Source organism: Sceloporus occidentalis, unplaced genomic scaffold (assembly GCF_023333645.1).
Source record: "Sceloporus occidentalis isolate IW3139 unplaced genomic scaffold, rSceOcc1.0.p SCAF_5, whole genome shotgun sequence".
Classification (NCBI taxonomy): domain Eukaryota; kingdom Metazoa; phylum Chordata; class Lepidosauria; order Squamata; family Phrynosomatidae; genus Sceloporus; species Sceloporus occidentalis.
In genome coordinates, this window is record NW_028316985.1 from 14,370,770 (window position 1) to 14,510,856 (window position 140,087).

Consider the following 140,087-nt stretch of genomic DNA (forward strand, 5'->3'; position numbering starts at 1 on the left):
ATGGGTTTTTTTGGCAGCCCCTCCCAAACTTACTTGGGTGCATTTGAAATGCATGTGAACAACAAAGATTCAACCCACATTCTACCAGGATTATTTTTACCATCTGAATAACCCTTTAGATGGACAAACAGCCAGACTGGGAATAAGGCATCATTTGTTTCTTCCATCTTGGTCTGGATTAGAATTACTGGATTAGTGGTTAAAGTTCGACAAATAGTTAAACCAGTGTGTTGCATGGCCTCTTGGTGAAGGTTTTTGGGACTATAACTCTCACAGTCCTTACCATTGACTATGTTGGCTAGGGTGGATGGAACTTGTAAGACAGAAACATCTCAAGGCTCTAGAAGATTTTTAGAGCTGAATCTTTGCTTTGCTGAAAGACATTATGAGAAGGAGTAGTATAAAGACGTATGAACCCAGCTGCACCGTTTCCAGTCCATACTTCTCTTTTGCCTTGGGATTGACAATTGGGCAAGTAACAGTATTACTGAGATATTTATTGCTTACCTGTGTTTTATAGTTTGTTGCTGGGTGCCTTCAGGTTTTTCTGATCTATAGTGACCCCAAGGTCGCCTACTATTGGGGTTTTCCTTGGCCAAGAGAGTGTGACTTGCCTAAGGTCATCCAGGGGGTTTCCATTGCTGACTGGGGATTCAAACCCTGGTCTTCAGAGTTGTCATCCAACACTCAGACCTCTACACCATGCTAAGTCTCTGTGTTTTATAGTAAATGGAGTTTATTTTACAAGCTTTCCTTGTTTTTTTTCATTTTTTAAATACTCTTTTCTCTTGAGGTACCGTAGTTTGTGTGAAACTCAGGAGTGAAAAATTTATGCTGTCAAACCAAGACACATAAAACATATATCAAAATTATTAGCTGTTTAGTAAATATTCTAAATATATAGTTTGCAGAATTTTGCTGGCAGTTTTTAGGTACCAGCTTAAGCCATCTATAAGCATACGTTTTAATCATGTAATTTTTGGCAGCTTTAGTAAGACAGATTAATGGTGGTGAGTTTGTCGCCAATAAAGTTCAAAGGTGTTTCCCCTCATTGATTTGCTATGCAATAATGAAAGAGAAAACTCCCTACAGAGACATTTTTTCAAGACAGTGGTGATCTCTGGAATTGTTAACATATGAAAATGCCATACTAAAAAGTTTATGATAACTTTCCCTTTGGGAATGAAAACTGATGTAGTTCATGTTTCTACGTGTGCGTGCGCTGTGTGCCTTCAAGCCATTTCCAACTTATGGCAACTCTAAGGTGAACCTGTCACAGGGTTTTCTTAGCAAATTTCTTCAGAGGGTGTTTGTCATTGCCATCCTCTGAAGGCGTGAGAGTGTGACTTGTTCAACGTCACCCAGTGTGGTTTTGTGGACAAGAAGGGATTTGAATCCTGTTCTTCAGAGTCATAGACCAGTGCTCAAACAACTATACCACACTGGCTCTCAAATGTTTCTACACATAGTTCTAAAAATTAGCCTGACATTTCTCTACAGTGGTTTCACAAGTGATGTTAAATATATTCTTTGATAGCCCAATCCTAAACATAATAATAATAATAATATGTTTTATTTATAGACCGCTATTCCGCGATGATCATAGCGGTGTACAGTAAAATCGTAATACAATTCAAAATAATTCAAACATGTTTGAAGTAATCCCCTTGAATTACATAGGACTGGGAGGAAGTAGCTACATAAGTAAATTTGTACCAAGAGAGATCTTGTAGCACCTTTGATACTAACTGAAGGAATGAAATTGGCAGCATGAGCTTTCGTAGACTTCAGTCTAATTCTTCAGATGCATCTGAGGAAGTAGACTGAAGTTGACAAAAGCTCATGCTGCCAATTTCTTTCTTTCTTTCAGTTAGTCTCAAAGGTTCTACAAGATATCTCTACATACTGATTCTACAGACTAACACAACTATATCTTTGAATTCTACCACTAAGAGTAAATTTGGTTTTGAAAAGTTCCTTAATATTCAGGGGCATGCATATTGTTTTGAATTATTTTCCTGTTTCTTGGAAATTAACAAATGGCCAACAGAAGTGGGTTTTTTCATGTTCTTTTGATTGCTAAAAGATTGATACTTTGTTACTGGAAAGATGACTTTTCTCCACTTATGATCCAATGGACAGAAGATCTAACAATGCTTGCAAGATCTGAATGAATGATGTAGAGACAAAATTTAAAAATGGACTTGTATTTTGACATTTGGTCAGTTATTAAAGACACTCATGGCTAATGTGGTTACTTTTCCTTTTTTGTGTTTTTATTTTCCTGCTTGGGTTATATTGGAATATTATTGCATGCAACAGAGAACCCTTCTGAATGTAAATAAAAAAAAAACACTTTAAAAAGAATTATGTGGATACTGATGGCTGCAGCAGAATAAACTGAGGAGGCTCCTCACTGACTCAGATTGCCTCAGCTAACTTAGAAAAGGATACTGTTTTGCAGCAGAGTGGGTAGCACACCAACTAAATCCCATATGCTGTTCTGGATGTCCACTCTTGTATTGTTGTTTGTTGTTGTTAACTGCCCTCAAGTTGATCTCAACCCATGGCTGCCCCTCTGGATGAGATATATCCAAGATTCCCTGTCCTCCACTGCTTAGTTCCTGTAAATTAATACCAGTTACCTCTTTAACAGAGTCCATCCATCTAGCATGCAGCCTTCCTCTCTTTCTACTTCCCTTCACTCTTTCTAGCATTATTGTTTTTTCCAATAAGTTGTGACCAAAGTATGACAGCCTCAGTTTAGTCATCTTGGCTTCCATGGAGATTTCTGGCTTGATCAAGCCAGAAATCTCCATGAAAGCCAAGATGACTAAACTGAGGCTGTCATACTTTGGTCACAACTTATTGGATAAAACAATAATCTTGGATATGTTCTAGGACCCATTTGTTTAACACATTTTCATTCCCTTTGCTGGCAGGCAGATTGTTGTTTTGTTTAAATTATCACAACTCCACAGAAAAAGCTACAAAGCTCATGGGCTCCTTCCTCTCCCAAACAAAGAGACTGGCCGTCACTCTAAGGTTGCTCCCCCAAAGTGCTAACTCCCTGTGGTATCGCCATATCCAGCAGTGACCCCACAAGTGGTTGACCCACCACCACATGCTTGTTATTGTTAACTGCCCTCAAGTCAACCTCAACACTAGACAACTCTGTGGCTGAGACCCTCCAAGACCCCCTGCCTCCCACTGCTCTGCTTAGGTTTTGGAAACTCATGCCCATGACCTCCCTAACTGAATCTATCCATCTCGCATGTGATCTTCCTCTCTTTCTACTACACTCAACCTTTCTCAGCATTATTGTCTTTTCCTATGAGTCTTCTCATGATGTGGTAAAAGTACAACAGTCTCAATTTTATTATCTTGGGGTATTAATTTGAGGTTCTTTTGGTGCCTGTTTATCGAACCATTTCCTGTATTGCTATGTACTGTATATGTATTATCCTACTTGAGAGTATGCATTTTCCCTGGAAGAAGATTAACCATCCATTATGAAGCCAAGCCCTCCCTCAGTCCATCTGCCTTGGTCCAGGCCTTGGAGGTAGAGAGGAACAGCTGGACCTCTTACCCTTTCCCTCCACCACTCCCTTCTCCTTTTGTGTCATGTCTTTTTAGATTGTAAGCCCGAGGGCAGGGAACCATCTAACTAAAAAGATTGTATGTACAGTGCTGTGTAAATTTACAGCGCTTCATAAATAAAGGGATCCAATAGGACTGGAAAATTTTTCCCAGATGTTGTCCTCTTTGCAGTGCAGCATCATGGGAAATGTGGGACCTTAGAGGTTTGGGGGGGTGTACCAGGATGGAAGCAAAGTTGCATTCCACACCAGACGAATTCGGAGTGAAATCGAAGCAAACTTGAATGCGAATTCTGTGAATTCACTTTTTTCTGAATTCATCAAAATGAGGAGTCACTTTGGAATCACTACAGAAGTGCCACAGAAGGAGCGCCCATAGATAAGACTCGCATGTGATAACACATCACGTTATCACATGAATTTGCATCGTTGGACCCGCAGTCATATCGGATCTGAACTGCAAAAAGCTGCAAAAACCTCTGTGTGATAAACACCGGAGTATCTCAGCATATTGATCAATCCAGTTGAGAATGACTACATTTGCAAATATTCTTTACATCCCTACTGGAGAGTGGCCTTGTCTGGGGTATCAGTATTATACTTATGGCACTCATACCTCAGAGTGTTGCATCATTTGAAACAAACTCATTAGAATCAAATAACTGAAAGCAGCATTTGAAACAAACTCATTAGAATTAAATAGGACTGGAAATTTTCAGAAAAAATAAGGTGTTGAACTAGCAACAATGAAGTTGTTGCTGATTCAACACATTTCCCCCCAAAATTTTCCAGTCCTATTGGATTCTAATGATTTTGTTTCAAATGTTCCTTTCAATTCTTGTGCCTTGTTCTTTTTTGATGTTTGATTGACCTTTGGTAGTTTGGACTGCTTAATAATAAAGTTAAGGAACAATCATTATTGGACACAGCACTACTTTCCTGTAGAAATCAGGGAAAAAATGAATCTTGTCTCCTTCAAGACAGTTTTGGAATATGCATTTTTCAGTGATTCAGACTCTGCAATGATCATGTTTTACAGTGGAAAATAAAGTAGAGAGACACTTCTAATGGGCTGCTAGAGAAGGCTGATAAAATTGTGTGTGAGTGTATGTGATTTATGCATTCAGAGTATCTTTAAAAATAACCTGACATAATCTTTCTGTTTATAAGGTAATAACTACTTGGAACTAGATAAAATCGAAGTCAAAAAGCTGAGAGAAATCACTGATACATAGCAGTGATTATTACTGCAATTGAATGGATTTATGAGCATATCAAAACATATTTCTTTGTTCCCTTCCTTTGATCGAACTGCTTCTAATCATGATCTCTTTGCTGAGTGGCTGACTTTTCAAAGTGCTTTTGACTTACTGACTGTATACAACTGGATTGTGTCTTTGTTAATGGTTGTGCAAAGGTCATGACTGTAGAGATTAAGGTTGTGAAAGCTATTTCAGCCATGTTACCAGGAAACAGAGATCTTTTCCTAAGAGGACAACATCTGGGAAAATGCTGGGAAGGAAACATAATAGTCATAACTGGAATGAAAAAAGAAAGTGGCTGTTGGCTGAGAGGCAATGCTTACTTAAAGGAGGGGAATCCTACCCCTGGGAATATGAACAAAGGCAGAGACCTAATCTGCACCACAGAAATAATGCAGTTTGACATCACTTTAGCTGCCATCGCTCAATGCTATGAAATCCAAGGATTTGTAGTTTGTTGTGACACCAGAGCTCTTTGACAGGGAAAGCTAAACAGGTCGCAATATTACACATCCCAGAATTCCATAGCATTGAACCATGGCAGTTAAAGTGGTGTCAAACTGCATTAATTCTACAGTGCAGATTAGACCCAAAAAGCCATGGCCCAGATGTAGATTTTATGGTTTGCCTGCGAAGTGTTATGTGTTCACTGTCTGCCATCTGCAGCTGAAAGAGTCATTCCCATTCTTTTTATGCTTATAAAGTTCATGTCTTTGCTCACTGAAAACAATTTTGTTGAAGAAACAGTGGTGGAGGAGAATTTCTTCATTGAAAGCACTGCCATGGAGTAGGTCTTCTGATGATCTATAACCCATGTTTAGTCATTCTGATTTTTGCCTGCCCCACTCTATATCACTCTACTCAATGTCCCACTTGTTTCATTACCACCACCACTACTACATGAAAGGTAAAGGTAAAGGTTTCCCCTTTGACAAGTATCTCTAGTCATGTCCAAATGTAGGGGGTGGTGCTCATCTCCATTACTATGCCAAGGGAGCCAGCGTTGTCAGAGATGACTCTGTGGTCCTGTGGCCAACATGGCTGCATAGAACACTGCTACTTCCCATCAAAGTGGTATCTATTTATTTACTTGCACTTTTACATGTTTTTGAACTGCTGCATTGGCAGACTAGTGATGGAAGCTCACTTCATCGTGTGGGGCTTCGGTCTTGACCTGCTGACCTGCAAAGCTTGCAATCGTCAGCATCTTAGCCACTAAGCCACCACATAATTTGTTTGAAAATTACCTCCCTTGAAAATGGAGGAGAGAGTCTAGGTAGACTCCACTCAGTGGAAGGACTTGCAAAGCAGTGATTGCATTTACTTTGGCGGGGTACAGACCGCCCAAAAAGGGCAGTCTGTCCGCACCTTGTTTTGCTGCGTGAGGAAGCTGCAGTGGACAAACTGTGCGGCTTCCTCGCGCAGCAAAAAGAACCCGCAAAAAGCAGGTTCTTTTTGTAGTGCCATTGTCATGCTGCAGTGCGCCAATGGTGTCGCGACTTGCGGACGGTAAGCATCCATTGCGTCAAAATGGTGGTGCCGATATGTACAGGGCACTGCCATTTTGATGCCCTCGTCACGTGCAAGGGGCGTCTGGAAGCGCCGCCCCTCGCATGTGACAACGGTGCCCCACTGCGCCCGTCTGTATAGCACCTTTGATTGTCTGCATCATTTCCAGAGATCAATCAAGGCACTTTCCAAAGCAACAGGAAAGGCAACTTATGAGGGGATTCCCTGAGATCACCCTAGCTGGATCAGAAAGGAATACAGTCAGCCATTCATATCTACAGATTCTGGATTCATAAATTCAACCATCTGTGGCTTGAAAATATGAAAATATGTTTTAAACATTTCAAAAAGCAAACCTTGATTTTGTAATTTTATTTAAGGGGTGCCATTTTACTACAGTGTTGTATTTAGTGGGACTTGAGACCACTCATTTTCCTGTTTGGATGATGCAGGCAATTAGCCCTGGGCCAGGAATGAGTCTGGATCCAGCAGACCAGACATGGATTTGGCCTGATCCTAGGGCAAAAAGGCCTTAACCTGGGTCTAAATGACCTGCCTTTTGCTGTGGAATTTCATGGAAATTCCATGGCAAACCCTAGCAGAACTGACAGCCCTGTGTGCTCCTTACCTTACTCAGTCATTGCTGCTAGTGAGAAGTCTCCATAACCATATCTGATGGGGGCACCTGGCTGCAGTCAGGTGGCCAAACACACTGTTTCCTTGTCTGATGCAGGGACAGGAGGTTTCTCATTAGTGGCAACAGCTGATCAAGGCAAGGGGCATGCTGTGGTAGTGGTTCATAGCATGGGGATGGGTGGGTGTGTAAATTGATGGGTAGGGGACCAATCTGGGTTGGGAGCCAGGCTAGGAAAGCACAGGCTTGGCCCTCTATGAAAGTGGAATGGGGCACATGGTGATGGTGATGGAATTATGACAAATGACTGCCCCTTCCCATTTCTTGTCTGTTGCAGCACAAGGAACCCAGGCTGGCAAAACCAGAATAATTGATCCATCCTGCAAGGTCTGCAATACAGGCCAGACTGGTGTGATTATCCATGATCAAGTCCTGTCCTGAATGGCTGCTGTTTTTCTATTCACTGAGATGGTATCCAAAAGCAGTATTTTCATCTCATGTTTTCTATCTGAACTGTCTGGGGGACAGATTTGTTACTAAAATGTTTAATAGTAATTGAAAATTAGATGCATAGATATCATTGTGAGTGGAACAATAACTTGTACTTAATATGAAGAATGGCAGTACCGAGATTCCACCTATGTGTTCACAGTTTTATTATTTGTCTTGCTTGCTTGCAGTGTAAAGTTCTGATTTCACCTGCCTCTGAAGCGTGTACACCTCTGGCAAGAGAAAGTGGCAGATGCTTATATCAAGTTCTGGGTATGCCACTTGGAGGTGAATGAGTTGACAGATATATCTGTAGTGAAGCTGTCATTTGGGCTGAAAAAGAGGCTCGCTGCATGCATGATATGTGTTAAATCATCCCTGGCATTTCAACAGGCAAGATGAAGCTGAGGAACAGCTTCAGCCTTATAATGCAAACTTAAAAAAATAGTAAACTCACAAGCCTCAAGACATAGGTAAATCACTGTGAAGGTATATCTGTGAAGATACAGTGAGAAAAGAAACATACCATTTTGTTACAGACACAGATTAATGCTGGAAAATATTGAGACAACCTAGTGAAGGCAATACAGCTCCCTTGATGCAACAGCTCCATTGGCTGCCAGTTTGTTTCCAGGTGCAATTCAAAGTGCTGCTGGTGATCTATACAACCCTATATGGGTCCAGACATGGGTCTGGACTATTTGAAAGACTGTATCTCCCTTTATGGTGAGCTGGCATAGTATAGTGGTTTGAGCACTGGCTTATGAGTCTGGAGACCAGTCTCTGAATTCTCAGTCAGCCATGAAAATCCAGCGGGTGACCTTGGGAAAGTCATATTCTTTCATCCTCAGAAGAAGGAAAAGGTAACCCATCTGTGACCAAATCTTGCCAGGAAAACACTCTGATAGGTTAGTCTTGTTGTTGGTTGTTGCTGTGTGCCTTCAAGTCATATCTGACTTATAGCAACTCTAGAATCTATTCTAGAGTCATGATTCTTGGGGTGAAAGGGTCCTAATCTATCACTGCAATGGTGGGTATTTCCATAAACAACTAACTGCATGGAAGCCTACAGAGTGAGTAGTTGACCACCTCTGTCTTGATTTTGTTGGGTTTCTTCGAATCCCACCAGCATTTCTGCCTGTTTCCTATCAGATTATGAGATTTTGCTTTGGAAATTTTCAAAGCTTTTACATACCTCAAAATTTGTGCATGTAATGGCTCAGTTTCCCTAATTTATACTACTTTTCCCCATTGAATAAAGTGAGTTTCTGTGTAATTTTTTTTAAAAAACATTATACACACATTAATCATTCACATTTTAAAACTCTTTTGTGCACACTTTATTTCTCAGAAATGTCCTGCATGTCTTGCAAATGTGTGAATGCTGGAGACGAGGTGTACCTTTTCTTATAACAAGTCGGGAGAAGTGCAAAAATGGTTCTTTCATCATGAAAGCAATGAAATTTCCTTTCATCCCTATCACAGGCTTGCTCACGCCTTCTGGTAAGTATACATCTCTTTTATCACACATAAACACCTAAGAAGATATACTGAGGTACCATTCGTGATTTTTTTTTAATGGGAAAAGTCCTTTTGTGTCTCATGCAGCAATCTTTCTTGTTCCGCTTGGTGCCTGTTACAGACTGCCAAAATAAAGCTGCTTCGGGTCACTTTGGAGGTATGCTATTTAAATGATGCATGGGTCCTAAGAGTCCAGAGGTCGCGCCAAAGCCACACTCCATTCCTAAGCACTGGAGTGCAGCTTTGGTGCAGCTTCCGGATTCTTAGGGTGCATGCATCATTTAAACAGCATACCTCCAAAGAGACCCGAAGCAGCTTTATTTTGGCAGTCTGTAACAGGCCTAAGATACAGAAATACCAACAACTGAATCCGCAACTTTTACTCTTTCCATTATGAAACCCTGAAGTCTCATAATCCATGAATAATCTATTCTTCAAAACTCAAAGCAGCAAATGTGGAGGGCTGACTATATTATCATTTTTAAAGTACATTCTGGGAGGTGTTAGCTAAAACAACCACTGCAGAAAAAGTCCAGATGAAACCTTTCCCCACCTTGTAATCATCTTGGCTCATTGACAGGATTGGAGTGTGCATATGTATATCATTGAAATGAAAGCAATTTGTGCTAGGGCTATTTCATACAACAATTATACAATTATTTCACAACACAATCGCAGCACTATGGTTCCATTTTAATTGCCATGACTGCATTTTGTGGAATCTTGGAGGTTGTAATTTGGTGAGTTCTCTGGCTGAGAAATCTAATTACTCCTCCCTAAACTGCAAATCCTAGGAATCCATAGGAAGTTGCCATAGCAGCATTACACTATATTTGTATAATGCGAAGGGGGCCTTAGTAACTCTCCTTTCCCCCGCTCAACACTTCATCTTTTTCATCTTAACAGAAGGATAGAACAGATGCACCATGCATTTGGATTGATAATGCCAGAAGTTCTCTGTCTGGCAACCTTCCAAAGCTCTATCTTTGTTATTGTTAATTGCTGTCAACTTCAACATATGGCAACCCTATGAATGAGACCACCAAACTACCCTGTTATCAACAGCTGTACTCAGGTTTTGCAAACTTGGGACCATGACATCCTTGATTTAGTCTATCTACCTTCTCTTTTCCTACTGTCTTTTAGGCATCATTGTCTTTTCTAGAGAGTCATGTCTCTCATGATATACCCAAATTATGACCATCTCAATTGAGTCATATTGGCTTCTAAGGATAGTTCAATGTTGCTCTAAGACCCCTGTATTTGTCTTTTTGGCAGCCCACAGTATCTACAGAACTCTCCTTCAGCACCACATTTCAAATGAGTTGATTTTCTTCCTATCAGCTTTCTTCATTGTCCAGCTTTCACTGTCCAAACACACACAGAAAATGGTAATAGGAAGACATGGGCAATCCTGAGTTTGAGGATCTTTTCTAGGTCCTTCATAGCAGTCCTTCCACGTACTAGCCTGGTCTAATACAGTGCTTCAATTGTCCTCCCATCACTTCTTCCAGAGAATTTTGGGAACTGTAGTCTGGTACTGAGAATTCTGTTAGAGAAAGGATGGGCAGCCTGTGAACCTCTAGATTTTTTGAGGACCATATCTCCCATCAGTTCTAGAGAATATTGCCAATAATAAGTATAATGGAAATTATAGTTCAGCGACACATTCCTCGTCCCTGTGTTAAAGATCTTTTTACTTTTGCTTTCCTCGCATAATGACAGTTCCCAGAGTATCCCAAGAAGAAGAAATATGTGTTAAATTAGTTTAACTCTTCTGTGATATGTCTGAAATCTAAAAAAAAAAAAGAGAGAGAAAAGAATCTGCATCTGAGGTTTCCCAAAAAATATATTTTCAAAGTTTTTAACCCCATTCCAACCTCTCTCGTCCCTTGTTAACATTTGTACTCATCTCTGATACATCAAAGAAAGAAATATACTGTACTGCCAATTGTGAAGAGGAAAAATAATCATTCAGCAGCTCTAATATCTGGCCACATTTCCAAAGAGAAGGGTGCTCTTGCCAGTAGCTTCCAACAAAATTGGTTTTTAAAAAATCAGAGTTGGTAGGGGTAGGTTTTACTAATGCATGTATTTATTATGCAGGAGATGTTGTCAACGATATTTTCACAGCTTTAAGGGACTTGCATATTAGCTCAAGCTAGCTGCCAGCGACCTTCAAAACTAAGCCAAGGTGTTTCTATTTAGTCTTTAAGCTCGGGCCAATATGGATACCTTAGTTGCAAGACACCAAGTAAAAGCAGAAATTCCCTTTTTTGTGCTTTTTCATAATAATTTAAATTAAAAAATAAAAAACCCTTTAATTTATATCCCACTTTTTGTTACCATAATCAAAGCGGTGTAATTTTTATGTAGTGTCTGACTATCTGTCACATGTGTTGAAGACAGAACACAATCATCATCTCTGTACCACTTACAACAAGCCTAGAAGGCAGAGCCAGATCTACCATTAGGCAGAGTGCAGCAGCCATAAAAGGAATGAGATTATTTCTTCATAAGTTACTTAATGTAAGAAATGTAGAGAGATCTTGTAGCACCTTTGAGACTAACTGAAAGAAAGAAGTTGGCAGCATGGGCTTTCGTACACTAAAGTCCACTTCCTCAGATGCATTACATATGCTCAGACATACAACGTAACATAATTATACTATAGCTCAAGGCCTTTGTTATATGTAGTTCATAATTACAGCTAATCCTCCTTATCTACAGATTCTTAAGCCATGGATTCAACCATCCATGGCTCGAAAATATTTCCCCAAAATAAATAAAAATAAATCTAACCCCCTCCTCCCCAATCTTTTTTTGGGGGCAAAATTCATATTTAGCTGTTTCCTAAAGAAAGCCACATTTTTTGTGTAGGAAACAGCATTTTCTGCATTGAAAATAATATTTCAGTGCAGAAATACTCATTCCTGTGCAGGAAATGTTGCAATTGGGAACAATTGGTTGATTTGCATAGAAAAACATTTGAAAACAAATTAATGTTTCTATATTGAAATATTATTTTCTACACAAAAATGCTGTTTCTTGTGAAGAACATGGTTGTTGTTGTTTTGTGGAAAACAAAATTTTGCATGGAATAAGTCATGTATTGCAAATAACCTTTGAAAACTTGTAATTTTTGAGGACTTTCTCACAATGGGAAGAAAATTACTTGTTAGTCTCTTTGGGAAGAAACTTACTAAAGACTTACGTTCCCACTTACGAATCCATAACTGCAATACAGAATCCAAGCCATTCTCATTGTCATCATCACCACCACCACAACAACAACTGTTTGCCCATTATCTTCCTCTTTGTTTTATACTGTTTCACAAATAGATTTTTAGAGTTGATTGAAACCTACCCCCTACTAAAGTTTTGAGGCTTCCAAAATCTTTACCCCTGTTTCTTTCATTCTCCCTACTGTATCTGTCATATATGCATATAGTCGGGACTTGTTGCTTGACACTGTGAACATTTCTTTGTTCCAATAATAAACACTTTGTAATAATAATAATAATAATAATAATGTCGCCGAAGAACGCTACCATTTGTGCAAAATCTTATTAAGCGTTACATGCAACTAAATAAATGGCCCCTGTTCTACAAATATAATTTCACTGTCCTTCTGAAGTACTTGCTTCTGAGTCCTCTTCTCATTTCCTCTTGTATTTGCTCTGACACTGTAAAGTTTCATTAAGATGTTCTAAAGGGTTGAATGAGGACCCTTTACCTGAATTCCTGGGTGAGATTAGGAGTGTAAACTTGGTTATGGTTCTTACAATTCGAAAATTTCTTTGGGCATTATGCAAATTGGGTAAAGGCAGGCATTCACGCATTGTGTTCCACTCCATCATAAGTTATAAAGACACTTTTATTTTATTTTAAGGACAAGTGGAGAAAAGGAGAGATTCTCACCAAGGCACCTTTTCTCTGCATGCTGAAAACATTCTTGGTTCTACCTATGGCAAAAGCCTTATACAAATACGGAGACGGTGAACCTAGTGGGATGATAGGTTCTTTCCCAGCAAAGCCCATATATTTATCATGGCCATAAAAATGAGATTCCATTCATCATTGCCCTGTCCTCTTTCCTTCCACAATGCCTGTTCTGTAAGTGTACAGATATATCTTGCTGTTCTAGCATGCAACTCAAATTAACACAAGTTATTTCTCACTACTAAGACATTCGTTGTCAAAACTGTAAACTGATAATACTTAGCCATTTTCAGCTCTGCCAGACCTGCATAATGGATCTGCTGCTGCTAATTCCCAGCTTAACTCTTGGTGCTTTTACTATCCCAAACAGAATGATGCAGCAGGGTTAAATTGACCCAAATTGCCGCTGTCACCACCATCGACACTGATGCTGCTGCCCAGGGTACAAGGCAGACTGAGGGCTCATCTACAATTGTTAGAACACTATGGGCTGCACCTGGGGTATTCTGGCCTCAAATTCTCCCCTTACTTGCAGTTTTTCTCCAGTGATGATGAGCCACTGTTTTCCTACTCCGTCCTTGTTCATTGCCCAATGCTGTTGCGAAGGTCAGAACAAGGCACACAACTATGCTATCGATGCAGGACACCTCATTCTGAGCACAATGACTCACGCCCGCAGTGGTGGCACCGGGTGATGAACAGGGATCATGAGTGAAGAGGAAGCCACTTATTGCTGAAGTCCCCAAAAACCCACAGCAGAAAATGAGTTATTTAAATAAGGGTAAGGGGGAAGAGTCCCAAATTGAGTGCAAGCATTGTGAAGAGAGTTAGGATCCAGTTTGGGGTTTTGGCCCTGCATTAAATAAGCAGATTCCAGCAAGCCTAGGAGGGGAGAACTCTGGGTAAATCACAGATAGACAAGGCATGCCTTACTCTCTAATTGTCACTATTCAATGTGGTTTCTGTGTCAGTGGGACAAGGAATCTGTCTTGAGTTTCAGCCTGAAATAATAATAATAATAATAATAATAATAATAATAATAATAATTATACTTTATTTATATAGTGCTGTAGATTTGCACAGCACTGTACATACAAACAATAAAATTGATAAAAATGAAATCTGCCAATGGTGTACATTCTACAAAATACATATAAAACAATAGATAATAATACAAGATAGAATTAGATAAAAAGCAGGCCTCAGATTAAAAAGATCTAAGATCAAATATCAAATCAAATATCAGGTCTCAGATAACAATTGGATAAACAATCACACAATGCCTGGGAACGCTTTGAAACAGTTCCCAGAAATGGCGTCCCCTGGAACTCAATGGGAACGCGATGGGAATGCCTGGCAGCGATGGCGGTGTTCTGCTGTGCGGTAAAATAGCGTTCTGGGCCCCATCGCATTCCCGTCACGCTCCGTGCTCGCCCCCGTTAGAACGCACTGGGGAATGTTTTAACCCCGGTGCGATAATCTTCATAGTCTTCAAATCAGTTTTGAAACTGGTTAAAGAAGTGATGACCCGTGTTCGTGGGGGAAGGAGGTTCCAGGAGTGAGGGGCAGCAATTGAGAAGGGACGAATCCAGGATGGGGAGAGAAAATCTTAGGCTGGGACAGCAGACCTTGCCTACCAGAATGGAGGGTATGAGTGGGAATGTAGAGAGAAGTTCAGATAAATAAGGAGGGGCCAGCCCATGCAGGACTTTAAAAGTCAACAACAGGAACTTATACTGAATACGGAAGGAGAAGGTGAGCCAGTGAAGGGATGATAATAGAGGAGAAACATGGTCAAAGCGGTGAGAAGATGTAATAATGCATGCAGCTGAATGCTGGACAGAAATCAATGGATGGAGGGGAGAGAGAGGAAGCCCTGCCAGAAGGAGGAATTTGAGTACTGAACACTATCCTCCTAACAGGTTCAGGATTTGGGGTAGCTTTTTTAGAGTTCAAGGGGGAAAAGCTCCCAGAGAGGATTCTCTACTACCCTGGTAACATGTGATCTATAACCATGATGTCTATAAATGGCTGAGTTGGCAAGTGTCAGGAAAACATGTTTTCCCCAATATGAGGGTAACGTAAGATGGGCTTCTGGCTTTCTTTCCCTCAATAGTAGTATATAGGCTCTCAATGCATGCTAGAGAAGAACTGTGATTACTGAGAAAAAGGCTGAATCAGAGGATGGGTTTAGATCTTGGCTTGTTTCAAATCAGGGTTTAAATAAATCATAGTTCTTGCAGTCTGACTGTGTTTAATTTACAGTTTGGAAATGGAAGGTTTCAATAAGCCCCACAAAAGAGGGCAGGCAACTATGGCGTGTCATAATATATGGATAAGGCCATTGTTTTTTGTCAGCTGGTAGACATGGATATGAATCTTATTGGTCAGTCCCCACTGGAATAGTACAATTGAATTAATTATGAATGGTGAGTCAAGAAGTAGGAAAGTGCCATTGATTCAGTGGGTCTACTCTAATTGGGACTAATAATAGGCTTCAGGCCATGATTTACAGTTTTGATTCCTAATTATCTAATCCCACTATTTGTCCATTTAAAAAATTAATTACCTTTAAATTCTTATTTTTGTGCTCCAGATTTCCCAGACACCCAGAAACCTGTTTGATTGATCTACCAAAGTTCCACAGATCTCCTTCAATTGCTTTGAAATGGGATGTGCTGCTAAAAAAAGTTGCCTCTTTCTTCACTCTTAATCTCAGCAAACCAGCCTCAAGCTTGAAATAAATCACGAACAACATTTGGATCCCATCTCAGGATTACTCAACAGGGGTGAAGCTGGAGCGAGAAAAAAAAAAGATAGAATAAGCCCTTAATTGAGATAAAATGTGAAGAGATCACAGCCAAATCACAGGTGCGATTCAGATTTCTAAAACATGAGAGCATTTCTCTGTAGCTTTAGTTAAGCAGTTCAAACAGAACTAAGCTGAGACTGTGTGGTTCTCTTTTGAACTTGGAGATATTGTTGGCTGTTGGTTGATGGTAAAGAAAATGCTCTTTTCAGATGCAAAAGCTAATCACAAGTTTTTCATAGTTTTTCAAGTCAATCTAGATTGGGCATTAAATTTACCTTTGCATTTAAATGTACATAAAGAACTTGGCAGCATGAGCTTTTGTAGACTTTAGTCTACTTCCTCAGATGCACATGCTGCCAACTTCTTTATTTCAATTAGTCTCAAAGGTGCTACAAGATCTCCCTATGTACTTATTTTACAGACTAATATGGCTATATCTTTGAATTTAAATGTACAGTTTTGTAAAAAATGCAAGCCACAATTGGTGTCTGTGTGCACATATGCCAGCAGAGCTCTTCAGATGGGATTGGTAAACCCCTTTTGTAGAGCTCGGAAAACTTCCTTTTTGAGGCTGTTGTTGTGTGCATTCAAGTCGTTTCTGACTTATAGAGACTCCAAAATGACCCTATCATGGAGTTTTCTTGGCAAGTTTCTTCAGAGGAGGTTGTGTCCTCCGATTAATGCAGAGATACTGCCTCTTGAGACTGCTCTCTCCATGTAACATACTCAAATGTAAGTCTCTCTGTTCTTATATGTATAAATTGGAGGCCTCAGATTCCATATGATATTGGAGGTTAAGCAGGGTCAGCTTGAGTTAATACTTAGATGGGAGACTGCCAAGAAATATCAAGGGCTGTAGGCTATATTTCAGATCCACCTCTGTCTATTCCTTACTTAAGAAAACCCTATGAAATTTATGGGATTGCCATTAGTTGACCGGTGACTTGAAGGCACATACACAAACATTCTTACAAGTGCCCCACCAGATGAAAAAGGAGTTGAATGCTTTATAATGATGTTAAATACAGTGTCTAGAGTGATGGCTTGCTCTGAGTGCCTGCTGTTCTTTTTGCATACAGGGAGGAAAAATAGAATTAATAGGAATTAACTGATGATGGTAATCAGAGTGTTATATTTTTGTCGGAAGCAAACATGAAATAAAAATATTTTCCACTCCTTCCAAAATTATATTCTCCAGTGCTTTCTTGTTCTCCTAAAGAGGGCTTGAAATCAGCATGAGAAAAAATCTTCACCAAAAGCAGCATTAAAAAGTGAAGGCACTAACTAGATTGTGCTGTGCATACGGATGAACGCCTCTAGCAAGGTTAGGAACTGCTCCACAGTTTTTTGACATATTGATTCATTGCTAGAGTTTCTTTTGAAGGCCTTAAAAAATCTCAAGAGTTTCCCTTTCATTCACACCCCAACTTCATATACACATTTCTCACTGGGACCAGCTTCCCCAGAGCTTATAAAGTTTGTGGGGGATTCGGTAAATTGGCGAATACCACAACCAAAAGCTCTGAATCATTGCACAGGTCTCTCTCCTACCTCTTCAGTATTTTGCCAGAAGGGAAGGTTCTAATTAGATGTTAACCACTCAAAACTTGATCTCTCTCCTGTTACTGCTGTCTTTGCATCATGTGGGACTGGCATTCATGTCTTGCAGGGTCCATTCTGACATATCTTGAAGTATATGGTGACATCCTCCTGTACAGACCTGTGTTTTGAAAGGGCATGGAACTACAAAGTTAATTTCTACCCTAGCTAGGGATGTAAAAAATATTTCCAAATGTATTCATCTTAGAAAAGAAGTAGTGCTTAAATATGATCAACTCCAAGGGGGGGGGATGGGTAATGGTTAACTGTAATGAAAATGGTCAGCCCCCCCTAAGAAAATGGCCAACTAGAGGAGAGATGTTGTACAAATGTTTATATGCAGCAATAGTGTGCCACAAAAACTTCTCATAAATACATTGAATGGCGTTGCTCTTTCTTGCATAAAAGCATTAAATAAACAATGGTTTACATCCTCTAGTTCTAATAAAGGTAGAGTGGCCCACAAATTTGATGACCAGATATCAAATATACAGGCGGGAGAAAATTCTGGCTTCTCATCTGGACAGATGCATCTTCCTCAGGGAAAAGCAGTACAGCCTTCAGGTATAAATATCAAAGACTGGTTCCACTGCAGTTATGGTAAATGTGAAGAAACCCTACTATGCTACTGAGAGTCGTGCTGGAAGACTTTATCTCCTGTGAGTAGGGGAAACAATATTGAAAGGAATGATCTTCTGCTTGTTCTTTTATCAATGATGAGACTGACAGTGAAGAGACTGGTTTAGAGAACAATTTCAGAACTGGAGTCATTTTCACACTTCTAGCCTCTCTTTCCTTTCTCCATCCAGTGAACATTATTATTGTTGGACTTTTCATTTCAGGATAAAAATACAGAAGGGGTTGAGTTGGGTTCTCTCCCTCAGCACAGGAAGGTAGGCTTTGGAAGGTTGTGAAATACCATTTCCCTTGCTTGTACTTGAGTTAAGCATTCTTGCTTCTTCCTCCAAAGGTGGAAACACTGAACAGCTAAAGTCTGTCATCCATCAATCTGTGAAATTTCCATCTTCTCTGAGTGGAAGCTCCGAGGCAAAAGAATTAAGGAAAAGACGACCATAGAAAGCCCATGTCCTTATTAACCAGACCTCATCTGTTTGAACTCACTGTGTGTTCTTATGTCATCCTTCCAGTTGGAGGAGTCAATTGCGGTGCAAAGAAGGCTGAGATTAAAGACCGTGTCCAAATAGTGTTGGGGCAGGATGGGGAGCTCAGGATGAAGTGAAACAACTCAAGCAAATACAAAAGCACACCCAGCTTCAGTTTATACATTATTTTTGTGGTTGAACTTGCTCGTTTGTGTGTCTGATTCTGATAAAACATTCGCAGGACAGAGTATATAGGAAGGGTTGCAAGTTCCTACTTCAGGACTAACTCAGAGCATTTAGCTGCCTGAGCCAAAGGGACTTCTCTCTCCTACTGGCATGAAGAGGCTCCCTTACTGTTGTAAGTCTCCCTGTAATCTCCTAGTCAGAGCTGTGTCATCAAGGGATGAATCCATGCGTTTAACTGGGGAGAGGGGATAGGAACATTGCCCCTACAAATGAGAATTTTGCCTCCCCTAATAAAATTTTCTTTCAGCCCCTAAATTTCTAGTACTGAAGAGAGTGACAAACTGAAAAATGGGAATTCCATCTCAGACCTCAGAACAGTGGCCATTGAACAAAAGAACTGCAAAGGTAGATTGGAAAAAGAAAAAGCAGAACGAATTCATCCACAAACTACAGCACCTCATCAATGAACTGAACAAAGACAATGGTTTCCTGACACACTAAACACACTTCAACACTATCTGACCCCATCCTCATGGGGGTGCCCTACATACATCTATTTTCCTCACCACAGGCCAGTCCCATTGCAAAACTAGATCTGCCAGTCCATTTCCATGCACAAAGACCAGTTTCCTATGTCTTTGTGCACTAACAACCATAGTTAAAACTGGACCTGCAACTTCATTTCCACACACAAAGGATTTGTAATTTGAATTGACATTCTTACATACCATTGATATATACATGTCTGTGCCTGGCTTCCACTCCACCAAATGCATTTGAGGAAGCAGACGGAGGTCTATGAAAACTCATAATTTCTTTCAGTTAGTCTCAAAGTGCTACAAGATCTCTCTACATACTGATTGTACAAACTAACACAGCTATATCTTTGAATTCTACCAAACTGAACAATGTTCACCACCTCACGTTTGCTTTCTTTTGATAACTTTGCCTTCCCCTTTCCTTTGGATGCCAAAACTGTATTTCTGAAATGCACAACTACATGCTTTAAATCTTAACATCATGGATTGTGAGACACATGAAAATTTACATCTATTCATCCATTCCCCCCCCCCCCCCAGTGTGACTATCTTTGAGAGGTTTACCCAGCCTCAGCAAGTAGTAAAATAAGCAAACATATTGAGACCAGTTTTATAAAAATGCCAGCTTCAGAGTGGAATTTTGAGTTCATAGAATCATAGAAAGTGCCCAAGGATTTTACAGCAATTAAAGCAAAAGAGCTTTATAAATTGTTTAGGAACAAATAGGAGCTCAACAAGCTTCCATCTTATTTGTTTGCCTATATAGGAGGCAGACAGAGGAAGCATTTTTTCCCATGGATCATATGAGATTGCAGTTTGATTGTGCTGCTCTGTGTGAACTAGTTGCAAATGCATAGGCTCCCTACTAATTATGCCTTAACCAAACTTCTAATATAATCTCAGACGTCACTTCATCATGCTAATAAGCGACAAGCTACGCTCTTTTGACCTAGAGCTGAAAGCTCCTGGTGATTTCCTTTCTGCTTTGCACATCCTGATGTCTTCAGATTAGATATTTTTAATAACATGACATTGTTGTTCATGATTTTGGTCTTTACATAAGAAAATGAAAGCATGGAGTTGTAATGCAGGATCAGAAACCAAGGACTTTTGAGCTTATAGAAAGCTTTAGAAAACAACCTTAGCATTTTATCTAACTGGAAACCTGAGAAATGCATATATCTATATATTTCTCCCAAGTGTAATATGTGTGTGTGTACATATATGAAGATGTGACTGCACACATATATTGTTCAGGAAGACAATATTAAAAATACCATAGTTTTAAATAAGCTGACATAGGGTCTTGGACAGCAATCATAAATAGCTTTCGTTTTCTTTTCCCCTGTGCTGGGCTACAATTCTGCAAGTTCTTTTTCTTCCTTTTTAATCTCTTAGCGTCTCTTGAGCCTATAACTATTTTGCCAACATAAAAAGAGGACAGACCTTGCAATGAGATACTAAGAAACATTTCCTTTTTCTTTCTCCCTCCTTTTGGTAGCTGCACACATCCCCTTCCTCCTGGGATACACAGTCACACGTGAGTGTGTGTTTAAAAAGGATTTCAGTATTCAGTTCTGCTCTTTAAGATCCCTCCTCCCTCCAAAGTATGACCTTCAGGGATTTCAGAGTTTACCAGTTATAGAAATACACTCACTATTTTAAATATGTTGCCTGTAAGGAGCAGAGTAACTCCTTTTATCAAGCTTGCAAGACCCCTTTCTATTTATGACTATCAGAAAATTCAGGAATACTTGCAATCATTCATATGTTTGAAAATGGTCTGTCTGAATAATCAATGTATATTTGCAGCTTTGAGCATGATGCACCTCCTGTGATGCTTTGGTTGTAGTATGGCAATATTTGCAGTTGGCTACGTATAGCCCAAATTCAGTTTCTGTTTCTGACATCTCCAGTGTGATGAGTTCTGCATGGGAAACAGTTATTACTACAGCATCAAAGTCAATGGTTGTCCTGGCCAATCTGTGGTGGCATCAGTCATGGAAAAGGAGTCTACTGAATCTATGTCACCCATACCACCAACAGAGGAGCAAGACTTGGAACAACATTGGATAGTAGCCATGTGGGCTGGAGGCTGCTGAGAGTTTTAGTGGTAAAGGGTAACTTTTAAAGTACTAAAGCTGATCCACAGCTCTGAATCTTTAGGGCCCAAGAGCCCTGAACAAGGTGACATAGGCATGTCTACTCTGGAGTCTGACTCTCACCAAGAACTTAGTCCCACAACACTGGATAATTCCCTCTCCCATGAACCTGCTTACCATCTCAGAAGCATGTGCTTTTGTTAGTTGTCATGTGTCTTCAAGTTGGCCCAGATTTATGATGACCCTATTCTAGGGCTTCCTTGGCAAAATTTATTCAGAGGTGATTGGCCATTGCCTTCCTCTTAGGCTAAGAGAATGTGACTTTCTCAAGGTCACCCAGTGGGTTTTCATGGCTGAAGATTCAAACTCTCATGTACCAAAAAAGAAAGCAATGGAAATGCTCTCTTCTAAGGTTGTTGGCTTATAAGGATCCCTTATTATGTGCAGCATTTTCTTAATGTTCAGCGGAACATGAGCAGATTGCAACTTTAGATCTTTTTTACTCCTGATAGGGAGGCTGGGGACTGAGAGGGCATGCAGGTGCTGGGATATTTATGATGGGGCTGGCATATGTTTCCATCTTTCTGCCTACTTTGAGCCCTCGTGAGTTTTAATAAATGCCCAAACTGGGCTTCTGTTAAGCAAAAAAGAGACTGTTGAGGATGCTTGTAGCTGGAAATCCTGTACTGAGCAGGGGGTTGGACAATGGCCCATGGGGCCTCTTCCAACTCCATGATTCTATTATTCTAAGTTGCTTTCCCAGTGATTTGTCATTCTTCTGTGAGCCAGGGATAAAAACTGTATGGTTCCAGCAAAGTCCTACTGTGGCTCCCCAGCCCTGCCACTAAGCCACTCCAATGCTGAAAAAAAATGCTCACTTCTCTAAAAGAAGAACTGCATCTACAGAAGCTCATAAGGACCAGAAGTCTCGTTTTCCTCTCCATTTGGGCGAAAGGAATACAGTACCTCTTTTGGACTCCCAACAGCTTTTTCTTCCAAAACTGGAAGTGAGTGCCTGGCTACTTTTGTTTTTGAAAACAAATGGATGGGGACAGGGGACAGAGGATGGAAAATGAAATGAGTGCATCCCCTGGACTCTACAGTGCTCACTGTTCCTACTGTAAGCCTTGTATGTGTATAACTGTGTTATTCTGTAGAATCTGGACAAGGGTTCACAACCTGCTTTGCCCTTTGTATGTGCCTAAAGCCAACAGCTTAGCCACAAGGATTTGACTACTTGACTATTTGACTACTCAGTTCCTTCTATCATTCCAAGATCTTCTCTGGATCTCCTGCCTACCTGGCCATAGATGTGCTTTCCAATGGCAGTGTATTGGCAATAGTGGTGGGTGGCTCTGATGTCAGTAGGGTCTATGAATCTGCTTTAGGTTTTAGTCTGAATATAAAAGGAATTATCCAAAGTGCAGATCCTATTTTGGAAGGAGGTTCAGCAACTTTGATGGTCCAGCTTTAGAGTCACCAGCTGCCACTGGATGTTGACACTCACAGATGTCTTCAGATTTTGACTCTAAAGACATCACTTTGAGATCAGCTAACTTGACTCTCTAAAGTGATAGAATTAAAAAACATAGCCATGTTAATCTGGAAAATCAGTATGCAAAGTGATCTTGAAGAAGTTGGTAGCACAAGCTTTCGTAGACTTCAGCATCTGAGGAAGTAGAATCGAGTCTATGAAAGCTCATACTACCAGCTTCTTTCTTTCAGTTAGTCTCAAAATTGCTACAAGATCCCTTTGCATACTGGATTCTCCAAAGTGTATTTAAAGCCAAAGTTATCAGAATCAAGCCACAGGAAGCTTTTGAGCACAAGATAAGACCCTGAAAACAGGAATAAGCCAGGAAATCAGAGACAGTAAAAGCATTTGATGCAGTGGCTTAGTGGTTAAGACAGCAATTTGAAGATCAGAAGATTGGCAGTTCGAGGCCCGAGTGCTGCATGATGGGGTGTACTCCTGTCACTGGTCCCAGCTTCTGCAAACCTAGCAGTTCAAAAGCATGCAAATGCAAGTAGATAAATAGGTACCATTTCAGTGGGAAGATAACAGCATTCAGTGCAGACATGCTGGCCACATGACCACCAGATTTGTCTTTGGACAATGCTGGCTCTTCAGCTTAGTAATGGAGATGAGCACTGCCCCTTACAGTCAGTTATGACTAGACATTCATGTCAAGGGCCTACCTTTACCTTGCCAGATTGTTCAAATCACCAGGAACAGATGATATACCAACAGAACTACTACAACCCACAGAGACAGAGTCAAGCTTAGTTTTACCTAAAATCCCAATTGGCAAAGATATCACGCAAGGCTGTATACCTTATTTATTCAATTACATGCAGAAAACATTGTATACTAAGTGGGCTTAGATTCAGAAGCAGGAGGAGTGAAGATAGGAGAAAGGAACATTAGCAATTTAAGATATGCAGATGACACAATGCTACTAGTAGACACAAAGACTTTGAGCAATTTCTGAAGAAGTTCAAGGAGGAAAGTGCCAAGGTTGGATTAATGCTGAACATACCCCCCCCCCCCCAAAACATAAGGACCACAGAGAGCCTACAAGAATTCACCTTATACAATGAGAAAACTGAAATAGAGTCCCCATACCTTGGTTCAAATATTGTTCAGAACAGGACCTGAAGTCAAGAAATCAGAAGAAGACTAGGATTGGGAAGGGCTGCTATGAAAGAACTGGACAAGAAAATAAAATGTAAAGATGTAACTCTGAACACTAAAGTGAGGATTATCCAAGCCACTGTATTCCCCATTACCATGGATGGATGCAAGAGGTGAACAGTGAAAAAAAAAAAGCCAATAAGAATATCAACTCATTTTTGATGTGGTGTTAGAAAAGAGTACTAGAATACCACAGACAGCCAAGAAGAAAAACAAATGGCTTCTAGAATAGATAGAGTTTGAACTCTACCTGGATGTCAAGATGACTAAATTGAGGCTGCGGTACTTTGGCCACATCAAATGAATCATTAGAAAAGACAATGATGCTAGGAAAAGTGAAGGCAGCAGAATGAGAGGAAGATTGCATGCTAACTGGATATACTCAACCAGAACACAGGCCTGAGCCTGCAGGAGCAGAAAGCCTGAGCTCTTTGGAGGTTGAGGACAAGGGGTCTTGGAAGTGTCTCATCCACAGGGTCTCCATGAGTCTAGGTCAACAAAAATGGTTGCCAGGCAGATTTGCCATATTAACAGGAAGCCTTTGCTAGCCCTTTCTGTGGAAGAGAGCCAGTAGCCAGTTTGGGCGGTGAGAGATTTGGAAATCCTTCACTGCTTTGGATGATGCTCCAATTCTTTCTACCTAGAATCTGGTGGCTTTGCACAGAGCTGTCAGTTCTAGCTCCAGGAACTCCCTACAGCAGGGCATTGAGTTCTTTATGAGCTATTAGCATTCATACAGCTCCCTGCATGTGTTACATCAACAGCTGCAAGGCAATAGCACTAAACATGCACATTTACTCAGCCTCTTGTACATTCTACAGCTGTATAGGTATAAAATATCTGTGTGTGTGTGTGTGTGTGTCTATGTCAGGACTTTGCAGATGGTTAAGTCTAATGCTGCGCTCCATATGCCAGCACTATTTTCAAATAAAATGCACACATATGCACAGTGGTGTGGGAGCACTGTGTCACAACCTGCCCCTGAACCACAAGGGCATAGACAAGGAAGAGCTCTTGACACCATGCTCCCACACTGCCCTATACATGTGTCCACTTCTTCTGTGAACAGTGCTAGCATAAGCAGTGGGATGCTAATGAGAATTAGCTCAGAATATGCCCCCCCCCGAGAAAAAAGTTTGCACCTTATTTTCGAGGTGTTTCTTCTTACCCTATGAAATGATAATAATTTAGTAATTATTAACACAAAGGAGCTACAAAACCCATTGAGAGATTTCCCTTCACAGTTTTTTCAGCCTCTCCTGTTTAAAACTATTACATGTTCCAAGTGCTTTCAAATATCCCAAATAGGTCTGAAAATACGATTTAGCACAAGGCATATGGAAAAGCTCATGGGCTCTTCCAGACTGGAACAAAGAAGCAAGAGCTTTCCTAACAGAGCTCCTCACTTGGTGAAAATTGCCAGTTTGTAGTCCTTCTTGTGTCCACTTGCAGCCTGTTATATATTTAGCTTTTGTTGTTGTTGTTCCTGTAAAAGGTGATGACAGGGAGAGGGGGAAATGAAAGAAGCTGTATGACATTGTAGGCAACTTGACCAATTCACATTCAGATCTCTTTAGTGCCTTTGTTCACTTTTTGGTACTGAATGTTGTGAAACATGGAATGGGGGCATGCCTTCATTTTAAAGGAATAGTTTTCACACACACACACACACACACACACACACACACACACACACACACACACGAGGAATGTCCATGCTCCCCACCCCATACCAAGTGCAAAGAGGAAGAATATCCGAACAATCCCATTAGAATCTTATGTATTGAACCATACAGATCTCTTGGGACATTTTTGTTGCAATATCTCTTGGTATTTTTTTTAAATACCTCTGGCTGGGAATACAATGTTGCTGCTGGTGCCAGGGATGGCTATGGAATAGGCCACAGAACTACAGCATCAAATATAGCAGCCACCAACTTCATCTGGAGGAGCTCCATGTTGGCTTTATTGATTTAATTACTATCTTCTGCCTTAACAACTCTGTGGTGATAAGACAATCCAAAATGAAATGAGAGAGAGAGTGTGCTGGAATAGGAAACTCCCAGGTAGTCAACCAGCTATTGAGGAAAAACAGAGCGCAAATATGAATAGTGCTATGCCAAATGATGAATCTGAACTCAAGTCAAAAGGACATTCAACTGACATGCTCAGATCTGAAAGGAAAGTCCAAAGCTGCACAACATATATAACAAGAACATTATACTTTCCTATGCAGAGGAGTTGACTCGTTCTATCCAGAGGTAAACCAGAGGTTGATTTAAAATGGTCCCCTCCCATGTGGCAAAATTGTTCCCCATTTTTCCTTGGGGAACTGGAGGACTATTTTTGGCAAAATTAGAATTAAATAAATGAAGGGCAAGGGGCAGCAGTAGGAGGGCAGCCTTCAAAGATCTCTTGACAGACCCAAACAGCCTTCAGCCACTGGCAGGTGTCCATTCTATGGTCTAAAAATATTCATACAGAGAGTTTTCTTTGATTTACACCTCTAGGACACCAGAAATTCTTCACTTCAGCTTGATTTAAGGTTTCGTATTGACCTTGCTGCTCTTCAACTTTCAGCATTCTCCCCAACACTTCCTTTCTTTCCAAAATTCGCTGGAAATCAGAATTAATTGGCTTGTTCTAATTGGTAGAAGGAGAAATGTAGCAATGGAACATTTGTCCTAATTACCAGAGGCTCACAGGAATACAATTATCTGGTAGAGATTCATTTTGGTTCCACTAATTACTTTAAAAACAGGCATCATGAGAAACAAAACTATGTGTAACAAATCTGACTAAGTCTACATGATCTGAAGTTCATCTTACATATCACTACCAGCTTGTTTTCATACTAGCTATTTTCATTGGAAGTACTGTGGTTTGTTCATTCTGTTTTTGTTTGGAATCCACATGATGTCACTGTAGTATTCCAGCTAGTAATTCTTGTTTTGTTCTTCCAAACCTGATTTGAGATCATGCCTATTAACACAATTGCACCCCAAAGCTGCCCTGTATGAGCAGGAAAAGCACCAGTGAAGCTCTTCAGTGAATACTGTGCCTTTAATTAAACATTTTCTGTTTTCAGGTCCAGACCATTTTACATGTTCTTACTAAGCATAGATTCATTCCAAATCAAACCTTTGACTGTTTCTGCAGTGTCCTCCATGTTTATGATGTTTTAATTCAGGAGCGGAGAAAGTGCATTCAGAACCCAACCTTTTTTTGTTTGCTGCCCAGTGGCCCCCTAACCGTCAAAACCTGGCACAAACCCAAACAAATATTGGGTATGTTTTTTTCTTCTTTGCTTTTCTTCTTCTGGGTACTATGTTATGTTGATATTTAATTTGTTAATATTGTTTTGATTTAAACCTGTGTTGAGGGACTGGGAAAGGGATTATTTATGAACTTCATTGATTTGTAATGCTTTTATATTTTTATTTGATTGCTATTGTATTTATATTGTTTATTGATTTTGTTTTGTTGAAGTATTGTTCAGGGGATTGGGAAGGGATTATTTGTATCTTATTGTATCTTCTGTCTTGTATTTTTTTTACTGCTGTTAGCCACCCAGATTCCCCATGATTGTGCGGGATACAAATAAATCTATATTATTATTATTATTATTATTATTATTATTATTATTAAACACAGTTGGGCCTCCATATCCACTGACTTTTTTATCCACTGATTCAACCATCCACAGCTTCAAAATATTTTTTAAAAAATATAAATTCCAAAAAGCAAACTTTGATTTTGCCATTTTATATAAGAGACACCATTTTAGTATGCCATTGTATTTAATAGGACTTGAACATCCATGGATTATGGTATCTACAGGGTTCCTGGAACCAAACCCAGTGGATATGAAGGGCCCACTGTATTGTTTTACAAAATAAATACAAGGAGAGGGGGTCTGAAAGTTCTTCTCAAAGGTTCAAATTTCTGAGCCTTTTTGGAGATTATTTCAAGTAATTTTTCCATCACATACAAGAAACAACAAGCAGCATGAAACCCCAGAAGCTGAAATGGGAAGGGACTTCTTGTCATTTTGGAATCCAGAAATTGGCAAATTGTGACTATTTGCAGGATGCTACAGCCAGCGTGGAGGAAGAGGGGTAAAATATGGATCCTATCACTGCTCCAGTTTCCCACTCCCCTTTAAATTACTGATTTGGAAGATTATTGCATTAGCTTTGCTGCTGGGATAGAACCAGGATATAATTTCTTAAGGTGGATCTTATCACATTCACCCACCACAGGGCAGTATGCAGCCCGTATGCAACCTGGGCTTCTATGGGCTTGTCCCACATCTTTTCAGGAACAGGAAAATCCTGGCAGCGATGGTAATGCGATAATCTCCTTAGTCACACTTCTTCCAATCTATAGTGGTATTGCACCATACACCCCAACTATCCTAATTATGCAGGGATAGTTCTGAATAATAATCTGTTGTCCCACTTTTTCAGAAATGTCCCAGTTTTTCTTTTCTCCTTCTTCTTTCCACCTCCAGTCTCAGTTTACTTTAGTTGCTGTGAGCCAAGTTCCAAGTGCAAAAGGATGAGAGGAAAGGATGGAGTGGAATATCACCCTTCCCAGTAGTCTCAAGCAAAAGTGAACTGCTGCAGCCTCTTGTGACTTGTGTCTTTTTACTTACTAATAACCGCTGCCATCCTGATTCTGCTCAGATGTTGCTTGGCCACATGTGTCCCAGTTTTCACCCATGAAATGTTGGAGGGTAGGTTTTATTGTGACAGAAACTTCAGTATTTAAGCACTCCAAAGATAAGTTGCCTAATTAAAAGTAATTCATTACTATTCTTCCCACACCATGAAATGGGAAGAAATAAGATAAACAAAACTTCCAGGGAGGAAACTTTAAATGAATATCATTGGGGGACTATCTGAGAATAAACATTATAGAAGTCTTTTGGCCATGGAGAAGAATGCTGGAGAATGTAAAGGTACACAGAGTGCTTTGTCAATCCTCCATTTTAATTTGGCATTCACTTAATTACAGAAGAGCAATACTCTAGCACTGTTAAAGGGGTCCAATATGGAAGAAATCCAGATCTATCTTTTGGGTATAGCAATGGAAACCAATTTTATAATTATGTGGTGTTTGCATTTCTGCACGGGATTATCCTTTTGACATCTCTCTCAAACTGGCAAGAGATTAATGTTCATCTTACCTGAGAAATCAACACATTTGTAAACCGTGTAATGCATTTCAGAGACAAAAAATGTGCATGAAATCATGCATAGAGCTCAAAATTGTTCCTTACTAAAAATGCATTTGAAAAATGCATACAAAGATGTGTACACTTTGAAAAGATTATGAGGTGTGACTGCAATCCTATGCATACTTACCTGATAGTAAGGGCAACTAATTGCTGTGCTGCTTACATTACCCCCACCATTTCACAGATGGCAACTGGGACACATATGGCAAAAGTTATCAATGATGAAGAAATTGTACCAGTTTGCTTTTGCATGAGCCTGCTGGAAAGGTCAAGGTTCTGCCTCTTCTCCCTTGTTGAGTTGAGCATAAACTACTTTTGCCCTTTGAACTCAATTTATAGCATCTGAAGTAGGGTGAGGACAAAGGGGGAAAGTGAAGGAGAACAGAGAAACTGGGACAATATTAAAACCTGCTAAACAAGTGAGACAACAGAGGATTGACTGGAACCGTCCCTGCTGATTTGAGACATTTGAAGGGTATTTTCTTATTAGTAACTGCATATCCTAGACCTATAAAACATATTAAACTTTAATGCAAAGCAGAGTTGCTACTTAAAATGATAATGTGAAAGGGGAACTTTGACAAAGAAAAAGAAAGAGGTATCTAACATGTCATGGGGCCTGTATAGACAGGCCAAAATAAAGCTGATTCGGGTCTCTTTGGAGGTATGCTGTTTAAATGATGCATGCGTCCTAAGAGGCTGGAAACGGTGCCAGTCATGCTCCAGTCCTAAGGACTGGAACACAGTTTTGGTGCAGCTTCTGATCTCTTAAGATGCATGTGTCATTTAAACAGCATACCTCCAAAGAGACCTGAAGCAGCTTTATTTTGACCTGTCTATACTGGCCCCTAAATTATTTTTATAGTCCTGACTTTGGGCTCTTTCACACTACACGATTACACTGCTGCATTATACCATAACTCCCATGGCTACATCCTGTGAAATCCTGGGGTTTGTAGTTTAGTGAGGCACTAGAGCTCTCTGGCTGAAAATGCTAAATTTCCCTTCATAAACTATAAATCCCAGGATTCCTCAGGAGGTTGCCTTGGCTGTTAAAATGGAATCATTATGCAATAACCGTGTGGCATGAAAGCCCACCCTGTAGACAGATCTGTCATAAACAGTAGTAAAACTGAAGCCCTCATTTATCTCTTCATTCGCTTGTCCTGGGCTGTAGCCTGCAACAGCAGAAGGAAGGAACAAACTAGCTAAATGAGCTCTTCTAGAGGCATTACTTGCTGTGACATTTTATTGTAGGTCCCACTGATCTAATCAATTTCTTATTTTATTTTATTTCTAGCCTGCCCTTCTTCTGGTGCAAAACCCAAGGTGATACACAACATCTTAAAAACACAGTACAATTAAAAAAAAACACCTCTTGATATAAAAGTAAAAATACAGTTAAACCAACTAATATAAAAACACAGGTTTAAACAGCATTAAAAGGCATTTGAAATATGTTGAAATAAAAAAAATTACACTCCTTCCCTGTTAACAGTCTTATCGGCTTTCACCAAATGCCTCCTTAAATAAGGGATGGAAATCATGTATCCCTAGAGATGTTTTGGAACGGCAACTGCTAGCATTATTCAACATTGGCTGTGCTGGGTTAGGTTGACAGAAGTTGTAGTTCAACAATGTCTGAAGATGTGCTGGAGTTGTAACAATGGTGGTTTCTGCACAGGCCAGAAAACTCTGGAAGAAGCCCAGAATATTCTGCCCTGAAGCTGCCCCGTAGTCTCCCCATTACCTGGGCACTCCGGCAGCTGTTTACAATGCATCCTGCTACAATGCATCCCACTGCCTCCTTCCAGCCATTGCTGCCATGAGTCTCACCCTCTGAGTCTAAAAATGAGGCTCTCAGGGTTGATCACGTGGTTGGGCATGTTGTTCTGACCACAGAGGGAGAGGCTTGTGCCAGTGGTAGCGGGTGGCACAGTGGAATGCATTGTAAACAGTGACCTGGTTTTGCTCCAGAGGACTCAAGAGTTTCTTGGAAGAACTGGAGTAAAAGGTGAGTTTTTAAGATCCGTGAGGTGGATTCAATGCTGCATTGGCTGTATGTCATCCAGACTATTTGCACCAGAATCAGGGATGAAACCCTGTGTTGCCCAGGCAAATCGCCGTGAAATCAGGTGAAGGAGGTGTTATTTGGCATGTGTAGTTATGGCCCTTGTCTTATGGTATAAAACTGCTTCTCATCATTCCCCTGAATGTCATCCAGCACATGGTTTAGGAGTCAATGATCAACTAGATTATGATCTTGCATTAGACATATGGGATTATGGTGGGGAACTACGTGTGAAATAAACAGTTTGTCCTTTCGGGGGTGTAGGAGTTGCAGAGAATGTACAGTGTTGGCAAACACATCAAAATGATATTTATGAGAAAGTGAAGGAAGAACTGTGAAGATGGATATGATTGGGTTGCAAAGAACTCAAGTGGCGAGGCTCTGCCAGGAATATATTAGGGGATGAAGTTAATTATTCAAGAGAGAACAACAGACACCATTTGTATGCAAATATTACAGAAGACAAAGCACCGGCACCAAATTCATGCAGCACCTCAAGCTATCGTGTGCATTTTGAGGCCATTCAGAAGAACTAATGAACAACAAGTAGTTGACTTTTTAGTATGAATGTACTTTAGGCATTAAATCATTAACAATGCAAGAGTGAACAATATATAATGAAAATTAGCTGCGCCTTTCATATCCACTCTCTAATGAGAAAATAATTAAGCATAAGATGTAAATTTAAGGTCTCTTAAAAAATTCAGTTCATGATTTTTGTTGACAATGAAATGTGGGGGGAGTTTTAATGGTGTTTTCTTTATTACATGTTTCTTTACTGCATCATATTTTGACTAAGTGCTTTAAATATTTAAGGCCTTGTTTTTACTGTCTCTTGCCCTGAATTAATTGTTTCCTAATAATGTACAGTATAGTTTCGTTTTCATTTTAGTGAGGGCTATATGGTTGTTCCTGGTGAAAGTCATTAGTGTGAGACACTGTTTGGCTAAAGATGTCATAGAAAGAAGAATGTGGGGGGATACAGCGCTTCTAGCGGAGCCTGTGCACCATCTTGCCTGTGCCCTGCCTACACGGGGTGCATAATGATGACGCCCAGGCATCTACGCACCCAAATGGCGCTTTCCGGACACGGTGACATTAGGGCACGCAACATTATGGTGCTCCTAAAAAGAAGCCACTCTAGGTGGCTTCTTTTTAGGGAACGTGTCAGTGCCACGCAGTGCGGTTGGTGCGGCACTGATGAGGGGAAAGATGGGCGGCATGGAGCAGCCCATCTTTCCCCTCATCGGTGCCGCACCAACCGCACTGCGTGGCACTGACATGTTCCCTAAAAAGAAGCCACCTAGAGTGGCTTCTTTTTAGGAGCACCATAATGTTGCGTGCCCTAATGTCACCGTGTCCGGAAAGCGCCATTTGGGTGCGTAGATGCCTGGGCGTCATCATTATGCACCCCGTGTAGGCAGGGCACAGGCAAGACGGTGCACAGGCTCCGCTAGAAGAGCTGGGTGCGTATGGACGCCCAGCCCTCCAGAGCCCTAAAATTGGCCCCAAGAGGGTGCTTTTGGCCTTCTGTATCAGGTCATAGTTTCCGGGGTGGGGTGTGTGTCTGTGCAATTATATTATGTGGTATAGTGGTTTGAGCATTGGACTATGACTCTGGAAACCGGGGTTTCAATCCCTGCTTGAGCATGGAAAACCACTGGGTGACCTTGGGCAAATCAGATTCTATCAGCCTCAGAGGATGGCTAAGGCAAACCACTCTGGACAAGTCTTACTAAAAGAAAACCCCTGTGATAAATTTGCCTTAGGGTCACCTGCTTTTCCCCATGGACTGAGGTGGCGTATGATAACAATTAACGAGTTCAAAACCTCAGTTAAAACACATCAGTTGAAAACACACATCAGTTTAAGGACAATTAAGACATACATATTAAACAATCCATATAATACTCATCATTTAAAATTCATCTGGATAAGCCTGCCAGTCTTTAATACTGTTTTAAATTCGGACAGTGAATTTCACTGTCAAATCTCTTCCGGCAGGTTGTTCCACAGTTTAGGGGTGCCTGATGAAAAAGTCCTGTGGCTAAAAGTTGCCAAGTAGTCCTAGCTACTTTGAGTAAATGTTTGCCAGAGGACCTGAGTTATTCTTTGAGTCATGAAATGACTTGAAGACACAACAAAAAGAACAATATTTCAGTAGTTATCATGTCACAATGTGGGAAGTATTAATAATGAAAATGATACTGAACTTGGAAAGAAAGCAAATGTTGTTCCACTTTAATAGCCATGGTTCTGTGTTTTGTAGTTTGATGAGTCTCTGGAATTCTCTGGCTGAGAACTCTAAATGCCTTTTCCTCCCTAAATTGCCAATCCCAGGATTCCATATGATAGAGCCAAGGTTAAAGTGGAATCATAGCACTATAATTGTGCAGCGTGAATGTGAATTTGCAGAAGTCAGAGACATAGCTCAGGGTCTGAAACCCCAAGGCCAGAACACTGCCATATTTCTCATTTTCTTCTCTTCTTCCTTCTGTGGCACTGAATGGAGGATGTGGTCGGGGGGGGGGGGGGTTGGTAGCCCTGATAGGCTTGTAGCCCAGGGCTTTGTCCTCCACTAGTCTAGCTAGGTGCCTGGGAGAAATGCATAAATCTTAATAATGCACAATTATCCAAAAAGGGGCATCCTGTGTCTATATGTGTGCTAAAAGTCATCCACTGACTGGTGAAGACTTTTGGGACCTTTAAACACAGTTAAAGCACTAGGATTCCACTTTAACTGCCAAGGCAACATCCTATAGAGTCCTAGGATTTGTAGTTTGGTGAGTTCTTTGGTTGCAAATCCCAAGATTCCATAGGATGTTGTCCTGGCAGTTAAAGTCTAATCATAATCCTGTAACTGTGATAGGCTGCAGGAGAATGTTGTTTTAGCTGGACCCCCCCAAAAACAACAAACAAACAAACAAACAAAACAAGACAGGTGGGAAGGGGAATGCCTTGCTACAGTCCTTAATGATTTATCCTGGAGGAAGGGAGCCATATCTGCCCGACACTCTAAAAATGCTTGATCCTTTAACAATGTATCCTAGAGGAAAGCATGGTTGGCCGGATGCCACCTTAAACAGAAGAACTCTTGTTAGCAAATGAGAATTGCTAGATGAAAATGATGGCATTGTAATGTGTGGGTTTTCTTGGAATTACATCCCTTATGTTTAGCTGCATGTGTGTATTATGTAAAGGATTGCAGTCTTAATTAGTGAACTGATATGTCCCTATGGAGTATAGGATCCCAGGCAATGATCTGGTAACATACTTTACAAGAATGAGTACCTCAAAAAGTGATGGAGAGGATTACTTATTTTGCTTGGCGAGCAACATCACAGTATTTGTTGAAGAGAGGGAGATTATGTTGTCTTTTAGGAAACTATCCCATTTCTACCATATGTTCACATTTCAAAATCTGTAATTTTCAAGAGGAATGGATGTGCCTGCTGTGATTCCTAGGCAGCACTTTTAAGAACATAAATGAAAGTCACACACACATGAAAATAAATTTTGAATGTAAATGATTATTCTCCCCATCCATCCATGCCATTTCTTTAACAAGATAGGAAATATATGCAACATATGTCCCTCCATTTATCCAAATGCCTCGTAAAGTAGTGGAGGTGGAGAAAACATTCAAAATGTTTTAGATCAAAGGGAATGCTACTTATAAACTTGACACAAAATGACAGAGAAAGCACATAGCTGATTAAAAAAAAGCAGAGTACCTAACTTATTGAGGAAAAATTCCTGATAATTCATTAAAATCAAATTATCCCCATCTGAAAGCCTTTAAAACAAAGTGAGTGTTGACAAAAGATAAGGAAAGAAGGCCTTCACAAAGCTTCCTTTCACACCGGAGTATCACATTTTGGTTAATGAAAAATTTTAAGTACTTTCTGTGGTCTTGTATAATGATGAGGATAATGATTTCATTAGAAGCAACCTTGTTCAACCAATGTATTTCAAATTGTAAAACAAAAAAGGCATGCTTGGAATATCTTCACAATGATGTAGCAAAACTTTTGGATTGAATGATCTCAGCCACACAAGAATATAAAGGGACTGTTGTATTGAGTCAAGATCCAATTAAACATTATTTGCTGAAATGTAAGCAATCAGCACATGGTTCTTTGGAAACTGCTCAGTGATAAACCAGTGGACCTTTTGTCTACCCTTATTATAGTGTGTTGAATTTCAAGGGCTGTATTCACCTAGTTGTTCAAATTGTTTGTTTTCTGATATGCTGTACATTCTTGTTACTCTCATTTCAGACTCCCCATTTTGGTAACTTCAGGGTTCACATTCATGTTAATCCAATCTCTTCTGTGGGAACCATCTGTCTTAAGATCATGAACCTGTCATGTTCTCATTTCTGGTGGAAATACTTTGTGTGCAGGGAGATACCGTGTTTTACACATGAGGAGTTAATAAGATAGATGGAGAAGCTCTTGTGGACACAAAATATAAACATGCTGGAGCTACTGGACTGCAGTATTCAACCATTCAACTACTAATGTGTTTAGGTATACATGTTTTTACTGCTTATAAATCCAATGACTTGCATTTTATACAGTACACTTAAGTCACCTAAATGGTTATGCATCTGGGACTATATCTGCACAGTCTCCTTACAGTCTGCTGAAGCTCTTTTAAGCACTATATAGAGAAACCCTATTCTTATCTCCATACAGTGATTGTAGTGACTTTTAGAGGCATTTAAACATTTTTCTAAGGTATTTAAAGATCAAGTTATTTAAAGCAACCATTAAAAGAGAAGATGTGGAAACTGAATTCATATGTTTTAAAGCTGAGGGCTGACTTCTGAGTTCACTTGCACAGAACTCAGTTGCACTTTGTATATCTGATGACAAATTATTAGTAAGAATTTTATTTGTGTGCATTTGCATATATGCATCCTCCAGGTTTCTAGCATTTCTCTGATCTATAGGATGTCATCTAGGATGGGCAAGAACGGTGTTTTAAGATGATATGGGCTCATTCCTATGAAGCTCTTAGGGCTTTGGCTAGTTCACCAATTTGAAAATACAGAATGATAGGGCTCATTTATACTACTGAGTACAACCATTCAACTACTAATGTGCAAGGATAAGGAGAACTTCTATAATAATGAATGCAGTGAAATAGAAGCTGACAACAACAACAAAAAAAAGGAAGAACAAGAGACCTCTTCCACAAATTCCAAGAAATTAAAGGGAAATTTAAACCAAAGGTGGAAATGCTCTATGACCAGTAGAAAAATACAATACATAGCCAAGATAAAATAAAAATACAATGTAAGCAATATACAGTAATGATGGAAATATTTTTTGTGGGTTTTTTTGGGCTTTGTTGGGTGCGGTGTTGGTTATAACCTATAAAGCCCTACATGGCTTGGGCCCAGGCTACCTTGAGGACCGTCTCTCCCCATACATTCCGCCCTGCACCCTCAGAACATCTGGGCAGCAACTACTGAGGGTCCCAGGGGCTAGATTAGTCTCCACAACAAGGAGATCATATTCCATCGTCGCCCCGACCCTCTGGAATACGCTGCCCATTGAGCTCCACTCGGCCACCTCCCTGGCCCAGTTCAGGAGGGAGTTGAAAACCTTCCTGTTCCGATCAGCATTCCCCAACACAAGTTCCAGCTAGTCTCCCCTCCCCCCCCCCCCGACAGCAAGGGTAGCTGGCTGATGGGGTTTTTAATATTGATTTTAATAGTTTATTGCATTTGTATTGTTGTCTTTTTGCTTGATGTATGTATTGTATTGTTTTGATTTGCTGTTCACCGCCCTGATCATGGGAAGGGTGGTATACAAATAAAAATTTTATTTATTTATTATCATTATTTGTGGCCATGTTCTAGAAGAGTTTATTCCTGACATTTCGCCAGCATCTGTGGTTGGCAAGTTAGCTTTGTACATGCCATTGTATTCACCATCACTATGTATGAGTGTGAGAGCGAGAACTGGGCAGTGAAGAAAGTGAATAGAAAGAAAATAATTTCAGTTGAGATGTGGTGCTGGAGAAGGACCCCATAGACAACTAAAAAGACAAATAAATTGTTCCTAGAACAAATTAGGCCACAACTCTCCCTAGAAGCTAGGATGACTAGGTTGAGGCTATCATATGTTAACCACATCATGAGATAGCATGATTTACTAGAAAAGACAATAATGCTTGGTAGGTAGACAGCTGTAAGAAAAGAGGAAGACAGCATTACTAGGGGGAAAGTTCAATCAAAGAGGCCACAGGCCTAAGTTTGCAGGATCTGAGCAGAGCAGCTGAGGTCAGGATGTCTTGGGGACATCTCATTTGTAGGGCCACCATGGGTCAAGATAGACTTGAAGGCAGATAGCAACAACAACAACAACAACAACAACAACAATTGTTGTTATTTTACTGCCATAGCAGTATGGTTCCACATGATGGAATCCTGGGTTCTGTAGTTTGATGAGACACTGGAGTGCTCTGGCTGAGAATTCTAAATGCCCTTCCTTCCCTAACCTGCCAATCTAGGATGCCATAGGACAACCATGGTAGTTAGAGTGGAACAATAGCACTATAACTAACTGTGTAGTGTGAATGAGCCCACAGTTAAATAGAGCTAGGGTCTCATTGCCATTTACAAAAAAAGCAGTTTGCGATCCAAATCAATGGATCACTTTGACAGTGGAGCATGTTTCCCACTACATTTCCCCCTATTGCATTTTCCCCCTGTAAAATAACCCACTTGTGGTTCACATTCATGAATGAATTGGCTCAAAATGGACCCACTCCAGCCGGCCAAAGGACAAATTTAAATCGATTCCGATCCTCACCCGGTTCACACTTGCGCAGAATCGATTTATCCAAAAAGACGTGGAAAACATCAGTGTCAAAAAGAAGCAGGTTAATGGGTCTAGTGCATGGCCAGCCTCTCCAAATTGATTCAGTGAATCGATTCAAGTGGGTACCAGGGCCATTTGAACTGGTTCAAACCAATTTGTGATCCGGTTTAAAAGGTAGTGGGAATCAGGCCTATGTAGACATTTGCATGTGAAAAACATTCCTTTAAAAAGGGGATTGCTGGATAATGATAGCATAGTTTAAATGGTTACACTGTTATTGTTTAGCATTTTACACTCAGTAACATGGACTGAATGCTACTTTGTCTCCACTGATTACCTATTTATTTCCTGGTCTGTCTATATAAACTGGTCTGTTGCTTCTTGCCTTTAAAGAACTTGTGGTCGGACAGCATTTCTGCTTTCTCCTGTGTATCCCTTTCCTTGTGCCTTTTCTCCTTCAACTTTGAGACTCTGTTTTTGACTTCTTTGTCAGCTGAATAATGGCAGGTATCTATTCTAAAAAGAGTACTTGTGCCTTTTCTGGGAAGGCTTGCCTAGTTTCAACTCTATATACTTTTACACACTAATATAAAATCTGACTTTCAGAGGTGGGATTTTTTTGGGGCAGCTGCTGAAGATTATGTAGGCTCTTCTATTTTCTCATCTACTCATTACATGGAAGTTGTTTCCCTCCTTCCTGATGGGTATGGCCACAGTTTTTATGGTAAGATTGCTTATTTTAATGCTTTGTACTGCTGGGTTTTGTGCAACTGTTATCTGTAATTATAATTTTTTATTGTGTGATTTTTGTTTTGTAAGCTACTTCTACTTTTTTTTTTTACTTCTACTTTCTTTTAAAGCAGCGATGGTTATGTTTTTCGTTTACAAAATACATTTTTACAAGGCATAATCAAGTAACCTCAGCAGCTTCCTTAAAATAACCATTTCTTTTTAAAATATTAATCTCAACTAACTATATGTGGGCTTTTCAATCTTCCGGAGAAACTAGCCTCCTCTCACAGGATTCTGAACATTGTCTTTTCTTTTCTCAAATGTGATCATTTTGGCATCTGAATTGTTCCTTTTGATCTTAGCAATGTGGGGCAATTCAAACATCCATCAGTGCAAACTTGATGGCAGTTCCTGCTGAAGTGATCCCAGAGGGCATATACTAGAGATCAGTGCTATCACTTGATGAAAGATTTTAACAAATATGAATGAATACACTCAAGTATGAAAAGTAAAGCTATCATGGCCAGCTCATTCTCTCTAAAGAAATGAAAATGCAAAGGATGATGAAAAAAATCCCCTAAAGTGTAGAAAATTGTGATTCAGTGTTTTAGAGATGGTCCATAATCATTTATACTTATTATCATTGGCAGCTTAAAAGGCTGAGGCAGGTAGGAGAACCTGAAGCTATGTGATCTTGTAGTCTTAAAGAACAACCTGAATTTCAGATAAGACTACTACAAAGTGTAAGCTGATATACTTAGTTCACATCTTGAAAAGACAAATAAATTTTTTTGGACAACAGTCCCTCAAATACCATTGGCCAATGCAGGCTGAGGGAGTCTGGGAGTTGTAGTCCAAAACATTAGTGCCCAAGCTGTGATTGGATTGGATTGGATCAGCTTTTGCAGATTCAGGGGAATATGCTAGCTTTCAAACAGCATACATGCTTTGATCAATCATGTGGAAAGTATCTTGTTTACCTCTCTTGAACTGTTAGTAGTGGATGCATGAATGAAAGCCAAGGCTCCAGAGGCTATCTCTGACCTCTTAACAAGAAAACTTTGTTACAGCTTCAGCAAAATTACTGAAGACCTTCCAGCTCTTTCACTTATCTTTTATGTGCAGATATTTCCTTGGCTTTCTAATTTGTGTTTCAGAAGGCAGTGGAGATTTGTTTTACTCACAGGACCTGGATAAGAATGTTAAAAAGAGATGCTAAAACGAATGTTGTTTTTAAGTGAGATTCAAAAATTATTTATCGTAGCATAGAGAAGTTTATATAGTTGATAATAACCCAGTAAGAAAGTGTGTGTGTGTGTGTGTGTGTGTGAGTGAGTGAGAGAGAGAGAGAGAGAGAGAGAGAGAGAGAGATCATCTTCACTGAGAAGGGCAGGGAATATTTTCTCTGAAAGAGTTTGTCACATGAGATCTTATACTGGGTCATACAAACATTTCAGGACATCGCCAAAAGAATGGCCTTCACAAGTAGCTGCTTGACTAATCTATTGATTTTTCTTTTAATTTAATTTAATTTATTTAAAAAAAGAAGAACCCCCAAAAGCAGTACGGGAGGTGTGTGTGACATCTCTGGGGAGGGATGGTACACACCCCTCTGCCATTTGTCCATCTCCTCAGAAAGAATCCATTCTGATCTGGCGTTCCCACTTATTGGAACGCTTTAGAATCGATTCTTCTGAAAAGAACCTCTTTCAAACTACTATTAAGAAAACCCAGGTTTTTTGCATTTGCCCCGCTTCATCCTATCTGGAATCGATCCAATGAGGAGCGGAATTGGTTTCAAATGCGAATGGGGGTCATATACCCCGAGTCACGGTACACTTCAAATTGTGGGAACGACCCCAAGAAATTCCTTCTAGTGTTCAGTTGTTACCCTCCTGTAACAGAGGAAAAAAGGACTGGTATTCTCTTGTCCATTTTGTACACCAGCCAAAGATATGTGGACTGTTGGTGTGTTGAGGCCAATACACTCAACACTGCCTAGCTTCAATGATCAGACAGGAACTGGTGCCTTCAGGGTGTTTGGGTTTTAAATGTGTGTGTGTGTGTTGTGTGTCTCCAAGTTGTTTCCAACTTATGGAGACCCTATGGCAAACCTCTCATAGGGTTTTTCTTGGCATGATTTGTTCAGAGGAGGTTTGCCATTGCCATCTCCTGAGGCTGAGAACATGTGACTTGCTCAAGGTCACCAGTGGGTTTCATGGCTGAGCAAGGTTTCAAATCCTGGTCTCTAGAGTCATAGTTCAATGCTCAAACCAATATGCTACGTTGGATCTTCCTGGGTTTTAAAACCAAAGGGACAGAGGATTGATTTAGCACATTGCAGCCACAAGAACTGCTTGCTTTTCATTAGATGCAAAAACAGTTTTATTCAGGCAGTCTTTTAATACATAATCATGGGATAACTTTTATACGGAGTATTTATTATATGGGTTAAGTATTGTAGTTTTTAATATATGTAATTTTATATTGTTTTTATTTGATATTTTTATTTTTTTTATTGTAATGTGTTTAAAATGTTTTTTTTGTGAGCCACCTTGAGTCCCTTTCTGGGAGAAAGGCGGCACAAAAATGAAACAAACAAACAAACAAATAAATAAATAAATAACTTTTAAAATAGGGAAGGCAGACTTTAGGAACTACAGTATTAGCAGGGGGAAAGTAGGCTTTTAATTGGGGGGGGGGTTTAAAACCTACCCCCAAATTATAAGGCTACCCCCCTTATAATAGTCTCCACAGTCCTCACTCTCTATTTTAAAAGTTCTTATGGCTACAATGTGCTAAACTGAAATTGCTTGTTGTCTGATATGGTCAATATCATCACCTGGAAAAATTTTAATGGGACTAGGAAAACTGATGCAATTAGGAATTACAACACAGAGCAAACAGTCTTTTCTCTCACCTGTACATAATGAATATATAGACATGTCATACTGCGATTCATGGCTGATGGATATAAATACAAATCAGTCAAAAATCAGAATTGCTCAGACAGAAGCTAAAGGACACCAATCAATAATTATTTCCCCCCTTTCCAAAATAACAAGTTTGTTTTAGACTACGGCAGAGAATTATTCTTGGACTCTGACTTATTCTTGGTTGCATGACAAAAATAATTATATACACAGAACTGGACTGCAAGGAGTCTATTGCCTGACCTTCTCACCTAGCTCTTCAGTCTAACCCTATGCAATGGCATATTGTAGAAGAGAAGGCAATGCTCGCAAAAATGGAAATCAATACAGGGAGGAACAGTCATGACTTATATGTTACTTTATTAATACATATTTTAATTATGGCTCAAGTGCTTTTGCTAAAAGGAACAAATGTAGTCAGCAGACATGCAGATCCACTCAGCATTTGCAATCTACTGCTTTCAGTGTGTTTTACTGCAGGGTAAGTGGAATTGTAGCCTCAGAGACTTTCATGTTGGCTGGGAAAAATTTTTTAAAAAGAGAGGAGGGGTTTTCCCCCTGGTACTTCGACTCCATTATTTGGGTTAGGCTAAATGTGATCATGCAAACAGTGGGATCAGATTTTGCATTTTCGATGTTAATCTGCTTCCATCAATTTTATTTTGTACATTTACTTAGCAGCTGTGAAAATATGTGCTCTTTTGGGCACACGGCACAATGCACCATAGAACTCTAGTGTATAAAAATTTCATTATGTTTCTTATTACGTGCAATCCTACTGAACCGATATTTAAAGGAAGGTCTTGTACAGTCACCTTCTGCTTTGATGTCTGTGCTTTCCTTTTAGCAATATCTCCTCAAGGAAATGTACTATTATTGATGGAAAGCCCATGGCTGATGAAGGGAAAAATGAGCAATATGTTAACACAAGTACCAAAACTCACGCAAGAATTTATGGAGTAGGTTTTCTCCCCTTTTCACAAAAAAAGGGAACAAGAACAGGACACATAATATCATGACAATTTATAGCTCCCAATCACAATAGACTTGTTGGTGTCATATTTTTTCCTTCTCAAGTCAGCTGCCAAGCAACATACTGTGGGAAACCAATATGAAGGTGTCTGCAGAGATTTTATTTATTATATGGCAGTTTATAAGGACTCTGGATGTTGTTTTCTTTGATTTGTAACCTCTGGTATCTTCCAATTGCTTCTTCCATCTTTTTTCTTCACATAACAAAAATCTGACAAGGAAGGTAAAACAGAATTGGGACAGAATTTGTTGTTGTTAACTGCCTTAATATTGATCTCGACTCATCGTGACCCTGTGGATGAGACACCTCTAAGACTCCCTGTCCTCCATTGCTCTCCTTAAAGATTATTCAGACAGTGAAAATAATCCAGGATGAATCCGGGTTGAACCTTGGTTGTTCACATGCATTCAAATGCACTCGTTTCAGGGTTGTCGGTTTTTTTTTTTTGGGGGGGGGGGTTGCGCACATACGTGTGTGCATGTGTGCCAAAACCCTCCACTTAACCTGAGATAATCGGTACCAGGTTTAAAAAAGATTTGCATTGTCGGCAGTGTGAATAACGATCCAAATAGACCTGGGATTTAACCCTCCATGCCTGGCTGTGTCTTTCCCTTCCAGTGAAGGGAGAGGAGGACTCTTCCTTTCTCATTTCCCCCCTGTCCCAACCATCTCTTGGTGGCCAGCGGCTCCAGGAAACAGTGGGAGACATTGCTGCTGCTGCCTTGAGAGATCCAGCTGGGGACAGTTTCTCCCAGGAGTCGCCAGCATCCTGGGGGGCGGGGGGAGGCACAGGGCTGGCGAGCATATATGAACAACAGAACATGGAGAGATGTGAACAGATGCGGTTCCCATGAAAAAATTAATAACAAACCTGGAATGTGTGAGTTGGCTTATTCACATCATCCCATTTTTGAAAAAAATGACATCTGAAAGGTCCCTTGTTGTTAGCTGCCCTCGAGTCAACTCTGATTCATGATGACCCTGTGAATGGGACATCTCCAATAATCCCTTTCCTTCATTGCCTTACTAAAATCCTGCAAGCCCTTGCCCATAACCCCCCTGATCGAGTCTATCCACCTGGTCTGTGGTTTTCTTTTCTTTCTTCTACCCTCTACCTTTCCTAGCATTATTGTTTTTCCTAGTGATCTATACCTTCTCATTATGTGGCCAAAGTATGATAGTCTCAACTTGATCATCTTAGCTTCCAAGGAGAGTTCTGGTCTGATTTGTTGAAGAACCCATTTGAACGACCCCTTAGTCCCTGTAAATTCATACCTGTGACATCCTTAATAGAACCCATCCACCAAGCATGTAGTCTTGCTCCATTTCGACTTCCCTCCACCTTTACTAGCATTATCCCCCCCCCCCCCCCCCCGCAATGATTCTCATGATGTGTTTGAAGCACGACAACCCTGGTTTAGTCATCTTTGCCTCCAGGGAGAGTTCTGGCTTGATCTGTTCTGGAACCAATTTGTTTGTCTTTTTGGATGTCCATGATATCCTTAGCACTCTTCTCCAGCACCATGTCTCAAATGTTTTAATCTGTTGTAGCTCTGTATAGTCTTGGTCTGTTCATGTTGGTTTCTTGTTTGTATGGAGGGTGGGTTTGCACTTTGTTGAGATATTATTGTAACCATTGTTTTGTGGAATTTTAATGTTGGAAACCACTGTGATCTGTATTGGAATAGCGGTATACAAATAAATTGTATTATTATTATTATTATTATTATTAAATAAATTTATTTTCTTCCTATCCACTTCCTTAACTGTCCAGCTCTCACATATAAAGGTTTGCATGATGCTAACTTTTGTGCTCAGTTATATATCTTTGCATTTTAGGATTTTTTCTAGTTCTTTCATAGCCACCCTCCCCATTCTTAATATTCTTCTGATTTCCTGGCTGCAGTCTCCATTCCTATCAATGTTTGATCCCAGGTATGAGAACCCAGTTACTATTTCTCTTTCTTCATTTTCTAGGGACTTTCCCACATGGAGACCTATGTGCATTCATCCCGAAAATGGTTAAAGTGTTGGCATCCCAGAAAAGCAAGCAAAAGGAGAGTTGTGCTCTCTGCCAAAAAGAGCAATAAATGGGTCATAGAGAAAATCAAGGCTGAACTCTTCCTAGAAACCAAAAACAAAAAACTAAGCAATGGGTTTTTTTTGCCACATCATGAGACAACAGGGTTCATTAGCAAAGGCAATAATGCTTGGTAAAGCTGAAGGCAGTAGGAAAAGAGGAAGACCACATTATAAGTAGTCTGCTTCAATCCAGAAAGCCGCAACCCTGAGTTTACAGGAACTGAGCAGGAACCCATTTGTTGATCCCATTTGTTTGTCTTTTTGGCTGTCCATGGGATCTTAATAATAATAATAATAATAATAAAAATGTTATTTTTATCCCGCTTTTTGCCAAGCAATCAAAGCGGCGTACAACAGACTAAAATATATCCATATATACACAGTACCCCCCCCCCCTTAAAACAAGATTAAACAGTATAAAATGAAAGGATATAGGGTAAAAAAAATTGATAACACTAATTGATAAAAGAGAATGATGGTTTTTCTCAGACAAACTTGGTTAAATACATTTTTGTAATAAAATTTGGGAAATGGGCGCTTAATGGTAAACACATTTGAATAGAAAATCAACAACAAACAATATGCATAGTTTTGAACACAAATTTAATATAAAGGAATACAAGCACGGTATAAAAACATGTTAGAGTACACAGGAGGATATTAAAAAGGTTGGCAAAAATACAAAATAACCCAGCAATATAGGGAAGAAGTCAAGTATGAATGATAAATGGAAGAATGGGTAAGAAGAATGAGAAAGTATGGAAAGTAGATTTGAAGGGCCAAGTATGTAGAAGGTGTGAGTAAGCTGAATGAAAGTAGAAAGAGAAGAAGGTGATAGAAAGAATGAAGGAGTAGAATGGAAGGGGAAGAGAATGTAAGTGAGAGAATGAGGGAGAAGTAAAGATTGAGAGAAGAGAGGAAATGATGAAGAGAGGGACAAGGAGAGAGGAGAAAGAAGAGAAAGGTAAAGGAAAGAGGTTAAATAAAACAGTAAGAATGAGAGAATTTAAGAATGAAGTACATATAGAAGGAGTAAAGAATCTTCAGCACTCTTCTCCAGAACCACTTCTCAAATGAATTGATTTTCTTCCAGCTGCTTTCTTAACTGTCCAGCTGTTGCATCCATACTTGGTGATGGGGAATACAATGGCTTGTACGATTCTAACTTTAGTGCTCAATTGCATAACTTTACTCTTTAGGATCTCTCTGCCCTCCCCATTGTTAGTCTTCTGATTTCTTCACTACTGTCCCTGTTCTGATCAATCTTTGATCCAAGGTATCAAAGATACTCTTTTACTATTTCTATTTCTTCAAAAGCGACAGAATACCTTTTGATTTGTAGCTCCACTGTTAGGTTTGGGGGCACAAAGGTTAGAGGTCCAAGTTAAGCTGTGGGTGCTTCTATATGTTCTTAGCAGGCTTTGCTGGGGAACTAGGGTCCAAAACACACTGCAGAAATGATCCTGTTTGAGACCACTTTTAAATGCCTAGTCTCAGTGCTAGGGAATACTGGGAATTGTAGTTGTGTGAGACATTTAGCATTCTCCGTCAGAGAGCTCTGATGCCACAACCAACTACAATTTCTAGGATTCCCTAGCACTGAGCCAGGGCAGTCAAAGCAGTTTCGAATGGGTTTATTCATGCAGTGTTTTGGACCTCAATGGAAGAAGTTGAGATGTTACAAGAGAACCATGAGGAGAGCTATATTAGTCCCTTTAGAAACAAGCCAGACTTCCAGTTCTACACAGTGCGACCTGTGCCAGAGCTAAGACGTTATCAGACAAGGGAAATTGGAAGTATAATCCAATGGCAATCCGGACACAATCATGGGGTTTAATGTTATTGCATGATAGACTACCGCACACAATTTCTGGCAATGGGAAGTCAGTCCGAATGCAATCATGGGGTTTCATGTTATTGTGTGATAGACTACCACACGCAATTTCGGACAATGGCAAACTATTTTCGGGCAATGGGAAGTCAGTTTGAACACAATTTGAATTCACGTAAATTTGCTGAACTAGCGAATTCACATGAATGCGTTCTGGCCCCACTTTCTTTTCATTCGAAATTAAGAGAAATCCCTCCCGTGTGATAAACTCCCCAGATTCCGGGAACAAAAGGAAAACACATCTATTTATTTATTTTATTTAATATGCCATCTTTCTTCCAGGATGGAACCCAAGGCGGCTTCCATAACAAAGTTTATAAAAAGTTTTAATAGCAATTTTAAACCACCTCATTAAAATCACCTGTTGTTAAAATCAGATATTAAAAAATAGCCCCCCCACACCAGATTAAAAATAAAAAGACCACCTATAGTGCTTAGAATATATTTAACACTGACTTTTTAAAAGAAAAACTACCATCTTTTGCCAGCTTCTTAGACTGCCTCCAAGAGGGTGCAATGGGATGAACTGGACTTTGGTAGAATCTTAAAAGTACATTTGTGACATCTTCGTGCCAACCGCTTACCCTCCACGGTGTCATTCTTGATGTTCTGTTGTAAGATGTTTTTCAATAAAAATAACTCTGTTAAACAAACAAACAAACCCAGGCCCGCAAGCAAAATGGGGAAGCGGTGAAGTTGCATCTGCACTGTGGAAACAATGCAGTTTGACGCCACTTCAGCTGCCATGGCTACATCCTATGAATCCTGGGATTTGTCGTTTTGCGAGGCACCAGCTCATTTTGGCAGAGAAGGTTAAAGACTTTGCAAAACTGCAATTCCCAGAATTGCAGGAGGATTGCTTAGGAGGAGCTACACTTAATGTGTTGTCAAACTGCATTATTTTGAGGTGTAGATATACCCAGAGGGGTGGGCTGGGGGGGGGGGAATTGATTAAATGTGTATCCACACTGAAGAAAGAAAGCAATTTGACACCACTTTGACTGCCATGAACCTATCCTACAGAATTCTGGGATTTGTAGTTTCCTTAGGCACCAGATAAGGAAAAGTTTGCATGGTGTAGTGGTTTGAGTGTTGGACTAAGACTCTGGAGTTCAGGGTCTGATTCTTCAGTTGAGCATAAAAACCGAATGGGTAACCTTGGGCAAGTCACACTCTCTCAGCCTCTGAGGATGGCAGTGGCAACCCCCCCTCTGAAAAAGGTTGCCAAGAAAACCATATGAATGGTTTGCCTTAGGGTTACCATATATAGAAACAATGACTTAGAGGCACACAAAAGTCACCAGAGCTCTGTAACAGACCAGATTGTCCCCAAACTACAAATCCCAGGATTCTGTAGGCTAGAGCCATGATGGCAGTTCAAGTGGTGTCAAACTGCCTGAATTGTGCGCAGGGTGACCAGACATCCTCCTTTTCCAGGATATGTCCTACATTTCAACCATCTGTCCAGGGAGAATGTCAAAACGTCCTCCATTTTGAGCATGACTGAGGCTGTTACTACCACACTGCAGAAACACAGCAGTTTGACAGCGCTTTAACATCCATGGCCCAATGCTTTGGAATCCTGGGATTTGTAGTTTGGTAATATCACAAAACTGCAACTTCCAGAATCCCACAGCCTTGAGTCATGGCAGTTAAAGTGGTGTCAAACAGCTTTATGTCTGCAGTGTGGTCACACTCCGAGAAGCATGAATTTATGTTTATATGAGTGGGTTTTTTAGCTTTTATTTGGTGATGTCCTACATTTTTCTTGAACGTCTGACATTTTGAGGGGCCTTCTCCTCCTTGTTGACTAGGACATCGGGTTAACAGTGTTGCTAAGATAGGGTCACAATAAGCTGAAAACAGATTGAAGGCACACAATAATGGCAACAACAACAACCACCTCACTTTTTGTATGCTTTTATTTGTATTGTTCTTTTAAACCAGTGGTTTGTTCCTAAACTTTGGCCCTCCAGGTATTTGGACTTCATTTCCCAGAAGCTCCAGCCAGGCCCAGGTTGGCCCACTGTCAGGAATTCTGACTGGGAGCTGAACTCCTAAAATCTGGAGGACCAAAGTTTGGGAATCAGTGTCAGAAGCTGTGCATCCCAATTTTATTTACTATAAACAAACAAATGAAAAGGGCGCCATCTGTTTAGCCCCTTGGTCTCAAAGATGCCACAAGAGCTCTATTTATTTGAATTCTATTATTGTTATTAACTGAAAAAAAGAAGTTGGCAGCATGAGCTTCCTAGACTTTAGTCTACTTCCTCAGATTCATTTGGATGCATTCCTCTGATGCTGCATTCCTTCCTCAGGTCCAAATGCAGCTGAGGAAGTAGACTTTTAGTCTAGGAAAGCTCATGCTGCCAATTTTCTTTCCTTCAAGTTTAGTGTCAAAGGTGCCACTGGAGTTTTTGGTGGGTTTTTCGGGATATGTGCCACAAGAAGAGCTCTCTGCATAAATACATTTGTTGTTATGTCTGGCTGCCCCTGAGTCGCGAGGCTGAGAGCCCTTCAACGGCTCATCGTGACGTCACAGAGCGCGCGCGCACGCGGGAGAGAGAGAGAGAGAGAGAGGGGGGGGCGTCCGCGCATGCGCCTTGGCGCCTCCCTCCCCGTCGCGCGCGCGGCTTTCCCTCCTCCTTTGAAGTCTTTGCAAAGAGGAGCATCAGCAGCAGCAGCAGCAGCAGCAGCATCGTGTGTTTTTAGGGAGGGTCTGGAACCCTTCCCCCCCCCCCCCTCTCTCTCTCTCTCCGCGGCTGGCCCGGGAGGAGAAGCATGCAGCTGAGGGGGACGCCGCAAGGCAGGGACAGCGCCAAGGGCCATGGAAGTCAAATATCCTTCCTCCGTTGTTTGGTCCTCGAGGCCCTTTTCACACCAAGCCAGACACAGATGCGCCTTGGCTGCGTTCCTCCCAGTCCTTTCCCACTTACCTCGAGCCTCTCTTAGGGTTTTAGAGGCAAGATTTGTTGGGAGGGAGGCCTGACATTGCCTTCCCCTGAGGCTGAGAGAGTGTGACTTGCCCAAAGCCACACAGGGTAACCAGGTGTCCTCTTTTTCCAGGACATAATACAAAAATGTGTGTATGATGTGTGCCTTCTAGTCATTTTTTTACTTATAGCGATGCTAAGGCGACCCTATCATCATCATCATCATCATCATCATCATCATCATCATCATCATAGTTTTTATTTATATCCTGCCTCTCCAGTTGGATCGAGGCGGCTTCCAATGATAATAAAATACAATGCAATAAAACCCATTATCCCTCCCTCCAACACACACTGAAAATTCCCAGTTAATAACCATAATTATAATTATTTTAGAGGGCCAGCGTGGTTTTCTTGGCAAGATTTGTTCAGAGGGAGGTTTGCCATTGCCTTACTCTGAGGCTGGGAGAGTGTGACTCAGGGCCAGTGGGTTTCATGGCCAAGCTGGGAATCAAACCCTGGTGGTGAGTGGTAGTCCAAAGCCCAAACCACTACAGCACCCACTGACCCTCTAAAAGTTGGAGGACCATAGAATCATATAGTTGGAAGAGGCCCCAAGGGCCATCCAGTCCAGCTCCATTATGCCATGCAGGATCTCTCAATCAAAGCATCTCATCCAGCCTCTGTTGAAAGACCTCTAAGGAAGTAGACTCCACTACACTCCAAGGGACTTTGTTCCACTGTCGAACAGCCCTTACTGTCAGGACATTCCTCATAATGTTGAGGTGAAATCTCTTTTCCTGCAGTTTGCATCCATTGTTCCATGTTCTAGCCTCTGAAGCAGCAGAAAAAAAGCTTGTTCCCTCCTCAATATGACATCCCTTCAAATATTTAAGTAGGGCTATCATATCACCTCTTAACCTTCTCTTCTCCAGGCTAAACATCCCCAGCTCCTTAAGTCGTTCCTCATAGGGCATGGTTTCCAGACCCTTCACCATTTTAGTTGCCCTCCTTTGAACACGCTCCAGTTTCTCCACGTCCTTTTTGAATTGTGGTGCTCAGAACTGGACACAGTATTCCAGGTGGGGCCTGACCAAAGCAGAACAGAGTGGCACTATTACTTCTCTTGCTCTAGAGAGTGGATTAACTGGGACTGCCCTTGCTCAACTGGGGCAGTTGGAGAGTATGTTGTTGTTGATTAATTTCAAATTTGATTTAAATGTGCAAACTGCTTAAACACTTTCAAAGCTATAACCATTTTAGACTGTAGAATCAGAACGCAGAGAGATCTTTTTCACCTTTGAGACTGACTGAAAGAAAGAAATTGGCAGCATGAGCTTTCATAGACTTCAGCCTACTTCCTCAGATTCATGCTGTGGAGTACTGTCTTTCCAGTGTTCATTTACAGTTAGGCCCATAGAGCTCCAGGGACTGGTAAACCAGGGTGGCCAGACCTGGTTTTTCAGGACATGTCCTACATTCCAACCTTCTCTCCAGGAGGAATTTCAAAATGCCCTCCATTTGGAGCATGACTAAGAATCGTTAATTTATACGAGTGTTTTTAGCTTTTCTTTGGTCATGCCCTACAGTCTTCTTGAATGTCCTACATTTCACAGTGTCTTGTCCTCCTTTGCAGTTGTGACATCTGATCACCCTGAGGGCCATCTAGTAGGTTTACATGGCTGAGCCTGGATTTGAACCCTAGGCTCCAGAGTCGTAGTCCAACAGTCAAACTGCTACCCCAAGCTGGCTCTCAGTGCAGAGATAGTAACCATTTTAGATACTGTTTTTAATGGCCCCTTCGCAGGTGAACAAAAAGAGGGTTGTGTGTGTGTGTGTGTTTGAGGGCAAACACATGGGAAAATGGGGCAAGGGTAAAAAGAAAAGCATTTCGATTCCTTCAAAGAGCATCTGGAACTTGTTTTTAAAAAAGAAACCATTCTCGGAGCAGATAGAAAGGATGCCTTCCCCAGAATGGGACCACCATCGGCATCATTATTATTTTCAGTATTTATACACTTCTTTGAGAGCAAGGGTGTTGTAGTGGTTTGAGTGTTGGACTGTGGACTACGACTCAAGACCAGGGTCCAAAACACACTGCAGAAATAATCCAGTTTGAGACCACTTTAGCAGCCCTGGATCAATGCTAGAGAATTCTGGGAACTGTAGTTTTGTGAGACATTTAATCAGAGAGCTCTGGTGCCATGATAAACTACAACCCCCAGGATTCTCTAGCCCTCAGCCAGGACAGTTAAAGCAGTCTCTAACTGGACAGTTTCTGCAATCTGTTTTGAACCCATGATTTGAATCCCAGCTCAGCCATAGAAACTCAGAGGATGACCATAGCAAATCCCCTTTGAAGAAAATTGCCAAGAAAAACCCATGATAGGGTCTCCTTAGAGTTGTCGTAAGTTGGAAACGACTTGAAGGCACACAACAACAGCAAACTTCAGACACAAAGGCTCTCGAAGCAGTTTACAAATGGCTAATTTGACAGTTCCCAGCCCAAACAAGATGGTAGAATTCAAAGACATAGTCATGCTAGTCTGGAAAATCAGTATGCAAAGGGATCTTGGTTTTAAACTCTATGTAAACCGCTTTGATCTTTTTGGAAAAGCGGTATATAAATAATAATAATAATAATAATAATAATAATAATAATTATCTTATGCAGCACCTTCGAGACTGAGACAATGTTCTTTCATTTAGGCTCAAGGATATTACAAGATCCCTTTGCAATCTAAAACAAGACATCCAAAGGGATCTTGCAGCACCTTTGAGACAAACTGAAAGGCTAGACTTAACTCAAAGACGTTCAAAGATGCTGCAAGATCCCTTTGTGTTTTTATTTTCCAGACTAACAGTTATGTCTTTGATACATAAGGAGAAGGTAATGGCAGTCTCTTAGCGTATTGGCAATGTAAATAACCCTTCCCCACTCCCCACTTTCTATCCTTTATGAAATTGTTTTCCTTTCATTCCAATAATATTTTGTAAAGTGTCGTTACTAAAGATTTAGCGTCATTTCTAAATAGTTTATATTTGAATTGTGGGCATTATTTCAGGTATGGTGCTTTTTTTTGGAAGTGCCTGACCAGTGTATATTTATTGGGGGGAAATGGTTAGGCGTTGATATACAGTACCCTCAGTGTATTAACACCATTCTCTTGCTGCTCCAGTTGTGAAACTGGCCAAATAGGTCCCTATAACAGGATCATTGCAGTCTAAAGTCTGGAAAGAGGAAGTTATTACAGTATTCTCCATCATTAGTCAAGTCTTTCTGGAAAGAAATGCCCCAAAGGGCTCTTCTCACTTTTGAGTGCTATTCCTTAAAAAAACCCAAAACTATAATGTGTATTTTTTTTCAAAAATAAGACCATCTTTTAAGGCTCTCAAGATAGCAACCTGGAGGCACTTCCTATTGATCTTTGTGCATGTCAGTTTCCAATGGAAAACTTATTATGTTTATGGACTTTTTTTCTTACTTTTGCTTCTCCCATTCCTATCCTGTCTGTAAAACCAACATTAAAACAAGATATAAAATACTGATTTAGATAGTATAGCAATATTCTTAGCTGTCTTTCTATAGCCATCTATATTCTAAACGTCTTGGGTGTGAATGTGAGAGGGGGAAAGAGAGTGAGACAGAAAGAATATGATAAATATATTATCAAGTGCAGTTTGGCAAGGGAAAGAAATGACGAAGGTTATTTATGTAGATGATTTCCTTAACTAGTTTTGCATTCACGTGGTTTTTAAATGTCATCCATAACAAGTTTCAAAGAGGGAAGATTAATTTTGAAAATACCTTGGAATTGCTTGGTAAATTTAACATCCCTTTTGATTACATTCATGTGAAACACATTTTTAAGGTGAGAAATTTGTATAATAGAATAGGCTTATAAGTACTCTTAATCTGCAAGTTGTTATTTTTGAAGAATGGTTTAAAATTGAATTTATCATATGGAGAAAGCTGATTTATCACCTCTTCATTGACTTGAAATGTTATCTGAGGCTACTTGCCTAGCCTCTGTCCAGCAGTGGGTCAGTTATTGAGTTCATTACACTGTAATGGTTTCAGTGTTGGACCAGGACTCCAGGGACCAAGGTTTGAATCCCAGTTCAGTGGGTGACCTTGGGCAAATCATCCTCTCAGACTGAGAGGAAGGAAGGACATAGGGGCAAAACAGACGGCCCCGAAGCTGACGCTGCTCTTTTCAGCACTGGATTGGGGCTACACCAGCTGCATGTCATGCGCACAATCTGGTGCTTTGCCAGGCGTGAAACACTCGGCAAAATGCCTCTCCTATTTAGAGTGGCAGAAGGCTGCCCTTGCAGCCGTGGTGACATCTTCCAAGTTTCTTTGGCTCAGTTTGTCTAAATGCTGCGCCAAAGAAATGGCGTGATGCTTCCTGCCGGGCGGTCGGTTGGGCAGCATGACACCGGCATCGGGGTGGAGTCGAGGCAGGCGGATCTAACAGTCTGGATCCAATCCTATGGCTTGATTGTGTTATGAACCAAATTGATTATTGTGCACTGATTAAATATTGTATAGCACAACCCAGTTTTTAAATTGACAGCATGCATTCACAAGCATATAATATTTATTTCAGCTAATGGCTAATGATAATTTATAATAGTATGTGTATATTAATTGGTGGTGTCCAAGAATAGTAAAAGGCACAATGGCGGGTTACAGACCGCCATAAGGGACGTCCTTAGGACGTCCCATTTTGAAAAAGGGGCGTCTCTTCCAGACGCCCCTTACCCTGTTACAGACAGAGTCCGTAAAAAATGGCGGCAGCCATTCCACATGGCTGCCGCCATTTTGAAGTAACGGATGCTCTGTGTCCGCACGTCGCGCCCCGGAAGTGATGCCGCGAGTGCGCGCTTTGGCACTCGCGGCGTCTCTTCCGGGTTGCCGGAAGGATCGCAATTTTCACGCTCCTTCTTTGCAGCGCAGAGGAGTCGTGCGGTTTGGCTGCTGCGACTCCTCCGCGCTGCAACCGGCAGCGACCCGAGACCACCCCTTTTCGGCGGTCTGTAACAGGCCAATATAACAATATCTGAATGCACTTTGAACGTTTACATTCATAAAATCGCTAGAAAAGAAAACACCACAGCCTTGGAAGTGAAAGTAACTAGCCTACTTCACACATACTTATGTCAGTAATTTGTGGCATGAAAGAAAATTTAATAAAGTTTCTGTGTTTGGATGCCTCACAAAATAATTTACAAGTCTGTTTTACCACAGCCCAGAGCATAATAACATATACTATCTTGTATTTCTTACATCTGAGCGAAGCATTTTGATGGCAAGATTTGCAGAATATTCTGTGCCTTCTGTGTGACTTATGGTGACCCAATGAATTTCACAGGGTTTTCTTAGGCAAGGAATACTTAGAGGTGGTTGTGTCAGTTTTTTACTCTCAAATACTACTTACAATACCTGGTATTCATTGGTGTCCTCCTATCCAAGTTCTAACCAGGGCGGACCCTGCTTATCTTGCATGACCTTTTTCTCTCATGACAGCTTTTTGGAAGCAGCTGGCTGTCCACTGCTGGAAATACGATGTTGGACTATGAACCTTTGGTGCCATCTGGCAGTTCTTATGTATTATTCAAATTTTATTTCCATTTTTAAATAAAGTTCAAAAAGTGTTATAGAATTAATGAAAAGCTTCTAACATTTTTGTTTCTCTGTAAGTCAACTGTCATATGTTGTATACATTTTTATACATTGATTTATACTTTTTTCCCCCTTCTCAAGTAGGCAAGTAATTCACTGAAGGCTGGAACTATTAATTTAGAGGATTTTAGAGGACTTTATCGGGCTATAGCACACAGAAGTGAAATTCATGAACTCTTCAAAACTCATTCTCCAAACCACAAAATTCTCCTACTATCAAACCTAGTTGCATTTCTTAGAAATGAACAATTTCAGCCTGAAGCTGATGAAACTACTGCTTCTCGATTAATTGCAAAATTTGAGCCCATTGAAGAAGGTATGCTAGACCTTTGATTTTCTGATTTCTTAACTTTTCTTACAGAATGTTAATAGTATTAAGTATTTATTGGTAGCTGTTTTTGTTGTTGAATATGTGCAGTCTCATAATGTACATATGTGTTTTGAAATAACCGTTAATAAATTAGTGGAACTTTTTAAAGTAAATGTGTGTGGAGATGTGACTTCAGATGACATATGATCTCTCTTCAGATAAAATTGAAATTATAAGTCATATTCCTTAATCTTTTCCAGATAATGCAGTTCTATAATATTTTAATACATATGAGTAGATTCACATAGGTTTCATTTCATTTGTACAGAAAATAAATTATGTTGCATGTACAAGGTATTAAGACCTATGGTAATAAAGTACTCCTTCATCCAAGTCTTCTTTAGTATGAGAATGTACTGTTTTTGGCAGAAGGCAATATTTTAATGGGACCTCTTCAAGAAACGTACTGGGTTTTCTGAAGAGAGTGGGCAACATGTGATCTTCCAGATATTGTTGAGGCTTCAGGTCTTATCCATTCCTTATTCTTGGCTATACTAGCTAGGTTTGATGGGAAGTGCAGTTGAACAACATCTGAAGGGCCACATGTTGTTTACCCCATTTTATGAACAGATGGGTAAACCCAAAGGCCACATATAAGGATGTGGGTGGCACATAAACAGTTGTAGTGGCAGTTTATTTACATTTTAACTACAGTACAAAGCACACCCTTTTATCATTTATGATAGTCGTGTTTAAATATTTGAAGGGATGTCATGTTGAGGAGGGAGCAAGCTTATTTTCTGCTGCTCCAGAGAACAGAACCCAGAACAATGGATGCAAGCTACAGGAAAAGAGATTTCACTTCAACATTAGGAGGAACTTCCTGACAGTAAGGGCTGTTCAACAGTGGAACACACTCCCTCGGAGGGTGATAGAGTCTCCTTCCTTGGAGGTCTTTAAACAGAGGCTGGATGGCCATCTGTCGAGGATGCTTTGATTTGGATTTCCTGCATGGCAGGGGGTTGGACTGGATGGCCCTTGCAGTCTCTTCCAACTCTACGATTCTATGATTCTATCTATGATCATTTTCTCTTCAAAATTCCCACCACCATTTTGTCTTTTGCAGAACCCTAATGTTATGCCTCCTCAGTCTGAACATATCATTCCAGTAGCGTCTCTCATTCCTTTAAGCAATCACTATTCTATACTACATTTCAAATGCTAGATTTTCTTATCAGCTTTCTTCACATCCATACATAGAAATTGGAAATACAATGACATCAACAATCCTAACTTTAGTATTCAGTGATATATCTTGACACATCAAGTCATAGCTGCTCTACCAAGTCCTTTTCTTGACTGAGCCAAGATATGGAAAATTTAGAACTATATTAATATCTTTATTGTCTTCTTTAAAGTTGTGTAAATTATCTGTGGTCAGTGAACAAGTTTGTTGTTCAGTGAACAAGTTAAACAGTTAGGATGATAAAATGCAGCCTTTCTTGAACCCATTGCCAATTGGAAACCATTCTGTTTCTCCATATGCCATCCTAACAGTAGCCTCTTGTCCTGAATATAGGTTACACATCAAGACAATCATATTTTGTGGCACATCCATTTCTTTAAGAGCAATCCATAGCTTTTTTGGTGATCTGTACATTCAAAGGCTTTGCTGTAGTGTAGTCTATAAAGCACAGGCTGATTGTCTTTTGGAATTTGGGTCTGGATTATATTATCCAACATACGTTTCCATTACCCAACATATGTTTGGTGTGTTCCATTATCCAACTTACATTTCCAATGTGATCCCTAGTGCCCCTTCCTTTCCTGAAACCAACTTGGACATTTTGCAATTCTTGCTCCATATATGTTAAAATGTCTTTGCTACAGAATATCACTTTGCTTGCATGGAAAACTAATTTACTGCAATCCCCAATGTCCCTTTTCTTGGGGATTGGCATGTATACTGAGTGTTTCCAATCTGTGGGCCATGTTTTGTTTTCCATATTTGTTGACAGATTTTGGTTAGGTCTAAAGTAGATTCTGTTTCTATAGCTTGAAACCATCAGCATGGCCTCTGCAGAACTGATGCGGTGGGGCCTGATGTAATAAAACAATGACAAATACATGATCAAAACAAAAGCTGGCAACATTTTGAACCCTTTTGAGATTGTGTGTGTGTATGCCTTCAAGTTGCCTGTTCACTTATGGCCACCCTATGAATTTCATGAGGTTTTCTTAGGCAAGAAGTACTCAGGTGGTTTTGTCAGTTCCTTTCTCTGAAATAATAACCTACAGTACCTGGTATTCATTGGCTGTTTCCTATCCAAGTCCTAACCAGATCTGACCCTGCTTAGCTTCTAAGATTAGACAGGATCTGGTGCCGTTAGGATATTTATACTCTTTGGAAGATCTTACTCTGTACACATATTATCTGAGAATTGCTTATACAGAAAAAGATGGATATTATGTCAGAGCAACCTCTTTATTTAAACCTCTGAATTTCTGTACCTTGTAACATATATCTTTTTGTACCTTATAATGTGTGAAGCTTAAGGAAAAGATGTGAAGTCGAAGGCTTTCATGGCTGGCATCCACAGTTTTTTGTGGGGGTTTTTTTGGGGCTATGTGGCCATGTTCTAGAAGATTTTCTCCCTGACGTTTCGCCAGCATTTGTGGCTGGCATCTTCAGAGGCTGAAGATGCCAGCCACAGATGCTGACGATACGCCAGGAAGAAAATCTTCTAGAACATGGCTACATAGCCTGAAAAACACACAAAAAATTAAGGAAAAGAGTTCAAAATAAGAATTGATAATTGCCAACCCCTCCTTTTATATTTCATTTTGGGATATCTGATATAGAAAATAACAAAATAGTCACATTAGTTGACAGTAATTTTAGTGTGTTTTATCATGGAAGCCTTTGGAATCAATAACAATAATTGCACATTTAATAGCATTAAAAACCTAAAATAATCAAATTCATATTTCAGATATCCCAAACTGAAATATAAAAGGAATGACAAACACCACTTTCTGTTATACAAAATGGTGGCTGCAGCAATGTTATGCAGCTCACTATTGTCTCAGAGGAACCAGAAATTGCCCTCTGAGCCCTGGAGCATGCTCATCCCTCATCAACACCATAAGCGTTGCCTTTGTGCTGTAGTTGTAGTCAGTAAATTGTGAAAATTTGAAGATGGTTGTCAGTGAATTAGATCAGTTTTGTTAAATCTGAAAATATGTAGATTACACTTGATACTGATTACTTATCAAGACAGAATCACTGAAATTGTTAATGAAAACATTAATGCTACAGATGTAGCATCATATCTTCTCCCCTTCCTCTGTGTACAGTCTCATCCTTGGTTCCTCCCTCATAGTTGTTTAGTGGCTGGGGGTAGGTGGGGGGCAGCCACACATCTTCTAGCTGTTTCTGCTGCTGTATGCACAAAAATGATGTCATACAGATCTCTGGAGGGCCAGGATGATTCCTTTTCATGTATCTAGCCTAGAGGAACACACCTGGATGCTTGCTGTATGCTGTCCGCACTCCTTTAGCCACTAAATGGCTGGGTGTGTGTGCCTGAGAGGCAGGAATGTAGGTTGCTTGGGGAGGGTATTTGTGCAGCGAGAGATCCTGGATAGTTGGGTCTGCAACTGCCATCATAGACATAAAGCAAGTGCAAAACCTGCATATGTCTAATAGGATTCTGGACAAATTTTAAGAAATACTATATTTCTTGTTCCAGTTACACTTAATGTAACATTAGTTACATTATGTGACTAATGTTTGAGTACCCTTTGTAGTTTGTGTTATTTATTTATTTATTTTGAAGGTTAATATTCTGTTTTTCTATTCCAAAAACCTGCAAGATGGTAAATTTATAAGAACAATATATAATAACAGGAAAGGAGAAAATACAGGCTGTACAGACCTGTAAGGCCAGCCTGGGGGTGGAGTCGGGGCATCCACACAACACACACACTGACTCCGCCCCCAGGACAGCGTGATGCTGTGTGCCACATGTCATGGTGCTGCTCTGGCACTGCATCTAGATCAGTGGTTCCCAACCTGTGGGTCGGGACCCCTTTGGGGGTCGAATGACCTTTTCATGGGGGTCGCCTAAGACCATTAGAAAACACCTATTTAATTACAGTTATGAAGTAGCAATGAAAATAATTTCATGGTTTTGGGTCACCACAACATGAGGAACTGTATTAAAGGGTCGCGGCATTAGGAAGGTTGGGAACCACTGATCTAGATGATGCAGCACTAAAGGAGTGCTGAAAAGCCACAAGGTGCAGAAAAGAGCTGCTTTTTGCAGCTATTTTTTGCACTATGGAAAGGCGAGATCGGAGCTACAGTGTGTGGTTGCCGAGGCCCCAACCTGGTGCTAAAAGGGGCAGGGTCTGTACAGCCCCATAATCTCCAACAATATTAAAAGAAACATAAAATTGCACGTAGAATAATACCACCTCCAAAAGTTTAGTGTCAAGTTCAGATAAAAGCATAGGAAAACAACAGACTTTTAGGCACCTAGTGCATGCAAATAAAAATAATAGGTCAGGTCCTCATGAAAGGAATTTCAAAAGCTGTTGGCCAAAAAAGACGAACAGCAAAACAAAACAAAAAATAGTGGATTAGTAAGAGATAAGGAAGGATGTCACAAGCATGTTTCTTTTTCTAAAGCGAGAGAAGGCTAACAGACTTAGACCATATCTGCATCAGAAAGACAGCAAGGAGAAATAACAGTTCAGGTAATATAAGAAAAGGAGACATTGTGCAATCCTGTAAATGGTTGCTCAGAAATTTCAGATTGAGTGTACTCTTTGGGCCCGTACATACAGGCCAAAAATAAAGCTGCTTTGGGTCACTTTGGAGGTATGCTGTTTAAATGATGCATGCATCCTAAGAGGCCAGAATGGCCTCTTAAGATGTGTGTGTCATTTAAACAGCATACCTCCAAAGTGACCCAAAGCAGCTTTATTTTGGCCTGTATGTATGGGCCCATAGTATTGCAGTCTTATTCTTTCCACATACAGAAAGATTTTGGAAATACGTGATTAAACTCATAGAAATAATGAACAAAACTCTTTATGTTCATAAAGCCTGGAGTGATTCAGGAGAAGTTAATTAGGGTGATTAAGGCATCTGTCTTAAAAAATGGATTGCCTGGTAGCTTGAGCTGTGACAATGAGGTTAACAAAGGGAATAGAATACTAACTTAATACTGTCATTCATTCTTTTCCTAGTTATGGATCACAGCATAGTTGGCCAGGTGAATCATTTATTTGCCATTCTGTTCAGTTACTTTTTTATTCCAAAAATGATTATGTTCTCTTTACAGTGGATTTTGTAGTATTTATTCAGTTGTGAAAATTGCATTTTAAGAAGTCCAGTTTGGAAATAGTTCAAAAGTAATAAAGAGATTTTTAAATTGCAGAAGGTACATGTTGCAAGAACAGAACCAAGGAAGAGACAGTGGGGAGGGAGGAGCTGATCACACCAAATTAGGAGGAATAGTTAATACTCCAGAGGACAGGACCAACATTCAAAATGATCTGAATAGACTAGAAAGCTGGGCCAAAGCTAACAAAATGAAATTCAACACAGAGAAATGTAAGGTACTGCACTTAGGGCAGAAAAATGAAATGCACAGATATAGGATGGGAGACACATGGCTGAAGAAAAGTACATGTGAAAGAGATCTAGGAGTCCAAGTAGACCATAAGTTGAACATGAGTCAACAGTGTGATGCGGCAGCTAAAAAGGCCAATGCAATTCTAGGCTGCATCAATAAAAGTATAGTGTCTAGATCAAGAGAAGTAATAGTGCCACTGTATTCTGCTCTGGTCAGGCCCCACCTGGAATATTGTGTCCAGTTCTGGTCACCACAATTCAAAAAGGACATTGAGAAACGAGCGTGTCCAAAGGAGGGCGACTAAAATGGTGAAAGGTCTGGAAACCTTGCCCTATGAGGAACGACTCAGGGAGCTGGGGATGTTTAGCCTGGAGAAGAGAAGGTTAAGAGGTGATATGATAGCCCTGTTTAAATATTTGAAAGGATGTCACATTGAGGAGGGAGCAAGTTTGTTTTCTGCTGCTCCAGAGAACAGGACCCGGAACAATGGATGCAAGCTACAGGAAAAGAGATTCCACCTCAACATTAGGAAGAACTTCCTGACAGGGCTGTTCGAGAGTGGAACAAACTCCCCCGAGTGTAGTGGAGTCTCCTTCCTTGGAGGTCTTTAAGCAGAGGCTAAATGGCCATCTGTTGGGGATGCTTTGATTTGGATTTCCTGCATGGCAGGGGGTTGGACTGGATGGCCCTTGTGGTCTCTTCCAACTATGATTCTATGATTCTATGATCACCAATACATTTTTAGATATTACATGGCAGTAGTGTAAGAGAGAGATGAATTACCATATATTCAACTGTGTAGATTACCACACTACACTCTTATAGTACTGCTATTCCACTTTTACTGCTGCATTCCGGGGTTTGTAGTTCAGTGTGGCCTAAGACCTCTCTGGCTGAGAATTATAAATGCCCCTCCCTCAACTGCGTGTAGTGTAGTGTGGTAATCTCCTATAAGTCGATGACATGTATAAATCCAGGGCAGGTTTTTTGGGTGAAATTATGCATATTGGTATGTCCCTTGGATAAGCGCTTTAACTTTTCATGCTTTTGTGTTTCATTTGACAGTAATAAAGTGCAAATAAATTTATACTTTACTACCTGCTAAAACCAATTTCCTACCTTCCTTTCCCCTGTTTCTTTTTCTGTAGTTTTAATTTAGTACTATAGTGCTAGAATGCCTGGAAATGTATAAAACTGTGTTATGCTAGTTTTATGTCAAAATCTCAAGTTTGTGTCTGATAAACCAATTCCTCTTTCCTCTGTATTTTTTCTCTACTGTGAATGTAACACTACAGTACTTGAATTGTTCTTGTTGTTACTATGTGCCTTCAAGTCATCTCCTGATATATTTTTTTAAAAAGGCTCTCTCTTGTGTTTCTCTTGCTGAGGCAGAATCATTCAGCACTATTGTGTTTGAGACCTCAATTCATGATTGTGATATTACATCACTGTATTACAGTATTCAACTAGTATCATGTTCAAGTAGGTGATTAGGAGGCCAAGCCATCCCCTTGAATTTGCTGTGGATTTGAAAATAACACAATCAGCCCCATTAGTGCTTTTAAACAACATCAAACTCCTGGTAAAACAATATTGCTGAGCAGGGTGTTTCCCTGTACATTTAGAACAGGCATTTGGGTTCATTTTCTGCTTGCAGCACTAGAATAAGGGGGCATATGTTGTCTCAGAGCTTAACACCTCAGTCCTATGCTCTCCTGCCACTTTGCAGTAAAGCAGAGAATTGGTTATTTAATTAGCTACAGCCTGTCTGTCCCAGGGGCTCAAATGCAGAACAGTGTTTCTCCTTGCAAAATACAGTTTCCCTCTTTCTCAAAGGGCTTGCAGTCTAAGAGTGTGAGGCTTAGAAGTAATTGTGATCAAAGGAGAGAACAGAGGTAAAGATAAAATGTGTTTTGTGTAGAAATAAGACAGCTAAGCAGTTCACAACTCTGTGAACACAACACTCCTCCCTTTGCATCTCTTTTAATGCTTCTTTCTCCTCCTACTCCTTAGTATTCCCAGAGCTTTATTACACTAGGCTAGTCTACTGGAGAATGGGGGGTCCTAAAACGCTATTCAAATAAATTTACTGAGAGCGTTTGGGATTGCCCACCCAATTACATCCAATAGTACACATCACTAATCCTATTCTTAATTTGGCACACATGCACACTCACAGATCCCTTCCAGAGAAATATAAAAATAAATAAAAATATAAAAGAAGAAAATCTTCCCTTTAAAACGGCAATTTTTCCCTTGTGGGGTGCGGTGGGGAGATCAGACCAAAGTAATCATTTCAAGGAGGTAAAGATTGATTTGTCTGATCTACTCTGATGTTTGTTGTCATCTTTTATCAGTTTGTAGTATCTGAGAAGTCTGCTCTATCCTGATCTTAATGAATTTATGGAATAAATGCTTTTTAAAAGCTGTAAGACTACTTTCTACTTACATTTCCAGGTGTATGTGTGCGTCAGAGAGAGTGTATGTGAATTATATATATATATATATATAAAATCATAACTAGAGGTGAACTGAAGTTTCCCTGCTCACAGCATGCTTAACGACCAACTCAACTTGCCATGACAACACTATTGAACTTCTGTATGAAGAAGCACAGCAGAACAATACCTGGAAATGAGATTTTGTTAATTGATATTTTTGTTAATAAAAAGAAGTGCTTTCAAAGCAGTTTTCCATGGAAGAATACCATAATAGCCATCAAGTTGTGCATTAATCCTCAACTGAAAGCTCTTTTACTTTATATAAAGGTACTTGTAATTCCGAATTAAATGCCTAGTGAGATAAGCTCCCTAGGGAAAGAGGTGCGGCTCCCCAAAGTCCTGTCTCTTAGACTGAAGGATTGCGGGTCCTTTCCATTTGTCAGCTAATTCTGTGCCCTGTCTGGAGTCACATTTATCGACTTTTTATCATTACAGTTCCCAATTTATGATAGTGGTTAAACGAACCTCAATACTCCACTTGAATATCCTTGTGTCTTGGAAATCCAGGAAATTTACATGGGAATGAACAGACTCTTTTGCTACTCTTTCAGGCTACTTATAAATATTTATGGACACACACACACACACACACACACACACACACACACACACACATTCCCTTTAGGGAGAATCACAAACAGCCTTGTCTGGGCACTTCAGCTTCATTATGTAAGACATCTTACATTAAGTCATATAACCATTACATCATATTCATCAAGACAATCATAGAGATGTTATCTCTCTATTCAGCTCTTTAACAGACTTGGCAATAAGTTAACCCAGTTGGCCGTCTATATCCATGGATTTTTTCAAGCAGCCATGGATTAAAAATCATCCAAAAAATATAAATCCCAAAAGGCAAATCTTGATTTTGCCATTTTAAATGAGGGATACCATTTTACTATGCCTGTATATTTAATGGGACTTGAGCATCTACAGAATTTGGTATCCACGGTGTGTGTGTGTGTGTGGGTCCTGGAACCAAACCCCAGAAAATATCAAGGCCCCACTGTACATGTAAGAACATCCCCTTTCTAAATCAGTTAACACATGACGTTATCCTTATATCTTCATAATCAGGCTCCCCCTAATCACATAGTGTTTTGCTGAGTCATATAGACAATCCCCGAAGCTTTTGCACAATCACAATTTGTCCTTTATCGTATTCTTATACTTAAACAATTATACATGACAATCTCACCGGTTTGAGGAATTTATACAATTCTAACAACTCTATGTGACACAGGCATTCAAGGGTTAAACCTTAAATAATTCTTAAGCAGGTTATAACTGCATTAATTACATGTAAGCATCAGTCTCCTAACCTTCCCAGAATCAGCATTCTAGGGCGCATGTCAGAACTTATCAGGAACTTTTCACAGAAAGGCAACACATGGCCTTCTCACAGTGGACACATGCTGAATAATGGCCTAATTTTGTGGGTCTACCTTAGCTCTCTCATTGTTTTCTTTCACCCACTCAGTGCCTCAGCTTTCCAATCAGAGGTTTACATTTTATCTTTTTGATCTGTACACTCAAGTCTAGTACACACCTCACTTTTAGAATGCACCCATTACCTGTTGTAAGGTAATGTGCACTAACTTGCATAGTCACCTGAGGTTATTCTGTATATATTCTAAGGGAATATCTGGTGGTCTTCCCAGACTTGAAATCTAAACCAAGATTTTTCTTCCTTTTATTACAAGATAGAAAATGGCAGATACTGTCATGAATCTTAGGCATTTTATTGTACCATCTATAGATTTTACCATTTTATATGCCCTTATTTAATGATATATACTGTATATATTTGACTATATGTCAACCTCATGTATAAGTCGAGGTCAGGTTTTGGGGCCAAAATTATGGATTTTGCCATGACCCATGGATAGGTTGAGGGTAAAACTTGGAGGTGTCTTTAGTGTATGTGTGTGTTTGGCAAGAGAGGCTCTCATGGAGGCTGTTTTCTTCAGCGTTCAGCTTTCATTTCAGCAAGGCAAGGTGCCTGGGTGGGAGATGGGCTCTTAAACAAACAGCAATATCAGTCAATCACCCAGGACTCTTTCTGCTTGGCTTAAGAGACAAAGAAACTTTCTCTCCATGGAGAAATCTGAAAGAGCTGCTATCACATTACCATAGTGACCCATAAATAAGTCAACCTGGGTATTTGGGGTCAATTTTTGGGCATAAATTTTTAGACTTATAGACCATACTTTAAACCTTTAATGGTATATGCACAAGCTGAGGAGTTGCTAACTTAATTTTGTCTGGCCTGTAACCAACCAGCTACACATGCAACTTCACATGCTAAATGCAATAAAGAGAAAATCTTGTTACAGCTCACCACATTTCTTAAAATCACTCAAATGTCTTTACATGATCCCCGATTCACTGAGACAGAAAAAATAGAAAGGTAATAAAATGGATAAAGGAAGAATGAGAAGCCTCTGGAAAGCCAACAAACACGACTTGAAGACAAAGCCCCCACCCCTGAAGTTCTTCCCAGCAACTAGTTTTCACAAGTTTTTTATTTAGAGGTTGTATATATCTACTATGACGTCTTGATAGCATTGTCTGCTGTGAATGTGTTTAATTCTCTTGTTCTTTCAACACAGAAAGAATTTGTTGACTACAGAGAGCATATTACAGTCGGCCCTCCTTATCCACAGATTTTTTAAATCCACGGATTCAAGCATCTGCAGCTTGAAAATATTTTTTAAAAAGTATAAATTCCAAATAGCAAACTTTGATTTTGCTATTTTTTATAAGGTTCACCCTTTTGCTATGCCATTGTATTTAATGGCACTTGAGCATCCACAGATTTTGTTATCCATGGGGGCCTACTGCATTACAGTGTTTGTTTATATATTAAATGAATGCAAATATGGATGATATATGTGCTCTGTAGACAGCTCCATATAGCAATCCCATGCCTGCATTCTATACTGGTTTGAATTGCCAAATACTCCTCAGAGACATGCCTGTATATAACATGCTATATGGAGTCAGCATGGTGTAGTGGTTTGAACCTTGGAGTATGTGATGTTAGGCAAGTTACGCTCTCTCAACCTCAAATGGAGACAAAGGGAAACTCCCGCTGAACAAAACTTGCCAAGAAAACCCCATGATAGATTCACCTTAGGGTTGCCATAAGTTGGGATCAACTTGAAGACACACAACAATAATAGAAGTCTAGATTGAATAATCATGGCTGGAAAAGGGATGTGACTGTCACAATAGCCAAAGGTTGTAAAAAGTACTATTCCATTTATTGGGTTTAGAAGAACATGGAATGATATTGCGAGTAATGCTTAGAATAAATAATTCTTTTAAATTTTCCTCAGCCAAGCCTTCACATAAATTCTACTCTGCATGAATATATTTACACTGGAATCCTGTTGATGCACTATGTTAGCAGTTGACACTTTTTATGAAGTTGTGCAATAGTGGCAAGCTCCAAGCAACCTATTTCTTCAGTTCCTTAACTTTTTTGTTGTTGCTCTCAAGCTGTTTTCTGCTATTGCCACAGCTGACATAGTTAAGCAGGTGGAATGCACTAACAGGATTCTGACCTGCTTAGAATATTTTTAAATGTTGCTAAACTGTGTATGTAATCATGTTGAAAATTTCATTTTCCCCTATAATGTTCTGGCTTTCAGCAAGGAGAAGGGATGAGATGACATTTGAAGGCTTTCTAAGATACATGACTTCTGAGGACTGTATGATATTTAAAACTGAGCATCGAACTGTTTACCAGGATATGTCCCGTCCATTATGTGAATATTTTATTTCATCCTCGCACAACACCTACCTCATATCTGATCAGCTAATAGGGCCAAGTCATCTGTGGGGCTATGCAAGGTATTTGCCTTGACTTTAAAAGAATAGTTTATTAAGTAGAATTAGTAATTAATTGTTTATCTGTATCCCATTTAAACAGACATATTTTGAAATGTAAGACCATATGACATTCTCATAAACAAATATAGAAGACAGTATAATTCAACCTGACAAATATATACGTATATACGCATGTATAAGTCAACCTCATGTACAAGTTGAGGGTATGCTTTGGAGCCAAAATTATTGATTTTGATTTGACCCAAGAATAAGTTGAGTGTAAAAGTAAGGCGCGTGTAACAAAGGATGTTACAGAGGAAAATGATGCCAAAGAAGGTGCAGAGTTCTAGCAGGCATAACAGTTTGTACTCATCTTAAAGGCTTGATGGATGAGGAGGGAGCTATGGTAAATGTTGGCTATGTGATGTATTGATGAGATTGGGTGTGGGCAGGGCTAAAAAGACACATGCCAAAAAAGATGTAAAGGCAAGACCTAAGGTACAGTATTATCTCTTATCGAAAAGGAACTATCGTCTTCTCTGAGTACAGTGATGAAAGGCAAGAGTTTAGTCCATCCAGGGAGAACCTAAAAGAAGTACCAATAGCAATAGCAAGTACATTTCTATACCACTTATCAGTGCACTTAAGCACTCCCTACGTGGTTTACAGTGTTTAAGCTAATTGCCCCCAACAACCTGGGTACTCATTTTAGGGACCTCGGAAGGATGCATGCCTAAGTCAAGCCTGAGCCCTTTTGCTGGTATTGAACTTGCAACCTTATGGTTTGTAAGTGGCTGCAGTACAGACATTTAACCATTGCGCCACCAACTCCTATTCTCGTGCTTCTTTGAGGAGGTGCGACCACTACCATTTTCCTGGCCAGGTATTTAAAACAAGCAGAAATGGTGCCACGGTGAAGAAACTAAGCTCTTGCCTTTCACCACTTTACTTAGAGAAGTTCATTCAGAGAAGGGCTGGTTCCTTTTTTTGATAAAAGTTCAGTTACACTAGTGTCAGCCCTTTGTATCCACGGGTTTTTTATCCACAGATTCAACCACCATGGCTTGAAAATATTCAAAAAAATATAAATTGCCAAAAGAAAACTTTGATTTTGCCATTTTCTGTGAGGGGCACTATTTTTCTATGCCATTATAAATAATGTGACAGGCATCCACAGATTTTGGTATCCCAAGGGTGGGGGGTAGTGTGGGTCCTGGAACCAAACCCCAGCAAATACCAAGGGCCCGCTGTACTTACATTGACCTGTGGATAAGTCAATCCAGTTTTTGGGAGTTACATTTTTTGACTAAAATTTCTATAGACTTATACCTGAGTATGCACAATGCATTAGAACCTGGGTTTAGAAGGGAAGGAAAGGTGCAGAAATAATAATTAATAACTTGGTTTCTTATAAATTCAGCAACTGATGTACACATAGTGCTCTAATATTGGATGGAGGAAGTATGTTTTGATTTGTTTATAATGCTTAGACATGTCGATGTAAACCTATTTCCTCATATCTTTGTCTTGCTATAGGTTGATCACATTTGTAAGATTTGTTAGCATTACTTATAAGCCAAACAGAACAAGTAAGATTTGAAATACTGAACTGCATGCTAAGAAAATACTTTTATAGGAAACTAGAAGACTTAGAAATAGCCCAGGTTTCTGAACTTGTATGGCATTTTCAGGGTTAGCTGCCATGTCTAAAAGGACCAAAATACCGGATTTCAGAAGAAAAAGTGTAGGGAGTTCCATACAGCAGCAGCATTTTCATTTTCAAGGTGTCCAAAGATATGCCTATCATTTTTTAAAAAGAGACAGTAATTATAGAAATTATATGCAGCACAGAGAAATTAAGAATTAAGAAACCTGGAAATTTTCAGAAGCTTATGTGTAGCATAAGTGTTCAGATGTGCATGTGAGTGCATGTAGTCGAGTGTTCAGATGGGTATGTCTGTGTGTGTGCAGAGTTCATTTCCATTTACTAATCTCAGTAAGTTTTCTGGCAGTTGTATGAAAATGGTATACGTATGAGAGGTGGCACTAGGCAAGAAATAGGTAACATTTCAGAAAAATATGTGCAGGGGCTGTTTGTACTTTCATATTTGAGCAACATCTAAAATGCTAAAAAAAGAAAGTTTTGGGGGTCTTAAGATTCTTTGCAGCTGATTTCTCCCCACCCATATTTTTTAAAGTGCTCTGATGAAAGGATGTCGCTGCTTGGAAATTGACTGCTGGGATGGACCAGGCAATGAACCTGTTGTTTATCATGGACACACATTAACAAGCAAAATTAGCTTTATGACTGTCATCCAGGTGATCAATAAGTATGCTTTTTTGGTAGGTATATATATAGATATATATATATGACAAACATGGGGGTGATCAGACATGAAAAACTGAAATATTTATAGTTTTTCTGGAAGAACACAGCCACATAGCCTGAAAACCCCACATAAAACTATGGATTCCAGCTGTGAAAGCTTTTGTCTTCACAGTGCAATATTTAATTCAAGATCATTTTTCAGGTGCCTTCAGAAGTTAGCCTGAATTGACTGAGGATAAGATCTTTCCTGTGGTGCTGCCTCAGTTTTGCAGATTTCTCCAGGGCACTCGTTTAGAATGCCTATATACAGATTAAACCAGCTGCATTGATCAGAAAGATGAGTAAGGACCTCACCCAACTCTGGCCCTATGGCGGCGTGATGCCGCACCACAGAGCGTGTGGTGTCACGGTGCTTTTCTGGCACTGCGTTTAGATGATGCAGCACCAAAGAAGTGCCATAAAGCCATAATGTGGTGGCTACTGCACCCTGGAAAGGCCAGATCAACAAAACAGGAGTCAAAGATTTTTCCCTGTTGGTTCTGTTCCCTGTCAGTTTAATTATCTAGCACTGACCTTACTGTCTCTCACCTATGTACAGAAACTGATCCTACTTGTTATTATTGTTAATGTTTTGGGAGTCAGTGGCTTGCTCCTCCTGCCATCCCAGAATGATAACTCACAGTAAGTTCCAACTTCATTCTTGGGATGGCAGAGAGGAGCAACTGCCTTTTCATTCAGGTGGAACAATCCATATTTTATGTCACTACTGCTTCCAGCACAGTTTGACCAAAAGCCACCTGTGCTGATTTGTAGCTTTCCAGTTTCTAATGCTCAGTAAGTGTGATCATTTCCCTCCAACTTGCTGTATTAGATATATCTTCTTAAGATATTGAAACTGCATATGCTGTGCTTGTTGTCATTAATCAAGTGGAATGTGGTCATTTATCCTGGGGCCTTGGTTTCTTAGCATAAACACAAGCTTTTATTCGGCTCGCAATTACTATTTTTGAAGCTTTCTGATCTAATGTCTGTGTATGGAAAATATAAAGGTTCAGTATGCCTAATCGGCAACATCCTTTTCAAGTACACCTTCACAGCTGTCCTCACATCTAATGTATGCCACCTGTGTTCTAATGGGTAGCTTGGATGTGAACAAAAAGAAGGCAAATATATTATTTCACTCATCCCTCTCTTTGAGATACATTTTGGTAAAAAAAGATGGATCTAAAATTAAGATAAAGCTGTCCTGTTGAAACTTGCATAAACTGACACCCTCCTGGCTGACATGATCACTGTAAGGAAAAGTACTTTAAAGGAGAGCAACTTTAAAGAAGCATCTCTTATTGGCTCAGAAGGAGGCTTTGTGCACATATTCAACACCAAGTTGAATGATTTCTCATGTTGGAAATCTACGGACTATCAGATAGCTTTTTTAAATGTACCTCTTAAAAATATTTTAATATGTGGGTGCACTGACAATGGATCACCATAAAAGTACAGGATTACTGACAGTGCAGAAACTTGTAGTTTCAACATGTTAGGTTTCAGACCTTTATAAAAGCCATCCTTCAGAAATTGCAGAACATGCCTTACCTGCACTTCCTCTATTTGTACTGAATGACATCTTCACCAACTGCTAAATACCTTCCGTATCATAGGCCTGAGACAGACGAGCGGAAAGCGGTGTGCTGGCGCCAATTCTAGAGTTCGGCAGTGCACATCATCCACACACTTTCAAACCCTAGTCTCATCCCCACAGGGGCCATCATGATGATGCAGGCGTGGCAGTGTGTCCATACGTCTGGGCCCTGCGCTTACGTCATCGATGTGCCATAGTGTGCTAATGGCACACTGATGGTGGTGCCTACACATGCCAAAAAGAACCTGCTTTTAGCGGGGTTTTTTTGGTGCCGAGGGAGCCTGTGCGGTTTGGCTGCTGCAGGATCCCTTGGGAGCAAAATCAGGCAGCTCCAGCCCGCCCTTTTGAGGCGGGCTGTTGAGCTCCATATTCCCTATTTTATGCTACCTTTCTCCTAGAAACATTGGCCCGATTCAGACGGGCCTTTGCAGTGCCCCCAACACATGCTGGGGTTGGCCAAGGGCGCACCACCCATACTGGCCTCACCCCTAGCACGGGATGAAGGCATCAAAATAGCGGCACCCTATACACATGGGTGCCGCCATTTTGACGTGACAGATGCTTAGCGGCCGCACGTCACACCCCCATAAGGATGTTACGAATGCGCTATTGATGCACTGCGGAATCCTTATGGCGCCGCAAAAAGAACCCACTTTTTGCTGCGCGAGGGAGCCGCGCGGTTTGTCCACTATGGCTCCCTCGCGCAGCAAAACAAGGCACCTAAGATAGGGCCTGAACAGACAGGCTAAAATAAAGCTGCTTTGGGGGACTTTGGAGGTATGCTGTTTAAATGATTCATGCATCCTAAGAGGCTGGAAGCTGTGCCAAACCACACTCCAGTTCTAAGGACTGGTGCACAGCTTTGGCGCAGCTTCTGACCTCTTAAGATGCGTGTGTCATTTAAACAGCATACTTCCAAAGTGACTTGAAGCAGCTTTATTTTGGTCTGTCTGTACAGGCCCATAGTTTCTACTTGCCTTCTAGTATATCCCTGAAGTATCCATGCACTCAGATGCAACTAGTCCAGCTTGGGATGAAGCACAAGTCCTTGATTGAGTAGATCAAAATATTGTGACAGTTTCTACAGTGGCCTCAGAGATATCATCATCATAACAATAACAACTGATTTATTTGTATCCCGCCCAATCACAAGGAATCCGGGCGGATAACAAAAATAAAAAATACATTAAAAATACAATAAAATTCAAAATATTCCCTTCCCAGCCCCCCATCCCAGTGCTAAGACAAACAATATCAATAAACAATATAAAAACATTAAAATGGAGTTAGTTTAAAATTGGGGGGAAATTTGGCAGACAGAGAGAAGGACAGTTAGCAGTCGCATTCATATATTGTTCAGGGAGGGGAAGCTAAGGTGGGAAGGGCTACCGGAAGAGATCCTTAAGGGCCTTCTTGAAGGCTGTAAGAGTAGAAATGCGGCGGATCTTCTCCGGCAGATCATTCTATAACTTTGGAGCAGTGATGGAGAAGGCCCTCTGGGTAACTGAATTTAGCCTGGATTTTTGAGGCTGAAATAAATTCTTTCTAGAGGACCTTAATGTGCAGGATAGACAGTAAGGAAGAAGACATTCCCTGGACCCAGGCCATGTAGGGTTTTAAAGGTAATCACCAACACCTTGTATCTTGCCTGGAAACTAATTGGTAGCCAGTGAAGGGAGTTCAAAACTGGTGTTATATGATCATTGCAAGAAGTACCCATGATCAATCTGGCTGCTCATATTTGGTACCAGCTGAAGTTTCCGAACTTGGCACAAGGGTAGTCCCATGTAGAGCGTATTACTAGAAGTCCAATCAAGAGGTTACCAGCGTATGTACTACTGTTTCAAGGTCTCTCAGTTCCAGGAAGGGGCACAGGTGGCATATCAGCCAAAGCTGATAACAAGTGCTCCTGACTGTCACATCCACTTGAGCAGTCAGCTGAAGGAACGAATCAAGGAGTACCCCCAAGCTGCGGACAGAGTCCTTCAGGGGAAGTGTGACCCCTTCCAGAACTGGCTGACATAGCTCCATTCCCGGGTTTGGGGTTCCTATAGCAAGTACCTCCGTCTTACCTGGATTCAGCTTGAGACGGTTTTCCCTCATCCAGTCCATTACGGCCCCAAGACAGGCATTCAGAGGAAAGATGACATCCTTAGTCACTGCATCAGTCTGAGACATAGAGAAATATATTTGGGTGTCATCACCGTACTGATAACACCCTGCCCCATGTCTCAGTGGCTTCATGTAAATGTTAAACAGCATGGGAGACACGATAGTGCCCTGAGGGAAGCCAGATTTTAGCTCTCTTTTAGAAGAGCAACTGTCTCCCAGCATCACCATCTGAAATCTGCCTGAAAGGTAGGAACGGAACTACTGTAAAACAGTGCCTCCAATACCCAACTCTCTCAGACGTTCCAGAAGGATACTATGGTCTATGGTATCGAAGGCTGCTGAGAGGTCCAAGAGCACCAGCAGGGTCACACTTCCCCTGTCAGTGCCCAGACAGAGATCAACTAAAGTGACCATGGCAGTCTCAACTCCATATCCTGTCCTGAATCCGGTTTGAAATGGACCCAGAAAATCAGTTTCTTCCAAGACTGCTTGTAGTTGATTGGCGACCACCTTCTCGATCACCTTGCTCAAGAATGGCAACAACGAGACTGGCCTATAGTTATTTCTGTCGATATCTACATCAACAGAGGGAACCACACACAGCTGTGCCAGTGAGGCTCTATTAGTACAACCAAAGTCTTCTGCTGAATCTTGAGAACATCTGCGCAGTTGGTGGAAAGATATAGAGAAAGCCCTTCGGCCAAGGTGCTGTCAAAGGGTCATAGGCTTCTGCACCTCTGCTTCCATCAAGGGAATATAACCGTTTTAGTCTGGTATTACTTCCACATGCAAATAAATATATCTGTAATGTTCCCAATGATCTGTTAAATTGCTGAAACTCTAGAGATTAAATGCATGGTCCATTCTCTCAGATGAATTTTGTGCCTGGTGAGATAATCTGCCTGAACAGTCAGTGTTCCTTTCAGATAGACAATCGAATTAGATTTTAGGTTTCTCTCAGCCCAGCTGAACAATTTATTTGATTGCTATTAGGGGAAGTGAATGCAGACCTCCCTGATTGCATATGCATGCCTTCACACTCATGTTATTTGTACTCCTGAACATGTCCCTTGATGGAAGTTGAAGAGGTCAACAGTGCTAACTACACAGCCTTCAATTTTAGATAGTTGTTGTCATGCCTCCTATGCAGTGCAGACCATGCACCCTGAGCTGCATGCTTGGTGCCACGTGGCCCCCAGCTACTGAGGCTTGCATCAGTTGTTACTTGCACTTTTTAGCAATAGCAGTAGCATTTACATTTCTATACCTCTTCACAGTGAACTCATCACTCTCTAAGCAGTTTACAGTCTGTAAGTTATTTGCCCCCAACTGACCTATGAAAGGATGGAAGGCTGAGTCACGCTGGGGCCCTCCGGGATCGAACTCACAACGTTGTGGCTGCAGTACCAGCATTTTTAACTACTGTGCCATAAGGCCTCCCTGGTAGCTCCTCCTTTTTGTCTTATTGCCAAAGAAATGTTTTTGTCTAAATTGGAGCCCCTTTAGCCACCATTTTAACACTCTTGTCAGAGAAGCAGGCAGTGCCATCTTGTAATGAGTCCTGTTTCCTATTGCCATCTGGTGAAGTAACAGATGTCTGCAAAGCTAAGTAAATATACAGACTACTTGGAGAGTGTTTGCAAGTTGCAGCAACAAATCAATCATTGCAAGTTTTTGCTCCACTAAGTGTGGTGGAAATTTGTACACCATCTTTCCTCTTACTTGGAGCTGAAGCCACCAAAACTGAATAATTTGCACTCTTGTTTTCTTCCTGGATATGGCTCATGAAAATTCCTGAGATCTGGTAAACCTAGTGTCATATGTTTGGTGCTTGTCACTACTGGGCAGCAGTCTTCTGTACTAGCTGCAGCCCCTTGTAGTTTGGAGAGTATTGCTATTTTAAGTTTTGCCTTATAGCAGAAAATAAGGGATTCAGAAGCATCATAAGAGGCCATGGTGTTATTTTGTGCCTTTATTGCCAATAATTTTGTGTACCTCTTGAAATATTCCTTGTTCTAATTTTATATGTTTCTTATTTGTGAAATGCAGAATCATAATTGCCTTGAATTGTAATTTTAGGTCTCCGATTATCCTCTGATACTGTCTTTGGATGACCACTGCAGCCCTAAACAGCAAGAAGTAATTGCAGATTATCTAACAAGTATCCTGGGTGACAAGTTGGTTACATCTACAGTTCATGATGAGATGCCAACTGAGTTGCCCTCTCCTGAGGTAACAGCAATAACTTTCTTTCTTGTAAAACATAATTGGGAAGAAATTGTTGTGGGTGGTATGGGATTTACCATTCTCATCCTCACATTGCATGTGGTATACATTTTTGTCAGTTTAGAGTTATAATCTGCCCTTTGTATCCACAGATTCTTTATCCATGGATACAACCATCAATGGCTTAAAAACATTCTTAAAAATATAAATTCTCAAAAGGAAACCTTGATTTTGCTATCTTATATAAGGGATGCCATTTTACTATGCCACTGTATTTAATGGGACATGAGCATCCACAGATGTTTGTTTGTTTTTTTTACATGAAAAATTATGTGCCAGAAGCTAGTGCTAGATGTACAGATAATCCTAATTAATATTAATAACATCAATGTACATCTCTGACAAAACTGTTGCATCCCTGACAAAATTTTGTTTTGAATGAGATATGAAATAAGAAACATAAAGAGAAAAGCCAGATTTTATTCCTATAATGAAGAAGTAAAAAGACAAAACAAGGGGCAGATACTTTATTCTACAATGGTTGGAATTCCCTCCTTCCCAAATCCTCATACATAGTAAATCAATTTACAGTTACTGTCTTGAATAATATAGTGAATTTGAAGTTACACATATCTCTTTTCACCTGAACTCAAGAAACTTGAGCAGTACATGCAAGATGGCATTATTTCCCAGGAGCTCAGTTTTATATCTAATAATTCTCTCTTCATCCATTTGTTCTCCTTTTGCAATTAAAAACAGTATGCTGAGCATCTGTATGATTAAATTCTCTTCATAAAAATTCTTACATTGTACTCCTGTGTAGATTTTAATGGTACACAGTAGCTGAAAGAAACTGCTCTTTTAACCCATATAAGTAGAAGTGCGAAACTTGCATGTTTAAGTTCTGTGCTGAATGCTGATCCTGTTGGCATAAAGAACAGTTGGCTTCAGTGGGTACTTAGATTTTTTTGCTTGGCAGCTCTTCTCATGCTACATTCCACGAAGTGTAGGCTTGCACACTAGCAGAAAATTCCAACTACATCACCAAAGTAGGTATCCCAGGATTCTGAAGGATGGAGCCATGAGTGTTGTATCAAACTGTTGCAGTTGAGCAGTGTGGGTATATCCTGGGTCTTTCTAAGGTCATCTTTGAAGAAGCCATTCAGAATGTCCTGTTTATTCTGAAGCCTAGAATGTGGCTGATAGAGAAAGATTAATAAAGTTGGAAATAGGGCCATCAAGGGCCATCGAGTTCAAGCCCCTGCCATGCAGAAAGACACAATCAAAGCACTCCCGACAGACGCCATCCAGCCTCTGTAAACTTCCAAAGAAGGAGACTCTACCACACTCTGAGGTAGTAATCTGGGTGATGGTCTCATTTCCCAAGGCAATCTGTCTCATACCAATGTAGTTTTCTTTCAAATATTAATTTAGGATTGTTTTTGTTGACCTAGGCCTTTTGAATCTTTTCTGTTTTAATCCCTGTTACATGTTAGTGCTTTTAATTAGCTTACTTGCAAATTAGCTTACTTGCTGTTCACCGCTATGATCTCTGGAATAGCGGTATATAAATAAATTATTATTATTATTATTATTAATTCTTGCTTTATTTCTTCACTGTTTTTAGCTCCCCATTTTTATTGGATTCTTTTGAGTCAACTTTGTATTGTATTGTATTGTATTGTTATGATTTTGGGTTTAGTGTGTTTAGATCTTTGTACTATATTGTATTGCAATTCTAATTCAAGAAGGTTAGACAATTGTTTAGTAAGTGTTGAATGAATTAAATAATGATAAATAATAAATATCTCTGCATCGGATGTGGCCTCTCCTTCTTTTATGCAGCAGGCATTTGCACAACAGGTAAATGGACCCATATATATATGGGAAGATACTGTATATATTCATGTATAAGTCTAGAAATTTTAGTCAAAAATTGACCCCCAAAAACCTGAGTCGACTTATCCACGGGTCATTGTAAATACTGTACTTTATCTCTTATAAAAAGGGAACCATCTCTTTGTGAAAGGCAAAAGTGTAATCTGTCCTGAAAGCACTGACACCCCCCTGTTCTCTCATTCATCCAGTCTTTAGTGTGAGCACAAACAGTTATGCCTGCTGGAATTTTGTTAAGTTCTTTGGCATCATTTTCTTTTGCTTCATCCTATAGATCCTTTGTCACATTCCTCTAAATTTTACTCTCGACTTATACATGGGTCATATCAAAATCCATCCTTTTAGCCCCCAAAACCTGTCCTCGACTTATACATGAAGTCGACTTATAGTTGAGTATATACGGTACTTAAGACGGATCTCTTCCGGCGGGCTTATCCATCTGACTTCTTATAGGAGATCTTTAAGATAAAATGCTTCACTTTTGGTTATGATGTATGTTTTCTAAATGTTTTAGGTGTTCTAGATGTTTTAGCTATTTTATTGACTTAATAATAATGTCAGTGCTTTATTGATGTAAGGTACTGCACTTAGGGCAGAAAAATAAAATGCACAGATATAGGATGGGGGACACCTGGCTGAATGAAACTACGTGTGAAAGGGATCTAGGAGTCCAAGCAGACCACAAGTTGAATATGAGTGAACAGTGCGATGTGGCAGCTGAAAAGGCCAGTGCCATTTTAGGCTGCATCAATAAAAATATAGTGTCTAGATCAAAACAAGTAATAGTGCCACTGTATTCTGGTTTGGTCAGGCACCACCTGGAATATTAGTTTAATAATTAGTTTTAAAAGGATGTTGAGAAACTGGAGCGTGTCCAAAGGAGGGCGACTAATATGGTGAAGGGGCTGGAAACCATGCCCTATGAGGAACGATTTAGGGAGCTGGGGATGTTTAGCCTGGAGAAAAGAAGATTAAGAGGTGATATGATAGCCCCGTTTAAATATTTGAAGGGATGTCATATTGAGGAGGAAGCAAGCTTGTTTTCTGTTGCTCCAGAGAACAGGACACGGAACAATGGATGCAAGCTACAGGAAGAGAGATTCCACCTCAACATTAGGAACATTAGATTTATTTATTTATTTATTTATTTATTTATTTATTTATTTATTTATGGTATTTATACCCCACCCTTCAGCCCTAAAGACTGAATTATTATTAATGCAAAAGATGTTTATGTAACTAAGGAATATACTTCACTAATATAGCAAGCTACTAGCTGAACATCATTATCAGTCTTTCTATGCAGGATGAACAAGTAATGTTCTAAAGCTTATTAAATGAAGGGAATGCTGTGGATATTGTATATCTTGATTTCAGTAAGGCTTTTGACAGGGTTCCCCATGACATTCTTGCAAACAAGCTAGTGAAATGTGGGCTAGACAATGTAACTGTTACATGTAATTTGTAATTAGTTGACTGGCCGAACCCAAAGGGTGTTCAAAAATGGCTCCTTTTCATCCTGGAAAGAAGTGACCAGTGGGGTCTCACAGCGTTCTGTCCTGGGCCAATGCTATTCAAAATCTTTATCAGTGACTTGGATGACAGAATTTGAGGTATACTTAAATACACCAAATTAGGAGGAGCAGCTAATACCCCTGAGGACAGTATCAAAATTCAAAATGACCTTAATAGATTAGAAAGCTGGGCAAAGCTAACAAAATGAATTTTAACAGGGAGAAATGTAAGGTACTTCACTTAGGGTGGAAAAATGAAATGCACAGATATAGGATGGGTGACACCTAGCTGAATGAGATTGTGTGTGAAAGAGATCTGGGAGTCCAAGTAGACCACAAATTGAACATGAGTCAACAGTGCGATGTGGCAGCTGAAAGGCCAATGCAATTTTAGGTTACATCAATAGAAGTATAGTGTCTAGATCAAGGGAAGTAATAGTGCCACTCTGTTCTGCTCTAGTCAGGCCCCACCTGGAATACTGTGTCCAGTTCTGGGCACCACAGTTTAAAAATGATGTTGAGAAACTGGAGTGTGTCCAAAGGAGGATGACTAAAATGGTGAAGGGTCTGGAAACCATGCCCTATGAGGAATGACTTAGGGAGCTGGGGATGTTTAGCCTGGAGAAGAGAAGGTTAAAGGGTGATATGATAGCCTCCGTTTAAATACTTGAAGGGATATCATATTGAGGAAGGAGCTAACTTGTTTTCTGCTGCTCCAGAGATTAGGACCCAGAGCAATGGATGCAAGCTACAGGAAAAGAGATTCCACCTAGAATCATAGAATCATAGAATCGTAGAGTTGGAAGAGACCACAAGGGCCATCCAGTCCAACCCCCTGCCATGCAGGAAATCACAATCAAAGCATCCCCGACAGATGGCCATCCAATTTCTGTTTGAAGACCTCTAAGGAAGGACCTCAACATTAGGAGGAACTTCCTGACAGTAAGGTCTGTTCGACAGTGGGACAAACTCCCTCGGAGTGTAGTGGAATCTCCTTCCTTAGAGGTCTTTAAACAGAGGCTGGATGGCCATCTGTCGGGGATGCTTTGATTTAGATGCATGGCAGGGGGTTGGACTGGATGGCCCTTGCGGTCTCTTCCAACTCGATGATTCTAAAGAATTTTGCTCTGGCAGATAGAGTAACTATGAGGTAGAATACACATACTGGAGACTCTCCACATGCCGTTTACTATTTTGTTTTGCTAATCTTGAAATAATCTTTCATCTTATTGTTTCTATGATTAATGATACTTAATACTATCAAATTTCTTTTCTAAGGCACTGAAATTCAAAATAGTGATAAAAAATAAAAAACTTGGAACACTTGAAGAAACACTTGCAAGAAAAGGCATAGATAGCCATGGTCAGGCAGGAGAATTTGAAGAGGAAGAATCAAGTGATGAGGAACAAGATCTTTCACACCCTAAGCAACCCTTGCTTAAGAAGAGACAAGCGCATTGGAAAGGTTCAGGCCCAGCGTATAAAAAGCAACGAGTAAGTATGATGATGTAAAATTAAAATGCTGAGCTGGAAACAAATGTGTATTGTTTTGCTTATCTTTGAAGAATTATAGATAGAGGTAGAGACCCCAAGGACCATCCAGTCCAACCCCTGTGATGCAGGAATACACAATAAAAGCAGTCCTGACAAATGGCCATCCATCCTCTGTTTAAAAACCTTCAAAGAAAGAGACTCTACCACAATCTGCAGCAGCATATTCCACTGGTGAACAGCTCTTATCGTCAAGAAGGTCTTCCTAATGTTTAGGTGGAATCTGTTTTCCTGTAGTTTGAATCCATTGCTCTGTGTCCTAGTCTCTAGATCCTCAGAAAACAAGTTTGCTCCATTATCAATATGACTTCCCCGCAAATGTTTAAACATGGCTATCATGTCACCTCCATGATAGTAATCTCCATAATTCTGGTAAGGAGATTGAAAGAAGCTGAGAGGCAGTGGGCTACAGAGTCAAACTATGTAGTTGAAATTTGAACTAGGATTGTCTAGTTCATACTTTGGCTCTATTCACATGGTGAAAATAAACCAGGATGAATTTGAGTCGAACCCTTGTCCACATGCACCCCAAATGCACCCAATTGAATTTTTTGGGGGGAGGAAGTACCAAAAAACCTACTTAACCTGGAATATTCAATAACAGGTCTTTTCCTGAGTTTTTAAAAAAGATTTGTATCATCGACAGTGTGAATAACAATATGAACAAACCCAGATTAAACTGAGTATACCTTGAAAATATTTCAAATACATTTGCATCATCAACTCTTTGGCAGGGCAAGGCTCATCCTGGCCAGCTTTATGAGGAGATCCTCTTCCTCTTTCCCTACACACCTGTTGCAATGAGCTAGCTTCCTGGAGCTTTCCGGGAGGAAAGCATTGTGTTCCCTCTCCATCAGACTTTGGAGGACAAGTACAGACCTGGCAATTTGGGATCTGCCACCCCACCTCAACCACTGGCTCCTGCTCCGAACTTGGAGAGATGCAGATCAATGCCATTCTATAACGTTAATAACAAACCCGGAATGCATGAGTGAGGTTCTTCACATCCTTCATGTGTCATCTAAACACCACGCCCCAGATCAGGCTGAGGGCAGCTTTTGGCCTGTCTGTTTCAGGCCATAGTGTCAGAGTAGGACTGTGGATACCAGGTTTAAATGTCCATTAATTCATGAAGTCCATTTGACTAGTATCTGTCTGTAAGTCTAATTAGGGGTGTTTTAAGAAATAGTGATAGGAGGGAATCATGTGTACTGCCTTGAACTCTTTAGAGGAAAAGTGGTATATAGATGAAAGTACAGGTTAGGTATCCTTTATCTGAAATGCGTTGGAACAGAAGTGTTACGTATTTTGGATTTTTTCAGATTTTGGAATACTTGTATTTGTATTGTACATAATGAGACCGGAGAAAGACAGGATCTTTGAAGTGGTGGGAATCCAACTGTATGATTCCACGGCTCCCACCATTTTACAGATCCTTGTCTCTCCAGTTTTGCAAATATAGTACAGGTACATAGCTAAAAAGTTTTGGATTTTGGAGTATTTCAGATTTTGGAATTCTGGATAAGGGATACTCAACATGTACAGTATTTATATTAATTTTCTACTTCAACTGCTCTGAATATAAATTATCTCACAATTGGGTATAAATACTGGTGAAATCTTGAAAATGTAATTCAGAGTACCTTCAGTTGTCTTTCATATTATTTCTAGATGAAAAAAATAAACATTGCTGTGGCACTGTCAGACCTTGTGATTTATGCTAAAACTCGAAAGTTTATAAGCTTTGAAGAATCCCGAGAAAAGCAGCTTTTTTATGAAAATAATTCAATTGGAGAGGCAAAAGCCCGAAAGCTGGCAAAACTAAAAGGTAATTCGTAGAATTCAGTCTGATAAAGTCTGATATTGCTGTCTTCTCTTGCTTAAGCCATCAGAACTGTCAATAAACTTTATGAGGCAGCTTGTCATACAGGCTGGCAGGTGATGAATGTTTCAAGTGTTGATTCATCACTCACTATGAGTTCTGTGGCTAAACGTTTGTGTTAATTAGTTGCTGGTGAGTACCTTTTACACATACTGAACAGTATAGGAAAGGTGAAAAGTAAATAAAGGGAAGTTTGTCTTAAAATAAAAACCTGAAATAAATAACTAAGGGCAGAAATATACCAGCGGAAGGGGCGGCTTGAAGCCACCCCTTCTAAAGGCCGATTGGAGCCATGGCAACTGCACGCTGCAGACCCAATCCGCTTTAAAGCCACCCGAAAAAGGAGCAGCAAAAAACCCACTCCCTTTTCAGTTGGCAAAAAGCTGGCTTTGCGCCCATGACACGGCCAGAAGCTGGCTTCATGACACTCGTATTTCATTCAGAGTTTTCAAAATGAGTTCAAGAGGGAACCCTATAAAGTATAGTTTAATCAGGTTTATCTTTGATCACAAGTCATGGTAGACCGGAGTAGAGAGAATGGAGTGTGAATTGTGGTCTGCTTTTATATAACCTTCTTCCACTGTTTTGGAGGGATGACATAAATACAATCCGCCCTTCATATCCCTGGATTTATTATCCATGGATTCAACCATCCATGGCTTGAAAATACTTTAAAAAAATATAGATTCCAAATAGCAAACCTTGATTTTGCTATTTTATATCAGATACACCATTTTACTAAACCATTGTATTTAATGGGACCTGAACATCTACGGATTTTGGTATCCATGTGGGGTCCTACAACCAAACATCATTGGATACCAGGGGTCAACTATGTTTTCTTGAATTTGTTACCAACAGGCATAAGAATATTTAATGCAGTGGCAAACCTCTGAATAAATCTTACCAAGAAAACTCTAAGATAGGGTCATTTGAAGAAATGTTAACAATCACCACCACCACTCCTTTCTCCTTCTGTGTCGTGTCTTTTTAGATTGTAAGCCTGAGGGCAGGGAACCGTCCAATTCAAAAGATTGTATGTACAGCGCTGTGTAAATTTACAGCGCTTTATAAATAAAGGATAATAATAATAATAATAATAATAATAATCAGTAACACAATTTGAAAATGTCTCTTTGTAGCTAATGAATTTGTTCAACATACAGTCCGATTTATTACAAGAATATACCCTAAAGGAACACGAGCAAACTCCTCCAATTATAATCCTCAGGAATTCTGGAATGTTGGATGTCAGCTAGGTAAGTGATTTGTTAGTTGTTGTTTAGGATATTACTATTCAGCCTTTTAAATTTTGTTAAATCTATTTTCAGTTGTTTAAACAATTTGCTGAAAAAAGTCTTTTCAATTCTTGGTTCTTGCCCAACTGTAATCAGAATACAAAGAGAGTGACCAAACTTCAGTTATAAGAAATTCCAATTGCAGTATTAGATCAACAGGATAATAAGGAGGTATTTAAAAATAGACTCTGTTTTTTCTGGTCAGTGTCAGGTAGAAGACTAGTTGCCCACTATATAATAAATGCCCCTTGGATATTATTGAAATCCTTGGTAACATGGAAGTAGGGAGTCTCTTGAGGAATTGGTTCAGTATCAGTATGCAAAGGGATCTTGTAGCACCTTTGAGACTATCTGAAAGCAAAAAGCTGGTAGCATGAACTTTCATAGACGTGAGCGTACTTCTTCAGATGCATGTACTGTACGTACTTGTGTATAAGTTGAAAAGTTTTGTCCAAAAAGTTAATCCCAAAAACATGGATCAACTTATTTATATATGGGTCAATACAATAATAGGCTCTTCCCCAGCCTGGCTGTCTCACAAAGGGACAGCCGGGCTGGGGACAAGGATGGAGGACAAGCCTCATCCCCAACCTGGCTGCCCCACGGATGACAGCCAAGGTGGGGTTGAGGATGGAGGGCAAACCCTGCACCCCAAGCCTCATCCCCACCATGGCTGCCCCATAGAGGACAGCCAGGATAGGGAGGAGGTTGGAGGAACGTCCTGAAAGTAAAATGCTGCCATTTTCCCCCCTTTGCCTTCACTTTAACTTCACGTTATTTCACATTTGCAGGAATGATGTGTGATAAAGTTCCTGCATTTGCGGATTTTTTCTAATTTAAATCTACTTTAAATCCTGTTCTCAGCGGGATTTTGCTAGTGTGATTGGGTCTTATGTGACACATAAAGCGGACCCTTTTGCTTTGGCTGCAAATAGATTAGAAGAGATAGATGGACAGACAGACAGACAGACAGACAGAATTGCCACGAATGTTCCTGGAGACTCAAAAGTAGTAATTTGATTTGCTTGCCAACTTAGAAGTTCACTTATAGTTTTGCATTGTTGATACCCTTTATACTACCTTAGTAACAATTCTTGTTGGGTGACATTTGTATGTTTTTATATGTTTTAAAGTTATTTGTCATGGCCTTTGGCCAGCACAATTAACTTACTGATGATGATGCAAAAAAAAAATGAACTCATAAAGCAGTCCTAAATAAATGTGGGGAGAGTGGTGACAAATGTTGTTGCTATTATTAATTGCCCTAAGTTGATCTCCACTTACGACAACCCTAAGAATGAGAGACCTCTAAGTCACCATACCATCAACAGCCCTGTTTACGTCTTGCAGACTCAGGAATATGGTCTTCCCCTATTCCTACTGCCTTCTACCTTACCAAGCTGCCTTCTGCCTTATCAAAAAAAGACCTTTGTATTTGCCTTCTACTTTATTTTTTTTTAAAAAAAGACTTTGTCTTTTCTAGTGAGTCACGTTTTCTCATGACATGGCCAAAGTACGACAGTCTCACTTTAGTCATTTTGGCTTCTAGGAATCAATTTGTTGATTTACAGGTATTTGTCTTTTTACAAGTCCACTATATTGGTAGAATTTTTCTCCAGCGCAACATTTGAAATGAGTGGATTTTCTTGCTATTAGCTTTTTTTCTATAACTCTTTTCCTGAGTATTCTTTGGGTGTTGCCATGCATAAGGGATTAAGCATAAAGTCAGCTATATCTCTAACATTAGTGGGATGGGATGTAGATTGTGTTGTGCTGCAACACCCCCTCCTACAGGAGAGTAATGAACCCCATATTTGGGATACCATAAGGAAAAATAGCATTCTTTATTGTACCATATGAACCCAGTGATTGTTGCTTGCACTGATGTCCTTCAGTTAACAAGTCACAAGCTGGTCTCAGGCATATCCTGTATCCCCCCTCTGTATCCCATATATACCCAGAAGCATTTTTCTGTCTGTAAAGTTGAAGGCTTTCATGCCCGGCATCCATAGTTTTTTGTGGGTTTTGAAATGGAAGAAACTTTCCTGGAACATGGCCACATAGCCTGAAGAACCCACAAAAAACTATTTTTCTGTCTATTCTAGCTACATATTTGGAATTTTTCTTTTTCTCAGTATTTTTGTGCAATTTTTTTTGGCAAAAAAAGGTCCCAAAGTGTGATAAATTAAAAATAAAAATTACAATCTTTTGTAATCTTGCTCAGCACAGAAAAATGTGAAATTTCATATGACAAGAAAATAGGCAGTTTTACTTCCCTAATCAACACTGACATTAATCATGTTTTTTTTAAAAAAAACAACAACAACCTGAAGCACACTACATACCGTTTTCAGATTTTTGTTAAAGCAAATCTCTGATTACCCTTACCTGTAGTTCATGTTGTCCATCTTGGCAAAATACTTTGCTGCAGTTAGAAAATTTTCCCCCAGATATAGTTGGGAGCACACATTCTTAAAGTTGCCTTGGAACTTCACCATTAGTGGAATTAACATAGGTGGGATACAGACTGCCCCTTTGGGGCAGCCTGCACCCGCCCCTTTCCCCGATGGATCGGGGCTTGAGCTGCCACAGTGGCAGCCCCAGAGGCCCCGATCCCCTGCTTTTCCAGGCTTCGGAGAAGTGGCAAAACGCCGCTTCCCCGCGGCTTGGAAAGCGGTGTCCTTGGGGCTTTATGCCCCAAGGACACCCTGACAGCGGCGGGGAAAGGGAGAAAGGGCGCCACAAGCGCCTTACAATGGCGCCATGACGTGATGCCCATGCCATTTCAACGCAGCACGTCCATCACATCAAAATGGCAGCGTCCATGTAGACAGGGCGCTGCCAATTTGATGTACAGAGTATGTCCTAGGGTTGCGGGGCGTCCATAAAGGATGCCCCGAGGCAACCCTAGTATGTATCCAGGCCGGCACTTTGCACCAGTCTCGATACTGCCACAGTGACTGTACTGGACTCATATCTAATGACTTTTGTAACAAGTAGGAGAGTAATTTGATGGGAAAGTTTTTTCTTTAGGTAAGGAGTGTGTGCACAATTTGTACCTACTTGAGTCTGGAAGGCTTTGTGTTTTACAGAGTCCTGTATGTATGATCATCGATCATGCTGAGAAGCACTCAGAGGCTATGTCTGTACAGTTTAAATAACACGTCCTTACTCTCTCCTCATGGTGTTCAGTTCAGATAACCCAGGATCCAATCCCTGATTCTGGAACAAACTGTTCCGACCAGTTCGACTGCAACTCACACTATACTACTCTTAAACCAGATTTTAAAAACTCAGCTTTTGTTCCAGATTTTCCCAGAAAATCCAGAGCCCTCTGGAGTGATATAGAGCAGCTGGTCACATGCACATCTCACTGTGCCACCTGGTGCCTCTGCTGCTGGTACAAGTCACCTCTGAGGTTGAGGCACCCAGGAATGGGATCTTCACTGGGCACCTTGTTCTGACCTTAGAGGAGGTGGCTTGTACCAGAATTGGTGGCTACGGGTGGCACAGCAGGATGCATATGTCAACAGCTGCCCCACATTGCTGTACAGTGCCCAGGTAATTTGGAGAATTCAGGGCAACTCAGGGGCCAGAATAATCTGGGCTGTCCCCAGAGTATTCTGGCTCGTGTAAATGTGACAAAAGAAAAATAGTTACAGGTAAAGTATCTTACTTGCTTTGTAACATGACTGGAAATAAGTATTTTCTGATGTGAAGTCGAAGGCTTTCATGGCTGGCATCCATAGTTTTTTTCGTGGGTTTTTAGGGCCATGTGGCCATGTTCTAGAAGAGTTTATTCCCAACCAGCATCTGTGGCTGGCATTTTCAGAGAATGCTAACCTGGGAGAGATTGGGTATACGTATATATATACTGTGTGACCCTGGGTGAGGAGGAGTGATTCCCATGTTAATCTGTGTATTGTTTTGTTGGTGATAGCCTCCTCAGAGGATTTGTGTCTGCTAATTGGTGATCATAGTTTGCTGGGAAAGCCTCTGACCCTGAGTGGTTTCTCATTTGCATTTGGCAAGTCCTGGTTTTGGTGTCTTTCAGGACCGGTAGCCAAACTTTATTTACTTTGAGGGTTTCTTCTTTCCTGTTGAAGTTGTCCAAGTGTTTGTGGATTTCAATGGCTTCCATGTACATTCTGACCTTATAGTTGTTGGCATGGTCCAGAATTTCAGTGTTTTCAAACAGCATTTAGTGCCTAGGATGGTTTGTAATGTGTTCTGCTACTGCTGATTTTTTCTGGCTGACCCAGTCAGCAGTGTCTCTCATGTTCCTTGATTCATGTTTGAACACTGCATTTGGTGGTCCCTATGTAGATGGAAATAGTGCATGGGAAAAGAGTTATCCAATATTCCCACAGTGCAGTATTCCAATGTGATCTCTTGAGCCGCTTTGCTCTGATTGTTTAAAGAACACACAGACCTTGGGAGAACCCAATCACAGATCTCCCACTCATGTCCTACTTTGTCCTGACACTAAAGACATACTGCCTCAAAGGATAGCTTGAAATAGGCATCGTGAAATTCCCTTTGATTCGCTTTGCAGCAGAACATTTAAGAGCAACATGCAGCCAAACCATTACAACAGTTTTCAAGCCCCCCTCCCCCATTTTATTTCCTTTTATGCAAAGTGGGCCATGAATCAGTTTTACTGTTTTTCATGACCAAGTCATGCTTCAAAGTTTTCTTAACTGTGAATTTACTCTCAGTGAAAAGAAATCACAAAATTTGAAGATTCCCAAGAGATTTGAGCCTGGGAAAACAAAAGTTTATGTCCCCTTGCCAAGACTAAATTTCAAAACCATGCATGTAAATGGATTAAACTGGTGTTTTATTGTTTACATGTTGTTGCTCCTGCTGTTTTCCCAGGCAGAGGAGGAATTAAAGAATGGAGAACTAAAGATATTCACACTATTGCTTGCAGTTTGGTGGGGTTTTCCTCCCTGAAAATGAGGCTTTAGAACAATAATATTATTTTTGTATAATTATCAGTATTAAGTACATTGAAGTAAAAGTAATATATGAAATTAGCTCTATTATTGTTGGTTGTATTCAGACCTAAGCTACTGAGAGCACACCTATTGCAATCAATGGGATTTATCTTAGACACCTGTCAGTGAGTTCAGTAGTTTTACCCTAAGTAGAATTCTGCTCTAAATATTACTCAGTCTGGCTACAACTCACCATTTTGCAACATATACAGTGGGCCCTTAGTATCTGTGGGGGATGTGTTCTGGACTCCACCATGGATATCTGCTGATGCTTAAGTCCTGTTGTCCCCAGTGGTGGCATGTCCATGTGGCTGCACTACCATTAGGGACAGTCCCTATTGTTCCCAGTGGTGGTGCATGCACACACCTGCACCGCCATTAGGGACAACGGGACTTCAGGTAAGCCACCATTGTCCCCAAACAGCGGGAACTTACCTGAAGTCTCCTGCCTCCTGGGCGACTTCAGGGCAGGCAGAGGTGAGAGCGCCCCATGAGGGAAGGTGTGGGGCCAGCCCAGTAAGATTTCTGGGAGAGAGGGGTCACCTCAATACCCCTCTCCCTTGGGAATCTTGCTGGGCTGACCCCACACCTTCCCTCAGGATGATCTCACCTTTGAAGCACTGGGTGGCGAGCCAAGAAAGAGGAGGTGTTGGTGCCCTTATTGGCAAGGCTGAGCCTGGACTCTGGTACCATCCATACCAGTCCCAGTGCTGCCGCCCCTTTCTGCCCCCATCCCACCTCCTGGGCTGGCAGCAGGCAGAGGGCACTGTGGGAATAGGGTGCCCCTTGCCAGCCCCCATGGACAACGGGACTGCCGGGACTGTCCCTAATGGTGGCGTAGCTATGTGTATGTACCGCCATTGGGGACAACTGGGGGCTTGCTGTTTACGGATGCTAGAATCTGCAGATGGCATGTCTGCAGATAAGGAGGGCCCACTCTATGTGCAGACTTTGAACTATGTTTTCTACTTGACTGTAAACAAAGCAGTCATAATAGGAGGTTCCTCTCCAATATGAAGGTTGAAGGTATTTTTATTTTCAAATGGGATCTTAGTTTATTCTTAACTACATATCTGTTTAAATATTTAAAGCCTAGATACTGAGCTTATAAAACTACTTCACCTCTGAGAATTGAGGTCATTTTCAATATAATTAATGAAAAAGAAGCTCTTAAAATCTTTTCCAGGTAATTGTAGGCCCACAATATGATAGAGTTCGTGTTTAATTGGATGCCAAATTTTTCCCGGTACCCTGGCCTGCTGCACCACAACCATGTTTACAGGCAGTTATATAGTAAAACTACAGAAGAGAATTTGCTGCAGTAAGAAGAGGAAATGCTTTTTTAATCTTTAGCTAACTGCCAAGAAATCCAGAATATTTGATCAGTATTTTCTAGTGGGTTAAAGGATAAAGTTACTAGATCTATGGGTACTGATTTTTATAGGACAAAGTGATCTTCAAATTCACTTTAGGTAAGTAATAAGGAACCAAAATGATGTCAAGTATAAAACCATCCCCTGAGCTTTCATGACAGTTTTAAGGATTTTACTATCATATTTCTGTAATTAATGTTTTAAAGGCCTATACGTATTAGCAACAGAGAATAATGAAGCTGACTAAAGTCACTATGCTGTCAAAAACACAATGCATCATATATTATATTAAAAACACTTCCCTAGTCTCTTTCAGTCAGATGTGTGCATAACAAACTGATGTGCCCATTTTATAAAGACTCCAGCCTAGGTTTCTTATATGTTTGTTCAACAGAATTCATCTCACCCCTCGTTCACGAGCCCCATTATTTCCTATGGGGCTTGAGCATAGGCAGTTTTTCCCTTATGCGGGGGGATCTGGAATGGATCGCCCGTGTAAAGAGAGGGCCCACTGTTCTTTGATTTTGTATTCCTGCATGGCATAGGATTACACTAGATGGCCCTTGTGGTCTCTTCCAACTCTATGATTCTGAGCCTGGGAATCATCTTAGTCTTGCTCAAACAAGGATTTAATTTCAGCGACGGCAGCTGATCATGTACTTGATGAAGTTCTTCGTTTTGCAGCACAGTTAATTATACTGAAAAACCTTTTATTTGTATCTGATCACACTTTCTTTGTATCTCTCTATTTAAAAAGCTAAACAAAGACAGATAATTATAGTTAGCTCATCTGTGAGTCCAGACACATCAGTTGGTCATCAGTCAGCAGGGACAGTCAGTTCAGCATTCAGAAGTTAAACAATGAAATCAAGGGAAGGTATTTGGTTTTCCCCATAACATACTAATGATTTAAACTTCATACAGTTTTTTTCCACATATAAAATATGAGGTTGGTTACATATTCAGTCAGCAAACCTCCCATTTTTCTTCCCTGAAGAGAGAATATAACCTCTTTTGAATTACTGTTGAGCATAACAGGCCTACGTTTCTCTCTGGCAAAATACCTAATATGCTAGCGTCTTCTTTTTTAAAAATTGCTTTATTTTATACATGTTATGTTTGTGCTTTACTGGGCTGACTGGTGGATTTTGAGTGCAAGAAGCACCAGAGTCCTAGATGTGAAAAGATTTTACTTCACAGGAATGGTTACAGGGCTGTCTTTTCTCATGAATTATAATATCCTCTTCCAGGCAGCTTGCTGTTTTATTTCCAGAACTGTAGCAGCAAACAACAGAAAGCGTTTCCACTGTGAGCTTTTGAGAACAGGAAATTCTGATCAAGATAAAAATGAGTACTTTATGATTAAATTTGAAGGAGAACTTGAATAACAATTTGGAAATATTTAATGAACAGAATGGTGCATTTCTACACAACTTATATAAAACCTCATGTATGTTTTCAATCACATTTTTAATATAATGGTTATACCACTTAACCTTTTAACAGCAAGAGTAATTTTCTCTTTAAGAATTTTAGAATAACTAAGGGATAGATGGCTTTTGTCAGTCCTTTGTATTTAATTCAGAACTTTAGTCCATTAGGAATTCCACATAATACTTTAGAAACCAAAGCAATCCAAAATAATTATGAAGAGATATGTTCATATTGTGTGCATTATGGCCTAGTGGCACTTGTACAATATTAGCCAGATTGGGAAGGGCAGCTATGGAAGAACTGAGCAAGACCATAGAGTGAAAAGATGTAACTAAACACTAAAGTCAGGACAGTCCAATGCATTGTACAGTATTCCCCATTACCATGTACAGATGTGAAGATCTGGATAGTGAAAAAAGCTGTTAGAAAGAAAATAAACTCATTTAAGATATGGTGCTGAAGAAGAGTGCTAAGTGGACAGCCAAGAAGACAGACAAATGAGGAAGAAACTATTCTGGATCATGGCCACATAGCCCAAAAAAACCCACAAAAAACCCACAGACAAATGAGTTCTAGAATGGATCAGACCCGAACTTTCACTAGAAGCCAGGATGACTAAACTGTGGTACTTTGGCCACATTATGAGGAAAAATGAATCATTAGAAAAGGAAATGATGCTAGGAAAGGTGGAGTGTGAGTCAGTATAGTAATGTGATAGCAGCTTTTTCAACTCTGTGGTTGGGAGAGAGTTTCTTTTTCTTTTGAGACAAGCAGAAAGAGTTCTCAGTGGAGTTTATCACATGGGATGAATTTCTCTTAATTTCGAATGAAAAGAAAGTGGGGCCAGAACGCATTCACGTGAATTCGCTAGTTCAGCGAATATACGTGAATTCGAATTGCCCGAAAATAGCTTGCCATTGCCCAAAATTGCATGTGGTAGTCTATCACGCAATAACATGAAACCCCATGATTGCGTTCCGACTGACTTCCCATTGCCCAAAAGTGCGTGTGGTAGTCTATCACGCAATAACATTAATCCCATGATTGCATTCGGATTGCCATTGGATTATACTTCCAATTTTCCTTGTCTGATAAACTCGAGTGACTGATCACTTTTAAACAGAGTCCCTCTTCTGCTTGTGCTGTCTGCTGCTATCTGGGGAGTCAAGGGTGAAGCCAAAATTGAAAGGCAGAAGCAAAAAGCCTCAATTAGCATTCCTCTTGCTATGTGCACATATACACACACTGAAGCAGCCATCATGTTTTAATCTCAACTTAGCCATGGGTCATGGCAAAATCTATAATTTTGGCCCCAAAACCTGCCCTCGACTTATACATGAGATCAACATAATTGAGTATATATGGTAAGACCTTTTATAAGTATTGTAGCTGAAAAAGTGGGATGAAAGACAATGAACTGTCCTTGTGATCTGATTTTGTCATGATTACCAATGGGTATGGTGGTTACCTCCCCAGAGGGAGAATAGACTGATAACAACTTGATTTTATGAAACCAGCTTGTGTATCTGTGAAAAAACAAATCAGTTCTGTTTTCAGTTTCAAACTTATTTTGGGGGAAATGACTTCCAGAAGCAGAAAAAAATCCTGACAAAGTGAAAGTAAAAAACTGTACTTTACTGTTTATCATTCCTACTCTGTAAACAGAAACTGGGGAGTACAGTAGTCAGTGGCGTCATTCAGGTTGATGTCACTTGGTGCAGGGGGGGCACACAGCCTTGCCCTCCCCACCTGACCTTGCTGAACTGCCCCCATAGGCCTTCAGAGTCCTGTATGGCAGCTGCTGCATGGGACTCTGAAGGCACACCTGTCCCAGATCAGCTGCAACTGAGGGGGCAGGGATGTGGCCTCTAGAGAACCTGTTTAGGGTACAGCGTGGCTGCTGGGCAAGTAGGGAAACATCCTTCTTTCCTTGCCTTGTCGTTGTGTCAGTTCCTCTGGGTGTACCACCCCACCAGGTGACACCCCCCAGAGTGTCATCTGATGCAACCAAGAACCATGCACCCCCGCCCCCAGGTGACAGCACTGACAGTACTTTGTAGCTATAATGGCCATTAAGAAATTTGTATCCTTGTTTCCATCTTTGATGATGATGATGATGATGATGATGATGATGATGATGATACCACCGTATTCTTAGATATCCAGTGTTTTTACATAAGGTCAGAGACGACAAGGGGAATTGAAGAAATCGGAAGGTCTTTTGCTTTCTGCTGTGTACAGATTATACTGTGTAGTACTTTTGTTTAGGGCTGTACAACTTCTTGGACCAAATCCCAAATTACTAAGTGATTGGGATGGCTAAAGTTGATTTATGTGAATTAGAACACATTGGCTGAGTTCCATTCCAGAGCAGAACAGACACACAAATCGCTTTAGACAGATCCAGAGATAAGTGGGGAAACCCCCCAAATTAGTAGGAAAAGAACAGACTATTTCCAACATGACCATTTAAGGAAGACACTAAGATGCATGTGATTCAGAGTGGGAAACATGGGAGCTAGGCTTTGTTCACTACAGCTCTATTGTGCAATATGAGGTTAGAATCTTGCAGCACTTCTCATTAAGTCTTCCAGTGGCAACCCAAATCACCATATGCATTGAGGGGGACATGAGGGATTTCCATCAGTTAAACTGCTAAAGCGTGGTTTCTTTTCCCTTGCTTTTTCATGCTGCACCACTGAATTTCACCAGTTGCTTTTTTATTCTTCCAGAAAAGCACCTGATGAAAGAAGCCACACTTCAAGCACTATCATTATCATATATCCTAGTTAGTCTTGAACTGATGGATGCTCGGCAGGGATAGTACCAGAACAAAAGCACCATGAGATGAACTGTCATGGTGATCAGTCAACACCAGCTTTTAAGAATTTTTTAAAAATACTTAAATTTAAATATGGCTAGCACAAAAAGTACTAAATTACCAGCTTGACACTGTCTCTCCTTAGTATCTACCATATCTCCACATTTTATGGAGATATGTGAAACATTAGAAAATCCATTCTGCTTTACCATGGCAAATTACTGGGGAAGAACTAGTAATGCAGCTTCCCAAATCTAAATTTAGATTTTGGAGTCTGGTTGGGAATGGATTGGCGTTGAATAAATAAAAATTGAATCAGATTCAGATCTGATTCACTGTATTAGGCTCTGAATCAAATCAGGGGATCCAGCCACATCCCTGCTTTGTTGCACTGTCGCCTTAAATTAAAGGGGTTTTATAGGTTTGCAAAAAAGTGCAGAAACTTACTAAAACCAATATATCAGAAGCAATCTTAGCTCTATCAAACTTTTAACTCTGAAGAAAGCGGAAAAAAGTCCTGTTGCCTGTTTAAGTCATATCCCTTGTGATATCATACTGATTTTGCTTCACTGCACAATTAGTTGGTTTGTCCATAATTGGCCACATTAAAAATTGGAAATCCTTCTTTACAAAATGTCTTCCAAGCCACTTGTGTACAGCCATTATCAAAACCTGAAGCTTCAGTTGTGTATCTATAAAAGCATTTTGTAGGTTGGGTAATATATGTTGTAAATTCTTATTTTCTGTTCTTTTATAATCAGTGGCATTAAATTTCCAAACATCTGGATTGCAAATGGATCTCCAAACTGGGAAATTTTTGGATAATGGTGGTTCTGGATATATCCTAAAACCAGAATATCTCAGAAATAGAGACACACAATTTTCGCCATATACTTTTACTGCAAACCATCAAGGAGTTCATCTTACAATAAGGGTCAGTTCATTTTGTTGATAATGATTTTTTTTGTCTAATTTGTGAAAACATTTGCATTTTACAAATATTTATTATAAATGCTTTCTTAGACGCTGTTACACAGGAGCAGTAAAGTGGAACAGCACCAGTGGAATAGTGCTTTTATTTGCAACTGCTGTATGAGGTCATTGCTGCTCCATGATTATAGAAAAAGAGACAGTTGTAAAAGCATTTCTTTTAACTTACAGAAATAAGCTGGTAATGATATCCATTAATGCTTCTGTCATGCTATGAATGCCTGTGTGGAAGTTCAGTTGACCTCCTCTCTCTTTGCATTTTGCTGGCAAGCAAAAAGGTTTTTATTTAAGCAGGCTTTTTAATATATAATCAGGACAGGGTGGTTTTTATATGGGTGAGTGTTTTTAGTTCTGTTTTTGTATTAATTTTACATTATTTTAATGAGATAATTTTAATTTTTAAAATTATTTTATTGTAATGTTTTAATAGTGTTTTATCTTATGAGCTGCTTTGAGTCCCTTTTTTGTAAATATAGAATGAAATAAATAAATAAATAAATAAATAAATAAATAAATAAATATGCTATTTTGGTTGAGGTAGTCAGTGGGCATCCTTTTGGTGTGAAAATATGTAGTGTTCAGTCACTTCAACATTGCAGCACTGTTTGATTGGGTCTGATGCAAAGCCTCTGACATACACACAGATTCCCCCCCCCCCCCTCGCTCACTTGGTTCCAAAGCAAAGCCTCTACCTCACTGTCTCTCTTCCTCACACACAGAGAGATTCTGCCCTCCTCACTTGCTTACTCAATTGATGCAAAGTCTGCCTCACAAAAACACACACACACACACACAGAGATCTCCCTCTGGGATGTGGGGGGAGACCAGGGACCTTTTAAAAAATTACACCTCCTAAGCACAATATGTTTGCCAACCAATGAAAAGTGAAGATGTGGTGAGCAGTCACTGGGACCGGGGGGGGGGGGGGACACATTAGCACCAACAAACACAATGGTTCTGGAAGTGTGAAAGGTAAGAGCAAATCTGGTTTGTTTCTGTTTTTGCAGAAAATGCAAAAATAGCAGGCCAGGAGCTTCATGCGATAAGGCTCTTAGTGTGTATATCGCCAGTGCTTGCAAAGCACTTCAAATAATGTGTGCTTGATAGCCTACTGTTGTCATTTGTAACAGTAGGGTCTCTATATTATTCTTTATGTACGATTGCCATCTTTACCAGGTTGATTTGTATAGTTGTGTAATAACTTTCAATAACTTTGAGTTGTAAATGTGATGCAATTCACCTTTATAAGTACAACTGAGAAATACAGAAGACAGTTTCATATTTTTATTGTTAATCACACTGACTTCGATTTATGTTGACCTTATGAAGGAGGGACCTCCAAGACACCCTGTCACCAGCAGTCCTGCTCAGGTCTTTCAGACTCAGGGCCATAGCTTCCTTGATTGAATCCATCCATCTGGAATTCCTCTTTTCCTTCTTTTTTCTGCATTACCAAGCAATATTGTCTTTCTGGTGAATCATGTTTTCTCAGGATATGGCCAAAGTATGACAGCTTTAATGTAGTCATTTTGGCTTGTAGGGAGAGTTCAGGCTTTTGAAATCAATTGGATATCTTTTTACCAGTCCATGGTATCTACAGAACTCAACTCCAGCACTCTACTTCAGAAATGAGTTTTCTTCCTCTCAGCTTTCTTTGGACTTTATCATATGTGGCTAAAAAGTTAAGATAAAATGATCTTTGGCCGATACTTATCACACCGCCATGTCCTGCTTCCTTGCATTCCATTCATTCATGAGTGTAGTGACTGCTTGATAATGATCCCATACTAGGGGTCCACAGTATCCCATAGCTGGAGAAGTCAAAAGGAAGAGTATCAGTAACTTCTTTTCTATCGCTCTTGCTTTGTTTGCCTTTGATTTAATAGAGTCCTTATACCAGTGGTTCCCAACCTGTGGGTCAGGACCCCTTTGGGGGTCGAATGACCCTTTCATGGGGGTCTCCTAAGACCACTGGAAAACACCTATTTAATTACAGTTATGAAGTAGCAATGAAAATAATTTCATGGGTTTGGGTCACCACAACATGAGGAACTGTATTAAGGGGTCACGGCATTAAGAAGGTTGGGAACCACTGCCTTATACCATAGGATGGTATTATTGTCCTGCACTCAGAGATGTGCACTGAAGAACCTCAGTGGTTATAGTATTGGATTTGGATATGCAGACTCTTGTTCAAATCCTCATGAGATGTGAAGTTTCTTAGCTTTCCTAGCCATGATGCTAGAGTGACATTTTAATCTTCATGGGATGGGATGTTCATGTACTAAATCTGCTCCCATTTTACCTCAACTACTAGTGTAATTGGCCCTGGCTTGGAACTTTCCAGAGGATATTGCTTGAAATTGAAAAGCAGTTGAGAGTTTGTATAAGATCTGAATCCTCTATCATGTTTTTCAGGGGACAGGGTGGTTTTTATCAGTTATTGTTTTCTTGATGCCAAGATCAATTCACTTATTTTCTAGCTATAACCTATAAATATTATTTGTATGCTAAACCCTGTTGAATTAGAGCTTTTAGTTCAAGCTACAGTGCTCACATACAGCAGTAGTACTGAAAAATAGGCAGTAAGAACTAAAATAAATCACACCTGTTTGATTTATTATCTGCAGTATATCCTTGCACTTTCCTCTGCTTGCTGTTGGAAATAAATATCTTGAGTACCACAGATGCTAAGACTAGCTTCCTGCAAAGGCTATTTAGTCATCGCAGACATTTGACAGATGGTTATATCTCACTGCTGTTGTTTCATGTCTGGTTACACAATGTATATTTTGCCCTATGTTTGAAAACATGTGACAGTTAGACAGCTTTGTATATTGATTGATTACAGATTTTCACCTGAAAAGTTTATGCTTCCTTATTTAATTCAAAAATTGCTGAAAGATTTTGTTAATTTTATTATTATTTATTAACATTTATTTATAGAGCATTGTAAAATTTGCACAGCGCTTTGCATAGTATGGGTCAAATAAAATAAGAAAAAAAGTACAATACCCAGCCAAGTGCCATACAATCTAAAACAACAACATTACGGCCCATTACAAACAGGTGTAATAGTACGGACTGGGTCCGTACTAGGGTTAGAAAGGGGCGTCACTTCTTGACGCCCCTAACCCTAGTACGGACCCAGTCTGTACAAAATGGCGGCGCCCATTCCACACGGGGAGCACCATTACGACGTCACCACCGCACCACCTCCAAAAGAGGCGGCGCAGTTGTGACGTCGCGCCATGCGAGGGCGCCTAGAGCGCCCTTTCCACGGCGCGAGAAGGAGCTTTGAAACGGAGCTCCTTCTGCGGTTTGCGTCACTGGCGCAGCCTTTAGATGGCTGCACCAGCAACGCAAGGGAGAAAGGGGCCGAGTGGCCCCTTTCTCCTCCTCCCCGCTGCCGTTGGGTGTCCTTGGGGCATGAAGCCCCAAGGAAACCCCTTTCCAGGTCGTGAGGAAGCGGCCTTTTGCCGCTTCCCCACGGCCTGGAAAGTGGCGGATCGGGGCCTCAGAGGCTGCTGAGGCCCCGATACAGCGGGGAAAGGGCCAGTTACAGGCCACCCCAAACAGGTGGTCTGTAACCCGCCTACATGATTAAAATATCTCTAAAATTATACTAACTAGTGTATAATAAATTTCAATTTGAATTTTTTAAAGAATATTTTTAATATACAAAAGGGCTGTTTCTCTGGATCCATAACTCTTGATTTGTCTGACTCAAGGACAGATATTACAGAATAGATGTTAAAAATTAGTAAAATACCAACCTGGGTAAATTCACCTGACTTCAGATCCCTTAGTTTAGAGCAAATGGTTAGTGTAGTTGCTAAGTGTGCAAACTAACAAGTTCCTGGTTCAATTGCTACTTGTGTCATGAACTTACAAAGTTGTCTTAAGCAAGACATTATTCTCTCAGCCTGAGTGCCACATTTGCAGCACAGGTCTAATAATTATTACCTGTTTTACAAGGTTGTTGTAGAGCTAACCTTGGACATTTTCAATAAGTTGGGAGTACCCTGAAATGCATAGTATTCAAGCCAAGCCAAGTTATTTTGCTGCCTAAGACACAAAATCTGTCAAACACCCCAGCTTCATCCTCCTGCTCCATTGAATAACATTGCCTTTTTGGAACAATCATGAACTTGAAGTGACTGCTATATTCCGCTAGTGGTAGGATTGGATTATAAATGTTGTTGTTGTGTGCCTTCAAGTAGTTCTGACTTATGGGAACCCTAAGGTGAACCTATCATATTGTTTTCTTGGCATGTTTTTCATAGGGGGTTTGTCATTGCCTTCCCCTGAGGCTGAAAGCATGTGACTTGCCCAAGGTCACCCAGTGGGTTTACATGGCTGAGCTTGGATTCAAATCCTCGTCTCCAGAGTCATAGTCCAGTGCTCAAACTACTACACCACACTGGCTCTCCTGTATAGGTGTATACACACACACACACACACACACACACACACTTTTGTGTTAATTCTATGATGTTTCAGATGCATTATTATTGTTGAGGATTTCTGTGATCCGTTCACACTGACCCTATTGCCTTATTCCTATGAATGAAGACACCTCTTGGATGCCCTCTGCTCAGGTTTTACAGATTCAGGCACTTCCTTGATTATGTCTATGCATCTGGAATATAATCTTCCTCTTTTTCTACTGCCTTCTATCTTACCACACATTGTTGCATTTTCTAGAGAATCATGTTTTCTCATGATAGGGCAAAAATATGCTAGCTTGAATTTAGTCATTTTGGCTTCTAAGGAGAGTTGGGGCTTGATTTCTTCTAGGGCTATTTTTTTTTTTTTTTGGTCTTTTTAATAGTCCATGCTATCCTCAGAACTCTTCTCCAGCACCACATCTCAAATGAATTGATTTTCTTCAGCTTCCTTCAGACTTGGTCACACAAGGCTAAAAAGTGGAATTTTACCACTTGGCTGGTACTTATCAGATGAAGTTGTGCCCGTTCTGCTGCTGGTTTGTATTCCATTTATTACTGTAGTACATCTCTTCATTGTTGGACAAAATCCGTCAACATGCTCTCAGTCTCAATGCTATTTCACTGCTGCCTTCATGCAATAGCTCCCTTCCACTTCAGTCCTGCTTCTCAGGCAGTCATATGGTGTAAGTGGGTGTGATTCTGCTCCTCACCACTCCTCTCCCTTGCAGCAATCATGGAAGCTATTGCTTCCTCAAAGCTGACTGCTTTGTGCACATTCACACTGCGGCCGACTTCACAAGGCAGTTAGCAATCCCAATCGCTCATTCCCATCCTTCCGTAAACATATCTCATGACCATGGATTGCGAAAGTGCTATCATAGAGAAAAGTGTGATTGAGGTGGGACGACAGGCTGGTATGATAGTCCTTCACCATCCATTTCACACAACCATAGATAGTGATTGGTAATACAGTGCTATGGACAATCCTAAATTTAGTATTCAGTGATATACCTTCACACTTAGGATCTTGTCTTGTTCTTTCATAGCTGCCTTTCCAAGCCCTAGTCTTCTGATTTCTTGATTGCAGTTTATATTCTGATAAATGATTGAGCCAAGGTATGAAGAAACTTTAACTATTTCAATTTTTTAATTGTTTCCAATAATAATAATAATAATAATAATAATAATAATAATAATAATAATAATGTTATGTAAATAATCCATAAACCATTATTTTTGTTTTCTTAATGTTCAGTTGTTAAACTTGCTTCAGCAGTTTCTTTCTTTACTTTCTTCAGTGACTGTTCCAAGTCTTTGTTATTTTTTGCTAGTACAGTAGACCTGCCTCTTACGTGTGGGATCCATTCCGGACCCTCCGTGTAAGAGGAACTGAGCGTATGCTCAAATCCCATTCAGAATAATGGGCTGCACTTCCGCGGCATGCCATGGTGCATGCGCCATGGGAGCACCCCCGTTGTTTTGATTGGGGCTTGCCTTACGTGTGACCTCAAGTCTGAAGAAGGCAAGCCCACGTAAAGGGTGGGCCAGTTGTAGTAAGGTATCATCTGCACATCTTAAATGATCAATGTCCGTTATTCCAGTTTTCATACATCCTTCCCCTGAAAGCGACTTCATTTTACTCCTTGCGGAGGTCGCACCATTTGGTTGGTGCAGCCTCCATCCAGGGAAAAAATGGGTGGCTGTAGGTCGCCCTTCCGGGGTGGTCTGTCTGTACCAGCCCTCAGAAGTAGACCTGACTCTTTCTCTGTAGATTGAGGCAGCTCTATTGTATGCCATCTGTTCCTGGTGATTCATTTCCCCAAATGCTCTGAGTGCAGCTTTCACTTCACTTTCTAAAATTTAAGGTTTGTCTTCATATGGGTCTTCTTCAAATGAGTCTTTTATTTTTTTATCATTCATCTGTTTTATATAGCTGTTCCGTATATTGTTTCTATCATCTTTTTCCCCATCTTGATTTAAATTTCCCTTTGGAAATTGGAAGGAAATCCCTTGTTCTTCCTTTTTTCTGTTGTCAACCTCTGTCTTTTCATTGATTATAACAGCACTTCTCCATATCCCTGCACACTAGTCCTTTAACAGTTGCATTCAGGGTTCTGGTTCTATTTCTGTCCCCTTTAAACTTTTTCCTCTTGTCTGACCTTTAACTGTTTGAAGGGTTTAATTTGTCCTCCATTGATGCTTCTCCTTCTTTTTGGCTGCAGACTGTGTCTTTTTCTATTCCACATTGACAATGTGCCTGGCTTTAGGCCATAATTCAGCTGATTACCAATCTGTAAAGCTCAGTAGTACAAATTTGTTTTTCACATTGTCTTTAAATTCTGCAGGGATTTTCTTCAGGTTATATTTCAGTGTGATGCTTGGCTTAGTGTTTTTCTTCAGGTTTATTGCAAATTTTGATATTAGTAATGCATGGTCTGTGCCACAATCTGCTCCTGGTTTTGTTTTTGCCATGAGAATAGAGCTTCTCCATCTTCTGTTTCCAAATATATACAGTAGTCTGACTGATTTTTATATTGTCCATTCGTGATATCCATGTGTACAGTCGCCTCTTTGGTTGCATGAAGAATGTGTTTGTGATGAACAGACTGTTGACCTTGCAGAATTGCATCAGTCGTTCTCCTGATTTATTTTTTTATCCTAGTGACAATTTTCCTATAATCTTTTACGCTTCTTTGCTTCCTGCTTTTGTTTTCTAATCACACAGTGCTTAACAAGAAGTTAATAATTTTTGGTGTGTAATGAATATTTTCCTGGACTCCAGCACAGAATCTTTTAATTTCTTAGTCTTTTGCTTTTGTGGTTGGTGGTTATAGTAATAGGTTTTTCCTGAAGTCTTATTGATATTAATCACTTTGATTGATATTGCTATATCTCTCCTTACTATTAATACCAACTGATTTCTTTGTATCTTTTCAATTCCTGTGTAAAACACTATGCAATTACGTGATTCAAAATGTCCCATTCCTGTCCATTTTGCTACATCTCTCTTTAATGCCACCCGATATTTTCGTATCTTTTCATTTCCTATGTAAAACACTAGGCAATTACGTGATTCAAAATGTCCTATTCCTGTCTATTTTGCTATCTCGTCTCAAGTATTGCAATGTTTATATGCTCCATTTCTTGTTTTTAATGTCTAGCTTCCCTTGATTCACGTTTCTTACATTCTGTGTTCCTATAATATATATTGTGCAGCTTCCGACTTTCTTTTCAGCTCTGAGCACACCGATAGCTTGTCATCCTTTTCGGTTGAGTCTAGTTGTGCCATTAGCCACAGAGTTATTCATAGTTGTGCCATTAGCCATGGCACCTCTGTTCTGCTCTGTTAGCACATTTTGTGCATCCTGTCCCTAAATCTCGTTTTATATTGGATTCTCGCGTCATAGGATTTCCATGGTGAAAAGATTTTTAAGAGTGGCGTCACCGTTGCCTCCCTTTGTGCAGTACTAGGTAGCATAAGCTATGGTGTCACTAATATAGCAGTATAAAACATTTAAAATAACAGCAGCAGACATGGGCTGTTTGTGCAAAAAGGGCTAATGCAGTTTACCAAAACAAAAACAAAACAAAAGGAAAAAACAGGAAAAAAAACCCAGTAACAACAAAAAGCAGAAGGAGAAGCCTTGGCAGAATGGAGAGAGAAAGGGGGACCAAAACAATAGTGATGAAGTCAAGAGGGGGCAACACCACCATGCTCGATTAAATATATTTTGCCTTACTTTCAGTAGGGGATGAGGACTGTGTTTCAGCTAGTTGTAAAGTCATTGGAATTCAGAATATAATAAAGGTCCCATGTAAATTAAAGACTGTACTAGTTGTTTTTCCATGTGTAATTAAAAAGATACAGGGATTTAGGTGGAAGTACAAGTTTGGGCTGCTCAGTACTGAAGGAAAAGTTGAGAGAAAAGAAATTGCCTCTTGCTCTTGCCCCAATAGCAGCCCATTCCATTAATTAAGCACACACATGCACACACAAATAGGCGCCTTACACATGGCTGCTCTGTAATGTCTAATTTTGCCCTGCATAAAACTAAACTGAAAGCTCTTTTGTTGCCATTTCAAAGAAGCTTGCTAATATATATGGAGATCTGATCCTATTCATGTCTAGTCAATTGTAAATGTTCAATGCAATGTCCTTTGCAGCGTGAAAGAATAATTTATTGAGTTAAATGCATTGATCTCCCCTTTTAAAAAAGACCCTCCGCCAATGCCGATTATAGCTATTTTACACCTTTCTTGTGTTGATAGTTTCTGTGCAGGCAGTATGTAGCCAATAAGACCAACTTTCTTCTGACTACCTCTCCATACTTAGCTAAACATGTCCTTGGACAGTATACAGGGTTGCATCAACAGGGCCATACTTGAAGTCTTACCAGTTTAATCAAACCTGCCATGGCTTATATTCCATTTACCCAGTTTTCAAAAGCCCACAGTCACCTCCAGAATGAGGCAACCTTTGTAGGGGTTCCCTTCATAATGTTGAGTAAATAGTAATTTCTCTTTAACTGTGTGATGGGCTTCCTTGACCATTTTTCAACTGATACCAAAATAACAACCAGCTAGATTTGATACCTTGGTTAAATCTCACTTATTGTATTTGTTTGTGCAGATTATAAGTGGGCATCAATTACCACCTAGCAGTCTCTCAAGGACTAATAAAGCCGACCCCTTAGTTGTAATAGAAATTTATGGTGTTCCAGAAGACCAGACAAAACAACACAGTTCTGTAGTTAAGGGCAATGGTGAGTACAATAATATATTAGATTGGTTAAAGTTTCAATAATTAAGAATTCAGCTCATTAACTTTCACAGATTATCAAAGTTATTTATTTGGCAGTTTGACCAATACAGAGAAACAGCAATGCAAACATCAATTAGAAAAGCAGCACTGGCACAGAAAAAGTTAGTAATGTTATTATTTTACATTTTGAGTATATTAAGTTTCTTCTGATTTTGTTCAAACACTTTAACCTCCCTTTGACACACATATATCCATATGGATTAATACAATCCTATATTACATATTATGTAGTGTCCCATCCCAGCACATATCATCCCATATACACATTTAAGAACAGATATATTGCAACCAAGAAGGACAAAAAAGGGGAAGGGGGGAAAGAAGGACAAAGTAAAGGACAAGTGATGTGAATGATGGTGCTTCAAGCTCATTAATCAGAGAAAATTATTAATACAACCCTTATACCAAGGGGTCATAAACTTGGAGTCCAGGTGCTAATATTGCTGTCATTTCACAGAAATCCCATTAACCAGACCTTGCTTGTATGAGAAATTCCCCTTTAATCAAATCAAAGGTGGTAATCCTGTGGCTCATGTATAGCACTTGCTACCAACCTTCAGTTAAAAAAAAATCTGGCAAAAAACGTTTGTTCAGTTGAAAAACTCGAATCGGCTGGTTTTGGCATCCCTATCTCCATTTCCCTGCCCACCCCCAAAGGTTACCAGAAGTGATCAGACCATCATGTGGGACAGGAGAACATGCATGCCTTTTATGCATGCCCACCCTCATCTAAATTCACTTCAGGGCTGCTTCATCTATTGCTACTTTATGGTATAGAACATGGGCTTGAACTATGATGCAATTACTATGGTTCATTCCAGATGATGGTTTTGTTGTACAATGGTCCTGCCCTAAACACAGAATTTTCCCCAGACATCAGATATTGCCCTCTCCCAATTTTTTTTAGCCCTTCCACGTTTCCCCCCTGCTGCTTCTGTTTTTCTTTCTTTCTTGTAAACAAAATAATTTAAGGAAGAAAATATGGGCTAGCTTCATAGTGCTTTTTGATTAGTCTTAGGAGCCATTTCTCTGGAAGCATCCTAGCTCTGATAGCAAAAAGTGATGACTGCAGATGAGATGAACTCCTATAGGAAATTTAACATCTTTGCATTTTATTTATCTGCTTATTTACTTGTAGAATTTCTCCTTTCTTCTTCAGCCTGCAGGCTTTCAGTACCTAATGCCCCTTCACCCCGGCAAAACTCAGAAACAGAGCTCTAATCAAAAACATGACAGAAGCATTTTTTCCCAAATCTTATCACATGAAAAAGGACTTGTGAACATGTATCCTAGGACTACAGGGAAATCTGGGAGCTGTGCTGTGTTAAAAGGTCTCGTTCTGTGATCACAGGAGACCCGCCTAGCCACTCTTTCTTTTGTTTCTTTTCTCTGTAATTCATACAGACTAGCAATGCATCTGAAGGAAAATTTTATCTAACCACAGGAGTTATTCATTTGAGGATTGTGCATTGTGGTAAGGGTAGGTTAGAGAAAATGTGTCAGTGCAATTCTGAATTTCTGCTCTTTGTGACATTGACCTATATCCTGTTAGTCCTTACTAGAGGAGACACATTCTACTCTAGGATAGAATATGAATCAATGGGATTTACTTACCTGTTGACTTACCAACAGGGAGCCCTGTAGTTAAATGCCAGTACTGTAATCACACGGTTGTGAGTTTGATCCTGAGCACTCCAAGGTCAACTCAGCCTTCTGTCCTTTTGTAGGTTGGTAAAATGAGCACCCAGCTTCTTGGGAGCAATTGTCTTACATGTTGTAAACTGCTTAGAGACTGCTTACTTCAGTATAAAGCAGTATAGAAATGCAAATGCTTTTGCTATTTGATTGAATAACTCTGCTGTAGTTGTAACTAACTAGCAGGATGCCAGCCATTATCTGCCAGCACATAGTACATACACCCACCAAATAGTGATACCTTTATTGGCCAACAGAAAAGCACACTATACTTGTTGCAAGCTTTTGAAGCTCCACTGGCTTCTTCATCAGGCAAGATGTTACATACCAAACAGGAGAAAAATTGGAGAGTAATAAGATGCCTGCTTTTTGTTGTTTCTGTCCTTAATTAAGATGGTATGGGGAAGGTATATTTAGCAGGCTGGGCCCTCCTCCTCTGGCCATGTGGCAATTGGGAGATTTTCAAAGTCCAGGAAATTTAAAGTCCATTTAATATCAAGGACTCCTCTTTTGCAATCCAATATATCTCCATTCCTGTGAGGCCACAGGCTTCTTTGTAGGCAGAGGACAATGGATTCCTCAGGAAGTCTCTATGTTTTTGGATCAGGAACATTTTGGTAGGTGTAGAGGTAAAACAGTCCAACCCAAATTTGAGAAGAAAAAAATTATTTTACCTTGGTTGAAGGTCCCAGTCCACTGGCTCACTCAACTGATTGGCATGTTTTACCTGTATACCTACCAAAATGTTCTTGATGCAAAAACATTGAGACCTACATATAAAAATGACCAAGATGTTTTAAGAAGACATAAGGAATGTTGTATTCTAGGCTTTATCATAAACAAAACTATGTATTCTATTAAAAAGTAGAAATTATATGAGTTTCTGCTTAGCTTTCAATTCCCTTGCATGTATGTGAGCATTTCAGCCCAGTATTCCTGCAGTTAAGAAGCAAGATGAAACTCTTTGAAGAGATATTGTTTCTTGTCTTACATTGCTTTCTTTCTTCTAGCTTTGTGCCCTAGATGGGATGAAACATTCACATTTAATGTCCAAGTTCCAGAGCTTGCCTTAGTACGATTTGTTGTACAAGATCAGCTTTCTCTCACTTCCAACGAGTTCCTTGGCCAGTATACTTTGCCACTTTTGAGCATGAATAAAGGTATTAGAAAGATTTTTTAAAAGCATGACCCCCCACCATCTTTATCAATGTATTGCTCCTCTTATGGGGAAACATGGGAGGTTTGAGGCAACAGAGCTTTAAAATACATATACTGCAGCCTTCTCTAAACTAGCCCTCTTTAGATGTACTGGACCACATCAAAGCCATTCTGAGTCCCAGTTCTGGGAAAAGACTGGCAAATAAATAAATAAATAAATAAATAAATAAATAAATATATATCAACCTTAATCATTGGCCATGCTATCTGGGCTTAATTGGCGTCTAAAACATCTCCGGAGGGCACCAAATTGGGAAAGTTTGGCATAGTGATACTTCTGCTCTCATTAATGAAATCAGAACTCTTGTAATATGACATTATTTTTATAGTCTCGTTAAGTGCCTATGGTGCTTGGAGATATTTGGCAATTTGGCAATTGAAGATATTTGGGCAAAGCCACTCCAATGCATCTAAAGGGCCATAAGAAGAAGTGGGTCTTTGATGATCCTCAAAAAAAAAAAAAAAAAGTGCCCACAAAGATAAATGTTGATGCCTCCAAGTGTATCTGACCTAATTCATTCCTACTCAAGGAAGTAAAAGCTGTTCAAGGAAATTTTTTCCACTGTCACATGTGGTAGAAACTCTTTCTTTGACGGTTTTTAAAATGTGGATGGATGTTCATCTGTTGGGGTGCTTTAGTTGTGTATTCTTGCGGCTTTGGACATATTAGAAGTGCTCTCCCTCTTAGAATCATAGAGTTGGAAGAGACCACAAGGGCCATCCAGTCCAACCCCCTGCTATGCAGGAAATCTCAATCAAAGCATCCCCGACAGATGGCCATCCAGCTGGGGATTCTTTGATTGAGATTTCCTGCATGGCAGGGGGTTGGACTGGATGGCCCTTGTGGTCTCTTCCAACTCTATGATTCTAAGAGGGAGAGCACTTCTAATATTCATTCAAGTCCAGTTTCCCTTTACAATTACAGTTTAAGTGGTTAAACATTAATTTTGTGGGAGAAAATTATTAGGTTCAGTACTTGTTGAATTTTCTGTTTTTTAAATATTTGAGCCCTCCCCCCCCCCATACAAATCATGATATTTTAATATGCATCCTTATGCAATCTTTTACAAGCTATTCAATTTGTTTTATCTGTAGGAAGTTTATTATGCACATCTCCATGTTACTTACAGTTCTATGAAATGAGATTAGGGCTCATTTCATGCAACTGTTGGGTCACTTGCAGTTGTACTAGGAGCATGCGCTGTGGTGCTTATAATCTGTTTGGAGGTATCACTTGTGGTTCTTTATTTGTAGTCACTCTGGTTCCCATGATAACAGTGGCTACTTTTGCAAACTCAATGATTGCCCTGTATGCTTTGAGGCTACTTCTTGTTTGAACTGGCCATAATTCTGGCCAGTGCAGCCCTTTATAGGAAGGAGCCATTTTGCTGCAGTGAGAAATGGAAGAGATGTTCCTTTCCAGTATGTTCCAGCGTGCTATTTGTATGATTTTGTAAATCAAGAACTTAAGAGCACAAAAGAGTATCAAGGGAGTATCAAGACTCAGCAGGAGGCAAGTAGCTGTTGATAACCTTTGTGTTAAGGTCTCCCTTAAGTTTATTAGGAATGGGATATTGTGTGGATGAATGCATAAGAGGGTATAAGTTGCAACTTGCAGGTTCGGAAGAGAAAATTTAAAATGGTAAATCTAAGCCAAGTGTTTAAAGATCAGATAGAGTTGCATGTTTAATAAGAAAAATATGAAGCGGCTTTTTAACTGAGTCAGGTCATTGGTCCATCTAGCTCAATATTATCCGCACTGACTGGCAGCAGTTCTGAGAATTCAGAGACAAATCTTTCTCAGCTTTGTGATGAAGAATAATAAAACCTGGGGCTTTTTGAATGCAACGTATATTACTTTACTGCTAAATTGCAACCCTTACCCTAATCTATCAACATGCCTCAAAGCTATCTGTAGGTATTCTGTCATTGTGTTTAGATATCCAGTCCCCCCCCCCAATGTTATTAGATATTAATTGTATTGTTCTGTTTAATATTATGTAATTCAACTGCCCAATTAGATGTAATGTTTACAGAATACAGTTCTACAGAATTGAAGACTATTGTGGTATACTATGTTTCTATCAAAATGTCCAGCATTGAGATGGATTAGAATGGGAAAAATTCCCAGTATATTTCCAAGAACATTGTCAAGGCATGTAGTGACTTTGTGAGGACTGCCCTTTCTCTAGAGGGTATGCTTATCAAATTTGCAGATGATACCAAATTAGGAGGAGTAGGTTCTGGAGAAGAGTGCTGAGGATTTCACGAAGAGCTAAAAAGACAAATGAATGGGTCCTAGAGCAGATCAAGCCAGTAATCTCTCTGGAAGCCAAGATGACAAAACTTATGCTGTCATACTTTGGACACATCATGAGAAGGCACGACGACTCACTGGAAAAAACAATAATGCTAGGAAGGGTGGAAGGAAATAGAAAGAGAGGAAGGCTGCATGCTAGATGGATGGACTCTATTAAGGAGGTCACGGATATGAATGTACAGGAATTGGGGGTCATTCCCACTGCAGTTTGCTCTGAAGCAGGATTCGAGGCAAATGGCCTTCGTTCCCATTTGAAACCCCTTCTGATCCTCATTGGATTGATTGAGGGAAGGAACAAATGGCAGAGGTGTGTGTGTGTCCCATCCCTCCCCAGTGCTGCCTTTTGAGTTTGTGGTTGTGACATGGATACTTTTTTAAAAAATAAAATCAATTGATGAATCAATAGATTGCTCTTGCAACTACTTAGAAAAGCAAGTTGTTGCTAAGCCATTCTATCAATTTATCGCTTAATTTTTATTTATTTATTTATTTAAAAAAAACGTTGCTGTGTTCCCCGTCCTCCTCCTCCTCCCAGGTACCTTCCTTCCTCTTTCTCCTTCCTTCCACTTCCTCCTTCTCTCAGCAGCCTGAGCTGTGGGCAAAGGCGTGTCCCACACACCTCCTCCTCCCAGACACCTTCCTTCCTTCCTTCCTTCCTTCCTTCCTTCCTTCCTTCCTCTTCCTCTTCCTCTTCCTCTTCCTCTTCCTCCTTTCTTCTCCCAGCAGCCTGAGTCGCTTGTGCGCGTACACACACACACACACACACACACACACCCCTCCTCCTCCTCCTCCTCCTCCTGGGTATCTTCCTTCCTTCCTTCCTTCCTTCCTTCCTTCCTTCCTCCTCTTCTCCTTTCCTTCCTTCCTCCTCCTCCATCACTTCCTTCCCCTTCCTTCCTTCCTTCTGCTCCTTCTATTAGCAGCCTGAACCGTGGGCAAAAGCTTGTGCTTGGGCAGAGGGGAGCGCGTACACACACACACACACACACACACACACACAGACACTCCTCCTGGGTACCTTCCTTCCTTCTTCCTCCTTCCTGCCTCCTCCTTTCTTCCCCCATGGCTCCAGCCACAGCAGCAGCACCTCACAGGCAGGGATCCAGGAGGGAAGCAGAGGGGCGGGCTTTGCTGGATGACAGCTGGGTCATTGCCTTGCCCCGGAGTGCACCTCTCTCTGCCTGAGGATTCCCTTCCCAGGGAAGGAGAAGCAGCAAAAGGGAAGGGAGAGAAAGAAGGAGCAGGAAGGAGGGAGCACTAGAGACACACGCAGGCCTTCCTGGTCCTTTCCTCCTCTCACTTCTTCCCCCTCCTCCATCCCCAACTCAGGGGCTTCTCCCTCCCTCCCTCCCTCCCTCCTGCTGCTGTCAAATGATTGACATATGAAGTGACAGAAATGAGAACAAGAATTGTGCCAGAAAAAACATGCTTACTCTGGAGTAAGGAAAATCTTGTTTGTAGTGAGAACGAGGGACGATTGATTTCTGTTATGCAACCAAGCTGAATCAGAAATGGAGTCATCCTTCCTATGGGAATGAGCCCCTAGCTTAACAAGACTATGTGTGAAGGGAATCTAGGAGTTCTAGTAGATGACAAGTTGAACATGAGTCAACAGTGTGGTGTGGCATCTTAAAAAGCCAGTGCAATTCTAGGCTGCATCAATAGAAGTATAGTGTCTAGATCAAGGGAAGTAATAGTGCCACTCTGTTCTGCTTTGGTCAAGCGTCACCTGGAACATTGTGTCCAGCTCTGGGCACCACAGTTCAAAAAGGATGTTGACAAGTTGGAGCATGTCCAGAGGAGGGCGACCAAAATGGTGAAGGGTCTGGAAACCATGCCCTATGAGGAGAGACCTAGGGACCTGGGTATGTTTAGTTTGAAGAAGAGAAGGTTAAGAGATGATATGATAGCCCTGTTTAAATATTTGAAGGGGTGGCATACTGAGGCTGGAGCGAGCTTGTTTTATGCTGCTCCAGAGAATAAGACCTATAACAATGGATGCAAGCTACAGGAAAAGACATTCCAGTTAAACATTAAGAGGAACTTCCTGACAGTAAGAGCTGATCAACAATGGAACACACTCCCTCAGAGAGTGGTGGAGTCTCCTTCTTTGGAGGTTTTTAAACGTAGTCTGGGTGGCCATCCATTGGGAGTGCTTTAATTGTGTGTTTCTGCATGGCAGGAGGTTGAACTCAATGGCCCTTGAGGTCTATTCCAACTCTGATTCTTCCTAAAGACAATCCTCTTAGTGGATCCTAGGTAAGGTAGTGTCAGCAGTGGGATCAAATTTTGCCTCTCCAAGATTTTGTGCCAAAGTGTTCTGCTTTTTACAGTCAAGGTTACAAATGAGATGAGTCTTAACCTACCTCGTAACCACAATATCACCTGAGGGACAGGATTGGTATTTCCATAATAATAATTGCTAGTGTTGTGTATCTTCAAGTTGTTTCTGATAACTGGTGACTCTCAGGTGAACCAATCACAAGGATGTCTTGGCCAGGTTTGTTCAGAGGGGGTTTGCTGAGGGAGTGTGAATTGCCTAAGATCACCCAGTGGGTTTCTGTCATAGGTCTTCTATATTCCTAGACCAGTGCTCAAACCACTACACAACACTGGATCTTGGTATTTTCCATAATACTTGCCAATGGTACCCCAAGGACTGAACATTCCTACTTCCATTTCTTAGTTAATTTAAAGTGAAAAAAATATAGACAACTGGGTTTTCTATATCTTGATTTGCATGAAACTTTTTGCTTGCATTCATTCATTGCTATTGTATTTCCAGGTTATCGTCAGGTTCCACTGCTTTCCAAACTTGGTGTCAGTCTTCATCCTGCTTCTCTCTTTATACATGTCTGGTACTTTAAGCAAAAATAATTGTTACCAGTGTTCCCTCAGCTGTTTGTTCTCTCAATAAAAACCATGGTGGAATAGTACTTAGTACTTAATGTTATAAATAATTTTAGTTTTAATTATGCATGTCAATACTATTAGGAAAAATAAAAGCAGTATAAGACACTACTAAGTAATACATTGTAACCATTCTGTTTGCAGCAACTGCCAGAAGATGTCTCAGAACTCAAAAACATGGTTCATCAAGGTGGCTTTGTGTCTTGGGAGGTAGCTCTTATATTATTTCCAGCTTCTTTTCTGTCCAGTCATTTTTGTTAATTTTCAACAAAGACTTTCCTATCAAATGGAAATGAAATTTCATTGGCCATCTATGCAAGGTCACTAAGTTAATAACCAATTACCCATGAATATAACTAGCCATTTATTGGTCATTATCATTTTGGCTACCTATTGTCAGATTATTTATTATTATTATTATTATTATTATTATTATTATTATTATTATTATTAACCTTTATTTATAAAGCGCTGTAAATTTACACAGCGCTGTACATACAGTCTTTTGAATTGGACGGTTCCCTGCCCTCAGGCTTACAATCTAAAAAGACACGACACAAAGGGAGTGGTGGTGGGGAAGGGGCCTCTCTAGTAGGATAATACATATAAAATACATAGCAATACAGGAAATGATTCAATAAAACAGACAACAAAAGAACATCAAATAGCAAGTGACAATTATGCAATGCCTGGGAACGCTGCCCTGGACGGGATGGTCTTCAACTCCGTTTTGAAGCTGGTTAAAGAAGTGATGGTTCTTGCTCGCGGGGGAAGAAGGTTCCAGGAGTGAGGGGCAGCGAGTGAAAAGGGGCGAATCCGGGATGGGGCAGAGGAAATCCTGGGCTGGGACAGCAGACCTTGACTACCAGAATGGAGGGCCCTAGTGGGAAGGTGAGGAGAAATAAGGTCTGATAAGTAAGGAGAGGCCAGCCCATGGAGAGCTTTAAATGTTGACAGCAGGAGCAGATATTTGCATTATGTATGATACACCAGGATTGAGCATAGTCACATCAGCAAATCACTCTTTCAGTTTTCCCATAATTTTCTTGCATGTCAAGACTTTCTCTTTATCTCATATTTATGCATATTTTATATTTTGGGTTATTTGGCTGAGTGCCTGTACTGTTAATAGTTTCCTGCCTGACACACATTTTACTTCTTATCTTCTGAAGATACCAGTCACACATGTCCCTTTTATCTTGGAACATTCAGGTTTCAAGGACTCAAATTTTGCAAACTGTACACAAAATATAGCATCCAGCCTACAAGAGTAAGCAACTTGTGTACTTTTTGTATACATTATTCTCTTTCATATAACTGACATTGGGCATAATCAATGCCATCTAACACAAATTTTTACCATTTTTTTTTTTGTTTTACAAGAAGCTGTTTGTACAGAGCCTTGGTGGTATACTTTCTAAAACCAGTAAAATAAAACAATTCATTAAGAAATAGTTTTCTGTTTATGACTATTACAACCAGTCCCAAGGTCGAATTACATGTGCTTCTAAATGTGCAGTGTTTTTATTTTGGAAAAAAGATAAAAGTCCATTCATGGAGGTTACAAATGATCAGTGCTATTCTAATCCAAAGATGTGCTGACAAGGCCAAATGGTGGTGATGATGATAGTGATGGTGATGATGATGGTGGTAATTTTATATTCCCTGTTCCCAGAAATAAGACTCAATGTGGCTCACAAGTTTTAAACTAGAGAACACAATGGTAAAAACACAAAACAAAGCTATTCTTAAAAAGTAATTAACTATAGAATTTACACAACCAGCTAAAGGATATTCATTGAAAAGGGCAAGAAATAAAAACTGTACACAACAAGTCTTTTCCATATAGTCAGTTACCCAAAGCCTATTGAAGTAAATATTTATTATGCAGAAAGACAATAAGCTGGGAACAGCCACTGGGAAGGCCCTTTTCTGCAGTCCAACTAAACATGGCTTTGAGGTGAAAGGGACTGAAGGAGGGCTTCCCCCAAGATCTTGATGCATGACCAGGTTTCTGTGAACGAAATGATTCTTCAGATTGCCTGGATCCATAATATATGTTATAATCAGCACTGTGAACTGTGCCTGAACATAGTCTGACAGCCAATAGAGTTGTTCTAACATGGGCGTTTTATGCTCCTTATAACCAGCCTTGGTCAACAGTCTGGCGCCAACTCTGATCCAACCCTGGTTTTTGAGCACTTTTCAACCTGTTACTCCAATTTAAACAGGATGTAACTAAGGTAGGTATCACCATAACCAGATTAGACATTTCTAGGAATATCAAACTAGTATACACATTTAACTATGAGGACAACATATGTCTGGTCATGACAGAACCAAGGGCATTTAGGGCCGAATGTAGGGTTATTTTAAAAGGAGAGTAAGCCCATTGAGCACAGGTTGAATTCCTATTTCCTAATCTGCCTTTCAACGAATCAGAAGTGCCTCTGCCTTGTACTTCAGTTTGTTTGTACTGCTCCATTACTGTTGAGAAACACTGGTTTAGAAGTGAACCATAACTACTTCCTTATATTTATGTGGGAGAAGCAGAGTTGGGTGTCATTGGACTCCAAAACTCCCAACTACCTCTACCAGTGGTTTAATGTATGAAATAAATTCCAAGGGGGAACGAAATGAGCAAGGAGGGCTCCATAAGCCAGTGGTTGGGGTGAAGAACAGGAATTTCACCTTCTAGATCTGTCCCACTAGTGCTGATTAAATTATTCATGGGAAGCTGGTAAGTGATCCACATTTTCTTCTCTTGTACCAAGACATAAATGACTTGGTGCTGGATCCTAGAGAAGTAATGGATTGGATGAGGGAAAATAGACTTAAGCTGAATCCAAACAAAACGGAGGTACTCGTGATAGGTAATCCCAATCTGGATATGGAGATAAGTCTGCCAGTCCTGGACAGGGTCACACTTGCCCTGAAGGATTGCGTCCGCAGCCTGGGGGTGCTCCTGGACTCGTTGCTTAAATTGTCATCTCAGATTGACGCGATGACCAGGAGTGCCTATTATCACCTTCGACTGATACGCCAGCTGCAGCCCTACTTGGAGCAGCGGGAACTAGAAATGGTTGTACATGCACTGGTAACCTTGTCTTGATTTCTGTAATGTACTCTACATGGGGCAATCCTTGTGCCACGTCCAGAAGCTTCAATTGGTACAAAACATGGAAGCCAGACTGGCCGCTGGACATTCTAGGTTCAACTGAATAATACCTGTCTTAAACACATTGCACTGGCTGCCTATCAGCTTCTGGGCACAGTACAAGGTGTTGGTTATTACCTATAAAGCCCTATATGGCTTGGGTCCAGCTTACTTGAACGAACGCCTCCACCCATATAATAATAATAATAATAATAATAATAATAATAATAATAATAATAAATTTTTATTTATATACCACCCGGTGGCGAACCAATCCGGGCGGTTTACAACATTAAAATAACATACAGCATAAAAACAATATATTTACCTCTCCCCTTAAAAAGTTATTAAACTACATATCTAATTTAAAACCACAATAACTAGTTAAATTAACAATAAATTAAACAAAATAATACCAACCAACAAATCACTGCAACTTCAGTTCTAAAGAAAAGAAAAGGGGGCTTTGGAGACATTACTGAGGAGGGGGGAGATCCTGAGGCCGGGATATTTCAGTCTGGGAAGGCCTGCCTGAAGAGATCCGTCTTGACAGCCTTTTTGAAGCTGTCCAAAGATGTTAATTGATGGATCTCGTCCGGCAGGTCGTTCCAGAGCCTGGGGGCGACAGCAGAAAAAGCCCTCCGGGAGGTTGCCACAAGCCTCGATTTTTGAGGCTGCAACAAGTTCTTCCCAGAGGACCGGAGAGCGTGGGGAGGATTGTATGGGAAGAGGCGGTCTTAATCCTTCCTGCACACTCTGTTCCTCTGGGAAGAATATTCTACAATCAAGGAAGACCAGATTGGTGATGACTTCTGAGAGGACTTTCTCTGTTGTCCCTTCTAAAATCTGGAATGACCTGCCGGAAGAGATTCACCCGTTACCCTCTCTTGAGGTCTTCAAAAAGGTGATAAAAACGATCCTCTTCCAGAAGGCCTTCCCCAACTGATTATGGCTAGAACTGAAGGAATCCTCCCATTTTTTAACATTCCCTCATTATTCGTCATTTGTTAATTGCCAATTTTTCTTGATGCTATTGCTATGTATTTATGTACGATTTTATTATTATAGCTTTATACTTTATTATTATTATTATTATTATTATTATTATTAAGCTTTATTTATATAGCGCTGTAAATTTACACAGCACTGTGCATACAATCTTTTAATTAGACGGTTCCCTGCCCTCAGGCTTACAATCTAAAAGACACAACACAAAGGGAGAAGGGAATGGTTGTGGGGAAAGGGATCAGGTCCTGGAGTTCATCTTTCCCTCTGAGGCCTGGACCAAGGCAGATGGACTGGAGGGAGGGCTCTGTTTCTTAAGGATAAGCTCGATGGCATTGGAGAGGCCATCGAGCTTTAAGGAGGGAGGTTCCGGGGTTGAAGGTTTGGGAGATTTTGATGTTTTATTATCTTTGTACTGTATAAACCTTGTTCCCCACCTCGATTCCCAAAATGGAAGAGGCAGGATACAAATAAATATATTATTATTATTATTATTATTATTATTATTATTATTATTATCTGCTGACAGAGCAATATGCTTCTGAAATGGCTCTGCTAGCTAAAATCTGGCAGAAGAGATCAGAACAGAAAAGAAGAAAGGGAGGAGCTGAGTTAAACCAGGTCAAAACCTCCCCTATTCCAGTGGTATCCCAGCAACATAGCCGTAATGCAGGCACACCACCAGTAGCATCGCTGGGGTTGGTGTCACCCGGTGTGTGTGTGTGTGTGGGGGGGGGGACTCTTACCTTCAAGTTTCAGCACAACTGCAGCCATGCAGGACTCTGAAGGCAAACTTCCCCCTCCCATCTGGAAAGGCCTTCAAAGTCTGGCGTGGCTGCTCGCCAAGCCACCACCACTGAGAGGGCAGTGTGGTAGCCTGTGTGGCTACTGGGTGAGTGAGAAAAAGACAAAGGGATCCAGCAACTCTTAGGACCATGGTGAGGATGACGGTTGCATGAAACCTCTTTTCAGGGTTCCTTAAAACCACAAGAGCCTCAACAATCATTTCCTGTGGCAATGACTCTCGCTCTTTGTCAGCCCATACGAATGCACTCCCTTAGCTTTATCTTTCACTGTGGCGATTGGGAAACTCTTGCAAGGCTTTGGTGCAGGACATTGCTTCTATGGCTCAGAATGGCATGCACACAGGCTGCCCTCTCTGCCCCAATGAAGAAGTATTGAGAATCCTTTGTCAGAAAGAAGCTTCTCCCTTTGCACCGATCACTTAAGGAGTAGCAACTGAGCAGCACCCAAGAGGCGCCTTGCCCACACTGGCCTTGGGTGAGAGGCTTCTTGGTTACTGTTCAACCAGCTGCTTAGTTGTCCTAGGGAGATCAGCTGCAAAGTAGCTGAGATTGGTTATTTTTAATCTGCAGTAGAACAGTAGATCTAATATCAAGAAATATGCAAGATGTGTGTGAGTGCGTGCTCACACTCACCCGCTAGGGTTACTGCCCAATACAAAAGGGGGAAGTAGCTGGAAAAAGTTTGGGCACCACTAGGTTAGACTGACCAACCCTTAGTTAATTCACCTTCAGACAGAGTTCCACAGTTGTCAGATTTTGACACATTATGTACACCATTCTCAGTTTTATGCAAAATTGGTAGGTTTTGTGCAGTGAACAGCCACCCCCCTTCTGTGTGTTTCTGTAACCTGGGGTTTTGCATGAGAATGTGGGGTTTTTTTTTGGGGGGGGGTAAATAAAAATATGGTTTTCACACAGAAAAACCACATACCTGCAAAGTTGAAATAGTCAAATATTTTTGATCGTACTTCAGACAGTATCATTTGTTATCTTTAGTACTACTTAGTGAAATCTGCCACTGTGTAAACTGAGGATGGTACTGTAGGCTTCAAATGCATGGAAACATTACTGTAAAATTAATTAATGCATTTTGAAAACCAAATAACTCCCACTGGTAAGATTTTTTTTAGTGAGCCATTTGAGGCATCTAGTTTTCCTCACAGCCTCCTTTAGACTGAATACTGAATACACCTCATTGCTGTGAGGTGTTTATAATTAGATTTGGGTGCATTAAGTCTCTTGAACTGACCTGCTGATGAAGGGGCTGAACTGTCTGGTATAATCTCTGTTTCAGATACAGCAGATTCTTACAAATAAGGTTTGCTATCCACTAGTTAAGTAAAACTAGTGGGCTGAAATATGTCACACTCTTGCTGAATTATGACTTATGTTTAATTTTTATCTTGAAATGTATAGATTTTTAAAAGTCCATTTATGAATCATCTAGCTTATTTAGTTTACAGATATTATTTTGACATTTATGTGTACAGAAAGAAAGTGTCTCTAAATTTTAGTGGACAGATTAACCAACCAAACAGTTCAGATGTCTTTAATTAGTGAAAGATCTGTTTTACAGATGTTAAATAAAATAAAGAGAAATGAGGACAAGGAAGATTGCTTTAGGCGTAGAAAAGAAAAAGAGAAGCATTAGGTTGCAGTGACATTTTAGGCACATTTTAAAATGGTGTGGTGTATCTCGTGTGGTTGATTATCTTCAGCAAATTATTCCCTTGTCATTTTAATTATTTCTGTTTAATACCTTTCTCATGCATACAATTCTGTTTGTGTGGTTTGAAATTAGACATCCATTTCATTGCTGAGATAATGGTTTGAAGTTTTCACAAAGCTGGGGGGTGGGTGGGGGATGTCTGCTTTTACAATAGAAGATGGTGAGCAAAGTGTTTATTGTCTCTGAGAAAAGTCTACAGTCAATATTTATAGAACTGCAGGGATAGGAAATTTGATAATAACCAAAAGATAGGTGTCGCAGGTTTATTGCATTTATGTTGTGATGGATCTGCTCCTTCATCCTAGATTCTGTGCTTAGTTGTGTGCCTTCAAGTTGTCTCCAGTTTATGGCAACCCTAAGGTGAATCTATCATGGAGTTTTCTTGGCAAGTTTTTGAGAGGGGGTTTGCCAATGTAATCCTCTGAGGCTGAGAAAGTATGACTTGTCCAAGGTCACTGGTAGGTTTCCATGGCCAAGCCGGGATTCAAACTCTGGTCTCCAGAGTCATAGCCCAATGCTCAAACTGGATTGTTACGGCAACTGTAAAACAAAAGGATAATATTTTTAAAAAAAATATCAGCAAAAATGTATGACTATGACTAAAGTGAGCAAAAATAATATTTCTATATTTTAGTTATATTTATATTAGTTATTTCTGTATTATTGTGAAAACCTTGTGCCTCACCTAAACTGCTTTTGTTTTCCATTGTACCTGGTCTATCCAGATAGTTTTTTAAAACTGTAAATTTTTAAACGATTAATTTGAAACATAGATTGTTTTAATATGTATATGTCTTGTTTGTTCTTTTAAACTGATGCATATTTGTTGGTCTGTTGTTGTTCCGCACCCCAATCCATGGGGAGAGACAGGTAAGAAATTGTTGTTGCTATTATTATTTTATTACTTGCACCACTGGTTGAGAATAACTAAACTAGAAAATACTGTGGGAAGCCAGAAATGCTTTAGTCGTATGCATATCTAGCTCCTGAGACAATACAACTGGTTAGTGTTTGTTGGCTGTTGAAAGCTCTGCTAATTTTGATTGGTCCAGTACAGAGATACAATAGGATCCTTTCTAAAACAAATAAATAACAAACAAAAACAAAAAGTTAATTTGCTTCAATTTTAGTTCAGGCAGTTAGTTTCCAGTAAAACATTGATATAATTGGTATTTGCTTGCAGACAGTTTTCTTTTTCAGCACATTGGAAGCATACGAGTGCCTTTGCTCAAGAAGATTTTCTCTTTCCTCTTCAATGAGAGTACAGTTTCCACAGGCAATGCTCTGTTACAAGCATGGACCAGAATGGCAGAAGCTGCAAGTAATTTTTGGCACTGCAAATGTATTGTACGTTATCTGAATACTGTTTTTCTTCTCACCTTAAAATTATGCCTCTGCCCCAACAGCTTTCTAAGCTATGAGCTCCTTAAATCTGATTTGTGTATCTTGACTGCATTTTGGCTGGTTGAAAAAGGCAATCCTCTGTTCTGTGTCCCAGGTTAAGTTATGGTTTTGAATGTGCAGAATAAAATAATATCTACAAGTGAAAATTCAGTGTTATAATATTGCACTGTGGCCAGCGATGCAAAGATGCCCATGACTAGGTTTCTTGTGCTTAAGAGAATTCAGAATTGTGTTTCTCAACAACCACCTCTAAGTCGTCTGGCAATCCACATCCGACTCTGGGGCTGTACAGATGGGCTTGAAGTGCCGGCGTGGGGGCATGGCATTTCAACGACATAGGCCCTCACAGCAGTGTCACACTGCCTGCACAGTGGGCAGCATCACAGCGCTCCGTTGTCACGTTGTTTATGCTCTGCACACCGAAAGGAGCACGTAAAAGTGCTGTGGCAAAGGCGGCTTTTTGCTTGTTCTAAAAGGAGTGGAATTTTGCCATTTTAGAGCCAGCAACGCGCCAGTTTGGGGCTTCATCGTGCGGTTGCCACAGCCCCGATCCAGCACTAAAAGGGGTGGTGGGACGCCACTCTATTGGGGTCGCCTGTTTTGCCCCTCTGTTTTAAAATCTGTTTGTGGAATGGTATCAGGTCTTTTGCTCAAATGTGGGGTGAAAGTGAAATTGAAAATGCTACTGGGAATGTAAAAATCTTTTTATACAATTTGACTGTCACTGATGTGGAACAAACATTTTAATTCACATATATTTAGATTATAGGATATGACCCTGTGTGTTGGACCTATTAATATATCTGTCCATCTGAATTTATATCTTGCTAATCGTTTTATACTGTATTTTATTATTGTTGTTTACTACATTGCTTACTTGAGATATAAGTAGTTGATACATATATAGAAAACATCATATGGTAAAGTTAATAAGACAGATATTAAAGTGGATATGTTCACACAGTGCATAGTTCAACTGTGCAATTATCTATCACATGGGATGCAGTGATGGCCACAGCCTTTTGAAAGAGGGTTGGACAGATTTATGGGAGTATGTTTGTTAATGCCTAGAAATAATAGATCTATAGAATGAAGCACCTGTCACTCTTCTTCTTCTCCTCCTCCTTCTTTCTTGTAAAACTGTCCTGGAGAAAGCCATAATCAATGCCACTAACTTCAAGAAGGTTAGAAGGTTTGTACAAAGCACAGCAGGAGGGTGCTACTTTCTTCTTTACACATTCAGTTCAATACAGTAGTTGTTGCTTCCAAATGAAAAGATAGCAGAAAACAACACTTTATTCCTTCAAAAAGGGAGGGCCACTGTCTGGACCTACAGGGGTTACATGTCTGCTTCTCAGCAGCCATGGCCATTGGTGTAGAATCATCAAACCTGTATGGGAGGATATCAGCAGTTTGTTTTGGAGAAAATCCTGTCTTTCATACAATTCCTGCTGGAAGATCATAGAAATGTGGTTCTGTAGTCCCAGTAAGAGACTCATAGGTTGAAAGGCAGCATAGCAGATCAGTGTGGCCTGGCACAAGACCAACTTGTGGGCAGGGCTGGTGTAGCTGGATGCATGGTGTAGGCTAGACCTCCCGGGAAAATCCTCTCCACGTGGGAAACAAACCTTCCAAGACTCTGGATGCAGCAACAGTGACGCCTTTTTTGGCAACAACTAACACAACAGTCCCAACGAAAAATAACTCTCTCCATAGTCCCACAACCACTGAGCCTTACTCTCTGTTCGGGCCCTATACGGAGTTACCCTTCCCGTCATTTCGGCCTGTAGCTGGGTCGTCGCTCCGCCGTCCGCTGGAGTGTTTTTCCAGTGCCTCCCTATCCGCCTTCTCCCAGTTTTGCGGCTCTGGGCCCTGTTCCCAACAGGCCCCTTTTGGGTCCCACCATTCGCACTCTAAGGCCTTCCCCACGCCGCCAGTCTCCTTCGCCCGCGTACCCGAATTCACCTTCCACTCAGGGGTCTCTTAGCCTTACGGCCTTGTGGGGTCCGGGGCTCCGAGGGCTGGCCCTGCTTACTAGGGACACAGGCCTCCCCACTCTCTGGGGCTTCGAGTGATCCTTCCCTCAACTTGACCGCCTCTCCGCGTCCTCCTCTTCCGCGTCTTCTCCCTCTCCCCGCGCAACTCATCTCCTCCCCCCTTATATTCCCTTGAAGCTCCGCCTTCTGCTCTCTTGCCCCTCCCCCAGGGCTTCTTCCCTCATTTCCTCCACCTGGTCCTCCTCACCCCTCCCAGTCTCAGACTCCACTTTACTACACAGCTACATGGTCAAGATGATGTTGGCTATCATACTATGTTTGGTTGAGTTCTGTAAGGCTATTAGAAGACACGGGGTTAAGGACTGAAGAACGTGCAAAGAGCTACGTCCAAGAAGGATGATGCAGTGGATCACTTTTGTAAGGCTGGTATTACTGCAAGGAAATTCCGTCCATATCTCTGCAACTTAGTCTTCCACTTGTTGCCCCACCATGTTTATGTAGTGATTTGGATGCTTGAAAAAACACCTGCAGTAACACTTGGGTACTTAACAATAGTCTTGTTTCAGTATACTTGAATTTACTCAGCTCCCATCAATACATATATTCAGGACACCACCTCCTTAAAAAGCTCTTCTAGAAGAAGACATCAAGATGCTACTATGAAAGGATGCTGTTGAGCAAATTCCACAGGGAAGATTCATAGAATACTTTCCCTATTATTTTATAATCCTAAAATGGGATGCTTAGTTATGTCCTGTCCTGTCCTCAGTCTCAGAGAGATCAATCAATACATTGCCCTAAAGAAATTTTGAATGCTTGCTTTCCAATTAATCTGATAATGAAAGATTGATTTGTACTGATAGATTTACAACACATATATATCCATGTAGTCGTGAGTCATCCTCAACACAAGAATTCTGGGAGCTGAAATTCAAAACACCTGGAAGGCCAGAGTCTGGGGATCACTTATCTAGGGAGTAAGTTATGACACTGCCTACTTCTTCTTTTGGAAGGTCAATACTATCTTTGATCTTCACTTAACCTGTCCCATTTTCACTGGATAAAGGTGTTATTCACCCAGTTATGTGAGGCACAGAGATAACAAAAAAGGAGGTTACATACTTGTAATTGTGGTTCTTCAAGTGGTCATCTCTGCCCTCACACAACCTCCTCTTCTCCTGACTTATATTGCAGGTTCAACATCTGTTTCTAGGTGGACCATTGAACTAAGGGAGAAGTAGCTTTGCTGCTCAGGATCATGTACGTCGAGAGGAGGTGGTGGGGTTTCCGCTGAAGTTGCTCAGCTACTTTCTGTTTGTGTTCTGCATAATCAAGACTCAGTTGTGTGCGGTTACACATAATAACTTGCCGAACTACAATTGCAAGGAGTATTGCCAGCTGTGGCGCTATTATTGAAAAATGTTGTAATAACTACATCCTGAATTTCAATCAGCTGAGGCATGCAGTGCAGAAACTCAAAAAATAATACAGAACATACAATGAGTTATATCCTAGAGAAGGTAGTCCTTAAGGTATGAGAATAATCTGTATCTGACATGTCCTCTGTAGCATTCACAGACAATAATTTCATGAGTAGGCACACAGACACAAATTATACTGGAAGGAACATGTCCATTTTGATCATTGTGCTGAAGAGAGCATCTATATTTTATGGAAGATATCTACTATATACAGCAGCACACTATGGAGAAGAAGATAATGAACTCCTCCAGCTTCAAAGTTTTGTGTCTACTTCACATCAGCATAACATCCTTTTATATGCAGGCACCACACTAAGAATACACATGAAGGACCAGAGGGAACAGAACATTACAGTTCTGTGACAAATTGAGTATTGGCCTCCTGTTGGCTTAATGATTCTTCTGGGCTTGGATGTCTATAAAGTGTGGTTAGAGACAGTCGGAAAAGACAGGGCAATGAATACCTATTAGTTATGCTAGCTAAATAGAAGCTCAGTGTTCAAGCACAACAAAATCCTGAATATCCAGTGATGGCAGGAAAAACAATGTGGTGTTGTAGCCATCAAGTCCTGATTGTGTTCGATTGGCCATTGCTGGGAACAGAATACAGGACTACATGAATGTCTAATAAAGAAGGGTTCTTCCCATGTCCTCTTGAGTTCCTCTTTTACTGTGGTTTTGTGCCTTCAAATTGTTCTTACTCAGAGTGACAATGATGACCCTACAGTAGAGTTTATTCATCAAAATTTGTTTAGGGAGGGGTTGCTATTGCTTTCCTCTGAAGCTGAGAGAATGTGACTTGCCAAAGTCACCCAGCGGGTAACCCCCCAAAGTGGAAACATGAATCCAGAGTTCTAGTCCAACACTCAAACCACCGCACCACACTGGCTCCTCAGTAATATCCTACATAAATAATATATTTTAGTTTGATGTGGCGTCTCATGCTTGATGATGGGATTTGACTCCAAATCCCAGTCTTCTGCAGAAACAAAAATAATGTCTATTGCACAAGCAGTGTCTCCACTTTTGAAATTTCTTGTTGCAAAATATATACATAAGTCTTTTAAATGTCTATGCTAATGGGAACCATTTGCAAATAAAAGGTTGTAATTCCATGAAGATAACTAAATGACAATGGACCATGAAAAACTCATTATAATATCCTTGTGATTAGTGGCCTGCTTTGTGCACTTAGTGGCTTCCCCATGCACACAGTCTCTAAGGCAAACACTTCAGCAAAAGTAGCAGAAGTACCAGTGGGGAAAGGAGAAAAGGAATCTTAATGAATAAATAATTCTATTGTCTAAGATAATGTTCACATTACAGTTCCCCTATGGGTATCGCTATTCTTTGTCTAACTGGACAATATTCAGTTGAATGTTAATGGACCCTACAATTGTTCCTCTGCTCTTTATGAAAATATGTAAGACATGTGTTTTTATACTTTGACAATGGTCTAGCTCTCATCAGGGTGGGGTGAACCTGAGTCTGGACTATACCATATAAAATGACAAGTGGGAGCTTGTGCTTCTATAAACAAAAAGTACATCTCCTTGCATGGAAAACTAGCATGTCAGGGAGAAACTGCTAAGACAGGAGCATTATGCTCATCCCTCCACATTTGTAGCTTTGACTTCTGTGGATTTGATTCACAGATTTTATTAATACTTTATGTTCTCTCTAGGAATATCTCGGTCCTCCAGTGCAACTCTGTGGTCAACTTTAATCAAAAGTCACACTGAAGGACCTAGAGAGAACACTCCACTAGGCATTCATAGCTTCTCCAGTGCAATTCTATGGTCAATGTCAGGCAGATGTTGACTACAGAGTTGCACTGAGGGCCTAGAGATTCCTAGGGAGGTGTTATCTCAAGTAATAAAAAAGTGCTTGTGTTATTTGCATTTTCCCCACATTCACAAGAGTCCTGTACCTCTAACCCCAGCAAATGTGCAGGGACAAGTGTATTTCTGACGTTTATGCCAACAGGTCTATATAGAAATTCTCTATATGGGAATTTCTTTTCTTCTTGCATGGCATAATGCTCACTCATGTGCATGCCCACATACTTGCTTTAATTCAGGGTGGGACTCATGCTGCCCTTCATATGATGTGGGACTGCATGTCCTAGCAGCCTTAGTCAGCATAGCCTATAGAGAAGAATGTTGGAATTTGGAGTCCAACATCATCTGGAGGGTTATATGATTCTCACCTCTTAAATAAAACCACCCAGCTTCTATTGCTTCAGTGAAAACTAGAGCTGCAGCATCAACATTTATGAATATTCTTACCTGTTGCTGGCCTTAAACCTCAAAGTTCAGGATTATTATTTAGACTTCCTTTGACTTTTCTTTTACCTCACCAAGTCTGAAATTGTCAGCAGAGGCCTTTCTTCTGTGCTCCTGCCATCTGAAGTGCTCTGTGAATGTAGACTGGGAAGAAACCATTTGCAGCAATGCAGACTTGCCTTTGCAATTCTGTCTTCTAGAAAGCCTGTCTGACATGACGAAAACATTCCTGCTTTCCTGGACTTTTAAGAATGGCTAATGTTAGCATTTTAAAGGCTGGAACAGACCAGCAAAATATGCTGGCTTCCTAGTGGCTTGGGAGCATGGCGTATGCACAACTCACGCTCTCCAAACTGGCAGGAAGCCACCCGGCTGTTTACACAGCAGCAGCTTTTCAGTACTCCAGTGGCACAGTGTTTAGATGCCACACGCTGCAAAAATCCCAAAAAGCAGCAGTGGCAGTGGAAAGGGCAGCCTTTTTCTGGCGCAAAAAAGTGACATTTTGCTACTTCTTTTTCCACTGAAAAAAAGCCAGATCAGGGCCGCGGTATGTGGTCGCCACAGCCCCTTTCTGGCACTCAGCGTCATGCCATCCCTTTGGGCCAGTCTTTTCCAGCCCTTAGTACAGTTTGGATTTTATATTGGTTGGTGGGACTGCTGCTTTTTAATTGATTTTCTTAGTCTGCATTGTGTCTAACCTTGTATTTTATTATGTTTATTGTGTTCTAACTTCATCACATTTTTATTGTTCTTAGTATTGTGTTAACCATCCTAGAAACTTTAAGGTAACAAGATTAATTACATAAATTGGTATTTTTAATATGGAAGGAAAATGAAAGGTTCATCTCAGACAACTATACAGTACAAAGTTACCTGATTTTTTTTAAAAAAAAGAATGGGTTCCGTTCATTTTGTTCTAGCTGAAAGTGGGTTAAAGGCTTGGTGATTTCCTGTGTATGGGAGTTTTCTGTGATGAAGTCTGAGACATTCTGGATTAGATGGTTGTGTATCAGACCTCATATTTCAGAACCATGGAGATAGAGCCAAGGAATTTTGAAGTCAACAGGAATCATTGCCTCCAAATATGATAGAGAAGAGAGGCAACACCTTCCAAAACAATCAAGAGCTAATGTCATGTAGAAGAAATAGCCATCTCTGCTAAACAGCTACTAACTTGTTCATTCACTTTATTTCTATCCTACTTTTTTCAGAAGAAGCAGCTAGGGTAGCTACCAAGACTCAAGCTGGCCCATGCTACTGCATTTATTTAATAGGGACATAAATTACATCTTCTGTCTGCTAGGCACCCATCCTAATATACAATACCAATGCAATAAAAACTAAGTAACAACTTCTGCTTCATAAGAGACAATAAACAAGGGAATAAAATCAGCCAGTAAAATAACACTAGAAAGAAATACTGCAAAGAATAAAGTAAGCTCTGTGAAAAGCCTTCCAGCTTCTAGAGGGAGAGTTGGTCTCAGTCACATGGATGCGATGATACAATCATGTAACTGAGATCCTAGCCCTGACCCAACAATTTCCCCTGCAACCAATCTTCAAAATTTCCATGGAAGAGCCCTACCTGGTGTTCTGCTTCCGCCCTTCAGTTCCAGTAGGACTAGAAAGTGGGATATGCTTCATCCATCATACCCCCATAATCTGAGCAGCTCCAAGTTTTACATATATACAGGAAGAGGTGTGTTCTTTGCATATTACCTTAGTGTATCCAAAATAAATACTAAGTACTGTTGTATTTGGATGTGTATGCATGTTTGTTTTTCTTCTGCAAGAAAAATATGAGACACCAGCTCCTAACCAATTTATCTGGCATCCTTGTAGCAAGTCAAGATCATCCAGAACTGCCCTAATTTTTAAAATTCACATGGTTAAGGTTATTGTTTGGCACATGTGAGTATTAGCTAGGAAAGCATACAGTTCTAGAGACAGAACACGTTAATGCTAAATCCAGACAACACAGGTAAATCATCGTATGTAACGCAGGGGCAATGTTCTCATTCAGTTTCTCAGTCCTTTACCAGCATTCTCATTCCATCCCATATCCATATGGGTTTTGGGGACAGGATTTTTCTCTGGACTTTTTCACATGGAGAAAATTGGAAGGTTATTGGACTGGTCACAATGTAGAGTCATCCAGGGCATTAGGGACAATTTCACAATTGCTTTTCAGACGACGCAGCACACAAACAGGTCAGAATCCAGACAGAAAGAGATGAATCAGGGAATAAGCATTTTCGCAAAAATATCGTGTTCTCATTTCCAGTTCATTCATGAATTTACTTTCTTCACATAATTGCAGCAGTCTGGAAACATGTCTCTATTCTCCCTGTTCCCAGATTTCCCATGATTCCTTGCAGTGCCAAATAGAGGGAGGCAGCCTTGTTCTTAAAAAGATACACACCTCTTTTCCCTCATGCAGCTGGTCTCCTCCTGCAGCAGAGAACAGCTGGTGGGAGAGCAAGAGAGGATGTTTTGGGATTCCTCTTGTACAGGAGGGAGAAATGGAGGACATTTCCTGGAAAAGGAGGACATCTGGGAGTTTCAGCCCTCACTGAAACTAGGCAGATTTATGGACCAGCCCCACCCTCTTTCTCTCTCTGGTGTGTGTGTGAGTTTGTAGTTTTATGGGAGTTTGGACAGGGAAACCTCAGCCTTCCTTCCTCTGAAACAGCTTCTGAGGCAAAGAAGATTTTCCTCTCCAGTTTCCCTTCCCTCTCTGAAGTATGTGTGCTTATGCACTTGTGGAAATGACAGTTTGGAGCATGTGCAAAAAAGTTATTTCCAAGCTAGCAACTGGGATTTGTCCTCATCTGTCTGAAACCCAAATTCGCTTTCAACCCACTTGCCTAAATAATGTGCTTTTAACCCCTTGTTGTGCTCTGGGTGTGATAAGCATTGGCAAATTTCTTGCTTTTACAGGATGCCAGCACTTTAACCATTTTCAGGATGGAAGCACATAGGACCCAGTATGAAAAAGTCCTCTTTTTTAATGTATCCATTTGACTAAGCCATGGACTTAGATAGGAGGAAGTAATACCAACAATGGCGGGATACAGACTACACCTTTGGGGCTGCCTGCAGGTGCTGCAATCCCCATCGGACTGGGGCCTGAGCAGCCACAGTGGCAGCCGAGGCCCTCATCTGACGCTTTTCCAGGCCTCAGGGAAGTGGCAAAATGCTGCTTCCCCCCGGCCTGGAAAGGGGTGTCCTTGGGGCTTCATGCTCTAGGACACCCCAGGGAGCGGCTGCCGGGAGAGAAAGGGGCCGCTTGGCCCCTTTCCCCATGGCTTCATTCCCGCAGCCGTTTGGTGGCTGCGGGAACGAGGTGCTCCCCAGGAAGGAGCTACATTTTGGAGCTCCTTCCGGTGCCGTTGAAAGGGCGCCACAAGTGCCCTGCAGCGGCGCAAGCATGTCACACCTGCGCCGTGCTGTTTGGCTGCGCCATGGTCGTGATGTCATAATGGCAGCACCCATGTATACAGGGCACCGCCATTATTGAGCGGCAGGTACATGCTAGGGTTGCTGGACATCTGTAAAGGGCCTGTCTGTAAAGTGCCTATATAAGACATGCAGTTGACAACATACAACTGGTGGTAAACATGGCACAACTAGTGGAACACTTGGAGCAATTACTAAGGAAGGTCAAAGAGAAAGTGCAAAAGCAGGCATACTGCTGAATATAAAGAAAACAAAAATAATGACCACAGAGGATCTACGTAAATTTAACCTAAATAATGAAGAAATTGAAATAATTAAAGATTTCCCGTACCTTAATCAGAACACAGTCAAGAAATAATAATAATAATAATAATAATAATAATAATTTTTATTTATATTTCTCACCTCTCACTGCGGATTGAGGTGGGATTACAGCAATAGAACAATTCCATATAAAATACAATCGTTAAAACAATGACATTACTATTAATTCACTAAAATAACGGATCGTCAACTAACATTCACACTAACATTCATACAATCAGATCAGAAGTGGAGTATTTAAGATATCTTATAAAATATCAGGTGGGTAGGCCCGCTAGAAGAGCTCCATCTTTAGCGCCTTCTTGAAGGCATCTAAAGTTGTGATAGGACAGATTTCCTCTGGCAAGTCGTTCCACAATCTGGGGTCCCCGGCAGTGAATGTTCTGTAAGAAGTGGTTGTTAGCCTGGTTTTTGAGTACTCCAATAGGTTCTTTCCAGGTGTTCTGAGGGTGCAGGGAGGATTGTGTAGGGAGAGGCATTCCCTCTAGGAATGGGAACGGCAGCAATGAAAGAATAAGAAAATAAAAAACTATGCTATTTGAGCAATAAAGTTAGAATTGTCCAGTCCCTTATATTCCTCCTCACCATGTATGGATGAGATAGCTGAACAGTGAAAAAAGCAGACAGAAAGAAAACCAACTCATTTGAGATGTGGTGCTGGAGAAGAGTGCCTAGGATACCCCTGATGGCCAAAAAACCAAACAGATGGGTCCTAGAACAGATAAAGCCTGAACTCTCCCAGGAAGCCAAGATGACAAAACTGAGGCTAGCATATTTTAGCCACATCATGAAAAGGCATGTATAATTAGAAAAGACAATAATGCTCGGAAAGATAGAAAGCAGCAGAAAAAGGGGAAAGCCACACACCAGATGGTTGGAGTCAATCAGGGAGGTCATGGGCCTGAATGTACAGGACCTAAGCAGAGCAGTAGGGGATAGAGGATTTTGGAGATGTTTCATCTGCAGGATTGCTTTGAGATGGGGCCAACTCAAAAGCAGTTAACACCAACAAAGCCATAGGTATGTGCATTTTTTAGATGTGTTTTTAAGCATATACACATTTTGAAATACATATATGGGTTGAGATCCAATAGTTACACTGTATAATATAACTTTTAGCCAGTATAGGTATGCTGATGGTCCAAGATGCAATGGCTTCTCCTTTCAGCCAGTTTGTCAGGGTCCAAGGCATGGACAGCCTGGATTCCAAGGCTGGCTGTCAGGGCCATAAATTGTGAACTTTAGAAAGTCTTATGGGCCAGAGACAGAGGGTAAGTCAGGAAACAGACCAGGTATAAACACAGCCAAGGTAAGTTCCAAAAGGCCAAAGAGAGTTAAGGAGCAAACCAGGTCTAAACACAGCAAGGCAGGGTTCCAGGAGTCCATAGGGCAGGAGCCAGGGAACAGACCAGGTTTAAATACAGCAAGGCAGAGTTCCAGGTGTCCAAAGGGTCAGGGGCTGGAAGCAGACCAGGTCTGAACGTAGCAAAGCAACAAGGCAAAACCCAAATAGAGCAGCTCAGGCAGCAAGACAGTGTTGCTATTGCAAGGGTTGAAAGCCAATGCAACCCTTACATGGCTGTACCTCCAGCTGCCATGCATGAGTACAGCCAGCTGTGCCTGTTGACCAGCCCTGATCCTTCCAGGACTTTGGCACCCTGGTCCTGCAAAGACTTTGGCAACAGAAGTCCAGCAGCCAGAAATCCCATCCTGCAATGGCTTACACAGGCAGACCCTTACACAGATGTGCAGAGGCAGCTGGAGTCTCTCAGGTTCAACTCTTTATTCCTTGCCACTGTTTGGCCATGGTGGCAAGCCATCCACTTGTCCTTGCACATTCTGGGCACACCCTTGTAGTCAATTAATGGCTGTCGGGGATGCAGCCTCTGCCTGTATTGGAACACCCACAGGGAAATTGTGCATTATGCAAACAAGTACATGATGCCACTACTTGCAATGCTCTTAGAAGTGCTCATGCCACCACAAGCAACCTGCTGGCCATAGTTTTGTGTACTCCCCCCCCCCCCCCCACACACACACACTTTAAACACATTCCCTGGCAGATGTGTTGTACTCCACTGACATTCTCAGGAAATATAAAGTGCCTGCTTCTGTACAAAAAAGCAAATCAAATGAATTATTTTCCATTCTTAAACAGAAGAAGATAGAAACTGCCCAAGATAACTGGTGATTCAAGCATGGCAGACTGTATTTAGAATACTGAGAATAAGGAAAAGCTACTTCATATAGAAAGATTTCAAATTCCTTAAATAAGAGCCCCAAAAAGTATTTGTTTAAAGAGGAATTGTATTAAAAGATATTTATATGCAGCTGGGGGGCTTTCTTCTGTTTCACTGTGGCAGAAAGATACAACCCTTTTTATTTTTATTGCCACAGTAAAGGAATAAAGCCTTTCCTCTTGCAAACAGTTCTAGTATTTTGCTTTTTATGCAAAGAATGAAATAAAATGAAAATAGACTGGCCTAGACACTACTGACCTGGATACTATTCATTGTGCTGAAGGGCTTCACGTTCCCATGAGCCATCAGGCAATAAATCAAGGTATTCAATGTGAATGTACTCAGTGATTGTTGTTTTATTTGCCCGATATTTCATCCACATAAGGCACTTCAGCAAGCTTAATGGTTCATCACTTCCAGACACTTTCACCTCTCCTTTAATAAGTCAGCAGTTTATTCCAGCAGATTGCAGTACGAGTGACTGGGAGCTGTCTACGAAATACACGCCATACTTCATCTGACAAGATTTGGAGGCTTTTAAGCAAACCAGTCTGAAGTTTGTTATCCTCACCTTCAATTAATTTCTCAAAATCCAAAGCAAACTGAGCACGGTTAATTAAACACATGGATACTTCAATAGTATTGGTTGCCGTAAAATGAAGGTTAGCTTTTTTGAAATAGTGTAACTGTACAGAAATACTCCCTGTGACTTGAGTATTAGGGGGAGTTACGGGAAGAATCCACTCTGATTTCCAAAAAGCATTCCAAAACTTCTTATACTGATGGCCTTCAATGCAGATCACAAAGAATGGGCTGCCTCTAAGGGATTTCCGATAAACACGACAGGTTCCTGAATGGAAATGTTTCTTCACATAGGACTCTAAAGCAACATTAAGAGTCTCTCTCCATAACTCTGCAGTATCTTTTCTGACAACATGATAGAGCAAGATTTTATCAGCTCTTCTGCTCAGGTGATCAAATCTGAAAGAAAGCTTGATCTGTGGATCAAAAAAGCGATTCCCTCCAAGATCATTGTGTCGAGTCACTAGAGAATCGTCCCCCCTTATGCTCACAGGTGTGAAGTTTTTCTTGGTGTGATTCGCAGACACCTGAGCAGCTTCATTCCTCATGAGATGATCATCACAAATCAGAATACGGAGGTCTTCAAAAACATTCCTAAATTCCCCAGGGGGAGCTTGTAGTAGCAAATTGCATATTAAATCTATCTTCTCTTCATTAGATAACTCATCTTCTTCAGAGATCATGGTCTGTTGTTGAAGGTAAAAATGGAATCAAAATTATTTTTAAAAAGCACAATATTGTAAAAAGCACAATATTGTAAACATACATAAATTATTGTTTGTTCTTTTACCACTTTCAACATGACTCTGAACACTTGCTTCCCTTTCCCTTTCCCTACCTTTCACATCTCAAACTTAATCTAAAACTTTCTAAAGCCAAAGTAAATCTAGGCAGTTTAACAGCTAATCTAAGATTTTAGCTAAATCCAGAATGTTCACTCTTAAAAAATTGAGAAACCTCAGAAACTCAACAGAAGTTTGTACTTAATATGAAATATAACCATGAAAAAAAGGGAGGAGACTTAGGCCAATTGCTAAAATGTTAAAAAGTGATGGCATAACAATCAGTCAGTTGGTCAATGTCCGTCAGAAATTTGGTCACTAAGGACAATGTTGTAGGACAAATCTATTTAATTCAGAGTCAAATACTTCTAAGTAATCAAGGATAGTAGTGCAGTATTAAAACTTTAGTTTGTAAAAAGATAAGTAGGTAAACGTGTAGGAGACTACAATGGGGGGGGAGCGGTCCCATGCCGTAGGTGCCTCTCTTGCCCTATTTTTTGATTTAAAGTGTCTGTGCTGAAAACTGCAAATAAACCACTAATTTTTAAACATGAGCGAACACCTCCCTAGGAATCTCTAGGTCCTTCAGCACAATGCTGTGGTCAATGTCTGCCAGAGGCTGACCATAGAATTGTCCTGGAGGACCTACAAAATGTCCAGAGAAGTGTTCTCTCAAGGAATCTCTAGGTCCTTCAGTGCAACTTCTGGCTGACATTGACTACAGAGTTGTATGGAGGACCTAAAGATTCCTAGAGAGAACATATTAATCAAATCCATGAATAATCAAATCTACAAATGTACTGACAACCTCTGCCGTTTTAATATGTCTTTCTGAGGGCTTAAATGTCAAGTTCAGATTTAAAGATGCCATTTCTAGTTCTACTCCCTTTTTACCTTTATTCATGCTCTCCTTCTGTCTCTCTCACACACACTTGGCTATATCAAAGGTTATACTTTGATCATTCCCAATTCTCTTTTGCATTAAAGCTTAAGCAAGTGTGTATGTAGCCACAATGTCATCCCAACATAATGACACAATTCTACTTTATTGCAGTAGTGTTGGGTGGAATGGCATTAAGATTCTCTTGCCCAGTTATAAATCAGTTTGATAGTAAACATGCAGCTACAGTGGAGACTTAAGCAGATGATTGTAAATTATCAGACCTGCTGACTAGCTGAATTCATAGTAGGCTCCTTAGGCTAAAATACTGGGTACACTTGGAAATTGGTTGAGCTGCATTGACCTTGGTCTTTCTAAAACTAGTATCCTTGTTAAAATTTATGAAGTGAGAATGCATGCTTGGGTTCACTTTGCAGACACTTGCTAAGAGATCCTGGATATGACTTCCTTCTTCAGAACAGAAGAAATGACTTATTATCAACATACTGACAGCAAACTCTGATGCTACATTATAACATCTACGTAAACAAAACAGGCTTGGAAGAACCCCATGGTGTGCAAAAGTGGAAATAAATTTATAAAAAAAATCCAAAGATGTTAAATTATCTCCCCCGTTGTCCCTTAAGTCCTTTGAAGACTACGTTCAAGACCTAATGAATACTTGTTGATTCTCAGCTGGAATAGAGAAATGGAAATCTGGTGTGAAGAATGGATTAAAAGTCATGACTAAACCATGAAATAGAAGCATAACACACTGCAACATTTTCTTTCAGGTCCCGCTTCTTGGATCATAGTAAGGTATGCCTAGCCTAATCTTTGGAGGGATGCAGCCAGCGAATACTAGGTGTGGTTTGCTAGTATTTGGCCAGCGGCTGACTTCTGCCTTCTCCTAAATTAGAAAACTGGGAACATGGTTAGCGGTGTACAGACATTGTCTTTGGCTTGCTAAATAGTAAACTCTTAGTCCAGTTGCTTGTCCCAAGTATATTAGACCCTTTAAATCAATTTCTAAAGGATAAGTCAATGATTATGTAAATCCTATTGATTCTATTCCAGTCAGATTATTACTTGAATTTAGGCTTTGGAGATGATTGAGGATGCAAGTATTACTTTTTTCGCCTTAGTCTGGATCTTCTGCAGCTATCAGCTGAGCCTGCCTCTGAAATGAAAATCTGGTCACCTCTTTTGTGATGTCAGCAACACAGAGGTCACAAAGGAAGACAAATTCACTACATTATATAAAGTCAGCCAGGCTCTTTGCAGGAGGTTAACATGGTGTTCTGGATGTATTTAAAACAGCACTCTTTTTAGAGCTGCGTTCAAATCTTTATCCATGGGCACCATTGTGTCTTGAACAAAGTACACTTGCTCCTCCATATTAGCTAGGGATAGGGGCATAAGACCCCCGTGAATATGGAAAAACCACAAATAACAAAAACACCATGTTTTTTACTGAGAGGACACCTCTCTAGGAATCTCTAAGTCCTCCAGTGCAACTCTGTGGTCAACATCCAACAGACACTGACCATAGAATTGCAATGGAGGAGCTACAAATACCTAGTAGAGTATTCTCTCTAGGAATCTCTAGGTCTTTCAGTGCAACTTTTAGTTAAAGTTGACCATAGAGTTGCACTGGAGGACCTAGAGAACATATTAATGAAATCCGTGAATAATCAAATCCACAAATATCAAATGAGTGTACTTGCATGTAGACCTATCACGTGGAAGCAATAACCTTTATACTATGTTGAGAGGAAAAAGCAATAAGAATAGCAAAGCAATAATAACTATTGCTACCAGTTTATTTTGTCTTTTAATTGCATTCAGGTGAACCTCAACTCATGACTACCCTGTGAACAAGATGTCTCCAAGACCCTCTCTGCTTTGCTCAGGTCCTGCAGGCTCAGGGCTGTGGCCTCCTGGGTTGAGTCTATCCATCTAGTATGCAGTCTTCCTCTCTTTCTGCTGCCTTCCACTTTCCTCCCATTACTGCCTTTTATAGCAAGCCATGTCTGCTCATGGTGTGGCCCAAATACAACAGCCCCACTTTAGTCATCTTGGTACCAACTTCTTAATCCTGCCTAAAATTATTATTTACTTTTAATAATTATATTGTTCTTACAGTTTAACAAGCAGGACTTGAGATGGTTTCTGCAGATCTCAGTGATTTTTAAGTATTTAAACATCCTAGTTGTGTAAAAAAAAATGTGGCCATAAAATTAAAGTATGGGAAACACCCTCCTTATTTTCTTGACAGGAAGAGAGACTCAGCAATGGAACCAATTGCCTAGAAAGGTGGTGGGGTCTTCTTCTCTGGACTTCTTCAGAAAGAGGCTGGACAGCTACCTGCTCCAGATGCTTTAGTTGGAGCAAGAAATTGGACTCAATGGCCCATGAGCCCTTCCAACTCTCATTGTATGAGCCATTATTATAATTTTTATTATTATTATCTCATCCTCCCAAAATTGGGTCTCAGGGTGGCTTATAATATTAAAAACATAATACAAAAAATGATTCCCTGCCTATCTAGAATAAATCATATTCAAAACATCTTGCACCTTACCCCACAGCGTTATTAAAATACCAGCAGAGATCAATTTATCATTGGAGACTTTTGAGTTTGGAAAATTTGACAACAGTGTGAAGACCTGATGCAGATTTATTAAGCTGTGCATGGGTTTAGCGGGTGGACTGCCCCAAAGCACTGGAGTTTCTGCGCAAAACTGATTGTCTGTAAATTTACAGCAGACAAAGCAAAGGCTTATTTACGCAAGGGATAATTGATTTAAATAACTGTCAAGATGTGGGTGATAAGTACCATCCTGAGATGGCTTTAAAAAGACATTAGACAAATTAATGGAGTAAACTGTACTGGAGTATCAGACATGAAAATATTTATTTATTTATTTATTTTTAAAAGTATTTCTACACCACCTTTCAAGGCAAAATTTCCCCAAGGTAATTCACAGGATGAAATTTTAAAGATGAAACAAGCCTCCTTGGCTCCCTTTCTGGGAGAAGGGAAGCATAGAATTCTATGATTCTATGATTCTAACTATATAGGTCTTAATAAAATACCCTGAGGATCTTTGATTTCAACAACATTGGTTCATCCACTGCTGCAGATCACATTGTGCTTCCATTGTTTTCATAGTTGTCAGTTCATCGCCAAATTTTTGGTTACAAAAAGACATACAGAAAAGAGAGTTAAAACAACATCAAAGTAAGCCAAAAGCAGCCATATCCTTGGAAAAGTTACTTTGGGGCATTGGCCTTGCTGACAGAGACATTCTGGGAATTCACTAGAACAATATATATTTTTTTAATTAATATTATTTTCAAGCTCTTCACATTAGATGGCAGAGATGAGAAATGCCTTAGGGAGCTGGGGATGTTTAGCCTGGAGAAGAGAAGGTTAAGAGGTGATATGATAGCTCTGTTTAAATATTGGAAGGGATGTCATATTGAGGAGGGAGCAAGCTTGTTTTCTGCTGCTCCAGAGAACAGGACCCAGAACAGGAACAGGAAAAGAGATTCCACCTCAACATTAGGAGGAACTTCCTGACAGTAAGGGCTGTTTGACAGTGGAACACACTCCTTCATCGGAGTGTGGTGGAGTCTCCTTCCTTGGAGGTCTTTAAGCAGAGGCTGGATGGCTATCTGTTGGGGATGCTTTGATTGAGAGTTCCTGCATGGCAGAATGGGGTTGGACTGGATGGCCCTTGTGGTCTCTTCCAACTCTATGATTCTATGGATTATAAAAACACTGGGGAAGGGTGCTGGCACCATGCTTGATTTGTGGGCTTCCAAAGAGAATCAGTCTGGTGTAGTGGTTTGAGCACAGGAGTACATCTCTGAAGATGAGGGTTCAATTCTACACTCGAGCATAAAACCTCACTGGGAGACCTTGGGCAAGTCACACTCTCTCAGCCTCAGAGGATGGCAATGGTAAACTCCCTCTGATGAAACCTATCAAGAAAACCCTATCATAGGCTCACCTTGGGGCAGCCATAAGTCAAAAATGACTTGGAGGCACACAACAACAAACCAACTACAGCAAAATGTCATCTGACTGTCCAATGATGGAAGCAGGATGTTGTGCCAGATGCATTCAATCTCATCTAGTGGGGCAAGTTCTTATAGATGATTAGCAATACTGTGAGTTGTTTCCAGTGACAAGTGTTGGGCTTCGGCACAGTCATCGTTGGGATTTCTTTCAGTGCTGTGAATTGGACTCTTTATTTGCAGCTTCTCCATCTTCTCAGAAGAATAAGGGCAAATTACTCAGTTTCTACCCAGCCCTCGCTTTGCAAGACCTGAGCAGAGAGGTTAATAATAATAATAATAATAATAATAATATGTTTTATTTATATACCGCTATTCCGCGATGATGGGCAAGGATCTTGAAGGTCACCATAAATCATAGTCAGCTTGACAGCAAACAGCAAGGGGTGTGTCTACAATGTATAAATAATGCAGTTTGACACCACTTTAAGTGGTGTACCTCCATTCTATGGAATCCTGGGATTTGTAGTTTTGTGGAGTCTTGGGTAAAAAAAAATTTTCTGGAACATGAAGAATTAAAAGCCCAAAAGATAAGTGAATTTCGTCCACCCCCTCCCCCATTCCGTTTCCTTTTCATCCTTCATTTGGGTACCAGATTTCACTTTATATATATATATATATATATATATATATGTGAGAAATCCGGTACTGAAATGAAG

The 140,087-nt window shown here is 40.4% G+C and overlaps 1 protein-coding gene and 1 pseudogene across 4 annotated transcripts; one reads left to right on the forward strand and one right to left on the reverse strand.

Annotated features, from left to right (window-relative positions):
- The first annotated feature begins 43,649 nt into the window (after nt 1–43,649).
- On the forward strand, nt 43,650–113,216 carry LOC149311678 (1-phosphatidylinositol 4,5-bisphosphate phosphodiesterase zeta-1-like). 4 transcript variants are annotated; one of them, XM_089526681.1, is made up of 13 exons: nt 49,538–49,650; nt 53,494–53,617; nt 55,519–55,750; nt 67,550–67,751; nt 69,929–70,073; nt 75,890–76,042; nt 80,725–80,940; nt 82,669–82,825; nt 84,022–84,138; nt 95,567–95,739; nt 104,877–105,009; nt 107,774–107,923; nt 113,087–113,216. In XM_089526681.1, exons 1-13 carry the CDS (start codon nt 49,640–49,642, stop codon nt 113,176–113,178), a joined length of 1,905 nt encoding a protein of 634 aa, XP_089382807.1. In that variant the 5' UTR covers nt 49,538–49,639; the 3' UTR covers nt 113,179–113,216. The 4 variants fall into 4 exon arrangements, with proteins under 4 accessions (XP_089382809.1, XP_089382807.1, XP_089382808.1 ...); XM_089526682.1 differs by having other exon boundaries at nt 53,494–53,567; XM_089526683.1 differs by lacking the exons at nt 49,538–49,650; nt 53,494–53,617 and adding an exon at nt 43,650–43,719.
- A 20,319-nt stretch (nt 113,217–133,535) lies between these two features.
- Nucleotides 133,536–134,369, reverse strand: LOC149311679 (F-actin-capping protein subunit alpha-2 pseudogene; annotated as a pseudogene).
- Between the last annotated feature and the right edge of the window lie 5,718 nt (nt 134,370–140,087).

Bases quoted from the DNA above. Each gene is read 5' to 3' on its own strand.
- LOC149311678 (XM_089526681.1), top strand. The intron at 53,618-55,518 runs GTGAGAAATTTG...CTTCTCAAGTAG, and splicing joins ATGTGAAACACATTTTTAAG to GCAAGTAATTCACTGAAGGC. The intron at 76,043-80,724 runs GTAACAGCAATA...TTCTTTTCTAAG, and splicing joins CTGAGTTGCCCTCTCCTGAG to GCACTGAAATTCAAAATAGT.